Source organism: Trichomycterus rosablanca, chromosome 9 (assembly GCF_030014385.1).
Source record: "Trichomycterus rosablanca isolate fTriRos1 chromosome 9, fTriRos1.hap1, whole genome shotgun sequence".
Taxonomy (NCBI): Eukaryota; Metazoa; Chordata; class Actinopteri; order Siluriformes; family Trichomycteridae; genus Trichomycterus; species Trichomycterus rosablanca.
Genome location: NC_085996.1, coordinates 24,648,566 through 24,792,744, shown reverse-complemented (window position 1 = coordinate 24,792,744; position 144,179 = coordinate 24,648,566). Strand labels below are relative to the sequence as shown.

The 144,179-nt window shown below is 39.0% G+C and overlaps 1 protein-coding gene across 2 annotated transcripts; it reads right to left on the bottom strand.

Moving 5' to 3' along the window:
• Positions 1-89,835: 89,835 nt before the first annotated feature.
• fam20b (FAM20B glycosaminoglycan xylosylkinase) lies at positions 89,836-134,905 on the bottom strand. 2 transcript variants are annotated; one of them, XM_063001283.1, is made up of 8 exons: positions 134,787-134,905; positions 117,135-117,617; positions 113,571-113,657; positions 111,428-111,537; positions 103,397-103,568; positions 97,477-97,668; positions 97,327-97,386; positions 89,836-90,849 (listed from the first exon to the last, which is right to left on the bottom strand). In XM_063001283.1, the coding sequence occupies exons 2-8, from the start codon at positions 117,509-117,511 to the stop codon at positions 90,618-90,620; spliced, it is 1,230 nt and encodes a 409-aa protein (XP_062857353.1). In that variant the 5' UTR covers positions 117,512-117,617; positions 134,787-134,905; the 3' UTR covers positions 89,836-90,617. The 2 variants fall into 2 exon arrangements, with proteins under 2 accessions (XP_062857353.1, XP_062857354.1); XM_063001284.1 differs by lacking the exon at positions 134,787-134,905 and adding an exon at positions 121,287-121,366.
• Positions 134,906-144,179: the final 9,274 nt, after the last annotated feature.

The following is a 144,179-nucleotide window of genomic DNA, read 5'->3' as shown; positions in this document are numbered from 1 at the left end:
ATCTAGTGGAATCAACTGAAACCCAGGTTAATGCAGGAAAAAGGCAAAATCAGTATTTGCTCGCCACTGCTCTAGAGATTCCAAGACTTGGAAGGAGACCAGGGGGGGGGGGGGGGGGGGGGATAAGTAAATCATAAATTTTATGATTTACTTAATCATAAAATTAAGTAAAGCCTTCACCCTAACAATTTAATTCAGTCTTCATCAGCATTTTATTTTAGGTGCAGCAGATTCTGAGGTAGTCAAGCTTTCTACAAGCCAAATTTATGTCACTCCTGATAAGACTGCTCTGTAAGACTGGATGGTGTCTGTGAACTGCCATCTTAAAATCTCTCCACAGATGTCCCATGTGTACATCTGGGCTTTGACTGGGCCAAATTAGGATTTTGCCCCAAAGCCACTTTACTGTTGTTTTGGCTGCATGTTTTAGGTCAGTGAAAGAAGAGCAAAGAGAGGAGCTCAGTATACATTGCGCTACACTTAAAAAGCTCCAAGAACAAACTTCACCACTGACACAGCCGGTGTGAACTTGTCTGTGGGGCTTCGGTCAAAAGGGTGCAGTCACACCTCTGGAGGCACCTTTGACAGACAAAGGGCACTGCAATTCGGCTGAGTTTCTGGGGAAAAAGGATCATATAGTGCGTACATCTGAGCAGTAGGAAGCGAAAGATACTGGCCTTGCAGAGTGTGCAGGTGCCACTAAAGCTTGGAGACCCATACAATACAAATCCAATTAACCTACGAGCAAAAGACCAATGGGAACAGCTTTTAAAATGCTGTTAAATACTGCCACAGCCAGTCATCTGCGCCCCCTGCCGGCCATTAGTGGTAGAGCAGATTTTTTATAATGTAATTTATCTCGATCTTTACTTCATCATAAAGGTTTCACATCACAGAACAAACTATAATATATGAATATTTATGCAAGACACTGTATAATATGCCAAGTAACAGAGATGGTTCTTGATTACCATGGGTTTGAGTTTAAGAAACCTTTACTTTAACTTTATTATTAAATAGAAAATAAAATCGTCTCTGTTTAAATGGGTTTAACGTGTGATTGTAGTAGTAATCTCAGTCACCTATTTATAATCGTACTCTAAAATTAGTACTCTATTTGAAAGGGAAAAACCTTAATTATAAACAGTTCGTTTAATGGTGATTTACTTTTTTGTCTTAGTTAGTTACTTTTAGTCAAGAATGAGTATAGTTTACTTCATACAACAAACCCTGTCTAGAGCTGAACTTAACAGGATGATTTACACTACAGTGGTACCATGAAACCAGGGGCGTCTCGTTCATTAGGGTGATCGGGCGATGCACCACCAAAGGGCGAAAGGGAAGAAATGTTTCTATCACAGCTGTGACTGTTCTGGACAGTCTGTCTTGCCTCAGAATAATCGTAGTCCAATCAGCGTCGAGTTGTGTTCCGTACAGTACCGCCCCTTTTGGTGATTGCTCTCATAGACTCTCATGTTAAGGCTCTTTTTTTCGAACTGCAGGCGCTGCAATACAATCTGAATGGGTTCCGGGAGGGCTCGCACTTACGTTCTTGCATCACACGTAACCTGGTGTCGCGATCTCGTCACCATGACTACCATCACCTCAGTTGGGAGCAACTCCATCATGTCATTAAGGGAAATGCCGTTCAGCCCCCGAGAGATTTGGCAGGAGCTGCCACTGCTTGAAACTCAATTGGTTTCTGGGAATGACGTTATGTTGTAAAGGTGTTGAGTTTCAAGGTATTTTTTTCCCATTAGGATGTATGGGAAACCTGTTAATGCATTCCATGGTCCTTTGGAACTGCATATACAGTGCCTAGCAAAAGTATTCGGCCCCCTTGAACTTTTCAACCTTTTGCCACATTTCAGGCTTCAAACATAACGATATGAAATTGTAATTTTTTGTGAAGAATCAACAACAAGTGCGACACAATCGTGAAGTGGAACGAAATTTATTGGATATTTTAAACTTTTTTTAGAAATAAAAAACTGAAAAGTGGGGCGTGCAATATTATTCGCCCCCTTGCGTTAATACTTTGTAGCGCCACCTTTTGCTGCGATTACAGCTGCAAGTCGCTTGGGGTATGTCTCTATCAGTTTTGCACATCGAGAGATTGAAATTTTTGCCCATTCTTCCTTGCAAAACAGCTCGAGCTCAGTGAGGTTGGATGGAGAGCGTTTGTGAACAGCAGTTTTCAGCTCTTTCCACAGATTCTCGATGGGATTCAGGTCTGGACTTTGACTTGGCCATTCTAACACCTGGATACGTTTCTTTGTGAACCATTCCATTGTAGATTTTGCTTTATGTTTTGGATCATTGTCTTGTTGGAAGATAAATCTCCGTCCCAGTCTCAGGTCTTTTGCAGACTCCAACAGGTTTTCTTCCAGAATGGTCCTGTATTTGGCTCCATCCATCTTCCCATCAATTTTAACCATCTTCCCTGTCCCTGCTGAAGAAAAGCAGGCCCAAACCATGATGCTGCCACCACCATGTTTGACAGTGGGGATGGTGTGTTCAGGGTGATGAGCTGTGTTGCTTTTATGCCAAACATAACGTTTTGTATTGTGGCCAAAAAGTTCGATTTTGGTTTCATCTGACCAGAGCACCTTCTTCCACATGTTTGGTGTGTCTCCCAGGTGGCTTGTGGCAAACTTTAAACGAGACTTTTTATGGATATCTTTGAGAAATGGCTTTCTTCTTGCCACTCTTCCATAAAGGCCAGATTTGTGCAGTGTACGACTGATTGTTGTCCTATGGACAGATTCTCCCACCTCAGCTGTAGATCTCTGCAGTTCATTCAGAGTGATCATGGGCCTCTTGGCTGCATCTCTGATCAGTCTTCTCCTTGTTTGAGCTGAAAGTTTAGAGGGACGGCCGGGTCTTGGTAGATTTGCAGTGGTCTGATACTCCTTCCATTTCAATATGATCGCTTGCACAGTGCTCCTTGAGATGTTTAAAGCTTGGGAAATCTTTTTGTATCCAAATCCGGCTTTAAACTTCTCCACAACAGTATCTCGGACCTGCCTGGTGTGTTCCTTGGTCTTCATGATGCTCTCTGCGCTTTAAACAGAACTCTGAGACTATTTATCACCATCAGTCATTTAGGTCAACATTGGATCATTCAGAGATCCTCACTGAACTTCTGGAGTGAGTTTGCTGCACTGAAAGTAAAGGGGCCGAATAATATTGCACGCCCCACTTTTCAGTTTTTTATTTCTAAAAAAAGTTTAAAATATCCAATAAATTTCGTTCCACTTCATGATTGTGTCGCACTTGTTGTTGATTCTTCACAAAAAATTACAATTTCATATCTTTATGTTTGAAGCCTGAAATGTGGCAAAAGGTTGAAAAGTTCAAGGGGGCCGAATACTTTTGCTAGGCACTGTATTTTAGGCTAATGTAAAATAATGGGTTTTTTGATACTTACACACTACAAATAACACAAATATAATATAAAAACATTAAAATACAATTGACAATACAAACAGTTAAAAATGAACAACTGTTGCATAAAGCTTAACGTGACTTATCATGCTAAAACGAGCAAAGAATTTTATTAGAGAGAGAACTTATGAGCAGTAATAATTAAGCAAGGTTTAGTGTTTCTGTGTCATAATTTTAATACATTAAGTCACGTTAATCTTTTTTTAACGATAAGCATTTTAGACAATTTTTTAAAAAAGCTGATTCTTACAATTTTTTAAAAACCCCGAACTGTAAAACAAGTTTAAAAGTGAAACAGAAGAAAAATCCAGATAAACACAGATACATGTGGAGCTTTTAGAGTGGATTTGACAGTTATTTTACACAAATGCATATTCGTCTTATATTAGTCTTTGATGACGTCTTACTGCACCGCTAAAGCGAAGTGCTGATCAAAGTGGCTGTTTATTGTTAATTTGAAATTAAATAAATAAAAAATTATATAAAAAATAAAAAAGGTGAACACGTTGAGTTTAAGGGAAATGTTGAGTTTAAGGGCACACATTTCTCGACGAAGGGCGTTGACTTTCAAAGACTTTAAGTTTAGGGGACGTTGAGTTACAAGGTACCACTGTACATCCAACTTAATGGTCGTTTACTATTGAAAAGTTTATGAAGCCCTCTGGTGGTCATTTTTATAATAACGAGATAACAAACAAAAACATTAACAAAAGTACATTCATTCATTGTTTTAGCACCGATTCATCCTGGTCAGGGTCTCGGTGGGACTAAGTCATTGGGCGAAAATCCGTCTAATACTTAACAATCATACCTTGCGTGTTAAGACTGTAAATTTACTGTTAGAGGTTATAGCTCATCTTTTCCATGTACAGTCATAGATTTTATCTACCTATTCATTTCTGACCACATAGTTCTTATCCACTTTTTCAGTAGAGTTGGTTTCTGACCACAGGATACTTTTGGTTTAGTAATTTGGTTACTGGACTACTATACCCAACCCAGCAATGAGTTGTTTCGAATCCCTGTAACATTAATGACACATTCTTAGCAACATCACAGCTACGACAATGTTACAGCTTCTTTTTTGAGAATGCTCTACTTTATTATTTACAAGTAATTATGAAGCTTACTTACTTGATTAATGATATATATTTATATACTTTTAATATGTCTATTTAAAGTTATGTTTAGGAGAAACAGAAGGAAGGTGCACCACATTGAGTTTTTCACATGGTGGCAGTCATGCCTATAAATTCTTTTATACAAGTGACAACTTTCACTGAAACTACCTCATATAGCTGACACATTTTAATACGCCTAACCAACAAAAAACATCATACTTTACAATAATACACAACAATATTAACTGAATGGCTGTCAAACAACATTTGCAAATAAGTGCATATTTTACTTTAAATGGAAGAGAATGAAGAGCATACTTTGCAGTAATGTTTCATTTACTTGCTTATAATCATTATAAAATTCAAGAAAAATAAATTGAGGGAAAGGCAACAGGAGTTGGGCATCTGGATAATGCAAATTTATAGAATTAATGTTTATATATGTTTGTAGTTGTCAAATCACAAAGATGGTAGCATTTGGGTGTATTGTAAGGTACAATGTTATTCATTTCAGGTATAGCTTATTTGTGGCACTATTAGCATCTATGTTTTATACTATGTACTATAAATATATATATATATATATATTAGGGCTGTCAAACGATTAAAAAGAAGAAAACAGGGATTTTTAAGTGAAATGTTACAATTAAAATGGTGAACACATTTTATGCTAAATGTACTTATGTTAAAAACTGCTGGGACAAGAGAAAACTGTAAGGGAGTTTTATTCACTCACATACTAGGCAGTAATTCTATCCAGCAGAGACCCTTGACTTCGTATAAATGTCAGATTGTAGGTTAGAATTTCTCCAAACATTGTAGATCAGCGGTGCTTTAGGTGGGATAAGGCGTAGTTATTGTAACAGACTTTTCTGTGGTTGTATCGTGACAATTGATGGACGTTTCTACACGAATTGAGTGTGTTTTGACCCTTTGGGGTTTCCATAGTTCATGGACTAGCATGCTTGGCTAACGCGATGACTCCAGCTGTCCGGTACCGTAACAGAAGGAATTAATAAAAGTGTTCTGCTCCCGACAACTTGTGAATATAGCGTGTATTTATTTCTTTATTAAGCGAGTGCATCACTACACGCTCGGTTACATTATGTTAACAAACCGCAAATGAAAAACGGTGGCAAGCCTCAACATGAACTACGGATGACTCGCAGGGCCAAATAGAATTTGCGTTAACGGCACTATTTTTTTTAATCGCGTTAAATTGAGATCGCGTTAATGCGTTATTATCGCGTTAACTTTGACAGCCCTAATATATATATATATATATATATACACATACTGGTGCTGGTCATAAAATTAGAATATCATGAAAAGTTGATTTATTTCAGTAATTACATTCAAAAAGTGAAACTTGTATATTATATTCATTCATTACACACAGACTGATATATTTCAAATGTATTTCTTTTAATGTTGATGATTATAACTGACAACTAATGAAAACCCCAAATTCAGTATCTCAATTCAGAAAATTAGAATATTACTTAAGACCAATACAAAAAAAGGATTTTTAGAAATGTTGGCCAACTGAAAAGTATGAACATGAAAAGTATGAGCATGTACAGCACTCAATGCTTAGTTGGGGCTCCTTTTGCCTGGATTACTGCAGCAATGCGGCGTGGCATGGAGTCCATCAGTCTGTGGCACTGCTCAGGTGTTATGAGAACCCAGGTTGCTCTGATAGTGGCCTTCAGCTCTTCTGAATTGTTGGGTCTGGCGTATCGCATCTTCCTCTTCACAATACCTCATAGATTTTCTATGGGGTTAAGGTCAGGCGAGTTTGCAGGCCAATTAAGAACAGGGATACCATGGTCCTTAAACCAGGTACTGGTAGCTTTGGCACTGTGTGCAGGTGCCAAGTCCTGTTGGAAAATGAAATCTGTATCTCCATAAAGTTGGTCAGCAGCAGGAAGCATGAAGTGCTCTAAAACTTCCTGGTAGACGGCTGCGTTGACCTTGGACCTCAGAAAACACAGTGGACCAACACCAGCAGATGACATGGCACTCCAAACCATCACTGATTGTGGAAACTTTACACTGGACCTCAAGCAACGTGGATTCTGTGCCTCTCCTCTCTTCCTCCAGACTCTGGGACCTTGATTTCCAAAGATAATGCAAAATTTACTTTCATCAGAGAACATAACTTTGGACCACTCAGCAGTCCTTTTTGTCTTTAGCCCAGGCGAGACGCTTCTGACGCTGTCTCTTGTTCAAGAGTGGCTTGACACAAGGAATGCGACAGCTGAAACCCATGTCTTGCATACGTCTGTGTGTGGTGGTTCTTGAAGCACTGACTCCAGCTGCAGTCCACTCTTTGTGAATCTCCCCCACATTTTTGAATGGGTTTTGTTTCACAATCCTCTCCAGGGTGCGGTTATCCCTATTGCTTGTACACTTTTTTCTACCACATCTTTTCCTTCCCTTCGCCTCTCTATTAATGTGCTTGGACACAGAGCTCTGTGAACAGCCAGCCTCTTTAGCAATGACCTTTTGTGTCTTGCCCTCTTTGTGCAAGGTGTCAATGGTCGTCTTTTGGACAACTGTCAAGTCAGCAGTCTTCCCCATGATTGTGTAGCCTACAGAACTAGACTGAGAGACCATTTAAAGGCCTTTGCAGGTGTTTTGAGTTAATTAGCTGATTAGAGTGTGGCACCAGGTGTCTTCAATATTGTACCTTGTCACAATATTCTACTTTTCTGAGATACTGAATTTGGGGTTTTCATTAGTTGTCAATTATAATCATCAACATTAAAAGAAATAAACATTTGAAATATATCAGTCTGTGTGTAATGAATGAATATAATGTACAAGTTTCACTTTTTGAATGGAATTACTGAAATAAATCAACTTTTTCATGATATTCTAATTTTATGACCAGCACCAGTATACACACTGATCAGCCACAACATTAAAACCACCTGCTTGTTTATACACTCACTGACCATTTTTTCAGCTCCACTTACAACACACACTAACACAGCACCACCATGTCAGCATCACTGCAGTGCTGAGCATGATCCTCCACCCAAATAATACCTGCTCTGTGGTGGTCCTGTGGGGGTCCTGACCAATAAAAAACAGGGTGAAAGCAGGCTAAAAAAAGTATGTAGAGAAACAGATGGACTTGTAGAGCTACAAAGTGCTTTTATATGGTAAGTGGAGCTGATATAAGTGTAGACACAAGGAGGTGGTTTTAAAGTTTTGGCTCGTCAGTGTGTGTATATACAGGGGTTGGACAAAATAACTGAAACACCTGTCATTTTAGTGTGGGAGGTTTCATGGCTAAATTGGACCAGTCTGGTGGCCAATCTTCATTAATTGCACATTGCACCAGTAAGAGCAGAGTGTGAAGGTTCAATTAGCAGGGTAAGAGCACAGTTTTGCTCAAAATATTGCAATGCACACAACATTATGGGTGACATACCAGAGTTCAAAAGAGGACAAATTGTTGGTGCACGTCTTGCTGGCGCATCTGTGACCAAGACAGCAAGTCTTTGTGATGTATCAAGAGCCACGGTATCCAGGGTAATGTCAGCATACCACCAAGAAGGACAAACCACATCCAACAGGATTAACTGTGGACGCAAGAGGAAGCTGTCTGAAAGGGATGTTCGGGTGCTAACCCGGATTGTATCCAAAAAACATAAAACCACGGCTGCCCAAATCACGGCAGAATTAAATGTGCACCTCAACTCTCCTGTTTCCACCAGAACTGTCCGTCGGGAGCTCCACAGGGTCAATATACACGGCCGGGCTGCTATAGCCAAACCTTTGGTCACTCGTGCCAATGCCAAACGTCGGTTTCAATGGTGCAAGGAGCGCAAATCTTGGGCTGTGGACAATGTGAAACATGTATTGTTCTCTGATGAGTCCACCTTTACTGTTTTCCCCACATCCGGGAGAGTTACGGTGTGGAGAAGCCCCAAAGAAGCGTACCACCCAGACTGTTGCATGCCCAGAGTGAAGCATGGGGGTGGATCAGTGATGGTTTGGGCTGCCATATCATGGCATTCCCTTGGCCCAATACTTGTGCTAGATGGGCGCGTCACTGCCAAGGACTACCGAACCATTCTGGAGGACCATGTGCATCCAATGGCGGTGCCGTGTATCAGGATGACAATGCACCAATACACACAGCAAGACTGGTGAAAGATTGGTTTGATGAACATGAAAGTGAAGTTGAACATCTCCCATGGCCTGCACAGTCACCAGATCTAAATATTATTGAGCCACTTTGGGGTGTTTTGGAGAAGCGAGTCAGGAAACGTTTTCCTCCACCAGCATCACGTAGTGACCTGGCCACTATCCTGCAAGAAGAATGGCTTAAAATCCCTCTGACCACTGTGCAGGACTTGTATATGTCATTTCCAAGACGAATTGACGCTGTATTGGCCGCAAAAATTACTAATTACTAATAAATTATTGTGGTCTAAAACCAGGTGTTTCAGTTATTTTGTCCAACCCCTGTATATATATATATATATTTAGAGAGAGAGAGAGAGAAGCACTTTGTATTTCCACACATTACTGTTCTTTGTTATCTATCTATTCTTTTATACACTGTTATACTTGGACACTTTTAAAACTGATCTTTATTACACAGTGTCACCCAGAGCTACAGTAGATGGCTTCTCTGTTGTCAAACCTACTGCTTAAGGTACAGTAATGCATTACCTGTTATTTCCAAAAACTGTAATATGGTTTCAGATTTGTGACATTACTACTATTTAAAAGTCCACAATACAAATTAGTAATTTGTAAACTAGAAATAGAATTCATAAACTTTTAGAAATGAAAGGGAAATGTACCTTTGCTTCTGTCTGGGGTAGTACCCTCAGGGCTTGTTCTTCATACCTTTAGTATGTTTAATTTAGAAGTTGGAATTTAAGTTGGAATATTTTGTAAAATGCACAAAAAGAATCTGTGATCTTTATTTAACTCATAAAAGTAAGAATAGAAGATTTCCAGTGTTTTTACTGACCAACTTCATTGAATTTTGTAAATATAAACACACGTAGAATTTGATACCGGCTACACACTTCAAAAAGATCGTGACTAAGGCAAGGCAAGACAAGGCAAGTTTATTTGTATAGCACCTTTCATACACAGTGGCAATTCAAAGTGCTTTACATAAGGAAAAATTAAAAGCAGTAAAACATTCCTGAGATCTAGAACCTCAGAAAGACTTCTTGCAAACATTTAGTTACAATTAAGAACATGAAATTCAAACAAGAGAGATAAAAATTAAGAACACGAAAAATTAAAAGAAAATATTGTAAAATATACCCTACAATTTAAGAAATATGAAATTAAAACAAGAGAGATAAGCAATTAAGAACATGAAAACTAAAGGAAAATATAGTAAAATATACACTACAGTTTAGAGAATACAGTGGGGGAAATAAGTATTTGATCCCCTGCTGATTTTGTAAGTTTACCCCCTTACAAAGACTTGAACAGTCTATAATTTTTATGGAAGGTTTATTTTAACAGAGAGAGACAGAATATCAACAAAAAATCCAGAAAAAAAACATTAAATAAAAGTTATAAATTAATTTGTATTTAATTAAGGGAAATAAGTATTTGATCCCCTACCAACCAGCAAGAATTCTGACCCCCACAGACCGGTTATGTGCCCATGAGGCACACAAATTAGTCCTGTCCCTGTATAAAAGACTCCTGTCACAGAATCAGTTTCGTCCGTTCAAATCTCTCGACCACCATGGGCAAGACCAAAGAGCTATCAAAGGATGTCAGGGACAAGATTGTAGACCTGCACAAGGCTGGAATGGGCTACAAGACCATCAGCAAGAAGCTTGGTGAGAAAGAGATCGCTGTTGGCACGATAATTCGAAAATGGAAGAAATACAAGATCACAGTCAATCACCCTCGCTCTGGAGCTCCATGCAAGATCTCACCTCGTGGGGTAAGAATGATTCTGAGAAAGGTGAGGTCAGCCCAGAATTACACGGGAGGAGCTTATTTCCCCCACTGTATAAAATTAAAACAAGCAACAAACACTCATACACTACTCTATAAAAAATTATTAAGAGCATGAAAAACTAAAAGAAATATGGTAAAATGAGGGTAATAGCAAAAATTTCGAGCTCAATCATAGGCACAAGAAAAAAGAAAAGTTTTTAACCTGGATTTAAAGATTTCTACATTTGAGGAACATCTAATATCTTCTGGCAGTCTGTTCCAGTTATATGCAGCCCAACAGCTAAATGCTTAGTGTTTAGTTTGGACTCTGGGCTCAACTAGCTGACCTGAGTCCATCGATCTAAGAGATCTACTGGGTTTATATTCTCTAAACATTTCTGAGATGTATTCTGGGCCGAACCCATTCAGTGATTTATAGACCAGTAGCAGCACTTTAAATTCTATTCTGTAACTAACTGGAAGCCAGTGTAGAGATTTTAGAACTGGAGTGATGTGCTCAGTTCTCTTCGTCTTAGTTAAAACTCTAGCAGCAGCGTTCTGAATGAGCTGTAACTGTTTAATGGTCTTTTTGGGAAGTCCAGTTAAGAGACCATTACAATAGTCCACCCTACTGGAGATAAAAGCATGGATCAGCTTCTCTAGGTCTTGTTGGCACACTAGACCCTTGATTTTGGCTATATTTCTAAGATGGTAGAAGGCTGTTTTGGTGATGGTTTTAATATGGCTGGTGAATGTGAGATCTGAGTCTATTAAAACGCCAAGATTTCGGACTTGGTCTTTGGTTTTTAGAGCCTGGGAACTGAGGTGTTCACTGACACTAGACCTCTTTTCTTTGCTGCCAAAAACAACAATCTCTGTTTTGTCCTTATTTAACTGTAAAAAATTCTGGCTCATCCAGTTATTGATGTCCTCCAGACACTGACACAGTGAATCTATTGGGCTGTAATCATCTGGTGAGAGAGCCAGATATATCTGTGTTTCATCTGCATAACTATGATAATCAATGTTGTTAGCCTGTAGCATTTGGCCTAATGGCAGCATGTAAAGATTGAACAGAAGAGGTCTGAGAACTGATCCCTGGGGGATTCCACATGTCATAGCCACCCTGTCAGATTCACAGCTGCCAATAGTGACGAAGTAACTCCGGTCTTCTAAATAAGACCTGAACCAATTAAGGACTGTTGCGGAAAGTCCAACCCAGTTTTCCAACCTATCCAGCAGTATTCTATGATCTAGAGTGTCAAAGGCAGCACTAAGATCCAGTAAAACCAGAACTGATATTTTACCCGAGTCAGTATTCAGCCGTAGATTATTTAACACTTTTATGAGAGCCGTTTCAGTGCTGTGGTGAGCTTGAAAGCCTGACTGAAATTTGTCAAAATAACCACTGGAGCCGCGGTCAGGTGGCGCAGCGGTAAAAAGAAACGCGCTGCAACCAGGGCTGGATTCTGAGAAGCGTGGTATCGAATCCAGCCTTGCTTTACCGGTTCGAAGCTGAGTGGCTATATGAGCAACGATTGGCCGGTTGCTCATGTGGGGGGTGGGACAAAGAACCGGATGTGGGTCTCTCTCTGTCCGAATGCGATGCGATTGCGTTCTCTGCCGGCTGATTGGAGGCGCTTACACAGAGATGGGAGAGGGTGCCCTTAGGGTGTGTCTCTCCGCATGCAACGCTAGGTGGCGCCAAACTCGTCAAATGTGTGGGTGGCAAAGATGCATCTGGCTGCTGCTCGTGTTTCGGAGGGGATACGGGTTAGCTTCAATCACCTCCGTCAGGGCAGGGTTCGGCATAGACAGAGAGGAAGCACGATGCTAATTGAACAATTGGATGCGCTAAAAGAGGAGAAAAAAGGAGTGGCTTAATGGCAGCTGTTTTCAGTGACTTTGGGAAAACACCTGATGCTAGTGAGCCATTAACTATTTGTTGCAAATCAGTTTTTACAGAGTTAAAAATAGTTTTGAAAAATTGAGATGGCAGCATGTCGAGACAACATGTCGATGAGTTTTTTGGACTAAGGCCTGTTTGCCCCTGTGTTACATCACCTTTCCTATTAGAGTTTGTAATGGTTTGGGAATTGAGGTTGACTATTGTTGCAGTGACACACAAAGTCAAATGACAGTGGGTAAATTCGGAAGTTTAAATATCGTACATTTTTATTGCTATATGTGCTTGCCACGTTAATTCACCTGCTGTGTTAAAACACTTAGATCTCTTCTTATATTTCGGAAGAAGCCGGATAATATCCGGAAGCCGGATAGGGACCTCATAACTGATGCAATTACAGCCTATGCTGGCTGACTGATGGCGTCTGCACAGATAGAGGAATAATACTGATCAGGGTGTGGCTCTCCGTGCACAGGGCTGATTCGCATATGAACTTGCCACGTGTCGGGGACGTGTGTCAGTCTGCTCTCCTCAATCAGGGGTGGGGGTCAGCACCAGTAGAGAGGAAGTGTAACGCAATTGGGTAAAAATTGGAGACGCTAAAAGTTGGGAGAAAAAGCATTATAAAAAAAAAAAAGAATCTGATAGGCCAGATACTCTACTTAGATACCTCTACCTAGACATTTAACCAATTTAGCCAATTTTCTAAAATGTTGGGAAAGTTTGTAAAGTATATGATCCAAACCTGTCACCATGAAATTTGACTGAACTCAATTACTGATCACTTTTCTAATCTTGTTATTCAAGATTTGTATATAGTTATTTATATATGTACTGTATATGTATTTAAGTACATGTCCATACATGCATACATACATAGGATCACACTTAAACATTCCACTTAATCTGTTAACCACACTTTTGCAATATTGTGTGACCTCAATACGATTGACATACATGCATAAATAAACATATTTTTAAATGCTATGTCAAATGTGCTTCAAGAAATTCTATTCTACCTACTTCTACCTAGTGTATTAATTTGTATTGTAATTTGTAGCTTCTTTATTGTGAACATAAAGGCATGTTTCATGTAACATAAGGCAAGGCCAGACATGTCTGGGCATATATGTAAATGTTTGTCACAAAGAGCACTAGGGGCATTGTCAGGTCTCAGTTACAGACATATAAAAGAAAACAGAACAGAAATGAGTCAGATGGGGGAGTCCCATCAAGTGGGAGAGAGTGGTCCCTGTATCGATAGCGGTAGCCACCCCCTCTAACACTGTTAACATCTACAGCAATCAGGTTACTAAGTTGATTACACCCACTTGTTTTTGGAAAAACGCTCTGGTTCCCAACACCTCGAGCCCCTGCACATAGATGGGGCTTCCTTTCCATGATAGTGGTTGTTTGCCTAGCTGTTAGTTTCCTTTGGTACAATAAACAGTGCAGGTCCATAATGACTAAGCAACCTAAAAAATGTCCCAGATTGACACCAGAAAAAGTTGATCTAAATATCAGCACATAAAATCAGCTTTACTTTCTGGTTCAGTATCTTTCATTTGCTTTTTGTTTTGTTTGCTTGATCCCTTTTAATTAGTGTATTAATACATGATACATAATATATTTGATATTTATTTTATATTTACAGTACAAATACAGGTACTGTATTATATACTGCTAAAATATTTACTGCTGCTGACCCAAAATAAGCCAGTATTCTACACTTGTACACACATGTACACTATATGGTTAAAAGTAAGCTGACACCTCACCATGAAGTTCATTTCAAATGGGCATTAATATGAAGTTGCACCCCACTTGCAGCTATAACAGCCTCTTCTATTATTGGAAAGCTTTCCATTTTGAAGTGTGTCTACAAAAACCCGTGCCCAAACTTTATTCACTTGGTTTATTCACAATTGGTTTGCTGCGTCTTTATGATTAGTGTTTACATTGGACATCACTGATTACTGATTAGATTCTAATGATATAAGAATACAAATGATTTTGCAACAGATGATCAATTGACTCCACTTAATGAGCTTGTATTTGCCAGAAACCTTGTCCAGAGGGGCTCCATCTTTTTCCAAGTAGATTGCAGACCCACTGTTGCTCTGATCAGAATACGGTAAATATTAAAAATAAATAAATTGATGAATGTGCATAGACTGCTGAAAATATAAAATACACTGACCAGACATAACATTATGACCACTGACAGGTGAAGTGAATAACACTGATTATCTCTTTATCACGGCACCTGTTACTGGGTGGGATATATTAGGCAGCAAGTGAACATTTTATCCTTAAAGGTGATGTGTTAGAAGCAGGCAAGCTTAAGAATTTGAGCAAGTTTGACAAGGGCCAAATTGTGATGGCTAGACGACTGGGTCAGAGCATCTCCAAAACTGCAGCTCTTGTGGGGTGTTCCCAGTCTGCAGGGGTCAGTATATATTAAAAGTGGTCCATGGAAGGAACAGTGGTAAACCAGCGACAGGGTCATGGGCAACCAGGGCTTATTGATGCACATGGGGAGCGAAGGCTGGCTTGTGTGGCCTGATCCAACAGACGAGCTACTGTAGCTCAAATTGCTGAAGACGTTAATGCTGGTTCTGATAGAAAGGTGTCAGAATACATACACAGTGCATCACAGTTGCAGGGCTGTTTTGGCAGTAGAAGGGGGACCAACACAATATGAGGAAGGTGGTCATAATGTTATGCCTAATCGGTGTATATACCTGGTCACTGTTTTATATAATTATTGTACTATAATTACTGTACATTTCTTATTTTCATTTTTATTATTGTTGGGTTAGTAATAGCCACTTTTTTGTCTTTACACATCAAAGCCATGCATTTTAAAGAAATTGTCTTACCATTTTCCGTAACTCTTTCATATGGTTAGTGTTATATTCATTTTGAACTACAGTATTATAATTGTGGTATTGTTTTATTTGGCTTTATCTGATACTGAGTAGGAGGAAAGGGTATTCACTGACCTTTTATGTTCTTGCAAACATACATTAAGAGCCTATAAAAAATGAAGTGGATCATTTTTTACTAACTCAAATGAAACCACATGACAGAACTTTTGATCATATAACAGATTGTCGGATTGTTTTAACTGAAATTAGCTAGAATGTCATGAATCAGTAAAGAATATGTTATGTGTAGATAAAACTGTTTTGCTCACTCATAGTAATAATGTTTTTCTGAGTTGGACTATAAGATCAAAATTTACAGTAAACATTATAAACAAATAAACATAGCTTATAAACAAAAATAAAAATTAACAAATTGTCTTTTGAGGTTATAATTTTGCAAGCCATTACAGTCAAATCTCTGTTGTATTTAATAATGAAACAATCCAAATCCAAAAAGTCTTATGTCTGATTTGAAAGCCCTTTAAGTTAATTAAATAACACTCTTTATCTAAGTTAAATGCTAGAATAAATGAAAGCTACAACACACAGCACAGTCTACCTTAATGGTTGAATGTAAACCTGGAACATTCAGCGATGGTGTGAGGCTCCGTCTCAAATACGAAAAATTCTTGTCTGTGTTTTGACGAGGGAAACGGTGTAGTTTGTTTTATTTCATAACACTAATGGATTAGTTGTCTCCAAGCCGGGACAAGATAAGTTCTTTATCTCAGGTGAGCGATTGATCATTTATAAAGCATTATAAAGAGTTTAAACAGTGTTTTTAGATGTGGCAGTAGTAGATGATTTTTATTGTGTTTAAACAGTGTTTTTAGATGTGGCAGTAGTAGATGATTTTTATTGTGTTTAAACAGTGTGTTTAGATGTGGCAGTAGAAGATGATTTTTTAAAATGCTAAAAATGTAAGTAGATCAGTGTGTTTTAATTTCTAAACGGCTGTTGCAGATGAGTTGTAGATCATTATACAACAGTTAGTTCCGACCTTACAATCTGATTGGTTGAGAAGCGTTCTAACTGTGCTGATATTCGTGATAACAGCACTGTCTTTTCACACCACAATGGTATTGTGTTTTAATTTTCACTGAAACATGGCTTAGCGACAACATTCCAGACAGTGCCATTCAGCTAGACGGGCTAGCATCGTATCGCGCCGATAGAAATGCAGCTCAGTCCGGTAAAACACGAGGAGGAGGCGTTTGTGTTTACATTAACACCGAATGGTGCAAGGACTCTGTGCTTGTTGTGGCGTACTGTTCTCCGATGGTGGAATTTGCTATTGTTAGATGCAGACCTTTTTATTTACCACGGGAATTCACCAGCGTGCTTATTGTCGCGGTGTATCTTCCGCCCAGCGCGAACGCGAAGGAAGCATTGAGCGAACTTTACAGAGCCATCAGCGAACTGCAGAACACTCATCCAGACGGACAGTTTATTATCGCTGGGGATTTTAATCATGCAAATCTCAAGTCTGTTCTCCCTAAATTCCATCAGCATGTGGACTTTGCTACGAGAGGAGCGAACACGCTGGATAATGTTTACACGAACATTGCCGGTGTGTACCGGGCGGAGCCCCGCCCCCACCTCGGACACTCAGACCACATCTCTGTAATGCTAATTCCAGCATACAGAGCACTCGTCAGGCGCTCCAGATCTGTACAGAAACAGGTGAAAACCTGGCCAGAAGGATCCATCTCTGCTCTTCAGGACTGTTTTGAGTGCACTGACTGGGACATGTTTAGGGAGGCTGCAACATACGCCGATTACACTGATCTAGAGGAGTACACGACTTCAGTGACCTGCTACATCAGCAAATGCATTGAGGACGTCACTACCACTAGAACCATCACTTCCAGACCCAACCAGAAGCCGTGGATGACTCCAGAGGTGCGTGCACTGCTGAGGGCCCGAGACTCCGCTTTTAAAGCAGGTGACCAGCCGGCTCTGAGAACAGCGAGAGCCAGACTGTCCCGGGCAATCCGAGAAGCAAAGCGCGCACATGGCCAGAACATCCACAGCCACTTCCAGAACAGCGGTGACACACGGCGCTTGTGGCAGGGCATCCAGGCCATCACCAACTACAGGACGACTCCACCCGTCTGTGACAGTGATGCCTCCCTTCCAGATGCGCTGAATGACTTCTACGCTCGGTTCGAGGCGCAGAACAACATGTTGGCGAGGAAGATGATCCCACCTTGTGACGACCAGGTGCTTCGTCTCACCACAGCGGACGCGAGGAGAACTCTGCACAGAGTCAACCCACGGAAAGCTTCTGGACCAGACAACATTCCTGGCCGAGTGCTCAAAGGATGTGCAGACCAGCTGGCAGATGTATTCACTGACATCTTCAACATCTCCCTGAGCAGTCCCTGAGAGACCTCAGTCCGTCCGGATCGGTAAGAATACCTCCAGCACCACCACACTGAGCACCGGCGCTCCCCAAGGCTGTGTGCTCAGTCCACTGCTGTTTACTCTGCTTACGCACGACTGTACAGCAATGCACAGCTCGAATTCCATCGTTAAGTTTGCAGACGACACAACTGTCATGGGACTCATCAGCAACAACGATGAGTCAGCGTACAGAGAGGAGATACAACATCTAACGGACTGGTGCCAAGTCAACAACCTGTCTCTGAACGTGGATAAAACCAAAGAGATGGTCATTGACTTTAGAAAGACACTAAGGGACCACTCCCCACTGCACATCGACGGCTCATCTGTTGAGATCGTCAAGAGCACCAAATTTCTCGGTGTTCATCTGGAGGAGAATCTCACCTGGACCCTCAACACCAGTTCCATCAGCAAGAAAGCCCAGCAGCATCTCTACTTTTTGAGAAGACTGAGGAAAGCTCATCTGCCACCCCCCATTCTCACCACGTTCTACAGAGGAACAATCGAGAGCATCCTGAGCGGCTGCATCACTGTCTGGTTCGGAAATTGTACTGCGTCGGACCGCAGGACTCTACAGCGAGTAGTGAGGACAGCTGAAAAGATCATCGGGGTCGCTCTTCCATCTCTCACGGACATTTTTAACACCCGCTGCATCCGCAAAGCTCTCAGCATTGTAGACGATCCAACCCATCCATCACATGGACTTTTTACTCTGCTCCCGTCTGGGAGACGATACCGCAGCATCCGGACCAACACAACCAGACTGTGTAACAGTTTTATCCATCAGGCAATCAGACTCCTCAACTCAGTACTGTAACAATTTCAATTTTCTGCTGCCACACACTGAACTGTATTGACTATGTTACTTGCATTTTTTGCACACCTCCTGGAACTGCACAAGTAATTTCTGCACCTTACTTGTATTTTTGCACCTTATTTACTTTTTAGGCACCTTATCGGCATTGCCAATTTTTACGCTGCTAATGTACAACTTGTCACTACCTCATGAACCATTGTACCATCTATTCACCATCATGTACTAACACTTGTCTTTAGTCCTGTCTTCTAATTACTTGTTTATATTAGGGATAATTAGGAATATCTTTTGTAGTTATTTATTATAGGATTTTTTGTATTTATTGTTGTATTTACAGTGTTTTGTATTGTCTTGCACTTTTTGTACTGTGTTACACCGTGATCCTAGAGGAACGCTGTTTCGTTTCAATATGTACTTGTATGTAGCTGAAATGACAATAAAACCTCTCTGACTCTGACTCTCTGATTACTCCGCTGACGCGTTGCCAGTAACGACAAGCTTCATGCACACAAACGCGCATGCAGGCGACACAGCCTTTTTTTCCCGATCGCGTTTTAAATCCGTTATCTGATATATAATCTAGCGCACTGTGTAGGGAACATAAATCTGCGATCTGATACACAATCTAGTGCACTGTGTAGGGAACATAAATCAATTGTCTAATATATTGTCTAGTGCACTATGTAGTGAACATGAATGCGTTATCCGATACACAATCTAGTGCACTATGTAGGGAACATTAATGTGTTTGTAACGCGAACAGTTAGCTTAATAGCCCAGTTAGCAGCTCCTAAAAGTTCAGTTCTCACCCATATCCTTTGGTGTGTGTGAGAGGTTTTTTATTTCTTTTTTTTCTCTTCGGAGGTTCTTGCCTTTTTCTTCTTGTTGTTCTTACCAACCTGAAATGAGTTTTTGCAACTTGGTATGTCTGCTTCGTAGTGTTAAACTTTATATTCGTTGTGGAACTACTTTTTGGCGGAAGGTATTGTCAATATTAAAGCATATTTATTATGAAATTCAGAAATTTATTTTGTAAAAACTGTTGTATAAAAGCAATAGAACACGAGAGGGAGTGTGTTATTCGCGATAACACACTCCCTCTCGTGTTCTATTGCTTAAGTGGCACATGTTAATCATGTCATCAAGAGTGAGTGGCAATAAACGGCGCTCTGTTGGAACGTATATTCATGTGTTATTTGTTTTACACACAAACAACGGCCTTATTTACATTAAATGTTATTTACATTTAGCAACAGTATCGGATCGGATTATTCGTTTTTTTCCTTCCGATATCTGATCCAGTGATTTGGGCCAATATCTGACCGATACTGATACCGAGTATCGGATCTGTGCCAGCCCTAATCATTATGCTACAATTATTAAATATAGCCACCTGGGCTTGTATACTTTCATAAACGGAAAACTGCTCATATACCAAAACTGTTATCACTTAACACAGTGCACCACTGCATCAAGAAATCAGTAACTATGGACTGTTGAACATCTAAAGTCTTATTTCAAGCAAAAATTAAGAAAATTTTACTTTTTTAAACTGCAACACTTGTCCTCATTTAAGATAAGATAACACTTTATTGATCCCGAAGTAAATTGCAGTTACCAAACTATTAAGAAGTCAAATTAATAAGAATGGTGGTGGAACACAGTGCTAAACTTTTTTTAAGTGTGTTGCAGGTATCAAATTGTGTTTATTTTAACAAAATACAATAATTAGTGAAAAACACTGATAATCTTTTCTTTTATCAACTAAATACAAATTTAAGAAAAATATTCATAAATCTAACAGTACCAAAGACATACTTTTAATCTTAAGTACATTACATTTTTCATAAATAGTCATCAACAAGGAATCTTCAGAAAGTTTCTGCACTTTTATATTTTTGTTGTAAATGATGAGGGTAGTAGTAATTGGTTGTGTCTGCAAGACTGAGAGAGGGTTTACAGTCCGGATTTGGCAGCATCTGATTTCGAATAGAATCAGAATAGAATATACGAGATATGCATATGAAAATGTGTCTGAAAACATTTGCACGCATTCAGTTTAAAACACTGATGCTCGCCTACAAAGCCAAAAATGGACCAGCCCCAAGTTACCTTCAAGGTCTGATAAAACCCCACTGTGTACCACGCAACCTCCGAGCCACTAGTCTCGCTCGACTTGATCCTCCACCCAGAACTCGAGGAAGACCGGCATCAAGGCTCTTCTCTGTACTTTCACCCAAGTGGTGGAACGAGCTTCCCTTGTCTGACCGAACATCTGAGTCCTGTTCTGTCTTCAAAAGACGATTAAAAACTCACCTCTTTACTAAGCACTTGAGCTGACATGCACTTACTAATTTCAGCAGATTTGTGTTCTTGGACTGTTGTTTACTTAAACTAGACTAAGGTAATGTTCACTATGGAAGCACTTTTGTAAGTCGCTCTGGATAAGAGCGTCTGCTAAATGCTGAAAATGTAAATGTCTGAAAACATTCTCTCACCACAGAATTCCTAAAACTGCAACATTTACAATTTCACTTTAGAGATCACAGATTGAGAAGGTTGTAAGACATAACCATGAAATAAGCACATGCAGACAGGCCAGTCAAGCACACGCACTCTATCTACACAGCCACATTGTTTTAGCACATGTAGGATGACGCCTGACATCATCTTGCAAAAATAATCATGGACTTTACAGGAAAAAAGACGGCGGTTTAATGGCAGCCATATGGTTACATTTAAGAACAGTGATTTCAGGCGTTGCTTTACAGAGACTTCGTTTTTAACAGATTCACTGAATCTTTCACAATATTATGTATAGTAGATGGTAAAATACCCAAATAATTAGAATATTATTTGCACTGAGAAAGGTTCTTTTTACCTTAAACTGGTTGAGAAGCCTCTTATGCAAATTTAGAAGAAAGTGATGAGCCATGACCTGTCATTGCTTGCATAGACTGAGCATCATGGATCCTCTCTTTATACCTTATGATTCCAGTTGCTGTTATCAATTCATCTGAGTATTGTAGAATGTTTTAAAACTGTATAATCTGAATATTCTATGAAATTGCCTCTGTCACATTTTCTATATGTAATTATATTTACAAAATACAATTCAGTTAATCAGTGTAAACACTAGAAATTCATTTCCAGTGCTGCACAGTAAACATCTCTGAATTAAGCAATATTTAACTGAAAATAAAAAGAAATCAGAAATGTATTAGGAATCTTGCGTAAATAAAAGCTGCGAGTATAGCTAGAATGTTTGATAAAACATTGCCTTGTAAACCTGTGGCCAATGCACAAACAGGAAATAAGTGGGGAGGTCACAGGAAATCAGCTGACCTGTGTGGCATAGGGCTTCAAAAACATGGCAAGTTTTCACATGCTTTTTGTGGAGTAATGTATACAAAATGTATTTTCTGTAACATTGGTGTTATACTCGAATTAAAACCAACAGTAAAGTTTTATGGAGCGATGGTTAAGCATACAACCTGAAGAGATATCATATTCGTCAGATGATGAGAAAGGAAAGCGGAGGAGAAGATAAAGTTGATTCAACCTTTTTTGTAGGTGAGGGTTTTAATGTTACCACACGGAATGGAAAATGGACATCCTGTGACGCACAGCCCACCAACAAATTTCCAAATTTCTAAGTACACACAAACATTGATGTTTGATTTCCTGTCTTAATGTCATATAATTTACAAAAACAGGTTTTGTGTCCTGTGTTGTATATCTGTATTTATACACCAATCAGCCGTAACATTAAAACCACCTCCTCGTTTCCACACTCACTGTCCATTTTATCAGCTCCATTAACCGTAGAGGAGCACTTTGTAGTTCTACAATTACTGACTGTAGTCCATTTATTTCTCTACATACTTTTCTAGCCTGCTTTTACCCTGTTCTTAAATGATCAGGACCCCTACAGGACCACTACAGAGCAGGTATTATTTAGGTGGTGGATCATTCTCAGCACTGCAGTGACACTGACCTGATGGTGGTGTGTTAGTGTGTGTTGTGCTGGTATGAGTGGATCAGACACAGCAGTGTTGCTGGAGTTTTTAAATACCGTGTCCACTCACTATCCACTCTATTAGACACTCCTACCTAGTTGGTCCACCTTGTAGATGTAAAGTCAGAAACGATCACTCATCAATTGCTGCTGTTTGAGTTGTTCATCTTCTAGACCTTCATCAGAGGTCACAGGACGCTGCCCAAGGGGCACTGTTGGCTGCATATTTTTGGTTGGTGAACTATTCTCAGTCCAGCAGTGACAGTGAGGTGTTTAAAAACACCATCGGCATTGCTGTGTCTGATCCACTCATACCAGCACAACACACACTAACACACCACCACCATGTCAGTGTCACTGCAGTGCTGAGAATGACCCACCACCCAAATAATACCTGCTCTGTAGTGGTCCTGGGAGAGTCCTGACTATTGAAGAACAGCATAAAATGGGGCTAACAAAGCATGCAGAGAAACAGATAGACCACAGTCAGTAATTGTAGAGCCACAAAGTGCTCCTATGTGGTAAGTGGAGCTGATAAAATGGACAGTGAGTGTATAAACAAGGAGGTGGTTTTAATGTTATGGCTGATTGGTGTATATTAGCTGCCACTACTAGCTCTTCCCACCCCAGTCCCCCAGCACTGACTCAATTCCATTAAAAACGTTTGGGATAAATTAGTTAAATGAGACAGACATTTCCATCTAAGATTTGCCTAACCTTGCTGTTTTAAATATATGGGCACAAATTCTACAAAATCTTGATTACATTCTTGATTTTGTTTTATTACCTGTTTTCTTGTTTTGTATACCTGAATATTTTTAGGTTATTTGTTTTTTAGACCAGACTTGCTTGACACCATTGTCCCACAGCCTATAAAACTCCTGTCTGTTTAATAGTTTATTCTCTTTTAGGCCTTATACAGTTTTCAGATACCTATGTGTCTGCTTCTCACACAGTTACACTTGTAAACCATGTTAGGAATGCAGGAATGTAGAAAATAGAAAGAATATAAACTGCAAGTCTCTTAACAGATTTTAAGAGACTGCTTATCAGTGTTCGGTAAAGGCAGGCAAAACATTTTTCTGACATAATTTCCTTACACAGTCCAAAGGTCCCCTTTAACACTGTTAATGCAGAACTGAATACAAAGTCAGTTAATCAGTAACTACTGCTGAAACCTCTTTTCAACACTGACAACATTAGGTTTCACATTTCTCCCTCCAGGATTTGAATGAATCTCACTTGTGTTCTGCATTTGCAACAATGCAATAATTTAAACATGTTTTGGTCTCTGTTCCTGGATGTGATTTACACACATTTACAGTAAGATATAATAGATACTGTTGCTTTTATTATTTTAATAATAAACAGCTACTTAGCCAGAAGTGCAATTTCATACTGTTTTAGACATGTAGTATCAGCCTTTATAAAGTAAAAACCCTTTAGTTCTTAGTAATGGTATACTGTTTTTTAAACACAGGTTGTCAAATGACAATGCTAGCTGCTTCTGTAAATAGTGTTAGTTTAATTCTATCACCTCATATTTCAGTACAGTCAGCTTTATTGTCTTTGAAGTTTATCGATTTAGCTATAAATCGATAAAATTTGAAAAAAAGAGCATTTCTAAGCATGTGTACAGTACAATAAAATTCTTTAGTCGCATATCCCAGCAAGTTCTACCCACACTGCCCCGTATAAAGTTAATTAGCAAGGATGTCCGCATATGTTTGGCTATACTTATAAATAATTTTTAAAAAAGAACTTAATAGGTATGAACATTGTCACTAATTAGATAATAATTTGTGAATAATTAGTGCTGACTACAAGTAATTTCAAGTAATTATGATTTTTGCCCTGATTTTCGCTTGCTGACTGGTCGGCACTAAATTTGCCGGCTTGGGAGCAACTCGGCGTTCGCTCGGCGATCAAAACTCGGGTCTCAATCGCTATGTGTGAACTGTTCAACAACTCGATCCAAGCAGCTCGCTGAACGCTTGGCGACCGAAGAGAGATTTCTAGCTTGTCAAATATCTCAATCTGAGTCGCACAACTGGCAATGAGTACGGTGTCGAACAGCCAGTGAGAACGCAAGATACGGTGTGAGGGGAAAACGCAGGGGAGGCATTGTATGAAGGTAGGACAGGAGCGTAATATAGTTTATATCAGAATAAATTCGGTACACACACAAGTTTTACAGTACTTCTGACCTTATCGTTCTCTACAAAACATAACACCCACGTTTCATTGCAAAAATATTTATTAACCTCCAACTCACTATAGAACAATCCATGCTGTTCGCGTAGCCAAATCCATCCAGATTCATTTATTTTTCCTTTTTGCTTTAACGCTGCACATCAGCGCACAAACTTTGATCGCTCGCTACTTGTTGACGTGCATTTTTGGAAGTGGTATCATTAAACTTTTTGTCACTTTTCGCGTTTGTTTTCGTGACAAAACATAGTTTGGGAGACCAGAGAAGCTCGCCTGCGATTGCAGTTGGTGATAAATCATGTAGTGTGAAACCCCCTATTGCCGATCAGTCGTGTAGTGTGAAAGCCACACTGACTTGAAAGACTCCCGATTACAAGAGATCCAGTTGTGTAGTGTGAACTGTACAGCGACCTGATGACTTGGAATGTCGTGTAGTGTGAACTTGGCATTAACTTGGCAATTATGTAAACATGCCTATTCACATGTCGAATTTTTTAATAGGTGTCTATTGTAGACATGTTGTAAAATGTTGGAGAGTAAAGTATCTGTCCTTTTTCAAAAATGCCCAAGAGTTTTGGCCCAGAAACTCAAATTCACACTACACGATTTTCATCCTGATTTTTGCTCGCTGACAGGTCGGTGCTAGATGTACCAGCTCGGAGACAAATCGACGTTCGCTTGGGGCTTGAAAATTGGCTCTCGATTGCTATGTGTGAACTGTTCAATGACTCAATCTGAGCGGCTCGCCAAACGCTTGCAGACTCAGTAAAAATATCTAGCATGCTAAATATCTGGACCAGTCGGCGACTCAAAATCATGTAGTGTAAAAGGTGTTGCAATCAGGTTGTAAATATTGTGAACGCAAGATACAGAAAGGAAACCTGGGGGAGGAGTTGTAAATGTGTGGGGCAGAGGCATAATATAGTTTCTATCAGAATACATTGGCACACACTTAAGCTTTATAGTATTTCTGACTTGTCCACTTCTCGTGTGTTTTCATGTCAAAACAAAGTTTGAGAGATTGTGTAGGGTGTGACCCCCTAATATTACCTAATTCAGCTCCGAGCTTGTAGCTCTATGCATGATTGATACTAACTGCCATGTTAAAAAAAACCTTTGTGTTATTGTCATTTTTACACTTGATGCGCAAGTAAACTCGAGAGAAGTTAGAATGTTGTTTTTTAATTACATGAAACCAAATAATTAAGCATTTATTTCCTTGTATATCAACCTTTGCAAATCCCTTTATTTTACAATCCGCCAGTTGCTGTAAAACTGTAATAGTAGTATAGTTTTATAGTTTGCCACAGTACTGTTATGCCTTGGTTAAGTCATCCTCTAACGGTGCAGGGTTCTGTCCTGAGGTGCTTACCACCCCCTGAAATCATGTGTGAGTTAAATAGCAACTTTAAGTAGGTACAGTGTATCACAAAAGTGAGTACACCCCTCACATTTCTGCAAATATTTCATTATATCTTTTCATGGGACAACACTATAGACATGAAACTTGGATATAACTTAGAGTAGTCAGTGTACAACTTGTATAGCAGTGTAGATTTACTGTCTTCTAAAAATAACTCAACACACAGCCATTAATGTCTAAATGGCTGGCAACATAAGTGAGTACACCCCACAGTGAACATGTCCAAATTGTGCCCAAAGTGTCAATATTTTGTGTGACCACCATTATTATCCAGCACTACCTTAACCCTCCTGGGCACGGAATTCACCAGAGCTGCACAGGTTGCTACTGGAATCCTCTTCCACTCCTCCATGATGACATCACGGAGCTGGTGGATGTTAGACACCTTGAACTCCTCCACCTTCCACTTGAGGATGCGCCACATGTGCTCAATTGAGTGTAGTCCATCACCTTTACCTTAACTGCCTTGCTGAGGAAGCTGGTCATCTTGGAGGTTGTGTTTAGGGTCGTTATCCTGTTGGAAAACTGCCATGAGGCCCAGTTTTCGAAGGGAGGGTATCATGCTCTGTTTCAGAATGTCACAGTACATGTTGGAATTCATGTTTCCCTCAATGAACTGCAGCTCCCCAGTGCCAGCAACACTCATGCAGCCCAAGACCATGATGCTACCACCACCATGCTTGACTGTAGGCAAGATACAGTTGTCTTGGTACTTCTCACCAGGGCGCCGCCACACATGCTGGACACCATCTGAGCCAAACAAGTTTATCTTGGTCTCGTCAGACCACAGGGCATTCCAGTAATCCATGTTCTTGGACTGCTTGTCTTCAGCAAACTGTTTGCGGGCTTTCTTGTGCATCAGCTTCCTTCTGGGATGACGACCATGCAGACCGAGTTGATGCAGTGTGCGGCGTATGGTCTGAGCACTGACAGGCTGACCTCCCACGTCTTCAACCTCTGCAGCAATGCTGGCAGCACTCATGTGTCTATTTTTTAAAGCCAACCTCTGGATATGACGCCGAACACGTGGACTCAACTTCTTTGGTCGACCCTGGCGAAGCCTGTTCCGAGTGGAACCTGTCCTGGAAAACCGCTGTATGACCTTGGCCACCATGCTGCAGCTCAGTTTCAGGGTGTTAGCAATCTTCTTATAGCCCAGGCCATCTTTGTGGAGAGCAACAATTCTATTTCTCACATCCTCAAAGAGTTCTTTGCCATGAGGTGCCATGTTGAATATCCAGTGGCCAGTATGAGAGAATTGTACCCAAAACACCAAATTTAACAGCCCTGCTCCCCATTTACACCTGGGACCTTGACACATGACACCAGGGAGGGACAACGACACATTTGGGCACAATTTGGACATGTTCACTGTGGGGTGTACTCACTTATGTTGCCAGCTATTTAGACATTAATGGCTGTGTGTTGAGTTATTTTCAGAAGACAGTAAATCTACACTGCTATACAAGCTGTACACTGACTACTCTAAGTTATATCCAAGTTTCATGTCTATAGTGTTGTCCCATGAAAAGATATAATGAAATATTTGCAGAAATGTGAGGGGTGTACTCACTTTTGTGATACACTGTATGCTTTGAAATTTTACTCACAATTTTAAAATGCTGGTTGTAGTTTTTAATCTTAGATTAGCTAACATCAACATATAACAAAGCATTTTAAAATACGGTTTGAAATTACTGGCCTTTTTATTAGAAACACAGATCCTAAAAGCACTATTTTCTTTTTTTGCACAATGTGTGTTATTTTGATTAATCTTCTTCTATTCCTTAATCAGTGGACACTTTCTGACATAATGCTGTTGGTTTCATATTACTGTTGAAGCACTATTTTCCTCCCAGCATTGACATTAAGGTATTTGAAAAACACCACCGAAATAACATCCATTCAGTGAGGCTGCTACAGGATACTCATGCATTTGCTAAACAGAGTACAGGGGGTGATGATATTTATAGAGCAACACATGAGCTGCAGTCAGTAAGTTTATACCCACAAAGTTTATCTGTAGGGTAGGGCTAGCATGTCACATTATTCTTCAGATACAATATTTTTTAAAATGTTGATATAGGACCCAGCACTGGGTCTACACAGTTATAAGATTCATCACACAGCCACTGAAGCAGAGGAGACAGTTTTGTTATAGCCAGTCAGAAATAACCATAAGCCTCTACTACAATACTCTAGCTGTATTTTAAAAATAAAAAAAAAGTTACTAAAACTGCAACACTGGATGAGTTTCCAGAAACAAATAACAGTGCTGGCATCACACACCAGCAGAAAACTGTCAATCTGTGAAAACATTACATAGGAAATCTATTCTTTGTTAAAGACATATTCAAGTGAATTAACAAATTACAGATTCTTCTTTTTATTGCATTTTACAAAACCCAACTTTTTGTCCCAACTTTTCTGGAAATGGGATTTGTATATATTTCTTTCATAAACAGTCAGTGTCTACAAGAGGTTTGTGTCAAAACTGAAACCCCATGGGTTTATGCCAGTAGGGCCAAAGAGAGAAAGAGAGACTAACAGTTGTTGTTGTTTTAAACTTCTGTACATTACATAACCTAATTACTATAGCTGTATAATCTGACCTTGACTGTTGTGCTTGCAGGCATTATAAAAGTAAATATCCCATGATTTTCTCTCTTTATCTCCCTCTCTCTTTCTGTCTCTCTCACTCTCACTTTCCTGTGTTCTTGTTCAATGTAGTTAAATTAGTGAATATAAGTCCACAGTGAACTGAAAATAATTCATATACAAAAGTCAGCATGTTAATTGTAAAATAAGTTAACATGTATCTTTAACTCACTTAAATGATTTATTGTGGGGGGTTTTTCCTAACTCAAACCTTCGTATAGCCCTCTAACATGACAACTACTTAATAACCGCTATTTTTGTGATAGTGTGTTAGTGTGTGTTGTGCTGGTATGAGTGGATCAGACACAACAGTGTTGCTGGAGTTTTTAAATACCGTGTCCATTCAGTGTCCACTTTATTAGACACTCCTACCTAGTTTGTCCACCTTGTAGATGTAAAGTCAGAGACGATCGCTCATCTATTGCTGCTGTTTGAGTTGGTCATCTTCTAGACCTTCATCAGTGGTCAGAGGACGCTGCCCATGGGGCACTGTTGGCTGGATATTTTTGGTTGGTGGACTATTCTCAGTCCAGCAGTGACAGTGAGGTGTTTAAAACTCCATCAGCGGTGCTGTGTCTTATCCACTCATACCAGCACCATGTCAGTGTCACTGCAGTGCTGAGAATGATCCACCACCCAAGTAATATACCTACTCTGTGGTGTAAATACAGTGTATCACAAAAGTGAGTACACCCCTCACATTTCTGCAGATATTTAAGTATACCTTTTCATGGGACAACACTGACAAAATGACACTTTGACACAATGAAAAGTAGTCTGTGTGCAGCTTATATAACAGTGTAAATTTATTCTTCCCTCAAAATAACTCAATATACAGCAATTAATGTCTAAACCACCGGCAACAAAAGTGAGTACACCCCTAAGAGACTACACCCCTAAATGTCCAAATTGAGCACTGCTTGTCATTTTCCCTCCAAAATGTCATGTGACTCGTTAGTGTTACTAGGTCTCAGGTGTGCATAGGGAGCAGGTGTGTTCAATTTAGTAGTACAGCTCTCACACTCTCTCATACTGGTCACTGAAAGTTCCAACATGGCACCTCATGGCAAAGAACTCTCTGAGGATCTTAAAAGACGAATTGTTGCGCTACATGAAGATGGCCAAGGCTACAAGAAGATTGCCAACACCCTGAAACTGAGCTGCAGCACAGTGGCCAAGATCATCCAGCGTTTTAAAAGAGCAGGGTCCACTCAGAACAGACCTCGCGCTGGTCGTCCAAAGAAGCTGAGTGCACGTGCTCAGCGTCACATCCAACTGCTGTCTTTGAAAGATAGGCGCAGGAGTGCTGTCAGCATTGCTGCAGAGATTGAAAAGGTGGGGGGTCAGCCTGTCAGTGCTCAGACCATACGCCGCACACTACATCAAATTGGTCTGCATGGCTGTCACCCCAGAAGGAAGCGTCTTCTGAAGTCTCTACACAAGCAAGCCCGCAAACAGTTTGCTGAAGACATGTCAACAAAGGACATGGATTACTGGAACCATGTCCTATGGTCTGATGAGACCAAGATTAATTTGTTTGGTTCAGATGGTCTCAAGCATGTGTGGCGGCAATCAGGTGAGGAGTACAAAGATAAGTGTGTCATGCCTACAGTCAAGCATGGTGGTGGGAATGCCATGGTCTGGGGCTGCATGAGTGCAGCAGGTGTTGGGGAGTTACATTTCATTGAGGGACACATGAACTCCAATATGTACTGTGAAATACTGAAGCAGAGCATGATCCCCTCCCTCCGGAAACTGGGTCGCAGGGCAGTGTTCCAGCATGATAATGACCCCAAACACACCTCTAAGACGACCACTGCTTTATTGAAGAGGCTAAGGGTAAAGGTGATGGACTGGCCAAGCATGTCTCCAGACCTAAACCCAATAGAACATCTTTGGGGCATCCTCAAGCGGAAGGTGGAGGAGCGCAAAGTCTCGAATATCCGCCAGCTCTGTGATGTCGTCATGGAGGAGTGCAAAAGCATTCCAGTGGCAACCTGTGAAGCTCTGGTAAACTCCATGCCCAGGAGAGTTAAGGCAGTTCTGGGAAATAATGGTGGCCACACAAAATATTGACACTTCAGGAACTTTCACTAAGGGGTGTACTCACTTTTGTTGCCGGTGGTTTAGACATTAATGGCTATATATTGAGTTATTTTGAGGGAAGAATAAATGTACACTGTTATATAAGCTGCACACAGACTACTTTTCATTGTGTCAAAGTGTCATTTTGTCAGTGTTGTCCCATGAAAAGATATACTTAAATATCTGCAGAAATGTGAGGGGTGTACTCACTTTTGTGATACACTGTACATATACAAATGCACAGTACAACAAAGTTATTTTTTTGCATATCCCAGAACATTTGGAAGCCATTGTACGGTGCCCCTGGAGCCAAGAGGGTTGAGGGCCTTACTCAGTAGCCCAACAGTGGCTGCATGGCTTAGCATGCTTTTGAGGCATGAGCATGGCAGAGCGGGGATTTAAATTCTTAACTTTTTGATTGATAGCACAAAGCTCTACCTACTAGGCTACCACTACCTACAATATTGCTTACTATATTTTCAGCACATATTGTTCTTTGATGTTTTGTATTTTGTACATTGCTCATGCATCTTGGTTAGTTTATTTTTAAGCACAGATTAAAACACGCTAGACAGCTTTTGTCTGTAGACAAACACAAATTTATTCTGAGTACAAAGAAATTTTACAGAACTAAAATACATTGATTACATTACAAATCTGATTATGATTACAGCAGGTATTATTTACATAGCATGTGAATGCAAAGACTTGTCCAAAACTATGTCCAAACCCTAAATAATGTCTTACTTTTATCAATTATTCCACAATTAATATGGAAGTGCACTTCAGTGTTTTCATTTAGCTGTACATCAGTAGCCACAATTTCTGCCTCAGATGTACCTAAAGTAAAGTTGGCATCTTTAATGACGTATTTAGCTTCCTTCGTTTTCGAAAACAACTCCCATGAATCCTGACAATCTTCCTCATTCTCTAACTTCTGGACCTTGCCATAGATGATATAGGATCCATTTCGTTCCACTGTAAAGACAAGACTATGACCTGTAAACAAAGCATAAAATATGTTTTTTTAAGGTTATTTTTATAAAAATCAAACACAGATTAAAACATGACAATGATTAACATGACTTTTAGTGGAAAAAAAGACAGTCTAGCCTTTTAAATACAATTTTACTGGGTATTTTATGAAGATTTTATACTAAAAGGGCTTCTCTTCTACACAACAGCATCTAAGCTCATGGCGATGTAAAGCTTGCTTGCTAATAAGCTCCAGCTTATAAATTATAGCAGATCTGTAATTTCACTCACTCACTTTCTTAACCGCTTATCCAATTAGGGCCAGCTTTTCAATGGGTGCAAGGCACACTGTAACACCCTGGACAAGGCACCAGTCCATCGCAGGGCAGACACACATACACACACCCATTCACTTATAGGACAATTCAGTGTCTCCAATGAACCTGACTGCATGTTTTTGGACTATGGGAGGAAACCGGAGCTCCCGGAGGAAACCCACGCAGACACGGGGGGAACATGCAAACTCTGCACAGAAAGGACCCGGACCTTCCCGCCTGGAGATCTGTAATTTGAAGTTTTTGAATTACATTTGACCGTCAACACAAATTTCTTTTTAGCATAAGGTGACAGTTTATTTCTCCTCCCTACCTTGGCAAAGCGACCACTGTTCCATGTACAAAGGAAACCATGCCACAAAGTTATATGAAATTATGAAGCTTTACACCACAAGGTCATTAATTTAAGTACATGCATATTTTTGACCAAGCTCATTTCGTCATAGTACTGGAAAACTTGAAAAAAATATTCATAAAATGCTTATAAAAACAAACTTATGGAAGACTTAAATCTTGCATAAAATATTTAATTGGGCAAAAGTGTATGTGTTCAATACATTAGTCACAAAAACAAATGTATGTAAACGTTTCTTCTATATATCTTCTACAGCTATTATTAAATGGATTGTTGTGATAGTTACCTGTTATATGAAAGGGCATGCCCAATCTTTCTGTGCAGGTTGGTGTGTTTATTGCCTGTAAAAGAGAATAAAGATATAAGAGAATATCTTAACTTATTAATTATTACTCTATTTTAGACATCACAACATCAAAAATATTACTGATACACTTGGAGAGGTCATGCATAAATCAGAGTTATCTTTATTTATATTAAGTTTTTTTAACAATACTACAGATATTTTTAATAATTATTCATTTACACTTTGTCTAGACCTCATTAAGTGCACATTATTTTTACCTGTGCCATCCAAAAGCCAAAACCAACCATTCCTCCAACCAAAAACAGAAGTAGAGCAGTAAAGGCCAGCAGTAAACATCTGGAACAGCTAGTAAGTCTAGACTCCTTCATCGCTTTTAAGGACCCAGAAAACTCCTGTACCTGTTCGGTTTCACTAATAAAGAGAGTTGTTTCCATCTTGTTGGAATACATGACCATCTTGTGTTTTGCCAGGCTGAGCATCTTTTATGCTAGATGCTGCCCACTCATTTACACACCATCCTACATTTACAAAAGCAGATTTACAGCTGGTGAAACCTGCCTCTGGATTGCAATTATTGGCATGCCTCCAGCACTGTCACCTAGCCAGGATTGCCTGCATACAGTCATAACACCTCCCACACACACACACACACATTCCTAAGGTCTATAATAAGCATTTAGTGGAAGTCAAGTCTCAAGTGTGATAGTTAACACTAGTGTAGATGTGGTTTAAGCCAATTTACAAGTGCAATTACTCTCAGAGCAATAACAACTGTGTAAACATGCCTGCTGGAGATATGTAGTGCTAATACATTAGTGTCTGGCAAATACAGAATCTGGAAACAAAGTTATTTTATTTGCACAGTAACTACAAATATTAATGTATACTATGCCATCTACCCCTACAGTTAAAATAAATGTATACATACACTTGTTAAAAACATCAAAAACACCAAAATACTCAAAGAGCAGTTAAAATTAGCCATCGCCCTACAATTGGCACATCAACGCTTTAAAGCTAGTGTGGGCCTCCTTGTTGCCCAGCGGCTTCTAAGTAAAATGCAATATAAAGCCTGCTTAACTGTGGACACCTTACAAAGGAGACCACATTTTTATTTATTTTTGTATGCATACAATCAAACAATCTCTATCGTACTGATCCTACAGCGGTCACTAGCTGTCATCATAATAATAACATGAAATTAGGAGGCAATGTCATATCATTGAATTACAGTTCAAAAGTTTCTGGAGTATATACTTCCTACAGTCTCAGATGTATCCACACCACATGCCCTGTTGTGCCAGGGATAGTAATTAAAAAATAAATAATACATTTTTGCCCTAACTGAAAACCACAGCAGTTTTTAGTCATTTTTCCAGAACTCACATGCTTGTCATGAATGAATTAATAATAAAACCTTGCATTAACCTTAAATAGAAACAATTATATAATACAAACTGTGTCTCCAATGCTTGCATGTTCTCCCTATGTCTTTAGGGGTAATTGTGTGATTGTGTTTCTTTGCAGTGGACTACTGTCTTGTCCAGGTTGTGTTCCTGTATTGCTCCTGGTGTTTTGTTTTTTATGGAAATAATACTCTTTAACCATATCTGTGTTAACAATATTGCGTTATTGCATTGCTCTTGATTTATCAGCAGCACATCAATACTGATAAACTCCTTTTCTTTTTTTTCTATTTTATTTATGCATTTTCTTCCAATTTTTCTCCCAATTGCAGTCGAGGTGGGTATATTGAAGCTCGCGCCTCCTCTGACTCACACACAGCCCTTAGCGGAACCCTTTTTCACCCATGCACTCTGCACAGGCACCTTTCTATCTGCCAGTCAGGGTCCTTACACAGCGTTTGAAGAGCCCACCTACACGGTCCGTTCACGTCTGCTGCAGGCACTGCCAATTATGTCTGCTAGATGGCGCCCAGCCGTCTGGTGGCAACGCTGAGTTTCGAACCGAGGAGTTCATAATCTCTGCGCTGGTGTGCCAGATAAACTCCTTTTCTATCACATCCAAAATGTGCTCTATTATTAAATTTAAAAGTGTTGACTAGAAAGCTACTTAGGTTAATTGAAATTGTGAAGTTCATGAAACCTGTTTCAGATTACTAGTGTTTTGTAACATGGTGCATTATCCTGCTGAAAGTAGGCATTATAAGATAAGTCTTTAAATCTGTAAAGAAATGCACATGGTTAGCAATAAAACATAGAAAGAAGCTGTGACATTTAAACAATGCTTGGCTGGTATTCGGAACCAGTATTTGTTTGTCAAGAAAACATTTTTCACACCATTACAGCAATGCAGCAGCCAGTTTCAGTCAGTCTTTAAAAAAAAGTTGAGTGAGTTTCACAACCCCGCAGTGCTCAGCAAATCTGTAAGAGTGAAGGAGGGAGGGAGAGAAACCAAAAGTCTTCCAGCTATTGCTAGTGAGCTGTCAAACAGGGGAATTTCGTCAGGTAACGGGTTGCATAATGCTGAGGCGAAACCCTTACTTTAAAGTCAACTGTTACATCACCAGGCTTTCCTCACTGGCAAGATGCAAGTCTAGACTTATTTTATTATATTTAGGATTGCTTATGCAAAACATTTTGCAACTTTAATGCATTTACATGTTTCTTTAAACCACTGACATTTTATAAATCTCTATACACACAAACTTAAATCTTTACTTAGAAGCAGAAAAATGTCAAGCATAAGGATGTCAAAAAAAAATTTCAAGCATAAGGATTTGAGTGAGTTTTACAAGGGCCAAATTGTGATGGCTAGACGACTGGGTCAGAGCATCTCCAAAACTGCAGCTCTTGTGGGGTGTCCCCGGTCTGCAGTGGTCAGTATCTATCAAAAGTGGTCCAAGGAGGGAACAGTGGTAAACCGGCGACTGGGTCATGGGCGGCCAAGGCTCATTGATGCACGTGGGGAGCAAAAGGTGACCCATGTGATCCGATCCAACAGACGAGCTACTGTAGCTCAAGTTGCTAATGAAGATAATGCTGGAACTAATAGAATGCTGGTTCTGTCAGAATACACAGTGCATCGCACCAGCTACTATCGCACCTGTGTGTCACTGGCAAGATGCAAGTCTAGACTTAATTTTTGTAGTTAGGATTGCTTACGCAAAACCTTTTGCAACTTTAATGCATTTACATGTTTCTTTAAACCACTGACATTTTTTTAATCTCTATACACACAAACTTCAATCTTTACTTATAAGGAACATGTTATGTATGTTATGCCAGACCTGGGATTTTAATCATTTTTTAGATTATCATCAGGAAAGGAAATTATGTTGAGATATTGAAGCAGTGCTTCAAGACATCAGCCAGCAATTTAAAGCTCAAGAACAAATGGGTCATCCAAATTAACAATGACATCTAAAGTTGAGGCAAAATGGCTTAAGGACAACAAAGTGACAGTAATAGAATGACCTTCACAAAACCCTGGCCTTTTCAGAGAAAATCAAAGGGCAAAATTGAAAAACCTGTCTGTTACATCTCTACTGTCAGGAAGAATGCGCCAAAATTCCAGCAATTTATTGTGAGAAGCTTGTGGAAGGTTACCCAAAACTGTTGATGCAATAATTTAAAGGCAATGCTATTAAATACTAATCACATGTATGTACGTTTCTGAGCCACAGGGAATATCATGAAATATTATTTGTGTTATTTGTATTATAATATTGAACTGTGTAAAATGCATGTTTAATTGTAAAGTTCTTCATTTTTTTCTTATTATTATTCTTATTATTCTTATTGTTATTTTAAAAAATATATACATTCAGAAATGCAAAATGTGGCCGCTCAGGTGGCGCAGCAGTAAAAACACACGCTGTTCACCATAGCTGAGATCTTGAATACATCGTATCGAATCTCGGCTCTGCCTGCCGGCTGAGGATGAGCGGCCACATGAACAACGATTGGCCTGTTGTTCAGATAGGGACGGGATTAAGCCGGATGGGGACTCTCTCTCAGACTAGTGCGATTACGACCTCTGCTGACTGGTTGGTGGCGCCTGCACGGAGATGGGAAAGGAGTGCGGTAGAGGGTGTGGCTCTCCGTACACAGCGCTGTACTGCACTGCACTCGTCAAGTGTAGGTGATAAGATGTGCGATTGCTGTGCATGTGTCGGAGGGGACGTGGGGCAGACTTGTCCTCCCCAATCAGGAGCAGGGACCAGCATTAGTGTGAGGATGATTGTATTTTCTGTGACTGAGTAATTAAAGCCAATACAACTTTATCCCCCAAAATACTTATGGGTCTTATAATAGATTAATATTATCTATAGATTATATAATATAATCTATAGATTAATAATTTGGTTGTTTTAAAATTGTATAATGCTGTAACAAGTCATTAATAAATGGTACAGTGGTCTATTATGCTAGACCATCACCGCTGAGATCTGCTGACAGTCAGCAGACATGATTGGCTGTGTCTTGGGGAAAAGAGCCAAGGCTCCACAATGGGTTGGTGCCCTGTCCAGGGTATTCCTGCCTTACGCCCAGTGACACTGACCTGGATACAGAGGTTGATAAAAATGAAATGAAATTATTATAACTGGTTAGTTTTTTGTGTTCATACTAATAGGGCTAGTTTTATGGAGAGGAATTGGTGCCAAATTGAAATGCAATCACACAGTGGAAAAATGTGAAATGCAATACACATGTGTTTGCCTTTCCATAATAACATAAAGACAACATGCCAAAATAAAAAAGCAAACCCTCTATTACAGATTGTTTCACATTGTTTGACCTCTTTACTATGAAACAGTACACAACAATTTGGAAAACAGTTCATTCATTGTATTTCAGTCCAAACAATGCAGTATTTGTGCTAAAATGAAAAATAATTACTGTCCAATTGCAATCCTCTATCGATTTTGGGGCAGGGTTAATGGGGCTGTACAGACATAATCAATCCTAATAGATCACAGATTACTAAACCACATGGTGCAAGCAAAGTTCAACTGCAATAAGATGCCCATTCTTCATCAGGCAGAGTAAATAAAGAAATATCATGAAGGCTAGCTGGAATATTTGTTGCCAGAGTCTCCTAATGGTCTTGAAGAAAAAGAAGGCACATCGTCTAATGCCACTAACACCGGCAGCAAAGTTATGCCCCACATTTGGATGACGATTGTGATTTCCCATCTAATTAGGAAATACAGTAAGTTGTATGCAACATATTTATAAAGAATTATTATACACCGATAAGGCATAACATTATGACCACCTTCCTAATATTGTGTTGGTCCCCCTTTTGCTTCCAAAACAGCCCTGACCCACCGAGGCATGGACTTCACTAGACTCCTGAAGGTGTGCTGTGGTATCTGGCACCAAGATGTTAGCAGCAGATCCTTTAACTCCTGTAAGTTGCAAGGTGGGGCCTCCATGGATAAGATTTGTTTGTCCAGCACACCCCACAGATGCTCGATTGGATTGGGATCTGGCAAGTTTGGAGGCCAAGTCAACACCTCAAACTCGTTGTTGTTCCTAAAGCATTTTTGCTTTGTGATAGGGAGCATTATCCTGCTGAAAGGGGCCACAGCCTTCAGTGAATAGCGTTTTCATAAAAGAGTGTACATGGTCTGCAACAATGTGTAGGTAGGTGGTACATGTCAAAGTAACATCCACATGGATGGCAGGACCCAAGTTTTCTCAGCAGAACATTGCCCAAAGCATCACACTGCCTCCGCCGGCTTGCCTTCTTCCCATAGTGCATTCTGGTGCCATGTGTTCCCCAGGTAAGCGACGCACACGCACCCGGCCATCCACGTGATCTAAAAGAAAACGTGATTCATCAGACCAGGCCACCTTCTTCAGCATGGGCACCTGACTGGTCTGCGGCTATGCAGCCCCATACGCAACAAACTGCGATGCACTGTGTATTCTGACAGAACCAGCATTAACTTCTTCAGCAATTTGAGCTACAGTAGCTCGTCTGTTGGACCAGACCACACAGGCCAGCCTTTGCTCCCCAAGTGCATCAATGAGCCTTGGCCGGTTTTACCACTGTTCCTTCCTTGGACCACTTTTGATAGATACTGACCACTGCAGACCGGGGACACCCCACAAGAGCTGCAGTTTTGGAGATGCTCTGACCCAGTCGTCTAGCCATCATAATCTGGCCCTTGTCAAACTCACTCAAATTCGTATGTTTGCCCATTTTTCCTGCTTTTAACACATCAACTTTGAGGATAAAATGTTCACTTGCTGCCTAATATATCCCCCCCACTAACAGGTGCCATGATGATGAGATAATCAGTGTTATTCACTTTACCTGTCAGTGGTCATAATGTTATGCCTAGTAGGTGTATGTATATGCCTGTTTGCCTGCTTCTCTGTGGTTCAGATTTGTTTGGCAGGAAACACCCTGCACCCTGGACAGGGTTTTATTTTAAATCAGTGGGCAATTTCTAATCTTATGCCGCATTTAGCCTTTATGTTTGGAGCACTATTATTCACCCAGCATTCACATGAAGATGTAAACTAGGGTGCACCTGATGTACTCATACCAGTACAAATCACACTACCATGTAATTACTCTATGAGTATTATTGTGAAGGTAACTATTATTTTATCATTTTATTATTGAATTGTTATGGCTACAATTACTGATTAATTATCAGATAATGACTAGAAAATTTACATTTAACTTGTGAATAAATATGACTTGTTACCCCAATATTAGCATATCATTACCCACCTATAACCAACTAGTTACCACTAAAATTACTAACATATTATTTATTAAGAACTAGAAAATTTGCATGTATATTTAGGTAAGTGATACTCGTTACATTATTTTAGCATTTTATTATTGACTTGTTACAGCTACAATTACTAACTTTTTATTCAAGAACTTGAAAATGTGCATAATGTTTAGGTAAATACAACTTGTAACTACTATATTATCATACATTATCATTTTATTATTGATTCGTTATAGAGAAAAAAGAAAATTATTTAAAAGCAACACCTAGGTAATAGACATTTAATTAATGGATAAATACGACTTGTTACCCTGATATTACCCAATTATTATCAATGTGTAATGTAAAGTGTTACTACTATTGCAGTTCTGAAAATGATCTAAAATCAGATCCCTGGAAATTACCTTAAATGCTTTTAAAATGAACAGTTTCAGCACAATTCCAATAAAGTACACTTCAAATGCATTCCAGATTCATTAGGACAAGGAAGTTCCATATTACAACAAGACTACTATTGTTTACAAGATTCATCGCACACAGTTTTGTGAGGTTGGAATGCAAAGCTTTCCACAGAAAACGAAATTCGCTGCCTTTCTGAATGACTCTCAAATACATTTAGATGTTCTTAGGAAAATCAGCCAATCCAAGAATGCTAGAACTGTAAGTATAGGTGAAAAAAACTATTCTACCAGCATGGAAGCAACTGTAAATGTTGTGTGCAATATTATAATGGCCAGATACTATTCTAAGTATTATAGCAGTCCTTGTTTTTCAGATTTATCATTATTATTATTAATATTAATAATAATAAATCAGAAAAACAAGGACTGCTATAATATTTATTCATATAAATTAAATGTCAGTTGTCTAGTCATTATCTGATAATGAATCAGTAATTGTAGGTATAACAAGTCAATGATAAAATAATAGTTACAAGTTGTATTTACTCTCACAATAATACTCATATGGTAATAAAGTGGTAGTGTGATTACCCCATAATGTGTAACAAAAGTGTGTAATAAAAATGTGTTTATATGTGTAAAATGATTTTTTCACTGGGGATACCAAGCAATGAAGTGTTTCAAGTGTAATTTTGTCCCATTCTTGCATCAAACACATCTTAAAGTGTGCAGTAGTACGGGGTTGTTATTGCATGTTTTGTTTCAAAATTCTCCACACATTTTCTTTTGTGGACAGTTGAGGACTGCAGGCAGGCCACTCCAGTACCCGTGTCTTTGTAATGTGTGCAGCATGTGGTTTTGCCTTGTTGAAAAAGACATCCCTGGAAAATATGTTGTCTTGAAGGCAGCCTATGTTGCTTTAAAATCTGTTTTGCATTGCCATTAGTGAATGTAACTCTGTAGTGCTTTACAAACATTTGCCAACGTAATTCCTTGCCCATGTGGTTATATCAGCTATTGATGAATAACGTTTCTTGATGCAGTGCCATCTGAGGAATCTGAGATCACGGGTGATCAGCTTAGGCTTGTGCTCTTGCCCTTTACACACTGAAATTCCTTCTGATTCCTTGAATCGTTTAAGGATATTATGCACTGATGCCGCTCAGGTGGTGCAGCGGTGAAAACACATGCTAGCACACCAAATATCTCAAATACATAGTGAGCTGAGCGGCCTGTTGTTCATACAGGACAGGGACTCCTTGTAACTGATGCAACTATGACCTCTGCTGGCTGATTGATGGCGCCTGCACAGAGACGGGGAAAGAGTGCGCTGTTTAGGGTGTGTCTCTCCGTACACAAGGCTGATTCGCATATATGCACTTGCCCAGTGTGGCAAAATGCATACGGCTGCTGCCCACATGTCGGAGGGGGCGTGGGTTAGCTCCGTTCTCCTCAAATCAAAGCAGGGGTCGGCATTAGTGTAGAGGAAGCGTGATGCATTCAGGCAATTGGACGTGCTAAGTCAGGAGAAAAAGGGGAGAAAATGCATAAACAAAAAATTTTTTTAAATGATATTATGCACTGTAGAGGGAAAAATATGTAAATTGCTTCCAATATTTCTTTGAAGAACACTGTTTTTAAACATTTCAGTAATTTGCTGATGCATTTGGTGACAAATTGGAGATCCTCTGCTCATGTGTGCTTTTCAAAGACTCAGCCTTTCGTGGATACTGCTTTTGTGCTAAATCATGGTTACAATCATGGGATCCTGTAAGGCCATGTTACCAACATTGCAATCATCTTGAATGCCACCATCTTGGATTTTACTTCAGTTTTTTTATGGGAAGGTAGGTGTGACACATAAAAAAAAACAATGGTGTGTTTCATGTAACTTCAATTATTCTCATGTTAAAATAGTGATTTTATGTGAAAACATAAAATTGACTATAAGGTTTATAGCATGTGTTCAATATGCTGTTCAATGATGAACTTTTACCAAAATTCTGTATATTTACAGAGTAAACAAGTACCTTATGAGATAGAAGTCCAATGGGGTTCAATCAGGAGACTGTGGTGGCCACTCAAATGGACCCCTGTGACCAAACCACTTTTAGTGAAATTCTCTGATAGTGTCCATAATGATGTGGGCACCACCTTGTTGGAAGAAATGGGTGTGTTCAAAAAACCTAGGGAGCTGCCTTGCTGTCTTACTGTCTACATAGGCAGCTGTCTTAGTAGAGAGGATTCTAATAAGTCATCAACTTATAAGTCAGGTTATTCAAACGCAGTAATTTGACAGCAATAAAATGGGTTTCACTTACTATGCTAGCTGTCACAATTAAGCACTGTACACGATTGTATGAAATCAAGTGCAGGTTTTATTAACAAATCTCACAGAATCGTAAATCCAAAAACAGTCCAGGTCGGCAACGGTAAATCAGAGATATTAGGGCAAACAAATCCAAAAAACGTGAGGCAATATACTCAAATCCAGAAAAAAACAAGAAATAGGGTCGTACCAGAAAATCAAAATGCACTATGTAAAAGCTTAGAATTGCAGGACTCGCCAAAATAAGACTTCGCAAATAATAACACCAAATCTTCTGTTTATATAGTGTACAAAATGGCTTCCTAACGGAAGCACCTGGATTAATTCAGTATTCTGGTGATTGTGATCTCTGGTGGCAGGGAGGAGGAATTGCAGTCGGTGTAACACTAGCACAGTTAGCATCATGCCATTCAAACCAATGGGATGAGGTGGCAAGATATATAAATAAATACAGTTGTACACGTTTATACAAATTAAAAATCAATGATAATTTATTTACATTTGAATTTATTTACATTTTAAATTTCTTTGTGAGAAAAGTAATGCCGCACTGAATGCTGGGATTGCCTTCACCGCTAAGGAAGCATCGAATGCTCCCTCGTTATCCACTCAAAATATTGTTGAAATTTTAAGATACCTTACTAGTGAGCATATTAAGGCATGTAGGATTTCCAACAGCCTACTTCTCGGGAGCACACTTACAATGACATTAAATGCTGTCTATGTAGAGAGCTCCCTAGGTTTTCAAACACACCCAATGATCCATCCTCTGACATTAAAGAAGGAAACACATCTTCATCTAACAAACTTTCCAGAGACAGATGATAAGTTCTACATTATGGGCTCTTGCTGAATTAGACCAAAACAGCAGCTGCTGTTGCTACATTTGTAGCAATTCTTGGCCGTCTAGCTTTCAGTTTACTGATAACAGAACCTGTTTTCAGGAATTTGGCAAGAAAATTGGCAACTATACAGTGGGCCTGCTTGGGTGGCGCTGGTTGAAGTTTTCTGTTATGACAAATGTGCTTAATTTACTGAAAATAAAAATGATCTTTCCTTAACATCACCTGTACAGAAGAAAACTCTGTGTTAACAGTAGATTTGTTGTTTTAGCATTGGTGTAGTGACCACATATAATTGTTTCTTAGTTTTGTTTTCAGAATACAACCAAAATGTATGGAGTATTAAAGATATGCTTGTTACGACCCGTCTAGGGTTAGGCCGTCACATAAATAAGGTGCGGTGATGATGAAGGTAGTTCTGTGGTAAAAGGAGACCTAACTGGAACAATGGATTGTACGGAGCTTAAAATACAAACAACCAGATGAAACTAAGACGTAATGAATTCAGGTGACACGTTTATAGGGTAATGAAGGATGTGGTACAGGGGCAGGGACAACCATGTGCAATATTTAAAACAGAGGAAAATGATTACAGTACTTTATACACCGATCAGCCATAACATTAAAACCACCTCCTTGTTTCTACACACACTGTCCTTGTTATCAGCTCCACTGAACTGACTGTAGTCAATCTGTTTCTCTGCATGCTTTGTCACATCACTGTCACTGCTGGACTGAGAATAGTCCCCCAACCAAAAATATCCAGCCAACAGCGCCCCATGGGCAGTGTCCTGTGACCACTGATGACGGTCTAGAAGATGACCAACTCAAACAGCAGCAATAGATGAGTGATTGTCTCTGACTTTACATCTACTAGGTGAACCAACTAGGTAGGAGTGTTTAATAGTGTGGACAGTGTGTGGACACGGTATTTAAAAATTCCAGCAGCGCTGCTGTGTTTGATCCACTCATACCAGCACAACACACACTAACACACCACCACCATAATAACTGCACTGTGCACTGTGGTGGTCCTGTTGGGGTCCTGACCACTGAAGAACAGGGTGAAAGCAGGCTAAAAAAGCATGCAGAGAAATAGATGGACTACAGTCAGTAATTGTAGAACTTAGAAGTGCTCCTATATGATAAGTGGGGCTGATAAAATGGTCAGTGAATGTAGAAACAAGGAGGTGGTTTTAATGTTATGGCTGATCAGTGTATATACAGGATATAACATGCAATTACTATTTACAACCACATCTACAATGAATAACAGAATGAATAACACAGTTCACGTGAACTACACAGTGGGGTCACATCCATTCACACGGGTTCACACAGTACAAAAGATTAATCAATAGGACTATACAAAAAACAGCATAATTAAATCTACACTAGTAAATACGGAGTAAACCCTAACAAATTAGAACATGTTCGTGAATGGCAGTGGCTGCCAGACAACTGACAGCCCGCCACTTCTTAATGATAAGGTCCTCCCTCCTACATGCTGAAACGCTGCTCCGATTGGTGGATGATGCTCCGCTGTTCCAGCAATTAAAATGATCCATTTGCTGCTGTCACTCCATTCAGCAATCTATTAGCCAAAACCTGCTAAAGAACATAGTGACGGGCACACAAACACAAATATACGCCGATTGTCGAAATCTCCTATCGACTGGAATGAAGATCAGTGGAAAAGAGTATTACAGAGTGACAAATCCAGGATTAAAATTTTTGGTTCAATCATCAACAATATGTGAGAAGAAGAGCTGGAGAGAGACAGAAGAATGAGCGCCTGCGGCCTCTGATGAAACGTGATGTAGAATCTGTCCTGCTTTGGGGCTTTATTTCAGCCAGTGTTATTAACAGTATTCTTCAAATTGATGGGATCATAATTACTGGAAAGTACAAACATGATTTGGAATGGTTTTATTTTTATTCTACTTCTCGGGAGCGCGCTTAGGATGACGTAAAATGCTGTCTATGTAGAGAGCTCCCTAGGTTTTCGAACGCACCCAATGATCCATCCTCTGACAACAAAAAAGGAAACACATCTTCATCTAACAACCTTTCAGAGACAGATGATGAGTTCTACATTATGGACTCTTGCTGAATTAGACCAAAACAGCAGTTGCAATTTTTGGTCTTTTAGCTTTCATCTCAGTTTTCTGGAATTTGGCAAGAAGTTTGGCAACTGTACTGTGGGTCTGTTTGGGTGCAGCTGGTTGAAGTTTTCTGTGATGACAAATGTGCTTAATTTACTGAAAATAAAAATGATCTTTCCTTAACATCATCTGTACAGAAGAAACCTCTGTGTTAACAGTAGTTTTGTTGTTTTAGCATTGGTACTACACATACTTAATGAAATAATTATATATGGACACTACGTCCATATATAATTATTTCTCAGTTTCATTAAGTATTAAAACAAAGAGTCTTTAAAAATTAAAGGAGTATTTAAAAAGTCTTAATATCTTATTAACAGTATTTTTCAAATTGATGGGATCATAATTACAAGTTTTAATTAATCATGCCATTCCTTCTGAAAAGCGCCTGGTTTGGAATGGTTTTATTTTTCAGCATGATAATGATTCGAAGCAGACTGTTAATGCAGTGAAATCATATCTGGAGAGTAAAACCACTGGTAAAACTGTCATGGACTGGCCAGTCATGGATAGTCCAGACCTGACTATTATAAAGGCAGTATGGGATCACCTGGACACAGAAAGAAATACAAGACAACCTAAGTCTAAGGAACTCTGCTGAAAGAAGCCTGGTACAATATAGCAGAAGATTACTTCAGAAAACATTAGGATAGTCACATTAAATACTGACTTTTGGCTGTAGAAGCCATTTTGTTCTGGAAATTGTGTTTTTTGTGTACATATTTTCTGTTTTTTGTTTGTATCTTAATAAAAAGACCAAAAAAAATATATGGACGGTCATTAATACTTTGCTAAAAGAACAAAACTTTTTTTACCCCGAGGTGGTTCGGACGGAAACCTGTTCACCCTCTTGAGGAAGACTGCAAGTCGAGACTGCAGTGCCGACAATGCTGCTCCTACTAGATGGGATGGGCCCTGGCGTGTTTGCACCAAAAATTTCCAGAACTTACAACTGACTTTTTCACAGACTGGACTGAACAATGAAGAACTCCAAATCTTTTTTATTTTTTTGCTAGTTATAACTTTCAGTTCAATTTAATTTTGTTTTTGTATGATTTGTGTAAATCCTATACATTTAAAGTATCCCCGAGGCCACCCAAAAAGGATGGGTCCCTGCTGGTCCCTCTCAAGGTTTCTTCCTGTATATTTTAAGGGAGTTTTTCCTTTGCCATTGTTGCCCTCGGCTTGCTCAACAGGTGTTTTTGGTCTGTTGGTCCTGGATTCTGTAAAGTTGCTTTGAGACAACGCTTATTGTAAAAAGCGCTCTATACATTAATTTGACTTGACTTGACAATCACTTATGTGAAAAGGGGTTAGGATTTGGGAACTGTAAAATCTCTTGAAATTTTAACTCCCTGTTCTTTTTTTTTTTTTGTAGCATAAATCCATCAACCAGACTTGGCATTAATTAATTGTAATATTGGATATTTAATATACTCTGGAAAAAAAATTTGAGAGAGAACAAAATATTAATTTCAGCTTGATTTGTGATTTTGAGGTATGTAAAAGGTTGATACCTTGGTGAGTGGGAAGAAAGTTTTTCAGGTATCAGGCCGTCTTGCCTCCCTGTGCTTAGGTTTTGTTTATTTTCTTTCCTGATCTATCAATTCATCATTTGTCCTTCCACCCACATGAACAATGTGGGTGTGTATAATCACAGGTTTGGTTCCTGTTGGCTGCACTGCACTTACAAAACTGCACTTAGACAAAGGTGATGATATCACACCTGATGAAGACAATATGCAGCGTGTCGTATTTATTTTGCAGTTTGACAGAGAGAAAGGGAAAACATCTTCTGTGTTAATACTTAAGTCACTGCTGTTTATGACTATGTCCAATAAAAGTAAGTTAACATTAACTGTAGAGCATACCTGAATGTGCTGTTGTTTAAAGATTCATTAAACTAAACAAATATCTGTAGTCATCAAAATTTCAGTCATTTTTTGTGTTGATTGATGAAAGATGAAACCATGAATTATCTTTGATTTCTTCAAACCACAATTATCATAATTATCTTTAATAATCTCCTGATACTTTACAGACTCTAGTATAGTTTCAGTTTCAAATCAGCCTTAAAACATCAGATCTCGTATCAGATTATTGTAGTCGGCATTAAATTCTTCTGTGTATAACATCTTTCTTTTTACACCAGACAGTCTCATCTAACTTAATCAAACCCTGATCCTAGTTTCAGACAAAGTGTCACTTGTGTGTAGTAAACTCTAAATCCTAAAGTTTCACCATAATACAGTTGGAATACTTTCACAGCAGGTTTAATGAAGCGCTGGTTGATTTAAACTTCCTAATTATTGTCCTAATAGTAAACGCTGACATTTCCATGCATTCATGCAACACAGTGTATTGAAATTTTATTTGTTTTGGACCTCACAGTGGAACTGCCCTGGGAGAGCAGATCGCCCAAGAGGTGGCGTGACGTCCATTTTCCAGAATGAACCGCACCTGTAAATGCATGTAATGTGTGGAAGTGTCAGCTAGTGAGATTGAGGTGCTGGGTATGTTCTGAGGGTTCCCTATCTTTCCTTTTTACCAAGAACTGAGTTGCCGCAGATGGCCGGAGCATCCTACCATATTGTGACAACCAGTCCTCAATTCCGTGCTATCCCTGTTCTATCCACTTTCTCTGTTGCTGGCTGCAGATGTGTTTGTGTCCTTCATTTATTATTTATTTCAGCGATCTGTTAGCCAAAACCTGCTAAAGAACATAGTGACAAGAGCACACAAATATACGCCGACTGCCGAAAGCTCAGAAAGACTGGAATGAAGAGCAGTGGAAAATAGTTTTATGGGGTGACAAATCCAAGTTTAAATTTTTTGGTTCAATCATCGACAATATGTGACAAAAAGAGCTGGAGAAAGACAGAAGAATGAGCGCTTGCAGTCTTCAGTGAAACGTGGTGAAGAATTTGTCCTGGTTTGGAGCTTCATTTCTGTCAGTGGTCTTTACAATATTCTTGGGTTCTCTATCTTTCCTTTTTACCAAGAACTGAGTTGTCGCAGACGGCTGGAGTATCCCACCATATTGTGACGACCAGTTCCATGCTATCCCTATTCTATCCACTTGCCCTGTTGCGGACTACAGATGTTTTTATGTCCTTCATTTATTATTTATTTGTGATTGTTCACTTTTTGTTATTTGCTTTTTAGCCAAAGTATTGTTTTATCTTGATTAAACATTTTATATTTGGGTATTTTTTCATTCTTCAGGTGTGTGACAAATTTGCAAATATAGAAAAAAATTAGATGGGGAAATCCTTTTGGTTTTTCGGTTTTGGCTGATTAGTGTATAAACTTCAGTTGTATAGACAGCCAGTATTCCTGTCATGTTTTTATTAACAAGGCTAATCTGTTGATAACATCAAATAGGCCTGCTGCATAGTATACTGGAAGGGCAAGAGGTTGTTCTGGTTCATTTTAAGACTTGTTCGTGTCAAGGCATGCTTGATGAATCTCTAATTAGCTACTACAGTTTAAGAACAAGTTTGGCAACATCTAATCATTCAGTGTGATGTACTGTAAGAAGACTGCTGTTGAATGGGTTGTCTCGAATTCAAGCTAAGGCATGTCACGGAAGCCCTCATAGACTTTAATATAATTCTAATCATGGCAGGTTTTGATTTCTGTAAAATGTTCATATATATATATATATATATATATATATATACATACTGGTGCTGGTCATAAACTTAGAATATCATGAAAAAGTTGATTTATTTCAGTTATTCCATTCAAAAAGTGAAACTTGTATATTATATTCATTCATTACACACAGACTGATATATTTCAAATGTTTATTTCTTTTAATGTTGATGATTATAACTGACAACTAATGAAAACCCCAAATTCAGTATCTCAGAAAATTAGAATATTACTTAAGACCAATACAAAAAAAGGATTTTTAGAAATGTTGGCCAACTGAAAAGTATGAACATGAAAAGTATGAGCATGTACAGCACTCAATGCTTAGTTGGGGCTCCTTTTGCCTGGATTACTGCAGCAATGCGGCATGGCATGGAATCCATCAGTCTGTGGCACTGCTCAGGTGTTATGAGAGCCCAGGTTGCTCTGATAGTGGCCTTCAGCTCTTCTGAATTGTTGGGTCTGGCGTATCGCATCTTCCTCTTCACAATACCTCATAGATTTTCTATGGGGTTAAGGTCAGGCGAGTTTGCTGGCCAATTAAGAACAGGGATACCATGGTCCTTAAACCAGGTACTGGTAGCTTTGGCACTGTGTGCAGGTGCCAAGTCCTGTTGGAAAATGAAATCTGCATCTCCATAAAGTTGGTCAGCGGCAGGAAGCATGAAGTGCTCTAAAACTTCCTGGTAGACGGCTGCGTTGACCTTGGACCTCAGAAAACACAGTGGACCAACACCAGCAGATGACATGGCACTCCAAACCATCACTGACTGTGGAAACTTTACACTGGACCTCAAGCAACGTAGATTCTGTGCCTCTCCTCTCTTCCTCCAGACTCTGGGACCTTGATTTCCAAAGATAATGCAAAATTTACTTTCATCAGAGAACATAACTTTGGACCACTCAGCAGTTCTTTTTGTCTTTAGCCCAGGCGAGACGCTTCTGACGCTGTCTCTTGTTCAAGAGTGGCTTGTCACAAGGAATGCGACAGCTGAAACCCATGTTGCATACGTCTGTGCGTGGTGGTTCTTGAAGCACTGACTCCAGCTGCAGTCCACTCTTTGTGAATCTCCCCCACATTTTTGAATGGGTTTTGTTTCACAATCCTCTCCAGGGTGCGGTTATCCCTATTGCTTGTACACTTTTTTCTACCACATCTTTTCCTTCCCTTCGCCTCTCTATTAATGTGCTTGGACACAGAGCTCTGTGAACAGCCAGCCTCTTTAGCAATGACCTTTTGTGTCTTGCCCTACTTGTGCAAGGTGTCAATGGTCGTCTTTTGGACAACTGTCAAGTCAGCAGTCTTCCCCATGATTGTGTAGCCTACAGAACTAGACTGAGAAACCATTGAAAGGCCTTTGCAGGTGTTTTGAGTTAATTAGCTGATTAGAGTGTGGCACCAGGTGTCTTCAATATTGTACCTTGTCACAATATTCAAATTTTCTGAGATACTGACTTTGGGGTTTTCATTAGTTAGTTATTAGTCAGTTATAATCATCAACATTAAAAGAAATAAACATTTGAAATATATCAGTCTGTGTGTAATGAATGAATATAATATACAAGTTTCACTTTTTGAATGGAATTACTGAAATAAATCAAATTTTTCATGATATTCTAATTTTATGACCAGCACCAGTATATATACAGTATACAGTATATATATAATGTTCATATATGATTGCAGAATGCAATATGAGCAAATATAACATGTTGTGGTCAAAAGTATGTATGCATGTAATCATGTGCTTGTTGAGCATTCAGTTTTAAACCTTGGGCATTTATTATGCTGAAACAGTAAATTATTTTGAGGTATGTAAAAGGTTGATACCTTGGTGAGTGGGAAGAACGTTTTTTAGGTATCAGGCTGGCTTGCTTCCCTGTGCTTAAGTTTTGTTTCTTACTATTTCCAGATATATCCATTCACTATTTGTCTTTCCACCCACATGAACAATGTGGGTGTGTATAATCACAGGCCTGGTTCCTGTTTGCATAATGGCACTTAAATAAAGTTGATGATGTAACACCTGATGATGCCATTGTGCAGCAAGAGAAAGGAAAAACGTCTTCTGTGTTAATATTAAGTATCAAAGGTCTGCTTACTCTAATCACAAATTGGTTTTCTTCCTGTTCAAGTTTTGTCTGACTGATTCTTTTTACTTAGGTCACTGCTGTTTATGACTATGTCTGATAAAAGTAAATTAGAATAAACTGTAGAGCATACCTGATTGTGCTATTGTTAAAAAAAAAAAAACTCTGCAGGATTAACTGATTCTGTAATCGTCAAATTTTCATTTTTGTGGGGATTGGACTGCTGAAAAATTAAACCATAAATCATCTTTGATTTAATAAAGCCAACAATTAGCATAATTATCTTTTATAATCTCCTGGTACTTTACAGACCCTTGTCTATACAGTAGACCCTTGAGTTATGAACCGTTTATCATACGAACATTTTGGGTTACAAGCTATTTTTTCAACTTAACGTACCAACAGGAGCCAAACATAATGGCTCAGTGAATTACTGTAAATTTGCAAATGAACCTTTACTTTCATGCTGACTATTTTGAGCACAGTGAACTACTTTGCAATATAAGAAAAAGGTAGAGGAACTAAAGTGAGAGTGTTATGACTTTATATGTTTCATCACCCACACACAGCTCCTGAACCCCACAAACTTTACACTTTCATTCTGACTTTATATGTATCAGATGGCCACAGTACAACAGAGTGCAGTATTCAATCAAACCTAGCCTCATTTACCAGCAAATAACAATTAAACAGAATGAATACAACACAATAAAATGATGCATTCAACATTAAAGCATGCTGGGTAAATTTAGGCTTGTCAATAAAGCCTGTTATGTTACAGCTGCCCAATTGTTAGAAAGATAGATTGCTAAACAGGACTTATGTGAGTCGTTTTGCAGATTTTATTAAAATCAGGCTCAAAAAATAGGCAAAAAAGATTAACACTATAAACACTAGGGGACAATAGTAACATGAATCTCAAGACTAGAGCTATGCTAATACTAGGTTAACAGCTATACTAATGCTAAATGCTAACTATGACTTGAAAACACTTACATTATTAACTTACTAAATTAAACAGACTAAATTGTACATGCTAACAACTAAGCTAACAGTAATAGCCAAAGACAATGACAAAGCACTATGACAAAGGCTAGGCACTGACAAGGTATAATTAATGGTCTTTAAGTGAGACAGTCTCCCCTACTCTATCTATTCATCTCCAGTACATCATAAACCTTTGCCCTTTCATGTTGGTTGCAAAAGTCCCATCTAGCTTAGAGGGGGAAAAAATGTGGTTGTGGTTTTGTTCATATTTTATTTCTTTTTTTAATCTATCGCAAGGCTTCAGCCACCCCACCCCCCTCCTGCCTAGGCATAATCAGTCATGTCTGTGTAGACACCTGGCCTGCCAATAGCACCGCTGAGATTTGAACCTGCAATGAAATTATGAGCTAATAGATCACTGCACCACCTAAGCACCCTTGTGCATATTTATAAGTGCTAAGTTAAAGGACATTGTGTGAAAAATAAATTTAACTTGATAGAAACATTGGAAGTATACTGTATAAAATAAAAACAAAAGTTGTTAGAAGGGCAGTTGTAGCATAGTGGTTAGGGTACTAGACTAGTGTGGAAAGGTTGCTGGTTCAAGCCTCACCACTGCCAGGTTGCCTTAAGCAAGGCCCTTAACCCTCAATTGCTTACACAATAAACAGTCACAGAACTGTAAGTCACTTTGTAAGTCACAAGCGTCTGCTTGTGCTGGGCAGTATGACAGTACATTCGGTATACCATCTTTGATTACTCATACCGTATGGATTTTTTGAATGCCACCATACCGTAGCACAACAGTTGTAGGCTGCAATAGGCAGCAAATCATATAATATTGTTCGCCGCTAAAAGCGCTATGAAGCGTTGTGCAGATTAGATACAGCTCATGAGTTAGCCAGGTAGCATGACAGTGTTAACAAATGAGAGAGGCTTCCTCGATATGATGAAAAAAAAATAAACAAAAGCAGATGGAGAATGAAGAGAGGAAGACCAAATATGCCCTGGAAAAACCTGCCAAAGAAATGAGGCGTGTCGGCAGTTTAAAACACTGTATACTGCACGGTTTGTTGCAAACAAGTAAACGGTGAAGCGACATTACGAATGCAGTAACAATATGCAAGGACATGATTCCTCTATAGACAGTCAAAAGAGACGCTTTCAGATAATTAAACACTGAATTCCAGGTATGTCTTATGGGGTAAAAATACTTCAGGTCAGTTGCTAAACCAATGTTATAAGCGAACTGGAAGCGTAGATATTTAAAGTCGTCCACTTTTCTACAACATACCTGTGGCCAAGTTGTACAGTGGAGTTTGCAAATGTTGTTTTATTTGTTAAAGGGAAAACTAAGGGTAGTTGTACAATATTAAATAAACAATAAAAACATTATTAATTGCAACTGTTTTACGCATTCTGATTCCATCACATATTGTGCCATTTTGTGGGGCCAAGCAAAGCTTATAGTACTCAAAACCTTCATTATATACATGGTGAAATTAAAACTTTTTATATTCTATATACTTGTGACAGTAGAATAAGTCACAGACATATAAAAAGTCCCAGACATACAAAAAAACATACCGTGATATACCGTGAAACCATCAGAATCTTAAAAAATACCGTGATACAAATTTTTGGTCATACCGCCCAGCCCTATCGACTGCTAAATGCCAAAAATGTAAATGTTAGATGTTTGCTTTCACATACTGAATGAGAGATTAAAAACAAGCAAAAATGTGTAGAAGAAATATATTAATAATACTTTATTTCTTGCAGAACAAAGACAGTATATGTATACACTGATTGAATATAAAGTGCAAACTTTGCTATAAGAAATAAGGCACTGCTGAGTATAATAATTGGTATATAACCTTGGATTAAATAACATGTACATTTAGTGATACATTTTAATACATAATAATAATTAAGTGTTTAGTTATAAAAACCTTTCCAGCCAAACTTTTTTTCAATGGTACATGCTTCTAATTATATGTTTTGTTTTTTACTTACTACAATAAATAGATTCTAAAAAAACATTGAGAACATTACAGTGTCAAGTTATCAAAAGCAAGCTTATATGCAAAATACAGGAGCAAAAAATAACAATTAAATTAACCCCATCACTAATTCATACAATCATTTTACTGTATAGCTTAAAATAAAAAAGTAGGCAAACAATGCCTATAAATAAAACTGTAATATACATTCAATTATCGCTAATGTGTAAACCTTAAATGTAAAACATAGAATCAGTACACTTGGATGTAATAATACACAAATCAAGTATTGGGACACCCCTCCTACTTACCAAGTTCAGATATTTCAAACAAACCCACTCCTATCAGATGTATAAAATCAATAATATAAAATACACTGATCAGCCATAACATTGAAACCACCTTCTTGTTTCTACACTTACTGTCCATTTTATCAGCTCCACTTATCAAGCACTTTGAAGTTTTACAATTACTGACTGTAGTCCATCTGTTTCTCTGCATGCTTTGTTTCATGCTGTTCTTCAATGGTCAGGACTCTCCCAGGGCTTCTACAGAGCAGCTATTATTTAGGTGGTGGATCATTCTCAGCACTGCAGTGACACTGACATGGTGGTGGTGTGTTAGTGTGTGTTGTTCTGGTATGAGTGGATCAGACACAGCAGCGCTGCTAAAGTTTTTACATTGGAGGTGGTTTTAATGTTATGGCTGATCGGAAGTGGTAATATATATATATATATATATATATATATAAAGTATGTGGCACCAGTTTAGGAAAGGTCAATCCCGTGTGCACAAAGCAAGGTCAGTAAAGACATTGTTTAACAAGTTTGGTGTGGATAAACTATACAAAGCCCTGACCTTAACCCTGCTGAAAACCACAAGGATGATTTGGTACATTGATTAAGAGCAAAAGATTTTTTGTGTTCTTTTGACTAATTAGGCATAAATGCCTTTCTACAAGAGTAAACACTTTAATTTCCTTAAAAAGATGCTGGTGCCATATTAATTGCTATGGTTTTGGAATAGGGTGTCCAAGAAGCTCATTGTAACATGAAGATATGGAAACTTCATTACAAAACAAAGCTGACTGAGAGGAATTAATAAGTTATAATTCCCTATGTGTTCTTTTATAGATTTGATGTCTTTAGTTATTACTGTTAAAGGTAAAAAATATGTCTATATAATATATATTATATATACTCTCAAATATGTCTATATAATATATATTATATGTACTCTTCACATCTTCTTCCATTTTCTATTATAGAATACAAGTTATACAACATATGTAAGGATAGCGTCGTTTTAGGCTATTCTCTTTCATTTGTTCTCCAGCATCATAAAACAAAAATCAGAATTTTTTGTGTTTAACAATCTGCTAAAACAAATTATTTCTAGCAGGTTGCTGTTCATACTGTATCTACGAGTACTGTATTTGTGGGAAATAATCCAGACGTGATAACCGAATTCGAGTCACATCTCAGAATCATGTGCAACATTTGACATAAATCAGTAACATTATCTGTGATGAAAAAGGTTCACAGCTTGTGTATTATCAGTGGTTATATGTGTAATATAAGTTATATATCTGCTGGGCCTAGCTTTTTTATTTTTCAGCAGTTGCTGCTGTACATAGAAGCATATTTTTCTGTGAAAGGCACCTTTTTGTGGGTTAATTTTTTTCTCATTTCTTCTAGGCTGAAGTGAGTAACCACAGTACATTGGTGACACATGGTACCCTGTGCAATCTTAACACTACCTGAGTAAATCAGCTGATCAAAGCCAAATAGGTATCCGGCAATAATAATAAAAAAAAAAAAAAAAAAAAAAAAAATATATATATACAGTATATATATATATAGGGGGAAGGAAGTAATAATAACTCCTCTCGTCAAGGCTAAAGCTTTTCGGGAGTAAAGACATACTTTGATCCCAGCATGTAGTGTAGGCCCACACGGAGGTCTTTTAGGTAGAGCTCATCTGTTCTCATAAAACTAAAGCTGACCACTTCTTTTTCGTACAGACTGACCAATCTCTGATGCCTTGTGCACCTCTTCTCTGAGGAGCCACGCAGTTCAATAGAAGTAATGGTGCGCCCCTGTGTCAAATTCAAGTTGCCTTTAGCACCATTGCAACACACAACGGCACAGATGTAGAAGATGTAGGGGCCCGGGTATGGCACCTTCACCTTGCTGCCATGCTCTAGCTCCAGGTTGTTGTTCCAGGTCACTGTAAAGTTCAGCGTGTTGCTTTCATTTACTGTTGAAAAAAAGATTAAACAATGTGCAAGTTAGTTAAGCTGTAAGGAGACACTGCATTATTTATTTTTAGGGTGATGGTCAGTTTAGTGACATTAGTTATGTTACTATTAACATTGGCATTTAACTTATACTAAGCCACCAACAGAAGTACATTGGGTTTCCTCTTCAGGTTCTCTAGTTTGTTTGTTTGTTTGTTTATTGGGATTTTAACGTCATGTTTTACACCTTCATACACTTTACATTCATGACAGGAACGGTAGCTACTCATTACACAAGGTTCGTCAGTTCACAAGGTTATATTGAACACAGTCATGGACAATTTTGCATCTCCAATTCACCTCACTTGCATGTCATTGGACTGTGGGAGGAAACCGGAGCTCCCGGAGGAAACCCACACAGACACGGGGAGAACATGCAAACTCCACACAGAAAGGACCCGGAAAGGACCTGGGAATCGAACCCAGGACAATTTTGCTGAAATCCAATATGGGTGGAAGAACAGTTTTTTTCATTAGCTCTCCAAAGACTTAAATTAGTTAACCCAAACTAATCAGCTTTAACATAAATAAATGTACAAACAATAACTGTTTGTGCCCACATAAACACGAAACTACAGGGAACTACAGGGTATTTTAATTTTTATTTAGTATTCCTTAAGATCGTTAATAAAATCAGTAGGATTATTGAGAGCATTCCCAATGCAAAATGATTTATATTTGTTGTCAGTCGTCAGTGCATTTATTACAGTGTATTAAGTCACCCCTAGCATGAATATATTAAGTTAACTGGCACTGTTTATTTTGTCTTAGCAAATCTAATGCACAGTATTTTATATGTACGTATACACTAAAGTCAATTTATTATTAGACACAAAATGTTACTAAAGGATTTTTTTTTCATCCATACTTTACTTTTTTAAGTTGATCACAGCATCTAGGAATTTTCAAGCAGTAATCCAAGACTCCCTGCTTCACTGGGTTATACAATTACGAGTTCACAAAGAGGTCAAATTTTTATTCTTTAACATGGTTAAGATAAGAAAACACATAGCAAAAGGGGAAAAGTATGTTGACAATTGGCGTGAATTGACTAGTACATGGTCCTCTACGTTACACTGAGTAATGTACTCAGGAACAGAATATACAACTTACTGTGATATACATAAGAATCAGTGTAGGGTTTAAATAGCAGCATATATATATATATATATATATATATATATATATATATATACAGTATACAGTGTATCACAAAAGTGAGTACACCCCTCACATTTCTGCAGATATTGAAGTATATCTTTTCATGGGACAACACTGACTAAATGACACTTTGACACAATGAAAAGTAGTCTGTGTGCAGCTTATATAACAGTGTAAATTTATTCTTCCCTCAAAATAACTCAATATACAGCCATTAATGTCTAAACCACCGGCAACAAAAGTGAGTACACCCCTTAGTGAAAGTTCCTGAAGTGTCAATATTTTGTGTGGCCACCATTATTTCCCAGAACTGCCTTAACTCTCCTGGGCATGAAGTTTACCAGAGCTTCACAGGTTGCCACTGGAATGCTTTTCCACTCCTCCATGATGACATCACGGAGCTGGCGGATATTCGAGACTTTGCGCTCCTCCACCTTCCGCTTGAGGATGCCCCAAAGATGTTCTATTGGGTTTAGGTCTGGAGACATGCTTGGCCAGTCCATCACCTTTACCCTCAGCCTCTTCAATAAAGCAGTGGTCGTCTTAGAGGTGTGTTTGGGGTCATTATCATGCTGGAACACTGCCCTGCGACCCAGTTTCCGGAGTGAGGGGATCATGCTCTGCTTCAGTATTTCACAGTACATATTGGAGTTCATGTGTCCGTCAATGAAATGTAACTCCCCAACACCTGCTGCACTCATGCAGCCCCAGACCATGGCATTCCCACCACCATGCTTGACTGTAGGCATGACACACTTATCTTTGTACTCCTCACCTGATTGCCGCCACACATGCTTGAGACCATCTGAACCAAACAAATTAATCTTGGTCTCATCAGACCATAGGACATGGTTCCAGTAATCCATGTCCTTTGTTGACATGTCTTCAGCAAACTGTTTGCGGGCTTTCTTGTGTAGAGACTTCAGAAGAGGCTTCCTTCTGGGGTGACAGCCATGCAGACCAATTTGATGTAGTGTGCGGCGTATGGTCTGAGCACTGACAGGCTGACCCCCCACCTTTTCAATCTCTGCAGCAATGCTGACAGCACTCCTGCGCCTATCTTTCAAAGACAGCAGTTGGATGTGACGCTGAGCACGTGCACTCAGCTTCTTTGGACGACCAACGCGAGGTCTGTTCTGAGTGGACCCTGCTCTTTTAAAACGCTGGATGATCTTGGCCACTGTGCTGCAGCTCAGTTTCAGGGTGTTGGCAATCTTCTTGTAGCCTTGGCCATCTTCATGTAGCGCAACAATTCGTCTTTTAAGATCCTCAGAGAGTTCTTTGCCATGAGGTGCCATGTTGGAACTTTCAGTGACCAGTATGAGAGAGTGTGAGAGCTGTACTACTAAATTGAACACACCTGCTCCCTATGCACACCTGAGACCTAGTAACACTAACAAATCACTTGACATTTTGGAGGGAAAATGACAAGCAGTGCTCAATTTGGACATTTAGGCGTGTAGTCTCTTAGGGGTGTACTCACTTTTGTTGCCGGTGGTTTAGACATTAATGGCTGTATATTGAGTTATTTTGAGGGAAGAATAAATTTACACTGTTATATAAGCTGCACACAGACTACTTTTCATTGTGTCAAAGTGTCATTTTGTCAGTGTTGTCCCATGAAAAGATATACTTAAATATCTGCAGAAATGTGAGGGGTGTACTCACTTTTGTGATACACTGTATATATATACAGTCATTCATGTCTAAACCACCGGCAACAAAAGTGAGTACACCCCTAAGAGACTACACCCCTAAATGTCCAAATTGAGCACTGCTTGTCATTTTCCCTCCAAAATGTCATGTGATTTGTTAGTGTTACTAGGTCTCAGGTGTGCATAGGGAGCAGGTGTGTTCAATTTAGTAGTACAGCTCTCACACTCTCTCATACTGGTCACTGAAAGTTCCAACATGGCACCTCATGGCAAAGAACTCTCTGAGGATCTTAAAAGACGAATTGTTGCGCTACATGAAGATGGCCAAGGCTACAAGAAGATTGCCAACACCCTGAAACTGAGCTGCAGCACAGTGGCCAAGATCATCCAGCGTTTTAAAAGAGCAGGGTCCACTCAGAACAGACCTCGCATTGGTCGTCCAAAGAAGCTGAGTGCACGTGCTCAGCGTCACATCCAACTGCTGTCTTTGAAAGATAGGCGCAGGAGTGCTGTCAGCATTGCTGCAGAGATTGAAAAGGTGGGGGGTCAGCCTGTCAGTGCTCAGACCATACGCCGCACACTACATCAAATTGGTCTGCATGGCTGTCACCCCAGAAGGAAGCCTCTTCTGAAGTCTCTACACAAGAAAGCCCGCAAACAGTTTGCTGAAGACATGTTAACAAAGGAAATGGATTACTGGAACCATGTCCTATGGTCTGATGAGACCAAGATTAATTTGTTTGGTTCAGATGGTCTCAAGCATGTGTGGCGGCAATCATGTGAGGAGTACAAAGATAAGTGTGTCATGCCTACAGTCAAGCATGGTGGTGGGAATGCCATTGTCTGGGGCTGCATGAGTGCAGCAGGTGTTGGGGAGTTACATTTCATTGAGGGACACATGAACTCCAATATGTACTGTGAAATACTGAAGCAGAGCATGATCCCCTCCCTCCGGAAACTGGGTCGCAGGGCAGTGTTCCAGCATGATAATGACCCCAAACACACCTCTAAGACGACCACTGCTTTATTGAAGAGGCTGAGGGTAAAGGTGATGGACTGGCCAAGCATGTCTCCAGACCTAAACCCAATAGAACATCTTTGGGGCATCCTCAAGCGGAAGGTGGAGGAGCGCAAAGTCTCGAATATCCGCCAGCTCCGTGATGTCGTCATGGAGGAGTGGAAAAGCATTCCAGTGGCAACCTGTGAAGCTCTGGTAAACTCCATGCCCAGGAGAGTTAAGGCAAGGCAGTTCTGGGAAATAATGGTGGCCACACAAAATATTGACACTTCAGGAACTTTCACTAAGGGGTGTACTCACTTTTGTTGCCGGTGGTTTAGACATTAATGGCTGTATATTGAGTTATTTTGAGGGAAGAATAAATTTACACTGTTATATAAGCTGCACACAGACTACTTTTCATTGTGTCAAAGTGTCATTTTGTCAGTGTTGTCCCATGAAAAGATATACTTAAATATCTGCAGAAATGTGAGGGGTGTACTCACTTTTGTGATACACTGTATATATATATACACACATATATACACACACATATACACACACACACACACACACACACGGTTATATGAAAGGTTTACCAGGAAATCATTTTTATCCTTATGTCATAATCACAACCTTTAAACCCTAACCACAAACAAAAGTGTCTGGAGTTTGCTAAATGCTACTTTAACTTTGACTGAAACTATATTTTATAGTCATATTAAAACATACTTGAGCCTTTTAGCAATAATCAAGGTGAGTCTGGCATAAACAGAAATATAAGTATGGTTTAAAGAGCCTAATTCCCACTATTAAATATGGTACATGGTCTATGATGTGGGGCAGATTTTTCTCCAAAGGCCCTCAGAAGCCTTGTTAGGCTAATTAACATACCTGGACATTTTAAATCAAAATATTTCTCTCCCAAGATGGATCATCATTTGATCTTTTAGTAAGACAATGATCCAAAACATACCAACATAAAAATGGTTTACTTAACAAAAATCAAGCTGCTTTTATAGCCATCGCAATACCGTGATCTAAACTCCACAGAATACCAGTGGGGTTGAGCTAAAGAGGAGAGTGGGCAATCTGGTGGAATTCTGTAAAGAGAAATTATCTCAAATTCCCTGCTCTGTATTCTCCAACCTTATAAGATGTTATAAAAAAAACTTGGTGATGTTTTATTGGCAAAGGAAGCCCACACATTTAATCAAGGTAGCACAATACTGTGGCTAATAAACCACTAACAAAAGAGAGGCAATAGTAAATAAATAAGGTGGCCAAATTATTAGAAACAAAGAAACAAATAAAAGACATGGAAACACAACATAGAAAATGGATAGAAAAGGGATGAGAACTGGATGTCACGTTATTACAGACTACAGTGGCTGTCTGCAACAAAGCCAGCTCCCAGAAACCAGAAAAGACAGGAATCTGTCCAAACCTGCCAGTTCTGGCAAAGCAGAAGTGGATCCCCCACTACACCACATGATGTTTGCTGCACATACCAGTGGTATTATGGGTGAAAACAATGCTCTCCCAGAGTGGTTTCCATGTGAGGCCAAACTAGCCACAACACCGGGGTGAGTTTCCAGAAATAAACAGTGTGCTGACATTCTATGTCAGTGAAAACCAGACCAGATCAAGCAAACTGGCATCATGGCTTCAGAGAAAAGCAGATATGCCAACCAAGGAGTTGAGGCAGAGAGAGGCTGTAATATGTGGGGAAACCTTCCACAAGAAGCATAACTAATGCTTATGAGGCACAGGTGACAGTCAATCATGAGAGATCAGATCACACATAACTGAGCTCTCTTACCCCACCCGCCAGCCAAACTAGGCAGTGCAGAGGGATAGGAAGGAATTCATGAATTCAGCTAAGTACAGGAACATTCAATATGAAGACCTTCTCCAGAGCACATGTAAAACCAGACTGGGGTAACAGTTTAACCCTTTAACACAGCAAAAGAGCAAGTCTCTGAATGTCCTTGAGTAACCCAACCAAAGCACAGACTCAAACCCTATCAAACATTTCCAACAGCTGATGCTTGATTTTATTTGAAAGTAAAGCTACAGATCTCATACAGTTCATATAATGCAAATCACTAACAAGGAAACTTTTATATATAAAAATCACACTGTGATCTGCCAGTAACAATTTTAAAAATAGTTTGGATATTTTGCATCATGTTCAAGTATAAAGGTAAAACTGTTCCTCATTTTATAATATCTACACGAACCCTTCGTATTAACATTAGGTGCATGTTTATTTCTCGATTAGCATGTTTAGTTAGTGCTTGTAATTAAGTTATTGCTGACTATGTAAAATGTTCCTTCTGAATGTTAAACTAGTTCTGCTTACTGTGTTTATGTTCATTATGTGTTCTACATTACTGCTACATTTGCTATGTTAAAATAATCGATAAAGCATATGTGCCTGTCAGTTGGTTTATCCAAATATTTATTGTGAAAAAACATCATCAGTTAACAATCTAATAGCTCATCCATACATGGAGAAATACAGTCCTTTAACAATCTTGCATCTACTGGCTTATACAGGAGAGTAAACCAACATTATAATAGCTCACGGTAAGCCGATCTTGTCAGATTTAAACATTAACGCATAATACCATTCTTTATAATATTTTTCTTTTGGAGTCCTGCTGTTTTTTACTCAGATGTTTTCAGAAGTGTAATTGGGTGCAAAATTAAAAAGATAATAGTTAAAGAATGACATTATTCTACTAGAATGTACCTTTCTACTGCTTATCTGTCTATGTTGTCTCCTACTGAGACCTTCTCTGTTTCCATAGCCTTAAACAGGGTCTGCATTTATGACAGAGGTGGGAGGATAGACATCAACAGCTTTGGCAACTAGTTACCCACATGTCTGGGTATGTATGATTAAAGAAACAGAGCAAATAGGCACTTACTTTTCCACAGGTTCAAGTAAATTCCACTGTCTCCAGATGATGACTGGCTCTGTATTACAGGAAAAAGATGATTAGTCATCATAAGCTCTATTACTATGGAAATGGCTGGGTGCATCTAAAGGTCTGTATTGCCAAAATACATTTTATGGTTTATTTATCCTAAAGGCTTTTTTGCTTCCCATTTAGACATTTAGCCAGGAAGGGCATCCAGTGTAAAAACTGTGCCAAGTCTGATATTCAGACCAGATCTGCTGTGAAACAGCCAAAAGAAAAAAAAAATCCTATAACATTTAAATTCGTGGCATAGGTTTATGTTTTCAAGGTATTTCAATCATTTAAACACTTCTGTCCAAATATCCTGATTTCCTAAATGTCATTTTAGGCAACCCTAAAGCATATTAGTCAGAACACCAGCAATAAGAAATGTATGAATAAACCACAAATGACCTTTAATGATGCAGTCATTAACTATTATGAAAAAAAAAGGAAGCCACTTAAATAATATTTCCCATTCAGTTTACCATGTGAGGTAATGCTATGTTAAAATGCAATAACATACAATGTTTAAAATAGTACATTACTACTAAAAGTACAAAAAATATTACATTTAATAGACAAATCCATCTATTTTACTTAATTTATTGAGAATTAATTTGATTAAATTACCATTTTGAATTTGTCAATATTTTAAACTTTTTATAATGTACCTATTCAAATCTAATAAAAATAAGTAAAAGCAGTGATAAAAAAAAGATACCATAACCATTTGTTAATTTAAATAAAGTTGTATTTTCTACAATAAAAAGAACACTGTGGTACAATTTATGATACCCATGCGATTGAATAACATTATCTAAAATGCATGTACATTTTCAAAGAATATCTATATTTTTTATATCTTTTTTTTAAGTTAGGCAATATTAAAAGGGTTAATAAGGGTTAAAAAAGCAATGGCTCAACAGGCCGCTTTGTTACAGTCATTTTTGTAGGTAATCCAGTGGTAAAACCCTTTTTTTTAACCTTTAGTCAAAAGGAGAAATGGTTAACGTGGTTACAGATGACTGACCTAATGTAACATTGCCCTCTGCAGTGGTAATAGAGACACACTGCATTGCCTTTTTCATGGAATTCCATGTTTTCTAGGAATTCCAACTAAACATATTGGAAATGATAAGGTAGTTATGGTTCATTGGGCAAAAGGCAGAGAACACCCCGGGACTAATTGACTTAAGCAAATCAATGAAATACAAAGGATTTGTTTTGACATGTTGTTGAGCCAATGACAGATAATATTGATCAAAAATGTAACCAGTTCACTTCAAAAGGAGGATTTTTAAGTGTCCGTCCTAGCGTTGCATGGGCGGAGGACTGGCAGTTGAAAAACCAGACTGTCCTACCTAAAGCCGGACGGCTGGCCACCCTAATTTATACACACACAATCACACTTAGGGCCTGACTGCATGTCTTTGGACAAGTAGAATGTGGAACAACAAGGGAGCCAGAGGAAACCCACATAGACACAAAGAGAACATGCAAAACATGCAGGATCCTGGCCGCCCGACTGGGGAATTAAACCCAGACCATTCTTTCTGTCGGTGCTACCCACTGTGCCACCATCAAAAAAGCTTCATTATATTTTATTTTATTTTGCATTTGGGTCTTTCTACTATTGTGGTGCCAAGTACTGTTCAAGAAATGTAAAAGTCATATTTAATGTCTGATGAACTTACAGGTTTTTGTTATTTGATTGTCTTCAAAATTCACTAAGGAAACAGTCTCTCTTATTAATGTGAACTTTGCTTATTCTCCAATGTTTTGTCTATCTTGTTAAAAATAAAAATAATATCTGTAAAAAGCACAATTTATAATGTTATTTATGTAGGCCTGTTTGAGTAAACGTAATGTCAGGTTATTTTATAAAGTTCTGAGACCAGCTTAGTGTTTATACAGTTGGTGTCCATTATTAAATCGTATTTTACACCTATTCTGCCAAACTAAAATCTACTTAGTGTTCTGAATAGACAGTAAATACTAAAATACTATGAGCAGTAAAAATTTTTTTTTTTTAAGTGACTTTCCCGTGAAAAGACACTGTACACTGTACATCAGTAGAAATGTAATCTCACCAGGCTGCCATCGTTCAGTCTGTGCCAGATGTAACTGCAAAACGCCGCGCAGGCGCAGATCAGCAGGCTGTGAGCGACGAGCAGCAGGAGCGGCAGTTTGCTCTGCCCGCGTTCCTCTCGACTGATAGCGCCGAAGCCCCGCATCTTCCCCTCAGGATCTGTCGCGTCCATCGTAACAAATGAGCATCTTCAAACCACGCCAGCAGTTTTAAACCGAGTGGGCAATCCGGAGGTGGGAGTGGACCAAAAAACAGAAAGCTCCCCATCAAAAAAGTCGACATTTCTCACCATACGTCGCTCTGCTCTCCTCCACACAGCGTCTGCGACGGAACTACCCTGCGTAAATACCACAGCCCTTTTTCACAAGCTCAACACTTAGCTCAGGGGGACGTCCTTAAACTTATGCTCTACTGTGTTTAGCTCCCTAACTCATAACACCAACAATAACTACAGAATTATTCATGGGTTGCTAATTCTGTATTGTCTTTTTTTGCCTGAACAAGATCTATGAACTAACACTGCCAACAGTAAACAGTCATTATTCAGTACTTACAAGAAGAATGTTTAGCAGGAGGTTAATCTGTAATTATTTCAAAGTTATTGTACATGATTCACAGTTATAAAGACATTCCCCATGATCAATAAGTATTCAGTAGATATTCAGTGTTCCAAAATTGCCAACATTTCTCTAGCTGAAATGTTAAACTATAGTTAACAATGAGCTACAATAATCTGTTTTAATTAATGAACTCCACTGCCTGGCCAAAAAAAAGGTCACCACCTGGATTTAACTAAGCAAATAGGTAAGAGCCTCCCATTGGATAATTACTGCATGGGTGATTATGTTTCAGCTGGCAACAAGTTATTTAACCCTAACCGATGCGCTAAGTAGCTTCTCATTTGTTAAACAACCATGTCGAAAGACACATCCTGTGGTCGTGGAAAAGATGTTAATCTGTTTCAGAAGGGTCAAATTAACAGCATGCATCAAGCAGAGAAAACATCTAAGGAGAAGCTGAAACTACTAAAATCAGGTTACGAACTGTCCAACGCATTATTAAACAGTGGAAGGAGAGTGGGGAAACATCATCTTCGAGGAAGGATATGGTCGGGAAAAAATCTTGGATGATCGTGATCGGCGATCACTTAAACGTTTGGTGAAATCAAATCGTAGAAAAATCACAGTAGAACTCAGGGATGTTTAATAGTGAAAGTAAGAGCATTTCCACACACACAGTGCGAAGGGAACTCAAGGGATTGGGACTAAACAGCTGTGTAGCCTTAAGAAAAGCACTTGTCAGTGAGGCTAACTGGCAAAAACGGCTTCAATTTGCTAGGGAGCATAAAGACTGGACTCTGGAGCAATGGAAGAAGGTCATGTGGTCTGATGAGTCCAGATTTACCCTGTTCCAGAGTGATGGGCGCATCAGGGTAAGAAGAGAGGCGGCTGAAGTGATGCACCCATCATGCCTAGTGCCTACCGTACAAGCCTGTGGGGGCAGTGCTATGATCTGGGGTTGCTGCAATTGGTCAGGTCTAGGTTCAGCAACGTTATGTGCCCAAAGAATGAGGTCAGCTAACTACCTGAACCAATACTGAATGGGATGTGCTGGAGAAGACTTTGCGCAGTGGTCCAAATCTCCCATCATCAATCTTGATTGAATCAAGATCTTGGGGAAAAATTCATGCAACTCTGGACAGAAATAAATGTTGTGACATTGCAGAAGCTTGTGGAAACAATACCACAGCGAATACGTGTCGTAATCAAAGCTAAAGGTGGTCCAACGAATTATTGTGTAAAAAATAAAGTGTGTGACCTTTTTTTTGGCCAGGCAGTGTATTATTGCCTAAAGCCTCTTTTGAGCTTTTCTTTGCTTTCTTCTAGCTTAGTTCTTTTAACCAACAAGGCTTTAGTTTTTAATATTATTATTTACACTGATCAGCCATAACATTAAAACCATCTGTTTTCCTACATACTTTTTAACCTGCTTTTACCCTGTTTAATGGTCAGGACCCCCACAGGACCACAGAGCAGGTATTATTTACATGGTGGATCATTTTTAGCAATGCAGTGACACTGACATGCCGGTTGTGTGTTAGTGTGTGTTGTGCTGGTTTGAGTGGATAAGACACAGCAGCGCTGCTGGAGTTTTTAAATACTGTGTCCACTCACTGTCCACTCTGTTAGACACTCCTACCTAGTTGGTCCACCTTGTAGATGTAAAGTCAGATGCAGTTTGAGCTGGTCATCTTCTAGACCTTCATCAGTGGTCACAGGACGCTGCCTACACGGTGCTGTTGGCTGGATATATTTTTGGTTGGTGGACTATTCTCAGTCCAGCAGTGATAGTGATGTGTTTAAAAACTCCATAAGTGCTGCTGTGTCTTATCTACTCATACCAGCACAACACACACTAACACACCACCACCATGTCAGTCACCCACCACTCAAATAATACCTACTCTGTAGTGGTCCTGGGAGAGTCCTGACCATTGAAGAACAGCATGAAAGGGGGCTAACAAAGCATGCAGAGAAACAGATGGACTACAGTCAGTAATTGTAGAACTACAAAGTAAGTGTAGAAACAAGGAGGTGGTTTTAATGTTATGGCTGATCGGTGTATTATTTAATATGTATTTAATATTATTATTGATAATTATAATACTCACTTTCGAAATGTTCATAATACACTTAAAAGCACCTTTCTATGGTTAACAATAAGAAATGGGCCTTCCTACCTATTATAACTATGCCTTTCTATTCATAAATATTTGGTATTGTTAACTGGCAACCTTGTTGCTTTACCACAAGAGGACTGTATGTAATTACTAGGTTTTAATAAAAAAAAGGATTTAAAAAAATAGAAAAAGGGGAAGAAAAGAAAAATGGAAGCAAAAATGGAAGCGAGCTGTGGTTAAGGCACTGGACTAGTAATCATAAGGTCGCTGGTTCAAGCCCCACCACTGCTAGGTTGCTGCTGTTGGGCTCTTGAGCAAGGCCCTTAGCCCTCAATTGCTCGGACTGCATACTGTAACTGTAATGTAAGTCGCTTTGGATAAAAACGTCTGCTAAATGCCAAAAATGTGAATGTAAATGTATCTGTTGATGCATGCTCAATAATCCAGGTACACAAATCCACAAAGTTGAATCAGTTCATCTGGACACAAGTTTGTTGTAGAGATACGTTTCGTCACTCAATCCGAATGACTTCTTCAGTCTGAGCTGGTGTTGAATACCCCAACCTTATATACAGTTGATTTGCATAACGACCGATCACCACCCATTGCATAACAATGGAACTGGTGATCAGGTCCATATGAAATTCACAATGACCATTAATTACAATGGTCATGTGTGTCTTTCGTGCGCATTATTACTGTAATTTTACAGCCCAAAGAAAAATCTATCACTACTTCAAGGCCAAAAGTGGAACACCTAATACACCTTTTAGTACACACCTAAAATTCCTTTTTTTTTTTGTTTCATCAGTATGTTTAAATGGTTAAAACTTAATCAGTCAAGCTTGGTTTGGCACCAAGCTTATAACACCATGTGTCATCCTGTGTCCCCTGTTTCTCATAGTTTTATGATCTGCTGATTGCAGTAAGACTAAACATAGCACGTATGCAGAGCCGTAGATAACTTAGTGACTTATCATTGTCACCTGACACATCATATTCAAAACCATTGGCATCAATATAGAGTTTGTCCTCTTTTGCTGATTTATAGTGAGGGAAATGATTACTTGACCCATAAGAGACCACAGTGACATATGTGTCACCAACACTTTGAAAGGTCTGAAAAGTTCTTTATACAGCTTTATTCTTCACTTTGTTCTTATAAAGTTTTAATGTGACATATACTGAACATCCTGGATGCAGTCATATGACTGTTTGAGAATTTGTGTTCATGTGACCTCATTTCCAAAATGGTGGTGTGCATGGTTAGTGCATGATACAAAATCAGATAATTTTAAGAGTGTTTTTTGTTACTAAAATGTATGTTTCAACTCATTTAACACTTCTAATGCTTTAATAACATGTCCTACATTTCATATGACACATTCTGACCCCCTTTTTGTAACTAATTAATATAAAACAGATTACGAAATTATTGTTGTGACATATACTGTATGTTACATAGGGATTTTAACCTTAAAATAGCTGCAAAAAAAACGTGACCTATGTGTCACAAAAAAAAAAATTGCTAATGAGCTGCTTAATTAATTTAACTGATTCAATTACTTTGAGTCAATATATTTTCTGTTGTTTTATTTAAAGCATATTTAAACAAATACATTAATTTTATAATCAATTCATCAATTAAATAATCAATAATAATCAATTAAATTATTATAAAAATGTATTATGAAACGACTTTTGCATGTCAGTACTGCAACTGCACCTTGGTTTTAGCAGAAAGGGTTTACTTAATAAAAAAAGAAACATGTTGATCCTATTTCAATGTCAGTTTACTTGTAGCATGAATACCAATATAAGTCTTTAGGATGCACTTAAGATTGTCACTGGTAATGACAGTGAGTTTGAAGGATAAAGATGTAAAGATAGCTCAGATGAAAACTCTGAAGACCTTGATTACACTCACAGGTAAAAAGACGTGGAGAGTGATGAGTCAAGTGGGTCTGATGATTCGGACATACATACAGACATACCTGTACATTGCAAGGCAAAAGTAGTGTACAGTGGTGTGGAAATGCAAATAAAAATCAAAATCTGTATTATTAACAAAAAGGGGAAGTTTTTTTTTTTAAATGAGGTATATGTTTACTATAAACACCCAATGTGGCATATATGTAACATTACAGTTTACTTATAAACACCCAATGTTTGTTTGTTTGTTCGTTTATTAGGATTTTAACGTCATGTTTTTACACATTGGTTACATTCATGACAGGAACGGTAGTTATTCATTACACAAGTTTATTCGATTCACAAGGTTATATCAAACACAGTCATTGACAATTTAGTATCTTAAATTCACCTTACTTGCATGTCTTTGGACTGTGGGAGGAAACCGGAGCACCCGGAATAAACCCACGCAGACATGGGGAGAACATGCAAACTCCACACAGAAAGGACCCGGACCTCCCCACCTGGGGATCAAACCCAGGACCTTCTTGCTGTGAGGCGACAGTGCTACCCACTAAGCCACCGTGCCGCCCAAACACCCAATGTGACATATGTAACATTACAGATTACACTGGGGGGGCAGCACTTTAAAAAAAACTTTAAGAAATGTGTTCTTTGAGATCCATTTTGTCTGTTTTAGATCCCTCATAATTTTCCTATGTGGGGAACTGGGTCCGGTATCTTATGGGTTAACCACAAAACCAAAAAAGTTGGGACAGTGGTATTTAAATAAAATCAGGCAGCAGTAATATGCCAGTCCTTACTGACCTATATTAAATGAAATCAGTACAAATACAAAATTGTTTTAACTTATTTACCTTACACTAAGCCCCTCCTGACACAACCCTTTATTCGTCCTAAAAAAGCATAGATCAGTGCCCAGGGAACTTATCGCAGGCTTGTGGGTCAAGCCATATTTTGACAAACAATTTTCATTTGACTCTTTCTCTTCTACTATTACTGCTGCTGTTTTGTGCCTTTCATTTGTACCTTTGTTATGTTCTGTTATTTTTGGCACCTTTAATATTGTTTACTCCAATTCAAAAGTGTATATGGCTTTAATATGGTTTGATAACCATTTTGTTTGTACTTTTTTAGCCACAATATTGTTTTATCTAGATTAAGCATCTTGCTCGTTTTTAAATCTTGCAGGTGTAAGGCTACACCTGGTGCCCCAGTGACAAGGTGTAATTTGCCCCATTACAGTAATAGCAGACTATGGCGTAGCAGTATACTATGTCGTTTGTTTCTTTAGTTTGAATATGTGTACAGTGTAAAGTATATAAAAGTAAATTAGGGAACAACAGCATTCCCTAAATGTAATGTAATGTATTTCCTTATGTAAAAAGTATATACACCGATCAGCCATAACATTAAAACCACCTCCTTGTTTATACACTTACTGTCCATTTTATCAGCTCCACTTACCATATAGAAGCACTTTGTAGTTCTACAATTACTGCCTGTAGTCCATCTGTTTCTGTGCATGCTTTTTTAGCCCCCTTTCAAGCTGTTATTCAATGGTCAGGACTCCCACAGGACCACTACAGAGTAGATATTATTTGGGTGGTGGATCATTCTCAGCACTGCAGTGACACTGACATGATGGTGGTGTGTTAGTGTGTGTTGTGCTGGTACCAGTGGATCAGGCACAGCAGCGCTGCTGGAGTTTTTAAACACCTCACTGTCACTGCTGGACTGAGAATAGTCCACCAACCACTGCTGAAGGTCTAGAAAATGACCAACTCAAACAGCAGCAATTTACATCTGACTTTACATCTACAAGGTGGACCAACTAGGTAGGAGTGTCTAATAGAGTGGACAGTGAGTGGACACGGTATTTAAAAACTCCAGCAGCGCTGCTGTGTCTTATCCACTCATACCAGCACAACACACACTAACACACAACCACCATGTCATTGTAACTGCGGTGCTGAGAATGATCCACCACCTAAATAATACCTGCTCTGTGGTGGTCCTGATCATTGAAGAACAGGGTGAAAACAGGCTAATAAAAAGTCTGTAAAGAAACAGATGGACTACAGAACTACAAAGTGCTCCTTTATGGTAAGTGGAGCTGATAAAATGGACAGTGAGTGTAAAAACAAGGAGGTGGTTTTAATGTTATGGCTGATCAGTGTATATATTAGGTTTAATGTAATATGTTCCCCAGCAACAAAATTTTATTTTGGTACTTCACAGTCCAAAGTATCTAAACACACATTTCCTATCATACATCTACCACTGTAATGTAGTTCAGAGAGCATTTTTGTTCATAGAAATAAGTTGCTAAGTCATTAATGTAACATTAAGCTAGCAGAACAAATAGTTGAATTAAACATATTTTAGACACTTATCGGACATGCAGTAGTAGCATTAGAGGGAAAAACCCAGCGTGCTTGGGACTTTTCTTACCTTGAAAATGTTTTGTCGTTAACAGAAATGCATCAAAATCAGAAATGCATCAAAATAAACCCTTTTCGTCTGGTGCCAAAATGTATGCAAGTGTGAACAGAAACCTGTGTTTAATAAGGTTTCACTGCAGAAAAGGGCACTACTTTCACATGAAGGCTTTATGGAATAAACCGTTAAATAACAGTAATTACAGTTATTTATATTAATTAATACCATAGTAATAGTGCATGTGTCCCTCAAACCTCTTTAAACTGGTTTAATAACTCAGATTGTAAGACTAACAATACATTTTTATTAATAATTAAAAAGGACACCTTTTTACCTCCAGAAACTATAAGCCAGCAACATTAAAACTTTAAGATTTAACAGCTCTCTATTTAAGAAGCAGGGTAGTGTGCTAATGACAATAGTATTTCATACAAGTCATACAAGCAAAGTCAGTTTTGCTCGATTGTGGGGTTTTTCTTCTGCACCAATTGATTAAACTGTTGTTTTTTTGGATTTTGTTATATCAACACTAAATAAGCAGCACAGTTTATTTGAACATAAAGAAACAGTCCAAGTGTTTTTAAACTGTGGTACATGTACAAGTGGTGCTACTTCAACACCTACTATTTGGTACATAGTGATGATGACAGCTATAGTTTTATTTTGTGCTTTTCATTTGTTAGTTTGTTTCTGTTATTTTACCACCTCTATTATTTTCCCATTGACCCTTTTGTTTGTACTTTTTAGCCAAACTATTGTTTTACCTTGATTAAGCATCCTGCTAATTCTCAAATCTTGCAGGTGCAAAGTTACACCTGGTGCCTCAGTGACAAGGTGTAACCTGCCCCATTACAGTAATTGAGGGCTAATAAATACTTAATAATGAGTGCTTGTAAAATTATATGGAACTAAGTGTACCCCACAACAAGCAAAATTACATTTTGGTACTTGGTAGATCTAACACTTTGTATGACTGGTGCTCCAGTGCTCTAACAATGGTCGTACTTCAACACTAACTAGTTCTGATAATTCAGACACACTAGCTGAGAATAAGGAGGATTATACATTGGCTACACATTTGACATCTGATGTTAATTTTGCCACAGACAGCACTGCTTGTGTTAATGAATGTCAAATAGTGACTTAGAGACAGTACTTGGCAAGATAGTTAAGTTTCAGGGTTTATGTACAATGGGATAGAGAAACAGCCATGAGCACATCTGTCTTGTGATATTAAACTATGAGTCAATGAAGTCAGCATTTCTAAGGAGGCACTTAACCACAAAACATACACACTTGAAGGATAAGACCTTATACTGTTACGATTGGCACTGAGCCAATAAAGGTTAAGGAGGAACCATGAGACGAACACCACACCACAGACAGACAGATGAGTTTGAGAAATTTAGTGAAACACAAAAGGGAAAATAACTCAGGAGCAGGAGCACTCTAAAGGGGCGTCGAGGGAACCAGGAACGAGTGACGAGGGAACTTGGAGGCTGGGAAGGTGGCAGCAGGGACTGCCGGCAGGGAACTAGAAGGCTAGGAAGGAGGCAGGAGAAGCTTGTAAGACAAATTCACAGTGAAGTGTACTAACACTCCTGTTTCCAAGACTCAAGGAGCGTCTTACTATATGGTTGTGGATTCCAAATGTAAATATGGTCCAAATTACTGTTAAACAACTGGTACTTCTTGTTTATTGAATTACACCGATCAGCCATAACATTAAAACCACCTCCTTGTTTCTACACTCAATGTCCATTTTATCAGCTCCACTTACCATATAGAAGCACTTTGAAGTTTTACAATTACTGCCTGTAGTTCATCTGTTTCTCTGCATACCTTTTTAGCCTGCTTTCACCCTGTTCTTCAATGGTCAGGACCCCCACAGGACCACCACAGAGCAGGCATTATTTAGGTGGTGGGACATTCTCAGCACTGCAGTGATAATGACATGGTGGTGGTGTGTTAGTGTGTGTTGTGCTGGTATGGGTGGATCAGACACAGCAGCGCTGCTGGAGTTTTTAAATACTGTGTCCACTCACTGTCCAATCTTTTAGACACTCCTACTTAGTTGGTCCACCTTGTAGATGTAAAGTCAGAGACGATCGCTCATCTATTGCTGCTGTTTAAGTTGGTCATCTTCTAGACCATCATCAGTGGTCACAGGGTGCTGTTGGCTGGATATTTTTGGTTGGTGGACTATTCTCAGTCCAGCAGTGACAGTGAGGTGTTTAAAAACTCCATCAGCATTGCTGTGTCCTTTCCACTCATACCAGCACAACACACACTAACACACCACCACCATTGTCCCTGCAGTGCTGAAAATGATCCACACCCAAGTACTTCCTACTCTGCAGTGGTACTTCCTACTCAGAGTCCTGACAATTGAAGAACAGCATGAAAGAGGGCTAACAAAGCATGCAGAGTAACAGATGGACTACAGTCAGTAATTGTAGAACTACAAAGTGCTTTTATACAGTGTTTTATACAAGTGAAGCTGATAAAATTGACAATGTGTGTAGAAACAAGGAGGTGGTTTTAATGTTATGGCTGATCGGTGTATGTGTGAAGAAATAGCTTACTATAATAGCTAAATAACTAACTAAAATGGATAAATAACTCAATCTGGTGACTCTTTTGAATTGAAGTAATTCCTAGAATTTATGATATGGTAAGCAATGTCAGTTGTACACTAATGGAGCTAATTAAAATGAGCAAGAGAATGCTGCTTTATAAACTGTACAAGCTTTTGTAAAACCAGTATTATCCCTGGTAAGCCTATTTAAAGATTCAATATAATTATATAATATAATTATAATATATAATAGAAAGATTATATAAATAAATAAATAAATAAAAATAAATAAATAAATACATTTAAAATGGAGATGGGCTCTGTTTAATTCTTTTTGATGTGTTTGACAAGATCAGTGAAATGAGAAAAAGTTTCAGCTTTTAACAACAGCTTTTGTCAACACAAAGGAAAAAAATACCTCTGCTTTTCCTTCTTTGAAAAACTAAGTCTTAGTATTAAAAGTTATTACAATTTCAAGCACTGTTAAGTGGGTTTAATTTGACCTAATATGTACCCGTAAATAACCAGAAATGTCTACTGAGGAAGAAAAGCAGAAGACAAAATGTCACAGTTGACTCTTGGCTTGCTATAATTGTTAAAGGCAGCACACATTATCCTTAAATTCGCTGCCCCATGAGATACCTGCAGTAATTTATTTAGACGAAAGGAAACTCTAATAAAACCACAATAACAATGGTCCATAGACATTTGTAAGCAAAATTACATATACTGTATATTGAAATTAGTGCAACACTTATACAGAACACCGATCAGCCATAACATTAAAACCACCTTGTTTCTACACTCACTGTCCATTTTATCAGCTCCACTTATCATATAGAAGCATGCTGTAGTTCTACAATTACTGACTGTAGTCCATCTGTTTCTCTGCATGCTTTGTTAGCCCCCTTTCATGCTGTTCTTCAATGGTCAGGACTCTCCCAGGACCATTACAGAGTAGGTATTATTTGGGTGGTGGATCATTCTCAGCACTGCAGTGACACTGACATGGTGGTGGTGTGTTAGTGTGTGTTGTGCTGGTATGAGTGGATAAGACACAGCAGCGCTGATGGAGTTTTTAAACACCTCACTGTCCCTGCTGGACTGAGAATAGTCCACCAACCAAAAATATATCCAGCCAACAGTGCCCTGTGGGCAGCGTCCTGTGACCACTGGCGAAAGTCTAGAAGATGACCAACTCAAACAGCAGCAATAGATGAGCGATCGTCTCTGACTTTACATCTACAAGGTGGACCAACTAGGTAGGAGTGTCTAGTAGAGTGGACGGTGAGTGGACATGGTATTTAAAAACTTCAGCAGCGCTGCTGTGTCTGATCCACTCACACTAGCACAACACACACTAACACACCACCACCATGTCATTGTCACTGCAGTGCTGAGAATAAGCCAACACCAAAATAATACTCTGTGGGGGTCCTGACCATTGGAGAACAGGGTGAAAGCAGGCTAAAAAAAAGTTTTTTAGAGAAACAGATGGACTACAGTCAGTAATTGTAAAACTTCAAAGTGCTTCTATATGGTAAGTGGAGCTGATAAAATGGACAGTGAGTGTAGAAACAAGGAGGTGGTCTTAATATTATGGCTGATCAGTGTACCTTTGAAATTGTGTTATCTACCAATAACCCCAAGTTGCAACAAAATTGACACAAATGGGCCAAATGAAGCCATTTTAGCTGAAATTGTATAGAATATTATTAATATTCTAATATATATTAATATAATAATATATATATATAATATAATATATATTAATATTATGTGCCACAGTGGGGGTGGCACAGTAGCGCAATGGGTAGCGTTGCCACCTTACAGCAAGAAGGGCGTGTAAAAATACAGCAACATGGTTTGCACTAAATGCTGAATTAAATGGTGAAAGTATGTAGCCAAATATTGGAGTTGCTTCACTGGTATGCAGGTTATTGAGTCTGTTAAGGATTTGACAGTCTAATAACAGTCTATTAAGGATGGATGGACGAATTTAAAGTGGAGGAACTCCATTGACTGGCACATAACTCAAACCTAATAAACCCACTTCAAAAACTGAAAACTGACCCCAAAACATTCCTTTAGATGCTCTTAATATTTTGAGGTTTCAAATTAAATGCAGGCTTAAAAATTCAATAAAGAAAACATTTACAAATGTAACAATAAAATTACTCCTACATTACTGTCAGAGGGGTGTGATAAAAACCGGTGCTATGGGAGTGTGGGAGCACAGAATTACAATCCAGAATTTCAGTAAAATGTGAATGCAGTTACCACAGCTATAAAAGCATGCTTGTAAAACTACATGTTTGTTTAGGTTTACTCATTTTGAATGTTCACACCATGTATGCATTATGGGCTCTTATGCACCTCTAAACACAGACAGAAAAGGTCATAACAGCTCAGTGAAACGCACACTCAAAAACAAACACCAACATTCGGCTGGGAAAGCCACAGGGCAGTCCCTCTTCCAGCACATGTTGCAGGAAGTATACTGACCCAGTTCAAAGCAGAATGTGATGTCAACACCTGCAGCTGATATCGCTCTCAGCCCACGCGCATCTGCAAGGAAAGAGAAAACAGTGGCCAGATCTGAAAGTTTAGAAATGAACAAGCATGGTGAATGCATAAGTCATTCAGGGCAGTCGATTTAATTCAGAGATGACTGAGAACCGTAGCATGATCGAAGAGGGGCAAAACAAGGAGATTGTATGCTGTTGATAAAAAGTGTGGAAATTCCATAGCCTTCTTTAAAAACAAACCAAGCATAGTATGTGACTTAGCAGATGTTGTTGAAGTGTTATTCAGAGCAGCCCTGTCTGACAGTAATCACCAGAATTAGGGTACAACTATTGTGTATTTGTGACAAATTGTAACTTTTTACTTACTGAGATTCCAGCTGCTAATAAAACTAGTGAACTCGAGCTTTCAACTGATAATATAATAATATTAATTAATATTAATATAATATCTGAAATAAATACAGTGTATCACAAAAGTGAGTACACCCCTCACATTTCTGCAGATATTTAAGTATATCTTTTCATGGGACAACACTGACAAAATGACACTTTGACACAATGAAAAGTAGTCTGTGTGCAGCTTATATAAAAGTGTAAATTTATTCTTCCCTCAAAATAACTCAATATACAGCCATTAATGTCTAAACCACCGGCAACAAAAGTGAGTACACCCCTAAGAGACTACACCCCTCAATGTCCAAATTGAGCACTGCTTGTCATTTTCCCTCCAAAATGTCATGTGATTTGTTAGTTTTACTAGGTCTCAGGTGTGCATAGGGAGCAGGTGTGTAGTACAGCTCTCACACTCTCTCATACTGGTCACTGAAAGTTCCAACATGACACCTCATGGCAAAGAACTCTCTGAGGATCTTAAAAGACGAATTGTTGCGCTACATGAAGATGGCCAAGGCTACAAGAAGATTGCCAACACCCTGAAACTGAGCTGCAGCACAGTGGCCAAGATCATCCAGCGTTTTAAAAGAGCAGGGTCCACTCAGAACAGACCTCGCGTTGGTCGTCCAAAGAAGCTGAGTGCACGTGCTCAGCGTCACATCCAACTGGTGTCTCTGAAAGATAGGCGCAGGAGTGCTGTCAGCATTGCTGCAGAGATTGAAAAGGTGGGGGGTCAGCCTGTCAGTGCTCAGACCATACGCCGCACACTACATCAAATTGGTCTGCATGGCTGTCACCCCAGAAGGAAGCCTCTTCTGAAGTCTCTACACAAGAAAGCCCGCAAACAGTTTGCTGAAGACATGTCAACAAAGGACATGGATTACTGGAACCATGTCCTATGGTCTGATGAGACCAAGATTAATTTGTTTGGTTCAGATGGTCTCAAGCATGTGTGGCGGCAATCAGGTGAGGAGTACAAAGATAAGTGTGTCATGCCTACAGTCAAGCATGGAGGTGGGAATGCCATGGTCTGGGGCTGCATGAGTGCAGCAGGTGTTGGGGAGTTACATTTCATTGAGGGACACATGAACTCCAATATGTACTGTGAAATACTGAAGCAGAGCATGATCCCCTCCCTCCGGAAACTAGGTCGCAGGGCAGTGTTCCAGCATGATAATGACCCCAAACACACCTCTAAGACGACCACTGCTTTATTGAAGAGGCTGAGGGTAAAGGTGATGGACTGGCCAAGCATGTCTCCAGACCTAAACCCAATAGAACATCTTTGGGGCATCCTCAAGCGGAAGGTGGAGGAGCACAAAGTCTCGAATATCCGCCAGCTCCGTGATGTCGTCATGGAGGAGTGGAAAAGCATTCCAGTGGCAACCTGTGAAGCTCTGGTAAACTCCATGCCCAGGAGAGTTAAGGCAGTTCTGGGAAATAATGGTGGCCACACAAAATATTGACACTTTAGGAACTTTCACTAAGGGGTGTACTCACTTTTGTTGCCGGTGGTTTAGACATTAATGGCTGTATATTGAGTTATTTTGAGGGAAGAATAAATTTACACTGTTATATAAGCTGCACACAGACTACTTTTCATTGTGTCAAAGTGTCATCCCATGAAAAGATATACTTAAATATCTGCAGAAATTTGAGGGGTGTACTCACTTTTGTGATACACTGTATATACAATACCCCTTTGTTAGTGTGTGATGGTCTTTCCCAGATGCCTCCAAGCCCAGATAATTTGACGCCGCTTCTGAGCATGGTTAACTTTTTTGCACAGTAGAGTTTAAGGGTGTTTGTGAATGTAACTGCGTATTAAAATGCTTGACAAAGGATTGCCAAAGATTCCTTGCAATGTGAATGTAATGAATAAAAAATTGTTTAATATGGTGCAGCGGTTAAAACAGGGGCGGGGAAGGAGTACGTTGGTCAGGGTGTGTCTCTCCGTACACAGAGCTGATCCGCAGCTGATCTCGTCTAGTGTAGGTGACAAAATGCATACGGCTGCTGCCCATGTGTCAGAGGGGGCATGGGTTAGCTTCGTTCTCCTCAATCAGAGCCGGGGCCGGCATTAGTGGAGAGGAAGCACGATGCAGTCAGGCAAATGGACATGCTAAAAGTCGGGAGTAAAAGGGGGAGAAAATGCATAAAACGAAATATATACAGGGGTTGGACAAAATAACTGAAACACCTGTCATTTTAGTGTGGGAGGTTTCATGGCTAAATTGGACCAGTCTGGTGGCCAATCTTCACTAATTGCACATTGCACCAGTAAGAGCAGAGTGTGAAGGTTCAATTAGCAGGGTAAGAGCACAGTTTTGCTCAAAATATTGCAATGCACACAACATTATGGGTGACATACCAGAGTTCAAAAGAGGACAAATTGTTGGTGCACGTCTTGCTGGCGCATCTGTGACCAAGACAGCAAGTCTTTGTGATGTATCAAGAGCCACGGTATCCAGGGTAATGTCAGCATACCACCAAGAAGGACAAACCACATCCAACAGGATTAACTGTGGACGCAAGAGGAAGCTGTCTGAAAGGGATGTTCGGGTGCTAACCCGGATTGTATCCAAAAAACATAAAACCACGGCTGCCCAAATCACGGCAGAATTAAATGTGCACCTCAACTCTCCTGTTTCCACCAGAACTGTCCGTCGGGAGCTCCACAGGGTCAATATACACGGCCGGGCTGCTATAGCCAAACCTTTGGTCACTCGTGCCAATGCCAAACGTCGGTTTCAATGGTGCAAGGAGCGCAAATCTTGGGCTGTGGACAATGTGAAACATGTATTGTTCTCTGATGAGTCCACCTTTACTGTTTTCCCCACATCCGGGAGAGTTACGGTGTGGAGAAGCCCCAAAGAAGCGTACCACCCAGACTGTTGCATGCCCAGAGTGAAGCATGGGGGTGGATCAGTGATGGTTTGGGCTGCCATATCATGGCATTCCCTTGGCCCAATACTTGTGCTAGATGGGCGCGTCACTGCCAAGGACTACCGAACCATTCTGGAGGACCATGTGCATCCAATGGCGGTGCCGTGTATCAGGATGACAATGCACCAATACACACAGCAAGACTGGTGAAAGATTGGTTTGATGAACATGAAAGTGAAGTTGAACATCTCCCATGGCCTGCACAGTCACCAGATCTAAATATTATTGAGCCACTTTGGGGTGTTTTGGAGAAGCGAGTCAGGAAACGTTTTCCTCCACCAGCATCACGTAGTGACCTGGCCACTATCCTGCAAGAAGAATGGCTTAAAATCCCTCTGACCACTGTGCAGGACTTGTATATGTCATTTCCAAGACGAATTGACGCTGTATTGGCCGCAAAAGAAGGCCCTACACCATACTAATAAATTATTGTGGTCTAAAACCAGGTGTTTCAGTTATTTTGTCCAACCCCTGTATATATATATGAAATGTTTAATGATATTATGCACTGTATAGGAAGAAATATGCAAATCCTTTCCAAGATTGTTTTTAAACATTTTTTTCTCATGAATTTTTTTGACAAACTAAGGATCTTTTCTCCTTAAAGCCATAAATACTGCTATTGTACCAAATCATGATTACAACGACCTGTTGACATCACCTGTCTTTTTTACCTCATCACTAGCCCGTAATTGGTATTGTCTGGCTAAGTAATTCACACATAGTATATAGCCAACTAAAGGAATGAAAAGAATTGGAGCAGTGTTTTGTAATCAGTCTAAAGTTTTCAACTGAAAATTAATAGTATTATCCAATTAAAGCTGCAATGCAAATGGTTCCTTTGCCTAAAACTAAATAAAGGTTTCTTAAAAGATAAACAAAAACTACATAGCTACCTAGCTAAATAAAAACTAACTACCAGCTATCACAGTGAATGCCAGCCCAGTTGTGAATCAGTTTTAGCTAGCTTGCTTTTATGTTTGAATGTTTGATGTGGTTTTGTGCTTCTTCAAACTTGTTTGATCTGCAACACCGTGGTTAATTTGTACTCACTTTATGCTTCATGTAGCCTTTTAGATGAACAGCAGGCTTGCAGGTAAACAGCAAAGGTAAAAGACCTAGCTAGCTGGCTAAGGTTAAAGGAGTGCACTGTGACTTTATATCTAATCAAACATTTTTAGTACAACTTACATAAATTATTTAAATTTTTTTGCTCTACTAAAAAATCCAGAGTACAATGTACTCATTTGAGTACACATTAAAGCTAAAAGATTTAAGTTTACTAAACAAAAAAATTACTTTTCTATCAGATTAACTTAAAAAAGTGAAGTTAAGGTAATTAAACAGAGAAACGCCCCATTTACGTGTAAGTCCACCTTTTTTCAGCTTGCTGTTGGTGAATCAGGCAAAAATGATTTTCTTGTGTTCGGGTAGCCATTTGTTTTAACTTTTGTAACCTGTTGTTGCAAATTACTTTTTACTTTTCATTTAAGGCTTTTTGCAAAAGTAAACTTGTCTTTTGTGAAGTGGAACCTTTGTTAAACTAAGTGGACAAACATTTTCTTTCTCATTATGCTATTTTTGAGTAGCATGTACACCAGTCTGATGGGACTTTTTCATCTTCCGTCCAATTTTGGTAAGTGTTGTACTTTACTTAACAATTTTGTTTATAATAAATTATCTTAATGTTGATACTAAATAAATAATCAAACAGCGCTGCTTTATTTGCCGTGTTTAGGCTACATGCTAGCATGCTAGCCTTCATACGAAACAAAGAGTGTGCTGGCTTGCTTTATTTTAATCCTTAAATAAATGGTATTAATGTTGATATTAATACTTCTGTTTCTTGTTTCTTTGTTTTGTTTTAGAAAGCTGCAGCAAAACGTTAAGAAATCAGCTTGTTGTGTGAAACAGTGCAGGTTCATGGTTACTGTGAGGAGCTGTTTGTGTTTCATCAGAACTTTATATACAGTTTGTACAGTTTTTAAGATGTTTTCTTGACATGTTGAATTTTAAGTAAATACTTCTGAAGTGAAATAAAGAAAAATAATTGTATTATTCTGTCTGTTTTTCTATAAACATTTCTAATTGATATTTAAAACGTAATTAACATGAAAACTAAAAAGAAATCAATATTTTTTTCCATTGAGCTCAAGATAATAAGTAGAATTACTGGGAAAAGCAGTTGGTATGACCAAAAAAATTAAGTTTAATCAACTTGCCTTTTAGGTGTAATAACTTAATGTTTTAAGTTATGCTAACTCAAGTTTTCATCATACATTACTTAACTTTTTTAAGGCAACCGGTTTCCTCAAATTTTTTAAGTAGATTGAACTTATCCGGGCTTACAGTGTATTAAAAACAGACAAAAATACACCGAAAGCAGCAAGATGTGTGTTTTTCCACTCCATTAGATACCATTAGCTAAACTAATCTCTCTGTTCTGTGTACTTCAGGGCTGCATGTACAGCAACTTGTCAGCAAAATTGATCAAATATATATAATAAATAATATTTAACACTTAAATATAAATTGGTTTGTGTACGGCTGAACTCTGACTCAGCAGAGTTTGACTGCCTTTGTGCATACATTTAATACAACACATATTAAAGATCAATTTAAATACTTAACAAGAAATCTATTCTATTAGTAGAGCCATTGGTCTGACAGTGGCATCTTAAGCTTACCTGTAGATAGATGTCTAAGATGGTTCCTTACTGCCTAATATATAGGCAGGGCACTGCTGACCATGGTATATTTTACTAATGTTGTCAGGAATAACTTTTAATACCAGCTGCATCTCCACTGCCTGTTTAATTCATCCCATCTTCTAGTAGATTGCTAGTCACTGACTATCTTTACATTTATGGGATTTGGTTGACACTTATTAAAGTTGCAAGCCGTTGAGGGTTAAGTGTCTTGCTCAGGGGCACAACACTCACAACTTGGCAGTGGTGGGGCTCAAACCAGTGACCTAGTCCAGGATTACTAGTCCAGTACTTTAACCTAACTATTGAATTAATCAATGCTAGTTTTTTCATATATTTATATTACTGTTCTACATTACTGCAACTTTTGCTTTGTTTGTTATTCATGGCGGGGCAAGATGTTAGCAATTAATTAAATAATTTTATAATTATTAGACATTTACATTAAATTTTTGGCATTTAGCAGACGCTCTTTTCCAGAGCGACTTACAAAAGTGCTTCCACAGTAAACATTACCTTACTCTAGTTTAAGCAGACAACAGTCCAAGAATACAAATCTTATTGAAACCCTGTTAGAACCAAAGTGTTTTTTAATAAAATAAATAAATAAAAGCATTAGTAAGTACATGTCAGTTGAAGTGCTTAGTAAAGAGAAGAGCCTTGATGCTTGTCTTCCTCGAGTTCTGGGTGGAGGATCAAGTCGAGCGAGACTAGTGGCTCGGAGATTGTGTGGTACAGAGTGGGGTTCTATTAGACCTCAAAGGTAACTTGGGGCTGGTCCATTTTTGGCTTTGTAGATGAGCATCAGTGTTTTAAACTGAATGCGTGCAGCTACAGGAAGCCAGTATTATAGTGTATGATACAGCATACGTACTGTACTAAATGTGTTTTTTATGTACAGTTCTACTGTGAATTGTTGTTTATTATTGTTTATTACAGTAATGTATATTCTATAATTTAAGATTTAAGATAAAATATAGTTGTATTTATAACAAAAAAGACCATGTAAGACATTAGAAAGGTTAGGTAAGGGGGTGGTTTGAGAGGTCTGGCACAAATTAATTCTGTTTACATTATTTCTTATGGGAAAAATACGTTAAACTTATGAAAATTTGACTTAAGAACAGCCCTTCGGAACCAATTAAATTCGTAAGTCCACTTTATAGACAAAATGAAACAAATTGGTGATAAAAAAGACCACCCATTTAGCGGGACAATATGATTGATCAATTCTATTGTCATTTGAAATTGGTCTTTCACTAAAGATTTTATTTCATTTACACTTCTGAATACTGAGAGGATTTGATTCTAGATGCCCAGTTAGCAGGGTAGCTAACTACTGCTAGTAAACTGCCTTTCATTGGTCACGGTTCAATGTATGTTTCAATATTGTCAGGGTAATTTGCATTGTATTACTATAATCAATTTATTTACACAATTTATATAGTCAAACAACAAATTATACCAAAATAAACACAACTTTATGTCCTTACAGTTAGCACATAGCTAACAGACCTGTTGTGAGCAGCCCAGGGAGAATGAAACCTTTTCAATAATTTCAATATCAAATGTGATCCATGATGGATTGTCATTCTGTGCATGGTGTGTTGCCGCACTGCGCCTAGTAATTCGGGTAAAACTGGACTCAACACAACCAGGATAAGGGGGTTGTAAAACATGAAAATGAAATTTAAAAACAATAATGAGTAATTGCTCAACATTTAATAGTTTAAAGAGTGATCACTGTTTAAAGTCACCTTAAAAAACACTTGAGCTAAAATGCTACGCCTCCCATGAATTATTCTATTCAAAAGTACTTTGTGTTTTTGTTATGAATGAAAAAATTTACTATCTATTTACTAATTTACTAATAAATCTAAACTACACAATTAAAATTACTCATCCAGGAGTTTATTCATAATTCTAAGTGAACCTTACTGCCCGAATGCCCAAAAATAGTATAAAAATGACTAGCACTAGGCTATGCACACCAATTATAGATCAATAATTATGTGGCAGCAGTGCAACATGTAATACGGTTGAAAAAAAACCTTTTTCTTCCTGTGATCAGAATAGAGATTACGACCCTAAATAATTTTTATGTAGTTTTGATTTATTTGTAGGCCAACTGTGCTAAGGGAATTTACAAGAAAATTAGTGTAAGGATTTTAATAAACAGAACTTCATTTTGTTCTAAAATTGTTCTTAAGTGGTTAACTAACATCATAAGGCATGATATGAACAGTAAAATATCCATCCATACAAAAAAACTAACCCTTTTAGTTTCAGTCTCACTCATGCCTATTATAAAATGATATATGACTGAATGTTTCCAGTAATCTGACTTCAAGTACCTTAATAAGGTCAGCAACCATTACAGAAAAAAACGTGATAATAAATCTTTTGGTGGCTCACTATTGCCCCTAGGTGGGACAAAGAAGCAAGCCATGCACATTCCCTTAAATATTCAAATAAAACTCTATGGTTCTTTTTTACTTACCATCAAAATCATCTATAAAATATATAGATGAGATTGCATATATCAATGGAAGAGACCCCGTCTAACCTTCCTTCTCTCAAAAACAGTAAACTGTCTCTGTCTGGACACCCAGCTAGCTCTGCTGAGATTCGAACTTACTCAGGTTCTGCAGTGGTGTGCTATTGTGTTGGACTGCTGCACCACAGAAGTACCCATTGTAGCTTATTTTATTTTTGAAAGTTAAACTGCTAGTAAAAAAGTGGCAAAACCCAAAATAATTATGAAATTACAAGTTTATCATAGCTTTAGCACTAAGTTCAGTGCATTGCAGCTGGATTACAGCTAAACTGCCAACACCACCACTATGGTCATCCAACTCTAATTTCCCATTACCAGCCTTAAAATGCTCATTTTTTATATATATATATATATATATATATATATATATATATATATATATACTATATTATATTATATTGTTAGTCACTGTCCCACACAGCTGCCTAATTAGTCATTTGTCCTTTGAGCAATCACCAGCAAACACTGTTGGTAATGCTATTAGGTGATATAGTACAATGACTTGGGCACTATTATAAATAAATACTTTACAGCTATGTGGCCCAGTCGCACCACAAATCCAAATATAAATGATGACATCAAATGCACACTCTGAAGAGGAATGTGGTAAGAAAGATTGTGGTAAGGTTTGAAACAGCTCTGCTAGTATTATGGGTACACCGAATGGTAATAGAACACATTATCAGAGTTTGCCTAATGCCTCTGTTTCACTTAACATTAGTGTTTAAGTATGAATTAGGGCTGGGCGATATGACAAAAAAACTCATATCTCGATAGGCTTTTGAGAAGTGGCGATATACGATACGATATAATGTAAACTTAACAAAGTACAATTTTACTTTAAATAAATGAGCATCTAAAAAATCCTGAAGAAGTTCAATATTTGATAATGCTTTGCTATAATTGCAAAATGAAAGCGCACAGTAAACAGCAGCACCGCGACCCAGATCAACCACACAGCAGCATAAAATCATAACCGCTGCTTACCTGAGCTTCTCTTCTTCAAATTGAGACTAAATCTCTATCCGTGTGTTGTTCCATTAAGGATAAAATCCACTTTTTTTTGCAAATGTTTTCTTCATGTTTCCAGAATATTTCCAGAATATATAAATCCATATCCAACAGATAATTTATTCTCTTGGTTTTCGTGGTAAAAAATCCAAAAAAACAACTAATACTCCACATAAAAATCTGAATTCTGAAGCTCTGAGCTGTTTATACAGCTGTTTTTCAAGGTCTGAACCATGACTGAATGTCTGAATTAAATGCACACTGATTCACCATAATGAAATAAAGTGAGCAAAACAAATTAATCTTTACCATAGATAAGAGTGCAGCTCCCTGATTCAATTCCAATGAATAACTCATTTGAAAAGAGTCGTTCTCTGACTTGTTTTTATCGCTCATACATGGAAGAGAGCGTGCAGCACAGCATTTTTGTGCTGCGTTTTAAACTTTCTAAAATAGTAACCTGTGTATCCTAGGCATACTCGAATAACGAATATGGTCATTTTCAGTATCGTGTAAAAAGTAGATCAAATATATTAATATTTGCGATATACCGACCAGCTCTAATATGAATATGTAATAGCAGTCTCAAGTTCTTGCCCCAAATGTTACCATTAATTAAGATTAATATTAAATTTTTCAAATGTTTAAGTTTTAACAGATTATTAGTTTGGTGGTGGCACTTAGTGATGTAAATGCATCTTGTAAAACTGGAAAATTAAAAGAAAATGTAAGAATATAATAATTAGGGCTGTCGTTAATTAACACGATTAACGCATTAAAATTTTAATCACAATTAAAAAAAATTATAGAGATTAAAATTTTTAATCAAACGATTTTTATTGGGCTATGTTTGTGCCACTTTAAATATGTGTCTCTGTGGTAATTTGCGCTGCTTTTACATAGCAACATTGTGTTTATACTGTATAGTGATAACACAGGTCTTTTCCAGTTTGCAGTCGTGAGTTACAAATTACTCCAGCTGTTGCTGCTACATATTGCAAATTGTAGGGTGTTTTAAATAATATTTTTTTTTGTTTTGAAAAAGCGTAAGAAATCATCACTAGACAAAATTACAGTTATTAATTGATGCTTCAATATAATCTTTTGTCAGAGTCTTGTCAGGCATCTACGCGCACGGATACGCGTTACAGGCAAAATGAGCTCAGACTCAGTCTAACTTTATTTCAGATGAATTTGGATGGAAAGCCCATGAACTGTACACGTTGTGGGAACATTACAAACACTGGTGTTAAATGAATCGCAATGGACTGTAGACGCTTCAACATAGTTAACAACGTGAGTCAACCTGACGTTATACATGTTGCATCTAGAAATGGTTTATTGTAGTACCCTGAGCGCCTGTTTTCAGTGGCAGGGTTACGAACAGGAAAAGATCCTCACTTTTGCCAGATAATGTGAACAGACTTGTTATTTCAAATAACTGGCTGAAAGATGGGTAGCTGGTAACAACTCTATATAGACGTTGGCTGGCTTTCTAAAGATAATTTAGAATTAATAATTTTATCATAATTTTATTATTTTCTTTATTTGTAAACATGTTCTTGCAATAAAAATGTGCATAACTTCAAATTTCGCTTAGTTACTTTTACAGTCGATTAATCGTGATTAATTTGTTTCTTTAATCACGATTAATCTTGATTAAAAATTTTAATCGTGTGACAGCCCTAATAATAATAAAATGTAATAATATTTTCAATTATCCTCCAGGTCACCCAAGGAGGATGGGTTCCTGCTGAGTCTGGTTCCTCTCAAGGTTTCTTCCTGTAATTTTAAGGGAGTTTTTCCTTGTCACTGTTACCCTTGACTTGCTCAATAGGGGTTTTTGGTCTGTAGGTCCTGGATTCTGTAAAGTTGCTTTGAGACAATGTTCATTGTAAAAAGCTATACGCTATATAAATAAAATTGACTTGACTTGTCACCAGGCAGTGCTGTCATTTACAATTAACTCCAATATCAATTTATGCACAATAGCCATCAGATTAAATGATTTGTTTTACTTTTTTAATTAAAAGAAATTGGAAAGTTACAAGCTTTCAAGTGCAGCAGTAGTACCCACATATAATCATTTCATGTTCTTCAGTCTTTTATTTAATAAACAAAAACTGCATTTCATCTGTATGGATATTCCAACATTTCTACCTCCGCTGAGCAATCTGTTATTTATTTATCATTATAAAACATTTTTCAGCCTTTTCATTCAGATTTGTTTTAATCCTTTACAATTTTCATCATTCGTATTAACAAGGTGGATGAAAATCGTTTGATTGAAAAGGTAGCAGTTTCCATGTAAAACAGTATCATTGTATGTTAAAGAAACACTGAATTTTAAGGGTTTTTTTTATGTTAAAAAGAAGCTCATACAGCATTTTATTATCATTGTGTGTGTTTCTTATATCAGCAGTTTTCTCCCCTTATTAGTTTAAATTTAAATTCCAAACTTTAACATGCACACCTGCATCATATTCCTCAAAATTATAATCCTTTAAATCAATAACACTAATCATCAATTATCAACACCCTTCACTGATGTTCATCATCGTTATTTACAGTCTGGTTGTAGCCAGGCAGTATACTGTAAAAAGCAGACCAGGCTTATAAACACATTATCTCACATTTTCCATCTCAGGCAAGCACAAAAACGTTTCGGGATTTTCTGGTGTTTTTCCCCATAAACGAGTTAATGAGGTAGCATTTTTTTCCCTTTAACATCATTACATAATGACGATTGAGGGGAAACACTGTACTGTATTTCTTTTAATGTTGAAAAAATCTTTTTACAACTTCTGAATGCTGTGATAGGCTGTAATCACTCGGAGCATCAGTAGCACTTTCTTTCTCTTATTACCCGTTTCAATCCAGAAGTCATATGCACAATTTCTAGCAGGTAAACCTGTCAGGTTGTTTAATATTATAATCTTTTGATCAATTTTAGAACACCACTTATTGTTATCATTAAATAGATGTGTATGTACAGTCTGTTTAGCCAAGCCATCCTGTTTATTTATGGTGTGATTTGTATGTGATGTCAGTGATGTCATTCTACTGGTGTTGACCTTTACAGGGCTCGACCAGGCATATGAAATACCTCACAGTCATTATGAGCCTCTATAGAGGCTTGCAGTGAAAGTGGCTCCTCATTTGAATGTTTCAATACTCCCAGTGAAAGAAGTCCATATAAAGAACTTTTACAAGGGCTGGTAGGAATACAGAAATACAGTTTATTGTATTCCCATGGTGTGGTGCTGCCGGATATTGAGAAAATAGGAAAAAGGGAGGTGTGTGCGCATGATTCAGTCTGTGTTGGAGGAGCCAGGATCTGTATCGGTGCTAATGCTGTGTAAAACAACTTCCTGCTTGAGTCAAAGTAATTTCCCCAGTATTTTCCCATTTTGTCCTTAAAATGCTCTTGCAAAGTCTGTAAGGTGTGCGTTCAATCCTGAATTACATTATCTTCCCCTTCATGTATATCTCTCTCAAATATATATGTGTGTGTGTCTTTTTTTGTCTTAACGTTGTATTCAAGGATGAGGCAGGTTCATGCGGTCCTCGATGAGTGTGCTCTCCGCCCCCTGCAGCTCTATGCACTGGCGTATGGTGGCTATGATACCGCTAAGACGGCGGTCCAGTGCAGCAAGGTGAAGCTCAGTCAACACTGGGTAAGCTGGATCATGGGCAGAAGCCTGACGCATGAATGAGCTCAAAACGCCTCCCTTCAACAGGTTCAATCTGTTCCATGTGGACACACGAACCCTGACAGAAAAAAAAACACACAAAGTCAGAACATCAGAATGCAAGTTGTTAGGGGGGAAACAGTATTGGTGACTAAAAGCAAAAAAATCTGAGAGCGAGAGAACAAAAATAAGAGTCAAGTCAATGTGAGAGAGCGTATATGACATGGAACTTTCACCAGTATGTCAGTAGCGTGAAGAACAAACAGGAAATGTGAAACTATCAGACCAAATGAATCGGTTTACTAAAAGTAAGAGAAAGTAAGAGCAAGCAAACAGACCAGAAAACAGTATCGGTAAGTCAATATGAAAAAATAAAACATTTCAATTGCACTGAAGAGTTTACTGACTGAGTAAGTTTGTCAAGTTTCTGACCTGCTAAAGCTTCCACAAGACCATTCTTGACAGTCTGTGACAAAAATGGTGTTCGGTTTATTGCAGACTGTCTGTTGGCTTAGATTACTACTGAGAAATTCTCGAATAACCAACAGCGCATCCTGTTTACAAAAATAACAAAAGAGGTAGATGCAAATACACTAATGAGCCAAACATTAGGACCACCCATCTAAAAAGCTCCGACACTCCAAAACTGGCCTACACGAGACAAGTTTTGGTGTCTACTGAGATCTGGTATCAGAACATTACCAGCAGTATATTGCAAGGTGAATTGTCTTATAATGCAGGGTTGTTCAAACATTTTTACAAGTGACCCACATTATGTCCATGACTTTTTATGTGACCCAGGCTACCACTGTGGTTTACAATATGTAACATCATTTATATTTATTAATTAGAACTTTAACGCATGTTTTAAACACTTTGGTTACATTCATGACAGAAACGGTAGTTACTCATAACACAAGATTCATCAGTTCACAAGTTCAATATCAGACACAGTCACAGACAATTTTGTATCTACAATTCACACGCACACAGACACGGGGAAACATAAAACTCCACACAGAAAGGTCCCGGACCGCCCCACCTGGGGATCGAACCAAGAACCTTCTTGCTATGAGGCGACAGTGCTACCCACCGAGCCACCACAAGCTGTAACATACAGCCATCACAAGGGGGTATTTGCATACCAGGGCTGGGCGATATGGCTAAAAAACTCATATCTCGATATGCTTTTGAGAAGTGGCGATATACGATACGATACGATATAATGTAAACTTAAAGTACAATGGCAGGCCACTGCCTGTATTTTACCTTATATTGTTTTTAAGTTCTCTTAAAAACACAAAACATTGTAGTTCTGATCAATTCTGACTAATTGCTGTGTTTATATGTTGTATTATTACAGACTGTATTTGTATTCATATTTACAACATTTATATTAAACAAACCAGCAGAATCTCATAATCACATTTATACTGTCTGTTTTACTTCAAATAAATGAGCATCCCGAAAACTTTTAATATTTGATAATGCTTTGCTATCATTGCAAAATGAAATCGCATGGTAAACAGCAGCACCACGACCCAGATCAACCACACAGCAGTATAAAATCATAACCGCAGCGTACCTTGGAGGCCATCTTGTATATTTCCAGAATATTTCAAAAAATATAAAAATCCATATTTAATTGTGTTTATCCACCTAACTAATGAAAACCGTCTTAGATCATTTAACTTCATTTATTCTCTCGGCTGTCGCGGTTGAAAGCTGAAACTGGTCATTCGTTCACTTATCTGTCAGTATACAGCAACCAATGAAGAGAGAGCGTGAAATTCTGCCCAAAATGTAAATTCGGAAGCTCTGATTGGTTTATACATCTGAATCTCTTGAGCCGGAGTTGTTTTGCCCACAGAGTGAGCAAAACGAATGAATCTTTACCATAGATAAGAGCACAGTTTTCTGATTTGATTCCAATGAATAATTCGTCTGAAAAGAGCCTACCCCTATTGCATACAAGTTTAATTATTTGTATTTTTCTCTGTGACCCATTTTTTCCCCAACAAGATTCTTTAGACATTGCTCCAATGTCAAGCTCCAAGGTGCTTTCGTGCCACCTATAAGCACTCACTGCCGTTTCAGAGAAACTTCAACCCAGTTATCTGGCCATAACAATATGGCCCTTATTAAAGTCAATCTGGTATTTATTCTGATCTGCTGCATTCAACACACGATATGTACAACATTCAGCTACTATCAGCCCAACGTTAATACTGAATAATACTTAATATAAAAAAAGCATGACAGAAATCAAACAATGCTTAGTTCTAAAGAACAGTAAAGCATAATCACTGAAGCTTATAGTTGTGAAATTTTGGAATACAGTAGAGCCTATTACCAAGTACTTTTCTTACAACATGTACAACATTCAGCTACAATCAGCCCAATGTTTAACTTATCCCTGACGGTGACAATTTTGTTATAATATAGGTATCGTCATGCATATTTTTAAAGGGTGTTCCCAGTGTTTTGGCTGACTGGTGTAGGACAAAGTCCCAAAGTCTGTTTATTTATTTAAACTGCAGGGGGCGGAGAGCACACTCATCGAGGACCGCATGAAACTGCCTCATCCTTGAATACAATGTTAAGACAAAAAAAGACACACACATATATATTTGAGAGAGATATACTGTACATGAAGGGGAAGATAATGTAATTAAAGGATTAAACTGTGCTATTTCATTTAGCAGCATTTAAAAAGGTTTTGTCTACTGGGTTCATCCTCTTCTTAGTTTCACATTTTAATCAGTATTAAATAATGGTAAATACAGTAGTAAACCACTATAGTAAGCTTTAAATAGTATTAAATAATATACTCTGAAGTTTTATAATGCTACGTTCAGGTGGCTTTTTATTTCAACAAACTCAAGAATGTAAAAATTAATCAACATTAATAGTTTAATTGTAACGAATGTTAATACTGTATAATACTTAATATTAAAAAAAGCATGACAGAAATCAAACAATGCTTAGTTCTAAAGAACAATAAAGCATAATCACTGATGCGTTTAGGTGTGAAATTTTGGAATACAGCAGAGCCTATTACCAAGTACTGGGTTATTTATTCTTAGAAAAAAAAAGATGTAGCTACAATCAGCCCAATGTTTAACTTATCCCTGACGGTGACACATCCATTTTGAAGGGTGTTCCTATTGTTTCCTATTTCATTAATCAGCATTTAAAAAGGTTTTGTCTGCTGAGTTCATCCTCTTCTTAGTTTCACATCTTAATCAGTTACATTACAGCAGAGCCTATTACCAAGTACTGTTTTTTTTTTTTTTTTGAAAAAATAATGGCTTTTAGATGGTTCATATTAATTTCACTCTCAGTTATATTTCTATTTGTTTTGTTGGCTCTTCTATAACTCTGCTGCCTTCTGTTCCCACAACAAAATGTTTATTGTAATATTCTAATTTTAATATTTATGAAAATCAATTCTTCTTACTTTAGTGCAGCGTTAGCAATATGTGAATGGATACATTTAATATTAGTGTTGTTAGTGTTATAATGCCCACTAAAATGGTTGATTTTCAAACTGACTTCAAGCCCGTTCAACAATATCCCTAATCTTATTACCCAACATGGGTGTCTGCCCTTACAAATTATTTGAATGAAAGTAAATCCCAGCAGTCATGTCCCAAAATCTTGTATGTAGCTCTCCCACATAAGTGATATTTTATAGTATATTATAATACCAAATAAGAATCAACTTATCTATAATTTTTTTTTGGCTTATAGAGCACACACAAATCAAAGCAATCACACACACATTATTTGTGTGTATGAGGGTGCGTTCACACCTCAACACACAAACCAGCAGAGTGGGCAGACGTTAACAAAACTTCCAGTTATGAAATGATTCAGAGGTGATGAATGTCCTGTTTGTACCTACTTACACTTTACAAACTTCTTGTAAGCCTAATATTCTGACTCATTAACAGACATCAGATGATCTCAATACTGACCTCTTTATCTGTGCTCTGTTGACCATTACGTATGTGTATATATATATATATATATATATATATATATATATATATATATATATATATATATATATATATATATACAGTCCCTGACAGAAGTTCTGTCGCTTATCCATGTTGTGGAAACAAAAGCTTATAACCTGACTTTAAATTCATCCATTGGTTTTAGAAATGACTCATATGAAAGCTGAAACCCTCCCAAATGAGGTTTAATTTACGAAAATATATTTGCTTCACTGCAGAAATATTGATCATTTAATGAACACAGAAAGGTCAGATTTTGGCAAAACAAAAGTTTTGTCGCCCACAGAAAGTAATGTGAAAATCAAACAAATAATTTACTTCATATACAAAGATATGTTTCATAACATTGGTGAATGAAGTTGTGGTGCTATTAGAGCCATATTTAATATTTTGTGTGACTTCCATGAGCTTTAAGGACTGCATCCATGCGGTTCGACAATGATTCATACAATTTATTGATGAAGTCATCAGGAATCGCAAAGAATGCAGTCTTACATCCCTCCCAGAGTTCATCAAGATTCTTTGGTTTTGTCTTCCAAGCTTCCTTTTTCATCCTACCCCAAACATGCTCAATGATGATCATGTCTGGTGACTGGGCTGGCCAGTCCTGGAGCACCTTGATCTTCTTCGCCTTGAGGAACTTTGATGTAGAGATGGATGTATGAGATGGAGCACCATCCTGCTGCAAAATTTGACCCCTTTTATGATTGGGAATGTAAGAGGTAGCTAATACTTCTTGATATTTTAGGCTATTGATATTGCCTTCCACCTTGCAAATGTTTCGCACACCCCCATACTGAATGTAACCCCAGACCATGATCTTTCCACCACCAAACTTAACAGTTTTCTGGGTGAATCTTGGATCCATACGGGCTCCAGTAGGTCTCCTGCAGTATTTGCGGCGGCTGTGGTGTAATTCAACTGAAGATTCATCTGAGAAATCCACCTTCTGCCACTTTTCCAGCGTCCATCCGTTTAGCAGGCTGTGGGCCTTGGCAAATGCCACACGGTTTTTTAATTGCCTTTTGTTTAGTGCTGGCTTCTGGGCACTGATTCGACCATGGAGGCCATTTCGAGACAGAATCCTACAAACTGTTCTAGTTGACACAGGGACTTGAGGTGACCAGGCCTGGTGGAGCTCTGCTGCAGTGGAAGAGGGGCTGGCTTTGGATTTTCTAACCAACAAACGTTCCTCCTTAGCAGTTGTCTTGCGGGGTCTGCCGGACCTGGGCTTGTCAAAAACATCTCCAGTCTCTTCAAATCTTTTTTTAATTCTTTGTACTTGACGCTGAGACACATTAAAGGTGCCAGCCACCTCTGCAGTGAATCTGGTCTTCAGCCTCTTGATAATCAAGGCTTTGGTCGCAGGGTGGATTTTTGGCATGTTGTCAGAGGTAAAGTTGCAGTTCAAGTGAAGGTCTGGGGTGCTGGGGTTCTTTTTATACACACCCACTAATTAACCGATCAATTAGTGAGCACAGGTGAGGCTGTAAACTAGGATTGGGTGCATTATATGACAAGGCGACAAAACCTTTGTCTTGCCAAAATCTGACCTTTCTGTGTTCATTAAATGATCAATATTTCTGCAGTGAAGCAAATTTATTTTCATAAATTAAACCTCATTTGGGAGGGTTTCAGCTTTCATATGAGTCATTTCTAAAACCAATGGATGAATTTAAAGTCAGGTTATAAGCTTTTGTTTCCACAACATGGATAAGCGACAGAACTTCTGTCAGGGACAGTATATAATGAATATGATTAATGGTTTAAGGTTAATTTTAACTTTAACTTTAATTTTAACTTTGCAGCTTTAGACTAAATGCTGTACGGAATGCTCACATTTGACTATTATTTTGCTTAGCAAATCCTTAATAAAACAGTTATATCTGATCCTGACGTCCACCAACCCAGTAATTGGCTTGTATAGATCTGTAAACTGTAAAGATATGAAACCTTCATGATTACTCTTTTTTTTGCTATGATTCCTTATTAAATGTTCTATTTTAAGTCTAAATCAAGAACACAAACCATATTCATCCTAAATGTATAACACAGAGGAAATCTAACAAAGAATTCACACGTGAAGGGTTGTAAAGATACCCTGTCCTTTGAAAATTAGTGATGGTTCAGTGGATACGATTGTAGACGAGTGATTGGAGGTCTGAAGCAACTCCCCTTAGCCTATTGAATTGGATTCTACTGGACCTCACTTTGTGAAGTCATGTCCACGATTTGAAACTGCTCAGTGACTGGACAACTTGGAAAATGGAAAACTAGTCATTTAATGAAACAATTGACTGAACATTTAGCAGACAAGGATAATGTAATAAAAAAATGACACAGAATGCCTTAAATAGTGTGGTTTAAAATCCCCAAAGAAAAATGTTGCCTCAGTGTTCAATATTTACACAGAAAAAGTGTTTCTATTCTGATTTGGATAAAGATCAGATCACTTTTTTAAGATAACAATGCAAAAATGTAAGACATTTTTTGCAACTGTGTGTAAAATATATAAAGGCATGAACACTCACATGCAGCACTGATACAAAGGAGCCAGAATACTCCTTTCATCTAAAGACGGATTCCCGAAACTGCAAACCAGAGCACAAAGAAAAGCATAAATGCCAGTGTAACCTTTACAGTATTCTGCAATCGTTCTGTAACCATTTTACTTTCCACACCTTTTAGCATTGTCCAGTAGTATAAGCATGCTGGCTCCACCGTCGTCTTGGAAACTCTCGTAGTGATGCCGATCAGCGTTGCCGATGAGGTAATCAAATATGGACGTGTCGATAACATCCAGGAGACGTGGACCAGCATCGTAGGGAGGCATCTTCTTCACAGCTTCACAGTAACTCTCATCGTACTCCCATCTATAACACACAAGAGGTTTATTTGTTTATTTATTGGTTTAACACACTGGCTACATTCATTGCAGGATCATTCATTATCTTTATACACACACACACACACACATATATACATATATACATACACACCAATCAACCATACCTTTATGACCACCTTCCTAAAATTGTGTTGATCCCCCTTTTGCTGCCAAAACAGCCCTGACCCATCAAGGCATGGACTCCACTAGACCCCTGAAGGTGTGCTGTGGTATATGACACCAAGATGTTAGCAGCAGATCCTTTAACTCCTGTAAGTTGCGAGTTGGAGCGTCCATGGATTAGACTTGTTTGTCCAGCACATCCCACTGATGTTTGATTGGATTGAGATCTGGGGAATTTGGAGGCCAAGTCGCTGTTGTGCTCCTCAAACAATTCCTGAACCATTTTTGCTTTGTGACAGGGTGCATTATCCTACTGAAAGAGGCAACAGCCATCAGGGAATACCATTTCCATGAAAGGGTGTACATGGTTTGCAACAATGCTGGATGGTACATGTCAAAGTAACATCCACATGAATGGCAGGACCCAAGGTTTCCAAGCAGAACATTATCCAAAGCATCTCACTGCCTTGCCGGCTGGCCTTCCTCCCATAGTGCATCCTGGTTCCCTCACATGCCCATTGTTGCTGCTTTTGGTGGTGGAAAAGGGTCAGAATGGGCACCCTGATTTGTTGAAGATTTCTATAATATATAGGACAGTCAGTTAGAATATGCCTATAGAGATAGGCACTTGGCAGACATCACAGAATGAAGCCTCCTCTCCTTTTATTAAATGGGAGTGTGTTAAAAAGTATGTCTAATTCGGCAGCTAGTGTATGCCACCTGATCACTGCGTTTATCTAACTGGAAGTTTTGTTAGGTATTAACGTTCAGGCATACTTGAGGAAGCTTGTTTTGTTCCTGAGTATCCCACTCAGCCGGCCATCTGTTTCTAATATAGTTGGTTATTACCAGATTTGCATCTGAAGGTGGGAGTTTTCTTGTTGCTTGTTCCTCCATTTCCATTCTGGCTACCAGGTCTGCTCTTTCATTTCCTGTGATGCCACTGAGGCATCACAGGAAATGAAAAAAGGTCACACTGAGTCCTGGTATGCAACACATTCTTATGTCGTGGTTTCTTTTGGTTCTTGTGTTTTTCGTGATTTTGGTTCAGGATTAAGTGGTGATGTGTTAAAGCTTTCATTGCTTGCAGGCATGACTGTGAATCAGTGCAGATCAATGCATTTGTGGTAATATACACTGCCTGGCCAAAAAAAAGGTCACCACCTGGATTTAACTAAGCAAATAGATAAGAGTCTTCCATTGGATAATTACTGCATGGGTGATTATGTTTCAGCTGCCAACAAGTTATTTAACCCTAAATGATGCAGTGAGTAGCTTCTCATTTGTTAAACAACCATGTCGAAAGACACATCCTGTGGTCGTGTAAAAGATGTTAATCTGTTTCAGAAGGGTCAAATCATTGGCATGCATCAAGCAGAGAAAACATCTAAGGAGATTGCTGAAACAAAAAAAAATCTTGAATGATTGTGATCGGCGATCACTTAAACGTTTGGTGAAATCAAATCGCAGAAAAACTACAGTAGAACTCAAGGGAACCCAAGGGTTTGGGACTAAACATCTGTGTAGCCTTAAGAAAACCGCTTGTCAGTGAGGCTAACTGGCAAAAACAGCTTCAATTTGCTAGGGAGCATAAAGATTGGACTCTGGAGCAATGGAAGAAAATCATATGGTCTGATGAGTCCAGATTGATGGGCGCATCAGGGTAAGAAGAGAGGTGGCTGAAGTGATGCACCCATGATGCCTAGTGCCTACCGTACAAGCCTGTGGGGGCAGTGCTATGATCTGGGGTTGCTGCAGTTGGTCAGGTCTAGATTCAGCAACGTTATGTGCCCAAAGAATGAGGTCAGCTGACTTCCTAAATATACTGAACGACCAGGTTATTCCATCAATGGATTTTTTCTTCCCTGATGGCACGGGCATATTCCAAGATGACAATGTCAGGATTCATCAGGCTCAAATTGTGAAAGAGTGGTTAAGGGAGCACGAGACATCATTTTCACACATGGATTGGCCACCACAGAGTCCAGACCTGAACCCCATTGAGAATCTTGCTGGAGAAGACTTTGCACAGTGGTCCAAATCTCCCATCATCAATACAAGATCTTGGGGAAAAATTAATGCAACTCTGGACAGAAATAAATGTTGTGATATTGCAGATGTTTAGTTTAGTTTAGTGTTTAGTTTTTAACGCCATGTCTGCCCTTTGGCCCATGTTCATGGCAGGAAAGGTCGTAATCTGTCTTTTATTTACTTATTTCATTTGACTTAGAGAAGTTATGTCTGTTGTCTATGTATGTTCATTTATATGTGTTGCTTCAGTTTTATTAATGACAGGAATTTTAGGAGTGATGTTACTTTTGTCTTGGAAAAGAGTTCCTTTATGGTTTTTGCTGATAAGATCTGTTGTCTTTCATGGTTATAGATGATACATTCCAGCATTAAATGTTTTATTGTAATCTGTGTTTGGCATGTTGCGCAATATAAAACAGCTTCACCTTTTATCAGGTACATGTGTGTTAATCTAGTGTGTCCAATATGGCATCTTGTGTACACTGTCTGGTCCCAACGGTTTTCGAGGTAGGTCTTCATTTTTTCCCCAATAGTGGGATTAGCTTCGTGCAATTTATTATTCTGGTGTGTGTTCCAGTCGTTTTGCCATTTGTCCTTGATATACGAGTTTATTGTAGGTTTGAGGTCCACTGGTGGGATCTGGTACATTGGATCCGGTATGCATGTGGCCTTTTTTGCTGCTTGATCTGCTCTCTCGTTGCCCAGGAGCCCGCAGTGTCCTGGTATCCAGCATAAGATGACACTGTAACTGTGTTGTTCTAGGTAGTATACTTTCTGCAGAATTTCTGTGATTGTTGGGTGGTTGGTTTCTAGAGCTTGAAGTGCTTGTAGACAGGATTTTGAGTCTGTGCATATGAGTGTTCTTCGTTGTTGAATTGATTCTGCATACTCTAATGTAGGGATGCACCGATCCAACTTTTTCAGTTCCGATACCGATCCGATACATATACTTTGCATATTGGCCGATACCCGATACCGATCCGATACCATTGTTGAATTAATAAACCGTATACTTTATTATGTGGGAAAGACTTAAGGCATCAGGATTGACTTAAACATTACTAAGTTTGCAAAACAAAATATAATTAACACAGATATAAATGTACTGAACTGCTATTTATTTGTCAATAAAATTGTAAACAGGCATCTTAATATTTCAGTGTTATTTTCACTCAACGAGTAAGCATCCGACGCTGCCTTGGTGACCAAAGCAATCCCAGCATTCATTGCGGGTCGGGTGCGCTTTTCTTACAAAAAAATAAACATAGCTGACGGGGCGGAGAAACGAATGGAGTTATTATCAAACGCAAATAAAATATTACTGATTTTTAACTTGTATAAACTTATACCGAGTGTTTTTATTTGCAAGTTCGAGCTTGTCAGGAAATGTAACCGTTATCGGTACATGAAGGGAAATGTTATATTGACGTAGCGCTGTGCTACCTCAGTTCATTGTTTTTTAATGGCAAGATGCTAAATGCTAAACCTGATGGAATCGCTGTGTAAGTAGCGCGTTCGAATAACCTGACTTATAAGTTGATGACTTATTAGAATCCTCTCTACTGAGGCAGCCGCTTATGTAGACAGTAAGACAGCAAGGCAGCTCCTTAGGTTTTCGAACACACCCAAAATGTGGCTGCTGACAATGAGAAAAACAGTAGTAGCTTAAATAACTTTTTCAAATAAACTTATCCGTAAATATTTAGTGCAAACAGTAATTCAAAATAAAATATAGCAGCTAAACCTGAGTAATAAACATGTTGCCATCGAACTTGTTAGCATAGCAAGCGTGAAATACCTCCATGCAGCTGACTCTTTGGCTCGCTCCATGTTGCTCTTTTTGTTTGTGTTATACGCCATACGTCAGCAGCGCGTCCTGTATGGGCTTAGCATGCGTCGCAAACGAACTAAAGTGAACGTATCGGACCCATGGATCGGCCTGATTATCCGATATCCGATCCATCTCATTTTGGTAATATCGGGACCGATAGCCGATCTTAATATCGGATCGGTGCATCCCTACTCTAATGCTAGGAGTAGTGCTTGGGCTTCTGCTGTGAAAATTGAGCTTTGTTTGGGGAGGGTTATTCCTTTTAGTTGTTGACCAGATACCATTGCTGCTGATGTCTGTCTGTCTGTCTGTCTGTCTGTTTTTGAGTCGTCTGTGTATATAGGAGTGAATGTAGGAAATCTTTCTCTGACTTCTAGAAATCGCTATTTATATGTGTTTGGGTGGGTCTCTGATTTTTTGCTTTGAGAAATGTCCATGATGATATTTATCCGTTTAAGGTCCCAGGGTGGAATAATTAACAGCTGTGTTTGTGCAATGGTGTCCAAGTTTATGTCTAGTTCTTGTATGACTGATTTGATTTGTAGGCCAAGAGGTTGAATAAAATTTGGTCTGGCTTCATACAGTGGTAGGTACTGTGGGTGAAAGACTGTGTGGTAAGCTGGATTATGTTGGCTGGATTTCAATTTAATAACATATTGAAGGGCTAGTTTCAGCCGCCTGTTCTTGAGTGAAGGTTCGTTTGCTTCAATCCATAAGCTTTGGATAGGGGATGTTCTAAAAGCTTCTAGCGCTAGGCGTATTCCTTGATGGTGTACGGTGTCGAGTGCTTGAATATACGATTTCCTAGCTGATCCGTAAACAATACTCCCATAATCGAGCCTTGATCTTATTAGGGTTCTGTATATCCTTAATAGTAGTTGATGGTCTGCTCTGCATTTAGTTCCTGCTAGGACTTTTATAACATCCAATCTTTTGAGGCATCTGTTTTTTAAAAGTTTAAGATGTGGAATAAAGGTCAATTTACTATATAATGTAAGTCCCAGGAACTTTGTTTCCTTGGTAACGGTGATGGGATCTCCATTTAAGAATATCTTTGGTTCTGGATGTAGGGTTCGAAGAAGGCTGAAGTGCATGCATACTGTTTTTCACATTGCAGAAGCTTGTGGAAACGATGCCACAGCGAATGCGTGCCGTAATCAAAGCTAAAGGCGGTCGAACGAAATATTAGAGTGTGTGACCTTTTTTTTTTGGCCAGGCAGTGTACTTCAGTACTATTTGGATGGTGTGGGCTTCTAGCTTGAGCTGGAACTCAAACAGGTAAGTGCTAAACTTGTCACCAATAACATTCTGGATATAAAGCAATACCCACACTACTTCTTGTGCCAACTCTATATTGTATTTTATATTAATAGAATTTGAGGCATCATAACAGTTCCCTTCCGAACCGGGTCACAGTGGGCTCTGAGCTGAGCTCAAACACTGGGTGCAGGGCAGGGAACACATTCTGTACAGGGTGCCAATCAACTGCAATGTGCCACAGACCCATCCACTCAATCAGCCAATACATCTATTTGCATGGTTTGAGTGTGTTAAAAAATACCGACGAGGACACAAGGAGAACACGCTGAACTTCTCAGACAGGTTTAAAGCTCTTATAGCCCTGGTGCTATGTCACTTTGCTTATATTAAATAATAGCTACCATTCAATGAAAGGGGCTTTAAGAGTATGATAGAGAGAGAGAGAGAGTTTGTTTGTCTGTGCGTGTACCTAGCGAGTTTGCCCTCTCTGTAGGTGCGTCCCCAAGGATGTCTGTGTTTCTGCAGTGGCCAGACATCTGGGAGCCAAAGTGTCACCGAGCCTTCCATAATGTCGCCCTCTGCACAAGCAGGTTCACTCTCCCTGCAGTAGTAACACTTCCCATAGAAGCACGTGTTATTCCCTACACAAAAGAGAAATCACACACAGTCAGTATTAATCACTGTAATTACAACACATGCAGTTATAATAGCTGCTGATAACTCAAAACGTACAACAGAAAGATTGAAAGGTACAGAGGGTAAAATAAAAAAATACATTCACTTTTTCAATCAATGCTGTTTAGCACTTTGTATTAAAATCTTTAGTGCGACTTTTCACCTTATTGAGCAGTAACCATATTTAAAGGCTTAATATGTTCGCAATCTCACCACAATCTCATTTCTGACCATCTGGGCTAGAATGTCAGCTAAGCTAATTTAATTTATTTCTTTTTGGTTACATTCATGACTGGTTACACTAGACTTATCAGTTTGCCAAGTTTTTTTTTTAATATCAAACACAGTCATGGAAAATTTTGTGTAACCAATTGACCTCACTTGCATGTCTTCAGACTGTGGGAGAAACCCAGAGTAGGAGAAACCCAGAGCTCCCACACAGACATGGGGAGACTCCACGCAGACCGATCACACAGACCACTCCACCTGGAAATCGAACCCAGGACCTTCTTGCTGTGAGGTGAAAGTGATACCCACTGAGCCACCGTGCCTCCCAAATTAATATCACGCTCCAAATTGACAATAAACATCACGCTACAATAAACAATAGTTTATGCAAAAATGATTATTGTAAAATATGCATATAAGTATGTAAACATGTCCAAAACTTTATGTTTTCATTTTGTAAACAACTCCTATGACCCAATCTGTCAGTGAGCAGTGGTAACTTGGCAGTTAATGTCTTGGACTATATGTGTTTATTGTCTTTTTGGAGCGTGATATAAATTTGGGAGGCACGGTGGCTCAGTGGGTATCACAGGCTTGTACGGTAGGCACTAGGCATGATGGGTGCATCACTTCAGCCGCCTCTCTTCTTACCCTGATGCGCCCATCACTCTGGAACAGGGTAAATCTGGACTCATCAGACCACATGACCTTCTAGCATTGCTTCAGAGTCCAATCTTTATGCTCCCTAGCAAATTGAAGCCATTTTTGCCAGTTAGCCTCACTGACAAGTGGTTTCATTAAGGCTACACAGCTGTTTAGTCCCAATCCCTTGAGTTCCCTTTGCATTGTGCGTGTGGAAATGCTCTTACTTTCACACATCTCCCTGAGTTTTACTGTAGTTTTTCTACCATTTGATTTCACCAAACGTTTAAGTGATCACGATCATTCAAGATTTTTTTCTGACCACATTCCTTCCTCGAAGATGATGTTTCCCCACTGTCCTTCCACTTTTTAATGATGCGTTGGACCGTTCTTAACCAGATTTTAGTAGTTTCAGCTTCTCCTTAGATGTTTTCTCTGCTTGATGCATGCCAATAATTTGACCCTTCTGAAACAGATTAACATATTTTCCACGTCCACAGGGTGTGTCTTTCCACATGGTTGTTTAACAAATGAAAAGCTACTCACTGCATCAGTCACAGACACAGTCTTGGATAATTTAGTATCTCCCATTCACCTTACTTGCATGTCTTTGGACTGTGGGAGGAAACCGGAGCACTCAGGAGACACCCACACGGACACGGGGAGAACATTTCCACACAGAAAGGACCCGGACCACCCACCTGGGCTATACAGTCATGTAAACACAATCCACTATGGTTCATCTGCTGTGTAGACAGCAAGCTAATAATAAAATAAATATCTATATAAAATAAATTATATGCTTCTAATTTGTTTCAGCATGACTGTGGCCCGTGCAAGGTCCATAAATACATAGTTTTGATGAGTTGGTGTGGAGAAACTCCAGTGGCCTCCCATTGAACCCCAATTCAACCCTATTGAAGACCTCTTGGCTAAATTGAAAAGTTGGTTGAAGGTCTAAAAAAATTTTTCCCACAGGCACACTCTTAAATCTTCTCTCTCCAGACAAGCAGAGGCTGTTATAGATACATGAAGGTTTGGAAAGTAATTCCATATGTATGAAAAGAGAACAAGCAAACACCACACAGTGACCAGAGGCAAGGATTAAACCCTGGTTACCAGGACCCAATTTAGCCAGCACTTACTCTGTAAAGGTGTGCCAACATGCTACCTACCTGTATTCTTACAATTAAAATGTCTCAATTTTATTGTAATAATCATTAAAGATTTCTTACATTACCCAGCTTGTCTGGTCTTTAATGTGTAGTCCTCAGCTGCACATTAAATGCTTTCTACCCTCTTTGGTTGTACTAGACTGGCATCACTGAAGCACAAGCATAACGAAATTTCAATTTCAAAGTAAATTTAATTTCATTTGGATCTGAGCTGGTTTGATGGATGAAGCTGTCTCGGTTTTTCCTCTCGAATGATTAATATGTTGAATGTACTGTGAGAGCGGTAGGACTTTCCTGGGGTTTAACAGCATGCAGCTGATCATACAGCTGCTGCTGAGATCTAGGGCGTCGTATCACACTGAAAGACATAAGCCCTCTCTCATAATCCTGAGTGGAGCCGATCACGACCTTTCGAAAGACATGCTTTCTGTTTGCGGGCCGGATTGAGAGTTTTGCCGGACCGTATGTTGTGCAACCCATATACTAACATAAAAACTATTGCCTGCAAGGATTGTGTGTTTGAATTATTTTGTGCATTACACTGAAAGACACAAGCCCTCTCTCTTATTATGTTATGTTTGAGTCATTTTTTAGTATTTAGCAGACACCCGTATTCAGAGTGACTTACTGAAGTGCGCCCACAGCAAACATTTCCCTACTCTAGCTCATGTAGAAAACAATTCAAGAATACAAATCTGCTAGAACAAAGATGTAGGTAGAAGATTTTACATGCATGATAGTAAAATGAAATTAAATAATTCAGTGTAATAAAGGAAGGACGATTGCTATTTTAAACTATTTTTAAAAAGTATCTAATCATTTCTTTAGCAGTGGCTCTGCAGAGCATCCCGCCCTGAAGGAAAAGGTTAAGTATAGAATAACAGTATCCAGTAACAGGAACAGCATCCCAGAGGGTAGGAGGCAGAAGATCAGTCCGTGATCCTATTATAAATTTGTACAAATAAACAAAGACCAACATTCTAATGTCTCATTCTCAATGATGTGAGCATTTACTTTTACCCCTAATAATTATTATTGTTTTATAAGTTAATTTACTGTAGTAGTTTGTACTAATTTATTATTATTATAATAGTTGTAGTAATTTATTATTATTATTATTATTATTATTATTAGTTCATTTACTTGAGGGGATCAGTAAAAACTAATTTTATTGAATCTCCATAAAACGATTACTCTGATTATAGTAACTTTGTCTGATTTTGTACTATTTATCTGTTTTAGTTTTAAAATCTAGGCCCAAATGATCACACAGGCAAACCCTGCCACTCTGTCGATAGTCTGGTTCTGCAGCGCCACCTGTTGGCAATAAAAACAGTTCCTCTTAATCACAAAGAGGACCATTTATTAAATACTATATAATTATTACACTAATATAAAACTATGGCCTACAAGGATTGTGTGTTTGAATTCTTTTGTGACTTCCTATATGGGTTAATGCAATATTAAAGGAATTTTGACAGGCTCGGGAAATGTACCACTGCTTCGAATATTCTTCCAATTTGAAATCAATTTCCTGATTTGCTGGGTTTACACTAGGGATGCACCAATCCGATATTAAGATCGGATATCGGTGCCAATATTACCAAAATGAGATAGATCGGGTATCGGATAATTAGGCCGATCCATGGGGCCGATACGCTGCCTCAGTAGAGAGGATTCTAATAAGTCAATGTTATTCGAACGCGCTACTTAGACAGCGCTTCCATCGAGTTTCGCGTTTAGCATCTTGCCATTAAAACCAATGAATTGAGGTAGCACAGCACGCTAACGTCAATATAACACCTCCCTTCAGGTACCGATAACGGTTACATTTCCTGACAAGCCCGAACTTGCAAATAAAAACACTCGGTACAAGTTTATACAAGTTAAAAATCTTAATTTAATATTTTATTTACGTTTGATAATAACTCCATTCGTTTGTCCACACCGTCAGCCATGTTTATTTTTCTGTGAGAGAAAGAGAGAAGATTTCGAACAGCCTCCTTCTCGGGAGCGCGCACAGGATGACGTAAAATGCGTCTATGTAGACAGCACACTAGCTTTTCGAACACACCCTTTATGTTGAAGTTTGCTTGTTTACAGTGTTTGATTACTGATTGTATTGTACCAATGTATTCGTTTATTCTCAGGTTCTTCTTCCGCTGCTAGATTTTGAATTAGTGTTTACACTACATATTTAAAAAATAAGATTGATTACTGTTTGTGTAACTACTTCAGTTTCAGCTGATACATTTAATTTATTTTAAAATATTTTAAAAAGTTTGCCTTATTTATTTTGAATTTGAATGCTGTGCCAAGGTCCTGCACAATTGTTTATTATTTTATTGACAAATAAATAGCAGTTCAGTACATTTATATCTGTGTTAATTACATTTTGTTTTGCAAACTTAGTAATGTTTAAGTCAATCCTGATGCCTTAAGTCTTTCCCACATGATAAAGTATACGGTTTATTAATTCAACAATGGTATCGGATCGGTATCGGGTATCGACCGATATGCAAAGTATATGTATCGGATCGGTATCGGAACTGAAAAAGTTGGATCGGTGCATCCCTAGTTTACACAGCTTTAAAATAACTTTGTTAACCTTGTTACACTGATATAGAGCAGTGTTTCCGCTACATGTACTTTGCGGTGGCGGCCCGCCACTGCTTAATTATTGCCACCGCTCCATCAGAATTTATATAATTACATGAAACCGTAATTACCCCCGTCCCAAAGCACTCACAGGGGGTCACAGTCTTACAACCCGCGTTTCCACCAGTTTTTTGGGAACCAAACGCACGTCATCAACGGTGGGCGTTACTTAAAGAAGGTAAAGAGTAGTGATGTGGAGTAATGCGGAGCATGTAGATTATGTGTGAGCATTTGTGCTGCTGTTACAGATGTTCATTTTTCGAATAACTATTGATGATAAGAGACGTAGACGTGTTTGTCGTAGTTATTCTTTTCTTTAGTGCATCACGTGAGGATCGTTTTGCGCTTTGCTCCCACCGCGACCCTCTGTGCAAATAGCCGATTTGCTCAGCTCTCCGCTTGAGCGATAAAACATCACAAAAGTTCCACGACACGAACATCCATTTGTGTGAAATAACCATTAAATCCAGTCCAAAAGCTCTACATACATCTGTGTTTAGCTGGATTAACTTCTTGTGTGGTGGTTCTGCAGCTCGGGGTTTTGAAAATCGGCTTCTCAGGATAACCGAAAAAGCTTTACGTAAAAAAAAAGCATAACTTGGAGTACTAAAAGTACCACACAGGGACACTAAATTTCTCTCCGTTATTACTGGTTATAAGTGCTCTGTACTGGTTATAAGTGCTCTGTACTGCCCAAATTCATCGGTCATTGTTTTAGTACAATAAGTCACGTTACGCTTTATTTTTCATGTTAAGCGTTGTTCGTACTGTCTAGAGCACTTTTACCGCCTCATATCACACAGTTTATCACTTTGAAAATATCAAAATGTAATCAGATGAACTTTTAAAATATGAAAGAACAGCACAAAAGCGGTTTCACAGCCTCTACACTGTGACACGCCCACAGATGACATCCGGGTCCGCGCCGATTGCTTATGCAAAGATGATTGTCTAAAGAATGGAGCCTGCTTAGATTCTAAGCTTTAAAACAGTGCTGTCAAGGCTAATGTGTTCATTTTAACACGAACTTTTATTTAATTAATTTTGCACTGCACCGGATGGGGGCCGTGGGTGTGTAGGGGGTTGAGGGTCCGTGCCACCGCTGCTAAAAAAAATTCTAGAGGAAACACCGTAGAGTATAACTTTGTCTCATCTCTTCATAAATTGCTATTAATTGTGACGTTTCTCTGATGTAATTTAAATACATTCCATTTCCAATTAGGGTGTTTTCACACCTGAACTTTTTAATCCTGTTTAATCATACTCGAGCTTGCATTTCCCCTTGGTGCGATTTGTTTAGGTAGGTGTGACCACAGTAATCACACTTGGGTGCAGATCAAAACAACTGCACCAAGACCCCTGAGAGGAGGCTGTCTCAGTCAAGTCCAAAACAAACCCTGGAGTGATTTGTTTGTTGCTAGTCCTACCTTTAATCTGACCCAACCAACATGTCATTGTACGTTCTCAATATTAGCTCCTCTCTTCTGCTGTTGTATTTTTTCTTCCAATATTAAAGAAAAAGCCAGTGAAAATTTGACTAATGGCATTGCTGTGCTTGTATAAACTCAACTCACCTTGTTTATACCATTACATTGATTACTGAAGGTTAGGTCAAGGACCGTTCTCTCCCACTACGTTACAGATACAGTAGCGTAATGCCTCCAATTTTTCTAGCTTTTTCTTACAAATAGTGTTTAAAAAGCCCTAGCATTAAACAGTCATTTGGTATCAAATATGTGATTAAAAGTTTTTCTCAAAATCAGACATATTTTTCACAGTTATCTGAATATCCAGTAAATGTAAACACCCTTATGGTGGTTTTTTTTTTTCATTTACAGTGAAGATTGGCTAATGTGAAAAATATTCATTTACAACTCTGGCTGGGGAACTTTTTCAGACTCATGCATCAACACCACAAGCTTACTCAGGGCATTTATTAATTAAACAGAATGTTTAGGCTGCTGTCACAGAGCTGCTCCATTGTCCCCAGAGTCATTAGGCTGCACAACTCTACCAAGCAAGGGCAGCAGCTAATGCCAAGTTCACACTACACGACTTTTAAGTTGTTCAGATCGCTGTACGGTTCACACTACACAACTGGATCTCTTGTAATCGGGAGTCTTTTAAGTAGTGTTTTTTACACAATCCCCGACACACTACACCATCTGTCACCATGAGGAATCTCAGACCAGTCTGTCTGGTCTCCCGAACTACATTTTGTCACAAAAACACACACGAGAAGTGACAAGCGGTTTATTGATACCATGTCCAAATTTGCACATCAACAAGAAGCGAGAGATTAAAGTTGTTTGTGCGCTGATGTGTAGCGTGAAAGCAAGTAGGAAAAAGAAATGAATCTGGGCGAAGGAGTGGGTTTGGCTGCAGGGATTGTCTGTTCTTCAGAGAGAGTTGGAGGTCAAATAAACATTTTTTGCAATGCAACGTATAATGGTATAATGGTTGGCGTGGACGAAAAGTCAAAAATGTAAAGCTTGTGTGTGCCGATGTATTCTGTTATAAATTATATTATGCCCCTGTTCCACATATTTGCAACTCCCCCCAGGATTCCCTTTTGTATTTTGCGTTCATAACAATTACAACCTGATCGCAACACCTTTCACACTACATGATTTTGAGTCGCCAACAGGTCCAGATATTTAACATGCTACATATTTTTTTTTGAGTATGCAAACTATCGGCGAGCAACTCGGATCAAGTCGTTGAACAGTTCACACATAACGACTGAGAGCTGATTTCTGAGCCCCGAGTGAACGCCAAACTGCTTCCGAGCTGCCACATCTAGCAGCGACCTGTTGGCAAGCAAAAATCAGGGCAAGAATCGTGTCGTGTAAACTACGCATAAGGACTGAGGGTCCTATATGTAGGGGAAGAACTGCACTGTAGAGAGTTGTGTGTGTGACTTGAGTGTCTCCATATATATGTCTTTATTGCAGTGTTGGTTGCTATCTGTCTGTCTGTCTGTCTGTCTGTCTGTCTGTCTGTCTGTCTGTCTGTCCATTTATCTATCTCTGTGTATCACCACTTAGAACCACCAGTTTTTTAAGCCACAATGTTTAGTTCTGTTTATTGAATGGACAGAATAGAAAAAGAATGAAACTCACCGTGCATGAGGAATGTGCTCAAAAGCTGCTCTGTAGCCACAGGCTTTATCTCTGTGCGCAGGTTCACAAACCTCCCCACCACTAGCGGCGCTCTCCTAAACCCCAGGATTCTGTAGGACAGAAAAAGGCAAGTGTGTTGATCTTCAGAGTTCAGTTACGCATGCATAGTGACAAGTTACTGCAGACTTATTTCTTATTTCAGGCTGTCCTACTTGCTTTAAAACTCATCAACATATGGCTTTCATTCTGTTGCACTGCACAGTACATTTTAAAACAGATGTGTCCAATATTCAAGCAAAGAAACATAAGGCACATGCTGTGATCCATTCAACTGGGACGTCTTCCCATTTCTACTCACAGAAATGCAAAGCATCAGTTAGCATAGTTCTGTTTTGGAAATAAATGCTTTATATTTATGTATTATTACATTTTGAAACACAAGTGCCACTTCACTGCAGTTATTAAATTACACTCATAAATTGAATGGTAGAATCGATAGAAACTACATTACACAGCACAGCCTACCTTAAAGGTTAAATGTAAACGTAGTACATCCAGCGACGGTCAGAAAGACGAAAACACTTGTCCGTATTTTGACATCACCCTGCATCCACAGAACTGGTTGGGAGTTTTCCAAACTCAAGTGTTTTTAGCTGCTTTACACTTCGGCATCTTGGACATTTTTTTTTTTTTTGCATTTTCTCCCCCTTTAGCGCGTCTAATTGTCCAATTTACATCGTGCTTCCTCTCTGCCTATGCCGAACCCTGCCCTGACCGAGGAGATAGAAGCTAACCCACATCCCTTCTGACATATGAGCAGCTAGCCGTATGCATCTTGCCACCTACACATTGATGAGTGTTGTGCCACCTAGCGTTGCGTGCGGAGAGACACACTCTAAGAGCACTACTTTCTCATCTCTGTGTAGGCGCCTCTAATCAGCCAGCAGAGGTCGTAATTGCACCATTCTGACAGAGAGAGACCCACATCCGGCTTTTTGTCCCGCCCCCCAACTGAACAACAGGCCAATCGTTGTTCATATTGCCACTCAGCCTCAAGCCGGTAGGGCAGAAGTGGATTCGATACCATGTATTCGAGATCCAGCTCTGGTTGCAGCGTGTGCTTTTTACCCCGAGCCACCTGAGCGGCGGCATCTTGGATATTTTGACTAACCGATTGCTAACTGAATTGCGGTAGGATTGCTAGGACCGCCTCATAGTGCAGATAAACCAGTAAATGTGAGACACTTGAATGCTGAGCGAATGAAAGCGAATTATGTTAAATCACTGAACACAAACCTTAGAGTTTGAATTTCACAGCAAGTTGCATATTACACGAAAAACGTCTCATTTCACAGTCGTGACCATTTTCATGGCTGTAAATTAGGTAGGGCCTTACTTATAAGAAATTTTGTGTGAAAATACATTTAAATATATTAAACGGCCTCACAGCAATGATGTTTGTTAAAGGGAACTTCTGGGACTAATAAAAAATTGGCACAAAGTTCAAATGTATTCAAACCTCACCCATAAATTTGTGTTAGTGACCAAACACTGTACGTGTGGTGCTTTATAATAAACCAGAAGTACTTACTTACTTGTTTTTTTTTTCTTGTTTACATGGGACGAGCTCAGTTTTAAAGGCAGATAAAATCACTGCTACATTGTTAACTAAAGTACAATGGCAGCAAATTTTCATCTACACAGTCATCACAAAACAAGTTTCAGGAATGACCAGGCTGTAATAGTATGCTTACTATTTCTGCTTACCACAGCTCCAGCATATTTAACCAAGAGAAATTGTTTAATCAGTTTTTAACTTTTTGTAATGCACATATTTTGAAGAAGATGACAAATGCAATAAGAAATGAAACAAGAGCTCCACTCTGGAACAACCTGGGAAGCTCTGAGGAGCAAACTGTGTGAAGATGACTTCATTAATCATAATATAGCACCCAAAAAGTGTATTCACAGCAGGGTAGTACTATGTTTAAACTTGAGCTGTAGGCTTAGATTACTTTAAATACAGTCCCTAAGACTTAAAGACTTCTAAGTTCTCTATAAGACTTAAAGAAGTGTGAATGTTTACATAAATCGTATATTTGTGCAGTATATTTCATAGTTTATACATTTTCTATCATCTTACCTATCCAGATGAAAAGCAGCAATCTCTGCGTTATGCCTATCATAGCCTGCGTATGGCTCTCCTTCTACCACATAATCTCTGCTGTACCTGTGAGGGAAGAAAGGCTCTGTGAAAGCTGAAACAGCAAAATGGTTCAAACAAAAGCTCTGCATTAGAGTTAGACTCCACCGAGCAAAATATTGGACAATGTAAAGACAGCACTTGCTCAAATCACTGAATCACTTCTACTTCCACATCCACACACTGAAATCGAACTCATGTACGAACAATCATAAGTGTGTAGAAAGCCTGAGGGCAAACCTGAAATATTAAACTCTACACTGAATCACGTTGAGATTTGTACTGTATCAGGCTGCTCTTTTCAACAATCCTGACGCAGAAAAAGAACACTGCCTTCTGTGTTGATCAATTGATCAAACTATTACTACTATAGATTCAGCTACCCTTACAACTAGGGATGTAACAATACACTCTATCCACGATGCAATACGATTTATGATACTGGGTTCACGATACGTTTTTTTTCTGATTTTTTAAACAAAATTAAATTGAAGACAAATTATGACAAAGTTTCCTTTTATTATTTCTCTAATAAAATACTGTATTGGTGATTATCTTTTATTTATCTAAATAATATATGCCCTTTTATTTCTGAGGTAGGTACAAACTATGCAAAACAAAAAAATACATATAGCGCCAGTGCCCTCTGCTGTTTAAAGTGAATATCAATTCATCTTTTAAATGAATAACCAATTCAAATCGTGGCACATGTGCATCGATTTTTAACTGTCTTGAGGTGCGTCGTTACATCCCTACTTTCAACACACCATACATGGAATGTCCAACAAGCTCCTGATGAAATGTCCAAATACTATTGGCCATATAGTGTATTTAAGCGATGATTAGATTCAACGGGTCTGGCAGTAATCATGCCTGGGTAGCTAGTGAAACCGAACCCAATTGTTAAGGGGGCTAAGGGGGCAATTAGCTACTCAGCAAGGCAGGGCCAAACATCATTTTTTCTTTATATACTAGTTTATTTTTATTCAGTATTTTTTTTTATTGTCTTTTTGGCTTCACTACTTTCTCTGTAAATGATGTGGAATGAATTGACAAGACTAACAGGAATTCGATCGTGGTAATTGGTTTTATTCTAATTAAAACAATACATTTACAAAATAGGCTCTGTGGAAGGTAAGATGTGGAATTAAGCTTTAATTACTATCTTCACGGTCGACTGTGCTTTTTGATTTCGGAAATTAGCAATATCTCTCCTTAATGTTTTAAAAGGCTTAGAGTGAGCTTTATTTGCCTAATAGAGAGTGAACATTAAAACAGCATAATTTCCTTAAATAGTTCTAAATACATACATTCTCATAAATTCAAAACAGATTTAAGAATAAACAAAATGTACTGATACTAAGCTAATAATCCAACAACATATGCAGCAAATTTGTATTGAGTCATTTATAAGAGAAGACACGTTTAATGGCCGTAATTTTGATATACAGCAGGGCTTTCCAAACTTTTCTTGCTGGGGACGAGATGGAGTTAAAATATGCAAACACGGCCATAGATTTTTTTGCAATAAAACAAATAAATAAAAAGGAAGTGTAGTTGTTAGTAATCAGGTAGGTCTATTAAATTTTTTTATGGCTAATTATCTATCTTTGGCAATGTTGTGTAAACTAAGATTTTGCCAGTTTGACTCACCAGTTTGATAAGATTATTATACTTATTTAAATTAAACGTACAGCAGTACAGCAGGGTACAGCAGGGGGGGGTTAGCAGTAAATAAAATAAATAAACTTAAAAAGAGCCTCACAGTGAAGATAAACCGGAGCAGCGCGCGCGCGTGTGTGTGTGTGTGTGTGCGCCTTTAGAAGATACGCTTTGTTCACTGTATCGCTATAAGTGATTCATTGATTCACGAGTCATTTTTCGCGAAGCGTAAGTTTCTCTTCTCAGTTATCTCTCCGTGTTTACTGTTATTAATTAAATGTCGTGGTTTTAAATAAACACCAACTACTACAGAACATTTTGTAGTAACGAATTTGGTAATGAATAAACTTTTGCCTCTGATTGGCTCTGTAACATTTTCTGTTCTCATCTACATCACAAGTAAGAACCGCTCACGATTTACCAAAGTGAACCAGGAGTTTATATAACGTGCTGATAGAATCGACTCAGATGTGACCGGGTTGAATTATCTTTTTAAAGTAAATATTACAATCAGCAAAATTACATCGTATGTATGATGCACAACGTTAATGATGTTATTTTAGGTCATGAAGAGCTTTCACGATGGTTTCTGTACGATGGTTGATGAATGGTGATGTGATGGTTGGTGCTTCGTAGCTCAAAGTCTGGATCAATCCACTGAGCTGTTAACTTAACGTGATCTTTATATATCACACGATCGGATCGGCTACTTTTAGGAAATATCGCCGATCGCCGATAGCATATTTTGATTAAAAATCGGCCGATACCGATTCATAGCCGATCGATCGTCCCATCTCTAAACAAGACATTAAAGTTAATGTAGGTCAAACGTTAATGTTTTGAGTCAGGGGAGCGTTTTAGATTTGTTTAATGTGATAGCGACACCCGGAGTCCAAACAGTTCAAGCAGTTTTTAAAAAATCTGTTTAATAGCGGGTCAACTTTTTTTAGTTTTTTTATTTTAAATACCTTGCGAGCCGTTTTAAAAATGGTAACGTGTGGTAACTTGGACACCCCTGATATAGTATCGTTTCATGTAGATACCCCTTCTAATTATTTAGTTTAGGTGTGGCAAATATGTGTAGTAAATTAATAAAAGAATAAAAGGTGTCCACATAGTTTAAGACTGTCAGAATTTTGTGTCAATTCTTACATATATGCTACAGACTTGACTTGACGCCATGTCAGCTTCTATGGCTATTATCATGGCTAGCTAATAGATTTTAAACGTCAAAAGGTGGGTCGATTTGCTTTTGCGTGCGTATGGTGGTTAGAGAGTTTGTGTAACTATGAGGGTGTAGATGAGGTTTTATTGTTTTTTCTTAATTTATATGGCGTTTTTATGTGCAAGTGCTTCCAAGAGTTTAAGCAGTTTTTGGATGGGGCTGAGGTGAAAATTTCTTTGTAACAGTTCGTATTGTAGAATTTTGTTCTGATGGTGTTAATCTGTTGGCATGAATAGAGAATGTGTTTAATAGAAGTTCTTGATCCACAGAATGGGCAACTGGGGGCCTGGTCTCCTTTTAGCAAGTAGGTATGGGTCAATTTGGTGTGTCCTATGCTGCATCTTGTATAGATACTTTGTTTCCATCGTTTATTGGGGTATTGCGCTGTATCCGTTTTCATAGATCTTGTAGAGTTTGTTGGTGGTATATGTTTCCCATTTTTTTGGCCAAGCTCTTGTGGTGTATGCTTGTATAATTGGTCTGAGATCGGATGGCGGGTAGGGGCATTATACGCTACAGAAAAATATGAGGTTTTAAAAAGCATTTGATGCTGGCACATAACTATTAACAAGCTAAATTTAGCATCATTCACCACTTTTCCACCTTCGTTCTCCTACCTTTTAGGTTTAAACACCACCTTCTGCCCTCCGTCTAGCACCAGCAGAGCTTTGAGCTGCGTACCCTTGTAACCCACATCAGCCCTCTGAATGCGGGCGGTGGACAAGGCATTGAGCACAGCTGCCAGCTCCGGCGTCTCGTCCGGATAGACCTCGCGTGGTCCGACCCATTGTGACGCCACCTCCCAGGGAGACTGCAGCGTGTGCGTGAGCTTAGCGTTCTTGGCCAACGCTATGCTGGCCTCCATCTTGCGGAAGGCGCGCAGGTCACGGCGGCTGGCAGCCGAGCCGTCGCCTCCATCCAGCAGAAAGAGCTTGGCCAAGCCCAGCAGCAACAGCACGCCACACAGCACCACCACACGCTGCTTCAGCTTCATGATGGCTGAGGTAGAGGAGGCGCACAGGGTCACGCCCTGGACATGACAACACCCGCTGAGTGCCCGTCACTAGCACTGGGAACTTCAGTCACAGAAAGAAGAGATCCTGAGGAACAAGAGAATGAGAGATAAGAGAAATACCTTTTAAAAAGGTGACAGCATAGACTAGGGTATTTTTTCCTCATTAAACAAATGTCTGTTGGTATATGAATAATGGGGGGTGAAGAATATTGTGACAATGCTTATCTATATCATGCTAATGGTCACGTTTTTGCCTGACACATCTTGTCAGTGTGTTAGATTTACTCAAAAGCCACGACGTGTTCCTGTCCCTTTCGCTCTTATAAAACACTTGACCAAAATTCAGGGGGATAACTGAGATCGGTGCATGACTCTCCATACATGAGACCGAGCCCCCATATGAATCCACCTCGTGAAGGTGAAAGAATGCACTTGGCTACTGCACGTGTCGGAGGGGGCGTGTGTTAATCACGACTCTCCTTGGTCAGCAGAAGTAAGAAGGCAGTGAAATGCAATCAAGTAATTAGATACAACTAGACTAAGAGGAAAATTGGTGGAAAATGCAAAAGTTGGAAAGGCATCATCCCAGACAGCCCCATTCCTAAACTAGGGCTCTAACAAAGTTGTCAAAAAGGATTTTAAAATATGCTTGTAATCTCAGTGATACAAATGTTTGCCAGAATAGGCATTTACTGAAAGAACAGATTACAAATTCTGTGCATGTACATGTTTGTCATTAAATCAGGCATGATTAAAAAAAAAAAAAAAAGCAACTCCATCTGTGTTCTGCACATAATTGCATCATAAATCTAGTCAATTCTTAACTGCAGGGGACAAAAGATTATTTTGTGTCTGCAAATAAAAAAATATACATTGCTCTGTATTATTCATGCTTAAAAATTAACCTTTTGGATCATTCGGAATATAAATATTAAATTTAGTAGCTGTAAATGAAACTGAATCGAATCATGAGCCTAGTGTATTGTTACATGAGCCTAGTTGTATAAATTACTTCTGGCAAGTCCACGTACACATACACTGATCAGCCATAACATTAAAACCACCTCCTTGTTTCTACACTCACTCTCCATTTTATCAGCTCCACTTACCAAATACAGTCCCTGACAGAAGTTCTGTCGCTTATCCATGTTGTGGAAACAAAAGCTTATAACCTGACTTTAAATTCATCCATTGGTTTTAGAAATGACTCATATGAAAGCTGAAACCCTCCCAAATGAGGTTTAATTTACGAAAATATATTTGCTTCACTGCAGAAATATTGATCATTTAATGAACACAGAAAGGTCAGATTTTGGCAAGACAAAGGTTTTGTCGCCTTGTCATATAATGCACCCAATCCTAGTTTACAGCCTCACCTGTGCTCACTAATTGATCGGTTAATTAGTGGGTGTGTATAAAAAGAACCCCAGCACCCCAGACCTTCACTTAAACTGCAACTTTACCTCTGACAACATGCCAAAAATCCACCCTGCGACCAAAGCCTTGATTATCAAGAGGCTGAAGACCAGATCCACTGCAGAGGTGGCTGGCACCTTTAATGTGTCTCAGCGTCAAGTACAAAGAATTAAAAAAAGATTTGAAGAGACTGGAGATGTTTTTGACAAGCCCAGGTCCGGCAGACCCCGCAAGACAACTGCTAAGGAGGAACGTTTGTTGGTTAGAAAATCCAAAGCCAGCCCCTCTTCCACTGCAGCAGAGCTCCACCAGGCCTGGTCACCTCAAGTCCCTGTGTCAACTAGAACAGTTTGTAGGATTCTGTCTCGAAATGGCCTCCATGGTCGAATCAGTGCCCAGAAGCCAGCACTAAACAAAAGGCAATTAAAAAACCGTGTGGCATTTGCCAAGGCCCACAGCCTGCTAAACGGATGGACGCTGGAAAAGTGGCAGAAGGTGGATTTCTCAGATGAATCTTCAGTTGAATTACACCACAGCCGCCGCAAATACTGCAGGAGACCTACTGGAGCCCGTATGGATCCAAGATTCACCCAGAAAACTGTTAAGTTTGGTGGTGGAAAGATCATGGTCTGGGGTTACATTCAGTATGGGGGTGTGCGAAACATTTGCAAGGTGGAAGGCAATATCAATAGCCTAAAATATCAAGAAGTATTAGCTACCTCTTACATTCCCAATCATAAAAGGGGTAACATTTTGCAGCAGGATGGTGCTCCATCTCATACATCCATCTCTACATCAAAGTTCCTCAAGGCGAAGAAGATCAAGGTGCTCCAGGACTGGCCAGCCCAGTCACCAGACATGATCATCATTGAGCATGTTTGGGGTAGGATGAAAGAGGAAGCTTGGAAGACAAAACCAAAGAATCTTGATGAACTCTGGGAGGGATGTAAGACTGCATTCTTTGCTATTCCTGATGACTTCATCAATAAATTGTATGAATCATTGTCGAACCGCATGGATGCAGTCCTTAAAGCTCATGGAAGTCACACAAAATATTAAATATGGCTCTAATAGCACCACAACTTCATTCACCAATGTTATGAAACATATCTTTGTATATGAAGTAAATTATTTGTTTGATTTTCACATTACTTTCTGTGGGCGACAAAACTTTTGTCTTGCCAAAATCTGACCTTTCTGTGTTCATTAAATGATCAATATTTCTGCAGTGAAGCAAATATATTTTCGTAAATTAAACCTCATTTGGGAGGGTTTCAGCTTTCATATGAGTCATTTCTAAAACCAATGGATGAATTTAAAGTCAGGTTATAAGCTTTTGTTTCCACAACATGGATAAGCGACAGAACTTCTGTCAGGGACTATAGAAGCACTTTGTAGTTCTACAATTACTGACTGTAGTCCTTCTGTTATTCTACGTACTTTTTTAGCCTGCTTTTACCCTGTTCATCAATGGTCAGGACCCCCACAGAGCAGGTATTATTTAGGTGGTGGATTATTTTCAGCACTGCAGTGACACTGACATGGTGGTGGTGTGTTAGTGTGTGTTGTGCTGGTATGAGTGGATCAAACACAGCAGCGCTGCTGGAGTTTTTAAATACTGTCCACTCATAGACACTTATAGACACTCCTACCTAGTTGGTCCACCTAGTAGATGTAAAGTCAGAGACGATCGCTCATTTATTGCTGCTGTTTGAGTTGGTCATCTTCTAGATCTTCATCAGTGGTCACAGAACTCTGCCCACTGGGCGCTGTTGGCGGATATATTTTTGGTTGGTGGACTATTCTCAGTCCAGCAGTGACAGTGAGGTGTTTAAAAACTCCATCAGCGCTGCTGTGTCTGATCCACTCATACCAGCACAACACACACTAACACACCACCACCATGTCAGTGTCACTGCATTGCTGAGAATGATTCACCACCTAAATAATACCTACTCTGTAGTGGTCCTGGGAGGGTCCTGACCATTGAAGAACAGCATGAAATGGGGCTAACAAAGCATGCAGAGAAACAGATGGACTACAGTCAGTAATTGTAGAACCACAAGAGCTCCTATATGGTAAGTGGAGCTGATAAAATGGACAGTGAGTGAGAAACAAGGAGGTGGTTTTAATGTTATGGCTGATCACTGTAGCTATCATTTTATAAATAAAGATTGCTTATCCAAGAGATTTTATGTAGTTATTTAAAAAAACTTGACTGTGCTTTGCCAGCTTTGTGTAGTATAAAGAACTCACATCTACAGACACTCAAACACAGCATGTACTAACCGTATATTGAGGCCATGCAACAGTGTTATGTAAGGGAAAAAAACAACACCTGATTAAAAAAATTCTCCCTCTCTTGTGGTTGTCGAGGGAGCAACTGCTCTTCCTTCAACAGGACGTGATTGATTTCTCTACACTGCTCTCTGGCCCTTGAATCTAAAACAAAAGGCATGAACATCAGAAAAGATTTTATTATCTCTGATAAACCGATAGAGAAGATTTACAGAGAGAATATTAACAGTATCAACTGTAACTGGTAACGTGTTCTGTGGAGTGACGAATCACGCTTCTCCGTCTGGCAGTCTGATGGACGAATCTGGGTTTGGCAAATGCCAGGATAACATTACCTGCCTGGTTGTAAAGTTTGGTGAAGGAGGGATAATGCTATGGGGCTGACCAAGGCCCCTTAGATTGCAAAACCTTATAAATGCTTTTCTAAATGAATGGGCAAAAATTCCCACAGACACAATCCAAAATCTTCTAGAAAGCCTTTCCAGAACAATGGAAGCTGTTATAGCTGCAAGGAAGAACCAAGTTCATATGAATTCCCATGGATTTAACATGAAACTCCGGTATAAAGCTCCGGTAGGTATAATGTTTAGGCGTCCCAATACTTTTGTCCATATAGAGGCCATATGGTTGCCATACAATAAAGAAACTCCTGCTCCAGCTTTTATTTGTTCATGTGATTAGCTACAAACTTCAAGTGAATAGTGATGTTAAGCTTTTTGATTGTCACTAATAACATGTGTTATAGGAGCTTTGAATTTATGGCAGACCAGTTAATTGTATTTTACTTATTTATTAGGATTTTAACAACATGTTTTACACTTTGGTTACATTCATGACAGGACAGGTAATCACTGGTTTCACAAGATTCATCAGTTTATACACCCATTTATATCTCCAATTCACCTCACTTGCATGTGCTTGAACTGTGGGGGGAAAAACAAAGCTCCTTGAGGAAATCCACACAGACACGGGGAGAACAAGCTAAATTCACACAGAAAGAACACGGACTGCTTTACCTGTGAATTGAACCTAGGACCTTCTTGCTGTGGGGTGACAGTGCCACCCATCAAGCCACGGTGCCACCCCATTTACTGTATTACATCTGACCATCTTGACAGTTTTTTTCTCATATGGTAACAGCTTGGGTTTTCTGTCTGATCTTGGTAAGTAGGGATGTAACGATGCCCCACAAGACAGTTAAAAATTTATTCACATGTGTAACCATTCAAATCGGTTTACATGCATAATGAATCAATATTCACTTTAAACAGCAGAGGGCACTGGCGCTATACACCTCGCCCGGTTGACGTCACTACAGGGTTGCCAGGTTCGGAATTTTTCAACCAAATTTATTTATGTGAGGATACTTTATTTATTTGTATTATTCATTTATTTATAGAATGTGAGATTTGTTTTAAAATTTCAGTTTCAGTTTTTTTTACACAAAAAGGGAAATGTGCAGCATTGTTTTGCATAGTTTGTACCTATTTCAGAAATAAAAGGGCATTTATTATTTAGATAAATAAGAGATAAGCACAAATACAGTGTTTTTTAAAGAGAAATAATAAAAGGAAACTGTCATAATTTGACTTAAATTTAATTTAGTTTAAAAACTGGGAAAAAATCGTATCATTAACTGCATCGCATCGTGGGTAGAGTGTATTGTTACATATCTACTGGTAAGAGATGACTGTTCCATGTACTTTTCAATCGATGCAGTCAAACCAGTCCTATTCATATTGGACATTTGGACACATAGAACTCGAAAACAATAAAAATCACAATAAACGTAGAAAAAAACTGAAATTCTTGCAAGTTTACTGGACAAAGAACTGTGTTCCAATTATTTACTGAAGACAGAACGTTTGTAAAAAATAATGGAAATTCCAAGACTGCCATGACAGAAATTCTGAGGACCAGAGAATGTTATGCTATTAACCTCTACAGTTACTACAGTGGTCTACAGTAGTTATTAAAAGTGGCATTTTGTGTTAAATTTAGAGAAACCACGTGTTATATTAGTTGTGTTGAGCTATTTAAATTGTTCTTGTTTGATTGGTTCATTGCAAACAGCAGAAAGAGTATGAATTTTGCTAGTAAACCTTATTTGCAATTAAGGTTAAATAATTTAATTGCAACTGTATTTGATATAGTTTGTGACTAAATACCAGATGCCTTAAATCAAACATTTCAGCCGCTAGAGTAAATGTATGAACAGAGTATAAAATGATGTAATACGCTTGTAAACAAAAGACTCAACCGAGTGAACCTGTCCTTTCAGTAAACATCAGCTAGTAACTATGAATTTACTACTAATCATTCATATCAAACAAGTGATTTCATAGTGATTAATCTTTTTATTTAAGTCATAAGTAACAGTCTAATACAGGCATATCCAAAGTCCGGCCCGTGGGCCAATCACGGCCCTCTTCGGTCTGCAATGAACCAATCAAACGAGAACAATTTAAATAGCTTAACTCAATGAATATAACACGCGGTTTCTCTAAATGTAACACAAAATGCCACTTTTAATAACCACTGCAGACCAGAGGTTGATAACATAAAATTATCTGGTCCTCAGAATTTCTGTCATGGCAGTCTTCGAATTTCCATTATTTTTCTTCTGTCTTAAATTGCATTACTTGTGGCCCGCCAGCACAGTCAAACAGAAAAAAATAGATGAATTATACTAATTCAAGATGCAATTCCCCTTTTCACCAGATGGTGGCAGCAACACTGTGCGCAGTACGCATTCACATGAGAAGCGGCAAAACCATGAATGAGACATACTCACTGATATGACGTGATAAAAACGACACAGCTTGTATGAACAACGATTAACGTGCACAAAATTTAACATGCTGTATTGTACTAAAATAACAACCTAAGAATTTGAGTGGTGGAAAGAGAACTTATGCCCAGTAATAATTTAGAGAAGGTCAGAGTTCCTGTGCCGTTCATACATAAAGCCACGTTAAGCTTTATTTTTATTTTTAGGCGCTTTAGGCGCCTTGTCTTTTATTTTTTAATATTTTTGTTTATGCATTTTCTCCCCCTTTTCTCCCATTTAGCACGTCCAATTGCCTGATTGCATCATGCTTCCTCTCCACCAATGCCGATCTCTGCTTTGACTGAGGAGCATGAAGCTAACCCACGACCCCTCCGACACGTGGGCAGCATGCCGTATGCATCTTATCACCTGCACTTTGACGAGTGCAGTGCAGCTCAGCGTTGTGTATGGAGAGGACACACCCTGAGAGCACTCTTTTCTCATCTCTGTGCAGGCGCCATCAATCAATCCAGCAGAGGTCGTAATTGCACCAGTCATGGGAGAGAGACCCCATCCGCCCTAGTCCCGCCCATATCTGAACAACAGGCCAATCGTTGTTCATGTGGCCACTCAGCCTTAGCCGGCAGGCAGAGCTGAGATTTGATACGATGTATTCAAGATCCCAGCTCTGGTTCCAGCATGTGTGTTTTTACCGCTGCGCCACCTGAGCGGCTCCTGTCTTTTATTTTACAGGGTTTCTGAAAGTTTTAAAGTTTAGTTGGAAATTCAAATAGCTTGTTCTGTATGTTCTGATTTGTTCGTCTGAATGCTTACATTTGGTTGTTGCTTGCTGTGTGAAAATATAATTATTAAATAACAGCGTATGTATATATACAGTGGGGAAAATAAGTATTTGATCCCCTGCTGATTTTGTAAGTTTACCCCCTTACAATAACTTGAACAGTCTATAATTTTTATGGAAGGTTTATTTTAACAGAGAGAGACAGAATATCAACAAAAAATCCAGAAAAAAAACATTAAATAAAAGTTATAAATTAATTTGTATTTAATTAAGGGGAATAAGTATTTGATCCCCTACCAACCCGCAAGAATTCTGACCCCCACAGACCGGTTATGTGCCCATGAGGCACACAAATTAGTCCTGTCCCTGTATAAAAGACTCCTGTCACAGAATCAGTTTCTTCCGTTCAAATCTCTCGACCACCATGGGCAAGACCAAAGAGCTATCAAAGGACGTCAGGGACAAGATTGTAGACCTGCACAAGGCTGGAATGGGCTACAAGACCATCAGCAAGAAGCTTGGTGAGAAAGAGACCACTGTTGGTGCGATAATTCGAAAATGGAAGAAATACAAGATCACAGTCAATCACCCTCGCTCTGGAGCTCCATGCAAGATCTCACCTGGTGGGGTAAGAATGATTCTGAGAAAGGTGAGGTCAGTCCAGAATTACACGGGAGGAGCTTGTCAATGATCTCAAGGGAGCTAAAACAGGAAATGTGAGGCATGAATGTGCAGCTGAAAAATGAGTCATGAGTCATGTCAACAAGGTCACAAATTAAAGAAATGGTTTAAGAAACCAAGCCAGGAAGAATAAAACCTTTTCTAAGAGCAAAAGAGGTCCTACACAGGCTGTGAATGGCATTTATAATAACCCAGTTATATGCTGTGAACTGTAATTAAAGTCATGACCTGCAGGGTTATTTTTAATTATGTGGATTGTAGCTGCGAAGCAAAATGTCTTAAGTGATTTATATGGCGAAACACAGTATGGGTGCAATGGGGCAGATCACGTCTCACCACTGAGGTGCCAGGTAAATACCTGCACCTGCAAGAACAGAAAATAACCTATTTGCAAGATGCTTAGCCAAGGTGGAACAATACTGTGGCTAAAAAGTCACAAATGAAAAGGGTAATGGGGAAATGAAAGTGGTTTTTAAAATAACAGAGTTAAACAAAGTAACAAATGAAAGACACAAAAACATCCACAGCACACAACAGAAAAAGTGGATAGAAAAGGGATAGAGCAGAATTAAAAACTGGTTGCCAAACTGGTTGCAAGCTGCTCGGAGCGCCTCTAACAACCCCAGATCAAACCAGGCATGGCAATAAACGTGCGGCACCCCACTTTAACAACTGACATACCCCATACCCAGCACAGGTCCAAACATAGGGCAATGCCAGCTGGGTTCTAGAATGAACCCAGAGTGCTGGCATCTGCATTGTCAGAAAACTGGACCAGATCGAGCCTGGCATCAGGAGTTCAAGAGAAAGCAGGTTGCCAATAGTTTTATTTTATTAGGATTTTAACGTCATGTTTTACACCCTTTGGTTACATCCACAACAGAAACGGTAGTTACTCGTTACACAAGATTCATCAGTTCACAAGTTTAATATCAAACACAGTCATGGACAATTTAGTGTCTCCAATTCACCTCACTTGCATGTCTTTGGACTGTGAGACCACGCAGACATGGGGAGAACATGCAAACTCCACACAAAAAGGACTTGGACCGCCCCACATAGGAATCGAACCCAGGACCTTCTTGCTGTAACGCGTCAGTGCTGCCCACTTAGCCACCGTGCCGGGTTGCCAACAGAGGTGCAAATAAATCTGTGAGGAAGCCACCTGGAGTGGCTTAATCATCTGCGCCTCCATCCCCCTCTGCTGACCATAAATTGCAAAGCACGAGGACATGGTTATGTAACCGTGCCCTAGGGCTGGGCGATTTTGCAAAACAAAACAAAATCTCGATTATTTTAAAATTATACCCGATTGTTGATTACGATTTCGATTTTTTTTGTTCTTGTATAATGCAATTAAAATAAGACTCAAATTTCTTTTTTTTGCATTGTAATTAAAGGCTGCAGAAGTGCAAAAATAGTAACAGCACCACCTATAATTATCCTTTTAAAAGACTCAAACTTTATAACAATAACGATATCACAATAAATAACAATAATTAAAACAAAATAGATCTAAATTATCTATATCCTTATCTATCTATATCTAAGAATAGCTCACAAACAACTTTTATTTTAAATAATGTTCAGCAGAACCTCCTTACATTAGGAAAAAAACTACAAAAAGTTCTTTACAGGTTTCTTAAAAGGAACACGAGCCTGTACTGTGCTGTTTCCACCACTGAGTGAGTCTGTATCAGTATCTACATTGGGGGGGGCATCAAGTGATCACTCAGCTCAGCTTTGATTTTATCCTCTTGTGATTTGGGGCTGGGATACAACATTTTAAACATTTAAGGATGTGTAATGTGTCATTTTAGTCCCAAACTTTCAAACTGTATTAACCACTATTATGTGTCATAGAATGATTCGATTCTATTGAACGGCCCTTTAAGCCAAAATAAAGGAACCGATTCGCATTTGGGAGTCGTTACATACATACGGCTCTTTAAAAGGAACCGAGACAAAAGATCCGACTCCCTATCGCAGAATTCACTGCAGCAGTTTCCCAGACGCGATTTTTTTACTCAGTAACGGATGCGATTTAAAATGTAGCGAATTACAATTCTTAGTACAAAACTTACTTGAGTAAAAGTAAAATTACAGGCTGTAAAATCTACTTTAAAAAGTACAAGTACGCAAAAAAACTACTTAATTACAGTAACGCGAGTAAATGTAATTCGTTACTTTCCAGCCAATCCTGATCGCGCTCATCGGCTCCGTGTTTTGATTCAGTTCAGCGGTGTTTGATTCAGTGAATCTTAATTAAACTCTTCTGTTTGTGTCTCGTTTTGCCGATCGTGTTTGCGCTCCTTATTACTGAATCTAACCGTTACCGTGTATAATCCTTGTTGTCTTCCGTTTACTGTCTTGGTTTTCACTGGTTTTGGACTCTACCTGATTTTGTACAGTTTTCGCCCTTTTGATATTAAACTTTCCCTGATTTATAATCCGCGAGCGTCTGCTCAGTTTCTGACTCGTGACATGTTGGTATTTTAATTAAAATATAAAGTATGTAAACAATCGCGATTGTCACATTCTAACATCGGGTGAAAACGTTCATGCGAATTAACCGAATTAATCGTGAAAATCGCCCAGCCCTACCGTGCCCAGCCTCCAATCTCCCCATTATATTAGGATCCTCCACACAGAAAGGACTTGGACTCTGGGATCGATCCCAGGACCTTCTTGCTCTGAGGCAACAGTGCTGCCCACTTAGCCACCATGCCGGGTTGCCAACAGAGGTGCAAATAAATCTGTGAGGAAGAAACCTGTGATGAATAGAAACACTTCCACCTGGAGTGGCTTAATGTTCAACAAGGCACAGGTGATCATCACATTAATCATCTGCACCTCCACCCCCCTCTGCTGACCATAAATTGCAAAGCACGAGGACATGGTTATGTAACCGTGCCCAGCCTCCAATCTCCACAGCGGGTGAGCCCGTTAAATTAGGGTCCTGGATACCTCAGTTGGAAGCTGTCTGTGGAAAATCTGGGATGTTCTCCCCAGTTGTTTCAAAGTGGCACCAGACCCAGATGAATCACTTAATGAGAAAAAATCTGATTGGCTAGTGGCTGATTACATTATCTGATCAAGCTGTAAAGCACTCTGCAGACTGCAGGGTAATACAAGGTGTAAATTCTGCCCAATATGCAGTGTACTTGTCATTCACAACGTGAGAGTGTTGTATTAACTGATTACAGAAGATGAGTACTTCACAAGTCTGAAAAGAGAACAAGTCTATTAATCACTACACAGTGGCATCTGTAGCACTGACAAAATATTTTAATTAGAATTATAGTTTTAGCAATGAGGGTTGTAAGAAACATTCAGTAAATGTAGTAAAAAAAACGACAGCATCTCAGGACTGACTAGTCACCGGTGTTGCTAGATCTGCCAGTTTCCAGCTATAGCATCTTTTGAATTCCTGCATCTTTTGCTAGTAGTCAAATAATGTATGTTTTCCATTGACTTTCTGGCTGTGTAATAGTATGTTATACAAGTAGTAATTCTGACCACAGAATTTGATGGGTTGAAAAATGTTCTAACTACAGAATATGGTGAAATATCCACACTGTTTGGATACAAACTAATGGTAGCAAACAGTTTAATAATAATAGACAAATTAAACAGGATAAATCATTTGTTAATTGATGTTAATTAGCACTGACTGTTAAAAAGCTACTTCGCTGCCAATATTTATTTATTTATTAGGATTTTAACATCATGTTTTACACACTTTGGTTATATTCATGACGGTAGTTACTCGTTACACAAGTTTTAATAGTAATCACAGTCACTGACAATTTTGTATCTCCAATTCACCTCACTTGATTGTATTTGGACTGTGGGAGAAAACTGGAACTCTCAGAGGAAACCCACATTTACATTTTATATTTTCAGCATTTAGCAGATGCTTTTTATCCAAAGCCGCTTACAGTACTGTGACAGTATATATTGTCTAAGCATTTGAGAGTTAAGGACCTTGCTCAAGGGCCCAACAGTGGCAACCTGGCAGTACCTTAACTGCTAGGCTACAACTGCTCTAGTTTACCCCACACAGACATGGGGAAAACATGCAAACTCCACACAGAAAGGACCCGGATCGCTCCACCTATGCGACACTACACTGCCAATAAAACCTTAAAGGAAAAACATAAGAAAATATGTGGGTCACCAGTCCATAAAGTGCTTCACATCTAATAAATATTCTAGAAACTATAGAACATGAAGTAGAATGTATTACAAAACTGGTATTAATTCCTGTCAGTCACTTTTCAAGACAATCCTAAAGCCATCATAAAGTCGTCAAAGGAAGTTGAAAATACCAGTTGAACATGTTCTAGAAACAAATGATTAGAATTAATCAACATGCCAATGGTGCCAAGAGCTTCATACTGACAACTCTTAAAGCTTTATTAATTAATAAACAGTGTACCACGATGAACATGGCAGTAATAGACAGTAAGATAATCATGAACACTGTAAGCAGAAGCAGTTCAGCAATTCGAATGTACACACTGATTTTACACAAAGGCGGCAGCACACAGTTCATTACAAGCACTAAATAAACATGCCAATCATAAATATTAGAGATGCAGTAGGTATATTAAAGCTCATCTTGACAACACCAGGGTAGTTATTATAAGATAATGAGCGTTTCACCTTCATACTGGGACATGATGCAATATAATCACATCATTATTTGTACAAAAAAAGGCACACATAGATCTGCAGTCAGACTCCATACTGACACAAAACAGCCTCAATGTTTGTAAATACAATGCATAATAGTCCAATAAGTCCAATAGTTTAGTTCATTATTTAAATTATATCAATGATGAATGAAAACGTTCTGATTACAACACCCAAACGTGGCTGTACACAGAGCTGAGATAAACTCAGACCCAAAAAGAACTTAAACCATCTCAGCATGAAATTAATGTATGGCTTTCTATTTACATAATAAGAGTTTCAGGTTGTGTTTCTTGATGCAGTGGCAGAATCTGTAAAATAAGCTTTTTTGGGCCACTCAGGTGGCGCAGCGGCAAAATACGCTGGCACACCCGAGCTGGGATTTCAAATAGATCGTATCGAATCTCAGCTCTGCCATCTGGCTGGGCTGGGCGGCTATATGAACAACGTTTGGCTGTTGATTCAGGGAGGGAGCCGGATAGAGACCTCATAACTGATGAAATTATGACCTCTGCTGGCTGACTGATGGCATCTGCACAGAGTAGAGGAATAATGCAATCAGGGTGTAGCTCTCCATACACAAGGCTGATCCGCATATAAACTTGCCTTGTGCAGGTAAAAAAAGATGCAGTCGGCACTCCTCAATCAGGGGCCGGGGTCAGCACCAGTAGAGAGGAAGCATAACACAATTGGGTAAAAATTGGACAAGATAAAAATCGAGAGAAAAAGGGAGAAAAAGCTTTTCTGTAGTACTTCCATGTGACCATATATATCACAGTAGAATTACAATTTATCTTGTAATGCTGTTCAAGGCCTCAAAGGCAAGGTTTCTGACCTTGCCCTACATGGACTGAGATTTCTTTGGATCAAAGCTGTGTTTCAAAGCTGTGTTACTTTAATACTCTATAATGTTTACTCTTATTTTGCTCCTGCCAAAATGTTGTAAATGTGTATAGTAGAGATTAAATTCAAATTATGCTTACATTTACAAATTAGAATGAATAATACAGAAAGCCTTTGAGCCAAAAGGGTTAAGAGTCTTGCACAAAGTCCAATAACGACTGCTTGGCAAATCTGGGATTTAAACACACAAATTTTAGATTGCTAGACCAGAGGTCTACCTACTGAGCTACTACTGTCCCAATAAAGTTGATCAGATAGAACATTAAAAGTCATTCTACTTTTATCAGAAATAAGTGTTTATAAAAAAAATAAAAAAAATTTTTTACAGATTCTTGTTTTTATTCCATACTATGAAATATTCCAACTTCTTTAAAAAATGAATGAGTGTGTAGATCCTATATGTTATCCGGTCACCTGGGTGATCCTAAATGTTCTGTATGTGTGAATGTGCATCACTCTCTGTTTCTAATATTAATAAATCTAATCTACAGCAAACAAGAACCAATAGTTACAAAATATTTATTCCTACAGAAGACATGTGTGTTTGCTTTTGTATAATTCATTGGTGCTGTGTGTACACATGGCAGTTCCAGATTGCCGAGGGTGTGTCTTAAATGGAAAAGTTCCTGGCTTCCCAGTAAGACTCACAGTCAACACCTTGTTTTACACTTTTCCTTGGCGTTTTATTAAACGTTGCAACTTATTTTAGCAGCAACATTTGACACAAGGGAGCATTAAAAAGTATTAACAATATTAAAACACAAACTGAGCATAGTGCAGTGTTAACTCAGTTGATAAGGCACTTATTATTAGAAGGTTGCTGGTTCAAGCCCTGCCACCACTATCAACTATCAATAGCTTGCATTTTATTTGGTTACAGTGCATCCCTCTGTCGCCTCACAGCAAGAAGGTCCTGGGTTCGATGCCCAGGTGGGGCGGACCGGGTCCTTTCTGTGCAGAGTTTGCATGTTCTTCCCGTGTCTGCGTGGGTTTACTCCGGGTGCTCGGGTTTCCTCCCACAGTCCAAAGACATGCAAGTGAGGTTAATTGGAGACACTAAGTTGTCCATGACTGTGTTTAATATAACCTTGTGTAAACTGATTAATCTTGTGTAATAAGTAACTACTGTTCCTGTCATGAATGTAACCAAAAGTGTAAAACATGGGCCGCTCAGGTGGCGCAGCGGTAAAGTGCGCTAGCTCACCAGAGTTGGGGTTTCGAATACATCGTATCGAATCTCAGCTCTGCCTTCCGACTGGGCTGGGCGGCCGCATGAACAACGATTGGCTGTTGCTCAGGGTCAGAGGGTAAAAAAAAGTCGGATCATAGGTCCTCATAACTGGTGCGACTGCGGCCCCTGATGGCTGACTGATGGCGCCTGCACAGGGCTGAGGAAAAATGCTGATGGGGGTGTGGCCCTCTGTACACAGTGCTCGTGAAGTGTATGAACTCGACTCGTGCAGGTGAAAAATGCAGTCTGTACTGACTGTACATGCCGGAGGGTGTATGTCAGTTGAGAGGCGTCCTCAGTCAGCGGTGAAGGGTCGAATCAGTATAGAGGACGTAATCAGGGTAATTGGACATGACTAGATTAGAGGAGAAATTTTTTTTTTTTTAAGTGTAAAACATGACGTTAAAATCCTAATAAACAAACAAACAAACAAACAGTGCATCCCTAAATGATCATGGCATCTTATCATGAGGTGTCTAAAGAATCACATCATGGACTCCATAACTGTAACCACACTGGTGTGAATGAATGGCTTTAACACATTACAAAATCCAACACAACACTGTGAACTCCCTCTCCTACATTCAGTCCTTGACTTTGCACCCAGCCTGCCTTTCACCTAGCCACAGAGCTTTGTGATAAATACTAACTAGCTGCTATTAAAAGGGAGGGTTACATGAACTCCTTTACAGAAGGTGGTGAGGTAAAGAACGTCCACGCAGGCACCAACCCAGTATACAATCGCTGATTCATAGCACTGATGAGGAGGGTTTGCGAATCAACTGCGAGAGTCGATTCTCCGATTCGCGAATTGATTTGCATTCGATTCACACAGTCAAGAAAATAAAAAAAACATATAATATTTTAACTTCATATATGTCAACTAAAGTAACAAGACTGGTGTGTATAGACTAACATAGCTAATTAAACTGTTTAGAAAAATGACACATGGACAAAATACCAATAGCTAACCTTATTCATCGGAACCAAATGAAGTCATTTTTAATTAGTTAGACTTATTATCATATGTCAGAGCCAGAAGATGTTTAAGTTTATCATTTTGTGACGGAAGAGTAACATGTTCGAAGTCGACTCGATTCGATTTCTAAAACTTGGAATCGGAGTCGACTCAATTCGATTTCTAAAACTTAGAATCGGAGTCGACTCCTAGTTCTGGAATCGAATAGCCGTACCTATTAGCTACCTGGCTAGTTCAACTTTGCAATGACACGTCCCACGAACCCGCTGGTCATCCAGCTGCGAGTCAACTGCGAGAGTCGATTCTCCGATTCCCGACATTAAGAATCGCGAATTTATTTGAAGTCGATTCACACACTTAAAGAAAATAAATACATAAATAATATTTTAACTTCATATATGTCAACTAAAGTAACAAGACTGGTGTGTGTATATACTGACATCCCTAATAAAACTAAAGAAAAATGACAAATGGAGAAAATACCGAAAGCTTACCTTATTCATTGGAACCAAATGAAGTCATTTTTTATTAGTTAGACTCATTATCATATGTCAGAGCCAGAAGATGTTTAAGTTGATCATTTTGTGACGGAAGAGTAACATGTTCGAAGTCGACTCAATTCGATTTCTAAAACTTGGAATCGGAGTCGACTCCTCGTTCTGGAATCGAACAGCCGTACCTATTAGCTACCTGGCTAGTTCAACTTTGCAATGACACGTCCCACGAAACCGCTGGTCATCCAGCGACTCTTACTGTCGGTATATATTTTGTTAACCTTGCTTATGTTCTAAACAATGTTTAGAATGCACTGACTAATATAAGGAATGCGATCAGGTCTATGATGATACAGAAACCGACGTTATATGGCATCTCTGATGTGAATGAATGTGCAAGTGTAAACCCTTATACACAATGTAACGTTAATAAAATGATCCATGACAAACAGTATTACTAATGGAATATATACATGGAACTGCGTGTCTTACTACTAATATTGGCCGTATTTATAAATCGCATGAATGTAATTAACACACTCGGAAGACTGTAGCTGTTACTAGCTAGTCGGTGGACTTGGAAGTAGGTGACTAGGAAGTAAGTAAGGTGATATCTATTTAAACATTTGTATGGTCCGTTAACATTGTATAACGTGTATAAGTATAAAACACTATTAAACAGTAATCTGTGGTAACTGCATATCTAGTCTATGTTGTTAGCTACATAGCACAGCTAAGTAGTCAAGCAAATAGACAAATGAATGTTGTAGAGACTTCCCCCACAGTTTAACACGGTGCTAAACGGTGCTAACGCGCTGTCATGATTCTGTCACTAAACACACACACACACATTTGTAGCTAAATAACATTAAGAGCTACGAGCAGTCAGTGTGTTCTGTGTAAAAGCTAGCTTAGCCAGGTCGCTACCAGTGCAGTGTAGTGCTAAGCTACATGTATGATGCAGTACAAGCCTGTAACTTACCGCTTTCAGCCAATCTAGATAACGATCATCATCATCTGTGTGATTCCATGTGTTGAACCGATGTTTTGCAAAGATCATCGCTGTCCTCTCACATCCACAAGCACGGTCCATTCACCTCCACCTCTCCATCCACCATTCAACTCCGCCTGTACACATACACACACACACACAGTCAGACTGCGTGTGTGTGTGTGTGAGCGTTGTTTTCCTATTAGTTCAGGTGGAAATATTTGAACAGCACATAACATTAAAATCACCTCCTTGTTTCTACACTCACTGTCCATTTTATCAGCTCCACTTACCATATAGAAGCACTTTGTAGTTCTACAATTACATTTACATTTTCAGCATTTAGCAGACGCTTTTATCCAAAGCGACTTACACAATGAGCAATTGAGGGTTAAGGGCCTTGCTCAGGGACCCAACAGTGGCAACTTGGTGGTGGCGGGGCTTGAACCGGCAACCTTCTGTTTACTAGTCCAGTACCTTAACCACTGAGCTATCACTGGCCCCTATTACTGACTGTAGTCCATCTGTTTCTCTGCATGCTTTGTTAGCCCCCTTTCATGCTGTTCTTCAATGGTCAGGACTCTCCCAGGACCACCACAGAGCATTAAGGTGGTGGATCATTCTCAGCACTGCAGTGACACTGACATTGCGGTGGTGTGTTATTGTGTGTTGTGCTGGTATGAGTGGATCAGACACAGCAGCGCTGATGGAGTTTGTAAACACCTCACTGTCCCTGCTAGACTGAGAATAGTCCACCAACCCGAAAACATCCAGCCAACAGCACGTTGTGGGCAGCGTCCTGTGACCACTGATGAAGGTCTAAAAGATGACCAACTCAAACAGCAGCAATAGATGAGCGATTATCTCTGACTTTACGTCTACAAGGTGGACCAACTAGGTAGTAGTGTCTAATAGAGTGGACAGTGAGTGGACACGGTATTTAAAAACTTTAGCAGCACTGCTGTGTCTAATCCACTCATACCAGCACAACACACACTAACACACCACCACCATGTCAGTGTCACTGCAGTGCCACCTAAGTAATACAGTGCTGGCCAAAAGTATTGGCACCCCTGCAATTCTGTCAGATAATACTCAATTTCTTCCAGAAAATTATTGCAATCACAAATGCTTTGGTATTAATATCTTCATTTATTTTGCTTGCAATGAAAAAACACAAAAGAGAATGAAAAAAAAGTCAAATCAATTATCATTTTACACAAAACTCCAAAAATGGGCCGGACAAAAGTATTGGCACCCTCAGCCTAATACTTGGTAGCACAACCTTTAGACAAAATAACTGCGAACAACCGCTTCCGGTAACCATCAATGAGTGTCTTACAATGCCCTGCTGGAATTTTAGACCATTCTTCTTTGGCAAACTGCTCCAGGTCCCTGAGATTTGAAGGGTGCCTTCTCCAAACTGCCATTTTGAGATCTCTCCACAGGTGTTCTATGGGATTCAGGTCTGGACTCATTGCTGGCCACTTTAGAAGTCTCCAGTGCTTTCTCTCAAATTATTTTCTAGTGCTTTTTGAAGTGTGTTTTGGGTCATTGTCCTGCTGGAAGACCCATGACCTCTGAGGGAGACCCAGCTTTCTCACACTGGGCCCTACATTATGCTGCAAAATTTGTTGGTAGTCTTCAGACTTCATAATGCCATGCACACGGTCAAGCAGTCCAGTGCCAGAGGCAGCAAAGCAACCCCAAAACATCAGGGAACCTCCGCCATGTTTGACTGTAGGGACCGTGTTCTTTTCTTTGAAGGCCTCGTTTTTTTTCCTGTAAACTCTATGTTGATGCCTTTTCCCAAAAAGCTCTACTTTTGTCTCATCTGACCAGAGAACATTCTTCCAAAACGTTTTTGGCTTTCTCAGGTAAGTTTTGGCAAACTCCAGCCTGGCTTTTTTATGTCTCTGGGTCAGAAGTGGGGTCTTCCTGGGTATCCTACCATAGAGTCCCTTTTCATTCAGACGCCGACGGATAGTACGGGTTGACACTGTTGTACCCTCGGACTGCAGGGCAGCTTGAACTTGTTTGGATGTTAGTCGAGGTTCTTTATCCACCATCCGCACAATCTTTCGTTGAAATCTCTCGTCAATTTTTCTTTTCCGTCCACATCTAGGGAGGTTATCCACAGTGCCATGGGCTTTAAACTTCTTGATGACACTGCGCACGGTAGACACAGGAACAGTCAGGTCTTTGGAGATGGACTTGTAGCCTTGAGATTGCCCATGCTTCCTCACAATTTTGCTTCTCAAGTCCTCAGACAGTTCTTTGGTCTTCTTTCTTTTCTCCATGCTCAATGTGGTACACACAAGGACACAGGACAGAGGTTGAGTCAACTTTAATCCATTTTAACTGGCTGCAAGTGTGATTTAGTTATTGCCACCACCTGTTAAGTGCCACAGGTAAGTAACAGGTGCTGTTAATTACACAAATTAGAGAAGCATCACATGATTTTTCAAAGGGTGCCAATACTTTTGTCCACCCTCTTTTTTATGTTTGGTGTGGAAATATATCCAATTTGGCTTTTTGACAATTCTTTTTGTGGTTTTCCATTGAAGACAAATTAAATGAACATTTTAATATCAAAGCATTTGTAATTGCAATAATTTTCTGGAAGAAATTGAGTATTATCTGACAGAATTGCAGGGGTGCCAATACTTTTGGCCAGCACTGTACCTGCTCTGTGGTGGTCCTGTGGGGGTCCTGACCATTAAAGAACATGGTGAAAGCAGGCTAAAACAGTATGTAGAGAAACAGATGAACTACAAAGTGCTTCTATATGGTAAGTGGAGCTGATAAAATGGACAGTGACAGTAGAAACAAGGAGGTGGTTTTAATGTTATGGCTGATCAGTGTATATTTTAATCAAAGCAAGTCTATCAACATAAAAATACAATTTCTAAACATTGTGTGTGTAGGAACAAAAGATTTCCAATGTTTTCTTCATTACCTTTATTGTATTTTGTACATATAAACACATTTAAAGTTTTATACCTGCAACACACTCCAAGAAAGTTGAAACAGAGGTGTGTTTACCCCTGGGTTCCATCATCTTTCCTATTAAAGAGAGTTTTAATAGTTTAGAAGGTGGTGACACCAGTGTTGCCACTCTCCATTTTAAGAATTCCCAAGATCTTGCCACAAAAATACTAAAAATCCCAAGTAACTGAAAATGACAAAATTGTGAAGATTTATATAACATATTTTCACAATTATTACAATCTATTATTGCAATTATTGCAATCTATCACAACAATGACCAAAAAACAGAAGTAAAATGCACAGATGACAAAAGACGTGATATGTTCTCGTGTCCAAGTAAATGTAAGTAAGTGAAGAAGTAAACGTACAGTAGCCGTAGAAATGGCCAGCGACAACCAAAGGTTGTTATTTAGTCGTAGTACGCTTTGTCATTCCTTATTTATGACTGTAGACCATAAAATTGCAGGCAGATTTTAATTGCTTGAGTCCCAAATCCCAAAATCTTGGGAAAATCCCAATGAGTGGTAATACTGGATGACACTAATTGTTGCAGTTTTGCAAGTGGAATTTTCTTGCCTGATATGAGACTTCAGGTGCTCAACAGTCTGGTCATGCTGCACCATACATTGTCAATAAGAGACAGATCTGGACTGCAGACAGGCCAGTCAACCACATGCATTCTGTGTCTATGGTTGTAGCGCATTCAGAATGAGGCCTGGCATCGTCTTACTGAAATAACCATGGACATCTCAGAATGGCAGCACGTGTCTCTCCAAAATCCCAATATACAGTATATATAACTCTGCGTTAGTGGTACTGTTGTGACTGGGTGGGGAAAGATGAGTGAGTGGACACAATAGGTATCTTCACTTACACAAAAGTCACCCATGGGCATCATGGGTACTGATGCCCCCTCATACCATGACAGTTGTTTGCTTTTGCACCTTTCACTGACAACAGTCTGGATGATCATTTTTATACTTGGCAAACAGACCTCAATGTCTCTTTTTCCCGAAAACAAGCTGAACCGAGGACTCATCTGACCACAGTACACGTTTCCACTGTCTTTCAGACCGTCTGAGATGAGCTTGGGACCAGAGAACTCTGAGGCGTTTCTGCACAGACTTGATGTGCAGCTTAAAGGGTATTATTGTGATGTGCAAGGAATTGAATGACATATACATCAAGAAGTCAGAGTAAAACACTCACTCATACATAGTCCATGTGGACATTTGTCAAAAGAACTAGGTGTTTTTTCATGTTTTAAAATTGCTTTTATTCTATTCTATACCCCAGCCTCAGTACTTGGTAGAACATCTTTTTGTCTTGCTAACCTCTAATAAGCAGTTTCAGTAAGTGCTAAAAAGCCTCCGACATCTCTCTTGTAAAATCATCACCTATTCTTCCTGTGTAAAAGCTTCCAAATCATTGAGGTTTGATGGTTTTCATGCTGCAAAGAACATTAATGGATTAACCTGGTCATTCAGTACATTCAGGTTGTCACGTTAACGTTAATGGACCTAGACCTGACCATTTGAGGCCACCCTTGATCATATGGTAAATCTAGACTAATCAGACCACATGGCCTTTTCTATAGCCAGTGAGTCTAATCCATATTCTCCTAGCAAATTAAATACTTTTTTCCATACAGCCTTGTTTACTTGTAATTTAGAATGTATTTAAGCCATTGAATTCCACAGCATTTCCTTATACAAACATAATGCAAAACATAACATGCTCTCCTTTAACAGATTCCTTTGCTAAATATCTTTTTGATATAACAGTTGCATGGAAGCATGATCTGCTACCCTGGTTGATCTTTTAATTTCTACCCTATGCACCTCTTAACAATGCACACTGACGAGCCAAAACATTAAGACCACCCACAAAATGAGCATGGCATTGACTGTTTTGTAATGGTTGTGCATGTCATAGTCTAAATATTGAGCTGATGTTAAATTCCCATTGTAAATGTTGAAAGCAGCAGATATGGGCAGCATAAAGACCTGAGGGACTTTAGAAAGTGGTTTGAAGTGGGTCGTCCAAAACAGCAAGGTGTGCTCACAGGCAGCCGTGGTGAATACCCACCAACAGTGGTCTGAAGAGGGACAAGTCACTTACTGTTGACAGGTTTTTGAGCTACCAAGACTTACTGATGTCAAAGAACATAAAGGCTATGGTATCTGGTACAGACCAACAGAAGGACTACTTTTAAGATGGGTGATGAGGGGAATGTGTCACAACACACAGTGAATCAAGCCATTCCGTGTATGGGGCTGTGCAGTCACAGGACAGTCAAAGTGCCCATGCTTACTCCTGTCCATTACTAAAAGTACCTACAATGGGCACATAGGCACTGGAACCAGAATTTGAAGCAACAGAGGATGCTTGGCTGGTCCAACATATTGTGTTTTCTTAAAGAGTATGTGAACAGCCATCAATTACTGTGCATCAATTACCCAACAGAGACGTCACTAGGGTGCTCTAGTTTCAGATGTCTTGTGGAGTCCATGTCTCAGCAGGTCAAATTTTGACAATATACACCAATCAACCATAACATTAAAACCACCTCCTTGTTTCTACACTCACTGTCCATTTTATCAGCTTGCTTTGTTAGCCCCCTTTCATGCTGTTCCTCAATGGTCAGGACCCCCACAGGAGCACCACAGAGCAGGGATTATTTAGGTGGTGGATCATTCTCTGCACTGCAGTGACACTGACATGGTGGTGGTGTGTTAGTGTGTGTTGTGCTGCTATGATCAGACACAGCAGCGATGCTGGAGTTTTTAAACACCTCACGGTCACTGCAGGGCTGAGAATAGTCCACCAACCAAAAATATCCAACCAACCATGCTGATCAGTGCAAGTTGAGTTGTTTTAATGTTATGGCTGGTCGTTTGTACGCCATATGGCCAAAAGTATATGGAGTACATAGTATAAAATGATATGGCCAAAGCTTGTTGGACATCCCATTTTAAAATCATAGTCATTCAAATTTACAAGATTTTGAAGTGTGCTTGTGGGAATTTTGCATGAACCATCTTAGTAAGTTTGCTGATTACATGACCATGGTGGGTCTCATACATAGAGGAATTTTCTTGGTGTTCACGTAGCAGAAAACCTCACCTGTACACCCTGAACACCAGGTCCATTGCCCAGCCCAGCAGCATCTCTGCCTCCTGCGTGACTAAGGAGAGCTCAGCTCCCACTCTCCATCCTCACTTTGTTCTAAAGAGGCACTATAGAGAGTATCCCCAGCAGCTGCATTACTGTCTAGTTTGGGAATTGCACTGTCTCTGACCACAAGACTCTCCAGCAAATATACAGGACAGATGAAAAGATCATCTGGGTCTCTCTTCCTTCCATCACAGACATTTACACCACTCGCTGCATCCGCAAAGCCTTCAGTATCGTGAATCACCCTTCACACCCCTCTCACAAAATCTTCACTTTCCTGCCATCTGGTCAGGGCAGTGATAGCTCAGTGGTTAAGGTACTGGACTTGTAATCTAAAGGTTGCCGGTTCAAGCCCCGCCACCGCCAAGTTGCCACTGTTGGGCCCCTGAGCAAGGCCCTTAACCCTCAATTGCTCAAAAATTGTGTTCAGTCATAACTGTAAGTGTGCTTTGGATAAAAGCGTCTGCCAAATGCTGAAAATGTAAAATGTAAATCTGGTCCCTCACTGGCCAGAGCTAGATGGTGCAACAACCTTTTCCCCAGGCCATCAGACTTCTTAGTTCACAGTCTGAACTGATGGACCTTGCACCTATTGAAAAGCTGGGATAGGCTCCAAACCCCCCGCCCCAAATTGGATAGGCGGTTACGAAAGTGAGTGAGTGAGTGTTTTGTGTTCTATTGTTTGTACTCGTGTTGCGGACCAGTCCTGAAGATCGCATAATGAGTGACGGCAGGAAGAGACCCCGTACAACCTTCCATCACTTAAACTGTGTTTGTTTGGCTGCCCAGCCAGGTCGGTGGCTCGGCTGAGATTTGAACTCTCCACAGTGGCGTGCTAGAGTGTTAAAACGCTGTGTCATACGAGGGCCATGTGTTGTAGATTTGATAAATCCACACTCAATAACCCATTACGAAGTAAAAAATAATTGTGGTCAAGTGGTGCATCCTGTTTGCTTTCATTGTCCTTGTGATGTGTCTAGAACTCAGTTGGATTCCCATTTACTCTGCATTGTCAGGACAAAAACCAAACCATGTAGTCCAAGGAACTGTCTGTGGATCTCTGCAATCAAATTGTGTCTAGGCATATATCAGGACAAGAGTATAAATCTGTAAGGATTTGATGGGCCCAGGACCACACTGACCTTAATCATTCTGAAAGCAAAAATGCTTGGTTCAACCTTGAAGCTTCCTATAATTGGCATCTAGCCTGTTTTTAAATATGGGCAAGAGCGGCCTTTTTGAAGGAGGAGAGAATGAACCTAGTGGTTACTCTAAAAGTGCTTCAAAATACTTTGCAGAGATGTAGGAATCATTATTACAGCGTCTTTATGACAGAGTGGCGTTTCGCCAAGACGTTGTTGAAAAAGGCATGCAACAGCTTGTTTGGAAAAAGATTTAACTCTGGTTTAATCATGACAAGGGTGAAGCATGGTGGTGGTAGCATCATGCTTTTGGGATGCAACTCAGAGGCAGTGAAACCTTCTTCAAAATGGACACAAATGCAGACTGGAATAAACTGGCCAAATCTGAGCTAAGAGAGCGCTAATAGACTTAAAGCTAAAATAGCAGCTAAAGCAGCAATGATCAAATAAAGGCTCTTATGCTTTTGTGAATAAGAGATTTCAGTTTTTAACATTTAGATTAAAATTATGGAACTACATTTAAAATTAAAACCACAACATAATAAATTCTAAAAAAAAATGAGTATTTCACACTACTGGAAAGCAAGTAAGCACATTTGTGACGTTGACCATGTTAAATCCTTCATACAGAAAAACAGATTTTCTTGAGTCTTTCCAACAGTGAAGTGTGTGTGAAGCATGACTTGCCATTATAAAAGGAACAATAAATAACACATTTAGTAGAAAATTGTTGAGAAGAACATGATGAGCTGAATGATGTTGTTGTAAAAGCAACTCCATATCCAAATGACTAAAAAGTGCCTGAATTAAAGGCAAATATAATATTTTGTGACAGCTTCAATGATGCCCCATGAAATGCCCCATGAAATGCCACATGTGCCAGTCAGATGTGCCAGTCAAATATGTGAAAACATTTTTGTAACAATAACAATCGTCTGCATGTGTAACTGCATCCAGCTTAAAATTTAATGCACAAGAGTCGATAGTAGCCATTAGTTATGATCAGATTCCTTTAGCTTAGCTTACCAATATCACATATGATTTTATTTTTATTAATCGATGAAGAAGCCAAAATTGTGATTTAATTTTTTTTGCATCCCTATATTTAAAATTCACCTAGCTTTAGTGTAAACACCAGAGGGCGCTATTATACAACACTACGCAATTAGTCAGTTCTTCATTCAAACTTAAGATGGATATACAGATAAAAGACAGACAGACAAAACTAGGTCCTTAAGACTTAAGCTGATGTGTGCCACTGTTCTTCCCCTAAAAATAACGTCGATTATTTTCTCAACATTAATAACCAGAGCGTTTGACATGTTTCTGAGACATTAATAACTGTGTGTCAGAAGAGTCTGGTGTGATCTCACTGTGCATGACTTCCATCTTTCCAAAACATGCAGAAGGTGGATTGGCTACTTTAAAACTTTAGGTTTCCTTATATGTGGTACAAATTTGTCATGGCAGCGTCAACAGCTACAAGCAATATGATATTTTCAACTCCGACCTGAGCTACCTTCACATGTGTTACTAATATCTGATCCCATCTGTGCCATCCTTTGTTGTGCCGATATTACAAAGCACATGGAACAGTGGTATATGAAGAAAACCAAAACTGTCCCCCTATGCTCAGAGGCAGTTTGTTCATATTCATTTAAATTATTCTCCAGGCCACCCAAAGAGGATGGGTCCCTGCTGAGTCTGGTTCCTCTCAAGGTTTCCTTGCCACTGTAGCCCTCGGCTTGCTCAACAGGGGCTTTTGGTCTGTCGGTCCTGGATTCTGTAAAGTTGCTTTGAGACAATGTCTATTGTAAAAAGCGCTATACAAATAATTTTGACTTGACTTGGTCAAATGGAATCCAAGAACCGCCAGATAACAGGTGTGCCATAATTGGAAGCTGCTGGATATGGGTTATACTGTCCACAGTCAAGTGAGCTTGACATTGCCACGGAAAACGTCCATTCCAAACTAATTCTTGCTTGACTGTACAGGGTCCTCTGTTTTCCAGCTGCTTCTAATTTATGGCAGACTTGTTTTTGGGTTGTTTTTTGATGACATCCGACAATCCAG

What these genes read in the sequence shown, in the direction of transcription:
- fam20b (XM_063001283.1), bottom strand. Translation starts at nt 117,511, where the DNA reads ATGAAGCTGAAGCAGCGTGTGGTGGTGCTGTGTGGCGTGCTGTTGCTG. An exon ending in GTGGTGTTTAAACCTAAAAG is followed by an intron (nt 113,658 to 117,134) that starts GTAGGAGAACGA and finishes CTTCCCTCACAG; the next exon opens with GTACAGCAGAGATTATGTGG. An exon ending in AGAGAGGGCAAACTCGCTAG is followed by an intron (nt 97,669 to 103,396) that starts GTACACGCACAG and finishes TGTGTGTTATAG; the next exon opens with ATGGGAGTACGATGAGAGTT.